General features: G+C 44.0%; 6 protein-coding genes and 1 long non-coding RNA gene across 8 annotated transcripts in view; 6 read left to right on the top strand and 1 right to left on the bottom strand.

The window, feature by feature from the left end:
- ghrhrl (growth hormone releasing hormone receptor, like) overlaps positions 1-47,419 on the top strand; it is a 67,948-nt gene extending 20,529 nt beyond the window's left edge. The window contains exons 7-13 of the mRNA XM_065009921.1: positions 540-693; positions 1,607-1,667; positions 8,867-8,936; positions 14,775-14,866; positions 37,494-37,623; positions 43,795-43,836; positions 47,002-47,419. Of these exons, the coding sequence (XP_064865993.1) occupies positions 540-693; positions 1,607-1,667; positions 8,867-8,936; positions 14,775-14,866; positions 37,494-37,623; positions 43,795-43,836; positions 47,002-47,103 (651 nt within the window). The 3' untranslated portion in view covers positions 47,104-47,419. The remainder of the gene's footprint in view (positions 1-539; positions 694-1,606; positions 1,668-8,866; positions 8,937-14,774; positions 14,867-37,493; positions 37,624-43,794; positions 43,837-47,001) is intronic.
- Positions 47,420-56,621: 9,202 nt separating this feature from the next.
- On the bottom strand, positions 56,622-75,729 carry LOC115109073 (SUN domain-containing protein 2-like). The gene is made up of 13 exons (XM_029633650.2): positions 75,406-75,729; positions 67,312-67,414; positions 67,081-67,217; positions 66,552-66,875; positions 66,386-66,457; positions 65,924-66,057; positions 65,735-65,788; positions 65,591-65,644; positions 63,222-63,295; positions 62,595-62,727; positions 61,776-62,270; positions 61,491-61,580; positions 56,622-61,318 (listed from the first exon to the last, which is right to left on the bottom strand). The coding sequence occupies exons 1-13, from the start codon at positions 75,425-75,427 to the stop codon at positions 61,196-61,198; spliced, it is 1,815 nt and encodes a 604-aa protein (XP_029489510.1). The 5' UTR covers positions 75,428-75,729; the 3' UTR covers positions 56,622-61,195.
- A 7,996-nt stretch (positions 75,730-83,725) lies between these two features.
- Positions 83,726-89,141, top strand: LOC115109072 (leukocyte elastase inhibitor-like). Its single transcript, XM_029633647.2, has 7 exons — positions 83,726-83,796; positions 83,916-84,200; positions 84,403-84,540; positions 84,761-84,878; positions 84,998-85,140; positions 85,471-85,635; positions 88,464-89,141. The coding sequence occupies exons 2-7, from the start codon at positions 83,949-83,951 to the stop codon at positions 88,905-88,907; spliced, it is 1,260 nt and encodes a 419-aa protein (XP_029489507.2). The 5' UTR covers positions 83,726-83,796; positions 83,916-83,948; the 3' UTR covers positions 88,908-89,141.
- An 88-nt stretch (positions 89,142-89,229) lies between these two features.
- Positions 89,230-97,858, top strand: LOC115109071 (cytochrome P450 2J4-like). Its single transcript, XM_029633646.2, has 9 exons — positions 89,230-89,835; positions 90,279-90,444; positions 92,006-92,155; positions 92,823-92,983; positions 93,139-93,315; positions 93,552-93,690; positions 93,993-94,180; positions 94,343-94,484; positions 96,145-97,858. Exons 1-9 carry the CDS (start codon positions 89,638-89,640, stop codon positions 96,318-96,320), a joined length of 1,497 nt encoding a protein of 498 aa, XP_029489506.2. The 5' UTR covers positions 89,230-89,637; the 3' UTR covers positions 96,321-97,858.
- Positions 97,859-102,490: 4,632 nt separating this feature from the next.
- LOC135564501 (uncharacterized) lies at positions 102,491-102,880 on the top strand. Its single transcript, XR_010461077.1, has 3 exons — positions 102,491-102,524; positions 102,612-102,653; positions 102,722-102,880. It is a non-coding gene; the product is annotated as an uncharacterized LOC135564501 (long non-coding RNA).
- A 3,302-nt stretch (positions 102,881-106,182) lies between these two features.
- LOC115109070 (cytochrome b-c1 complex subunit 6, mitochondrial-like) lies at positions 106,183-112,440 on the top strand. Of its 2 annotated transcripts, none has more exons than XM_029633645.2 (4): positions 106,183-106,320; positions 106,581-106,616; positions 106,866-107,027; positions 112,238-112,440. In XM_029633645.2, the coding sequence occupies exons 1-4, from the start codon at positions 106,276-106,278 to the stop codon at positions 112,268-112,270; spliced, it is 276 nt and encodes a 91-aa protein (XP_029489505.2). In that variant the 5' UTR covers positions 106,183-106,275; the 3' UTR covers positions 112,271-112,440. The 2 variants fall into 2 exon arrangements, with proteins under 2 accessions (XP_029489505.2, XP_064865675.1); XM_065009603.1 differs by having other exon boundaries at positions 106,187-106,320; positions 106,584-106,616.
- Positions 112,441-122,219: 9,779 nt separating this feature from the next.
- On the top strand, positions 122,220-140,655 carry LOC115109069 (fatty-acid amide hydrolase 1-like). The gene is made up of 15 exons (XM_029633643.2): positions 122,220-122,517; positions 122,926-123,039; positions 124,069-124,209; positions 125,349-125,482; positions 125,821-126,027; positions 126,267-126,307; positions 126,608-126,732; positions 134,358-134,483; positions 134,728-134,825; positions 135,325-135,424; positions 135,785-135,828; positions 135,932-135,971; positions 138,867-138,975; positions 139,306-139,451; positions 139,904-140,655. The coding sequence occupies exons 1-15, from the start codon at positions 122,236-122,238 to the stop codon at positions 140,024-140,026; spliced, it is 1,830 nt and encodes a 609-aa protein (XP_029489503.1). The 5' UTR covers positions 122,220-122,235; the 3' UTR covers positions 140,027-140,655.
- Positions 140,656-144,179: the final 3,524 nt, after the last annotated feature.

Here is a 144,179-nt window from a genome sequence, read left to right as displayed (position 1 = left end):
TTAGGTTACTTTCTCTCCCTCTATCTCTCTCTCTCTCTCTATGGTCCTTTCCTGCTCCCAGCTGTTCCTCATTCTCCTAACGACCTCGTTTACTCTCTCACACCTGTCCCCTCTTTTCCCTCTGATTAAGTCTCTATTTCTCTCTCTGTTTCTGCTTCTGTCTTTGTCGGATTCTCGTTTGCTTTGCCCTTGTCCCGTCCTGTCGTAATCTGCCTCTTCATTAGATGCTGCGTGTGAGCAGGTGTCTCTGTCCTCTACGGCCCGCGCCTACCCGGAGGGACCTGCAGTCTGTTGCCGCTAGCCCTGCTATTCTCCTCTACTGCTAGAGGGGGACTCTCCTGTAAAGATTGAGCATTTATGTTTTCCCTGTTTGGACATTAAAAGACTCTGTTTCTGTTAAACCGCTTTTGGGTCCTCACTCACCTGCATAACATTCCCACTACTGTTACCTCTCTTTCTCAATCTTCCTTCCCATGCCCTCTCTCTCTCTCTGATTGTCTTTCTCAATGACCTCTTCCCTGGTTTTCCCCTCTCTCCAGGCAGCCTGTAAGGCATCAGTGGCCTTCTGTCACTACTGTGTCATGACTAACTTCTTCTGGCTCCTGGTTGAGGCCCTCTACCTCAACTCACTGCTCCTCTCCTCCTTCCACCACTACCGTCGCTGCCTCTGGGGCTTTGGCCTGCTGGGCTGGGGTAAGAACTTTCCACCTCACCCCTGTCTGTCTGTAGTAATTCCTTTAGTTCATTTAAGAGCCATTTGTTTATGTGGCTTGGGTTCGTGGTGTGTCACTATTCAAATCCTGTTTAATATTCATTCCACTATGCGCTTTTAGAATGAATTCAAATGAACTCAAACTGTGCAAAACAAAACATCACTTGCTTACTATTTTTAAATGGCACAAATAACTCTCTAGATAGGAGTACACTTTCATTATGGAACCATCTAAGTTAAACTTGGCCTGTGGCAATTCTCACTGGTATTTTGGATTGGATTAAGAGTTGAATAATATTCCCCCCCCCTATGCTGTCTAGTGTTGCATGCTTATTACAGTTATTAATCATCTAAAATACATATTTTTTCTTCGATGAGGTGCCTCCTTGATATGCATATGAATCAAGAGATTGATAATGAATAGTTCTGCCACCATTTCTCCCGCAATCGGATCATGATGCACATTCTGCTGAGATGTGAACAGCAGGTGTTTCCCACTCAGTTAATGAAATGCTTAAATACATTACTTTTACCATTTCAATGCTTGGTCCTTAGACATTCAGGTGTATTTCACTGAAGCAGAACGGGGAGTAGGTTACCGAGAAGTTCTAGTAAAACCTGTCCAGCTACTGCAAGTAGTACTTAGTTCTATGTTCTCCATAATTACTCAGTAAGTGCTACATCTCAGCATATAATTGTTACATCCCACCGACTAGTCCAAAATGTACATCTTATTTTCTATAATTACTATATGTCACTCATGTTCAGCCAAACAGCACATTCCTCCTTCCATCTTCACAAACGTTTACATTTGCCTCCACTCATTACATTAACATTATGATTTTACATGGACATGTTTCCTTTTCAAGTTGATTCTTGGCCTTCATTTTTTAGGTGTACCCATCATCTTCACAGTCATATGGATTGGGTCCAGGGTGTATTTTGAGGATACTGAGTGAGTATTACTCTGTCATTCTCTCACAGTTCTGTATAGTGCATTTGGAAAGTATTCAGACCCCTTCACATTTTTACATTACAACCTTATTCTAAAATTGATAAAAATGATTTATTTTCCTCAAACTACACACAATAAATACCCCATAATGACAAAGCAAAAACAGGTTGTAACGGGTGTCGTCTTCTGAAGAGGAGGAATCGGACCAAAGCGCAGCGTGGTAAGTGTTCATGACTTTTTATTAAACATAACACTGAAACAAAAATGACAAAGTGAATAAACGAAACCGAAACAGTCCTGTCAGGTGCAAAACACTAAACAGAAAACAACTACCCACAAAACCTTGATGGGAAAAAGCTACCTAAGTATGGTTCCCAATCAGAGACAACGATAGTCAACTGTCCCTGATGGAGAACCATACCCGGCCAAAACAAAGAAATACAAAACATAGAAAAAAGAACATAGAATGCCCACCCAAATCACACCCTGACCAAACCAAAATAGAGACATAAAAAGCTCTCTAAGGTCAGGGTGTGACACAGGTTACAAAAAAATTACAAAAATACTTTATCTAAACTCAGCAAAAAAATGAACGTCCCTTTTTCAGGACCCTGTCTTTCAAAGATAATACGTAAAAATCCAAATAACTTCACAGATCTTCACTGTAAAGGGTTTATACACTGTTTCCTATACTTGTCCAATGAACCATAAACAATTAATGAACATGCACCTGTGGAACGGTCGTTAAGACACTAACAGCTTACAGACGGTAGGTCACAGTTATGAAAACTTAGGACACTAAAGAGGCCTTTCTACTGACACTGAAAAACACCAATATCCCTGCTCATCTGCAAGAACATACCTAAGACATGCTGCAAGGAGACATGGGGACTGCAGATGTGGCCAAAGCAATAAATTGCAATGTCCGTACTGTGGGATGCCTAAGACAGCGCTATATGGAAACAGGATGGACAGCTGATCATCCTAGCAGTGACAGACCACGTGTAAACACCTACACAGGATCGGTACATCCGAACATCACACCTGCGGGACGTCCTGACAGGTAGAAGATGGCAACAACTGCCTGAGTTACACCAGGAACGCACAATCCCTGAATCAGTGCTCAGACTGTCTGCAATAGGCTGAGAGAGGCTGGACTGAGGGCTTGTAGGCCTGTTGTAAGGCAGGTCCTCACCAGACATCACTGGCAACAACGTCACCTATGGACACAAACCCACCGTCGCTGGACCAGACAGGACTGGCAAAAAGTGCTCTTCACTGACGAGTTGCGGTTTTGTCTCACCAGGGGTGATAGTCGGATTCGCGTTTATCGTTGAAGGAATATGCGTTACACCAAGGCCTGTACTCTGGAGTGGGATCGATTTGGAGGTGGAGGGTCCGTCATGGTCTGGGGCGGTGTGTCACAGCATCATCGGACTGAGCTTATTGTCATGGCAAGTGATTTCCTGCAAGACAGGAATGTCAGTGTTCTGCTATGGCCAGCGAGGAGCCCGGATCTCAATCCCGTTGAGCACTGGGACCTGGGACCTGTTGAATCGGAGGGTGAGGGCAAGGGCCATTCCCCCCAGAAATGTCCGGGAACTTGCAGGTGCCTTGGTGGAATAGTGGGGTAACATCTCACAGCAAGAACGGGCAAATCTGGTTCAGGCCATGAGGAGGAGATGCACTGCAGTACTTAATGCAGCTGGTAACCACACCAGATACTGACTGTTACTTTTGATTTATTTTGACCCCCCACCCTTTGTTACGGGACACATTATTCACATAGTCACATGCCTGTGGAACTTGTTCAGTTTATGTTTCAGTTGTTGAATCTTGTTATGATTATACAAATATTTACACATGTTCAGTTTGCTGAAAATAAAGGCAGTTGACAGTGAGAGGACGCTGAGGTTACATACTGCAGGTATTCAGACCCTTTGCTATGAGAATTGAAATTGAGCTCAGGTGCATCCTGTTTCCATTAATCATCCTTGCAATGTTTTTACAACTTAATTGGAGTCCACCTCCAATTAAGAGCTCAGAGACAGGATTGTGTTGGTACCCCTACCAGATCTGGGTAGGTGTACCAAAGTATTTCTGCAGCATTGAAGGTCCCCAAAAACAAGTCCCCTTCATCATTCTTAAATGGAAGAAGTTTGGAACCACAAAGACTCTTCCTAGAGCTGGCGACCCGGGTAAACTGAGCAATCGGAGGAGAAGGGTCTTGGCGTGACCAAGAACCCGATGGTCACTCTGACAGAGTTTCAGAGTTCCTCTGTGGAGATGGGAGAACCTTGCAGAAGGACAACCATCTCTTCAGCACTCCACCAATCAGGCCTTTATGGTAGAGTTGCCAGACGGGAGCCACTCCACAGTAAAAGACATGACAGCCCACTTGGGGCAAAGGTTCACCTTCCAACAGGACAACAACCCTAAGCACACAGCCAAGACAATGCAGGACTGGCTTCGGGACAAGTCTCTGAATGTCCCTGAGTGTCTCAGCCAGAGGCCAGACTTACATTTAAGTCATTTAGCAGACGCTCTTATCCAGAGCGACTTACAAATTGGTGCGTTCACCTTAAGACATCCAGTGGAACAGCCACTTTACAATAGTGCATCTAAATCTAGTAAGGGGGGTGAGAAGGATTACTTTATCCTATCCTAGGTATTCCTGAAAGAGGTGGGGTTTCAGGTGTCTCCGGAAGGTGGTGATTGACTCCGCTGTCCTGGCGTCGTGAGGGAGTTTGTTCCACCATTGGGGGGCCAGAGCAGCGAACAGTTTTGACTGGGCTGCGCGGGAACTGTACTTCCTCAGTGGTAGGGAGGCGAGCAGGCCAGAGGTGGATGAACGCAGTGCTCTTGTTTGGGTGTAGGGCCTGATCAGAGCCTGGAGGTACTGAGGTGCCGTTCCCCTCACAGCTCCGTAGGCAAGCACCATGGTCTTGTAGCGGATGCGAGCTTCAACTGGAAGCCAGTGGAGAGAGCGGAGGAGCGGGGTGACGTGAGAGAACTTGGGAAGGTTGAACACCAGACGGGCTGCGGCGTTCTGGATGAGTTGTAGGGGTTTAATGGCACAGGCAGGGAGCCCAGCCAACAGCGAGTTGCAGTAATCCAGACGGGAGATGACAAGTGCCTGGATTAGGACCTGCGCCGCTTCCTGTGTGAGGCAGGGTCGTACTCTGCGGATGTTGTAGAGCATGAACCTACAGGAACGGACCACCGCCTTGATGTTAGTTGAGAACGACAGGGTGTTGTCCAGGATCACGCCAAGGTTCTTAGCGCTCTGGGAGGAGGACACAATGGAGTTGTCAACCGTGATGGCGAGATCATGGAACGGGCAGTCCTTCCCCGGGAGGAAGAGCAGCTCCGTCTTGCCGAGGTTCAGCTTGAGGTGGTGATCCGTCATCCACACTGATATGTCTGCCAGACATGCAGAGATGCGATTCGCCACCTGGTCATCAGAAGGGGGAAAGGAGAAGATTAATTGTGTGTCGTCTGCATAGCAATGATAGGAGAGACCATGTGAGGTTATGACAGAGCCAAGTGACTTGGTGTATAGCGAGAATAGGAGAGGGCCTAGAACAGAGCCCTGGGGACGCCAGTGGTGAGAGCGCGTGGTGAGGAGACAGATTCTCGCCACGCCACCTGGTAGGAGCGACCTGTCAGGTAGGACGCAATCCAAGCGTGGGCCGCGCCGGAGATGCCCAACTCGGAGAGGGTGGAGAGGAGGATCTGATGGTTCACAGTATCGAAGGCAGCCGACAGGTCTAGAAGGATGAGAGCAGAGGAGAGAGTTAGCTTTAGCAGTGCGGAGCGCCTCCGTGATACAGAGAAGAGCAGTCTCAGTTGAATGACTAGTCTTGAAACCTGACTGATTTGGATCAAGAAGGTCATTCTGAGAGAGATAGCGGGAGAGCTGGCCAAGGACGGCACGTTCAAGCGTTTTGGAGAGAAAAGAAAGAAGGGATACTGGTCTGTAGTTGTTGACATCGGAGGGATCGAGTGTAGGTTTTTTTCAGAAGGGGTGCAACTCTCGCTCTCTTGAAGACGGAAGGGACGTAGCCAGCGGTCAGGGATGAGTTGATGAGCGAGGTGAGGTAAGGAGAAGGTCTCCGGAAATGGTCTGGAGAAGAGAGGAGGGGATAGGGTCAAGCGGGCAGGTTGTTGGGCGGCCGGCCGTCACAAGACACGAGATTTCATCTGGAGAGAGAGGGGAGAAAGAGGTCAGAGCACAGGGTAGGGCAGTGTGAGCAGAACCAGCGGTATCGTTTGACTTAGCAAACGAGGATCGGATGTCGTCGACCTTCTTTTCAAAATGGTTGACGAAGTCATCTGCAGAGAGGGAGGAGGGGGGAGGGGAGGAGGATTCAGGAGGGAGGAGAAGGTGGCAAAGAGCTTCCTAGGGTTAGAGGCAGATGCTTGGAATTTAGAGTGGTAGAAAGTGGCTTTAGCAGCAGAGACAGAAGAGGAAAATGTAGAGAGGAGGGAGTGAAAGGATGCCAGGTCCGCAGGGAGGCGAGTTTTCCTCCATTTCCGCTCGGCTGCCCGGAGCCCTGTTCTGTGAGCTCGCAATGAGTCGTCTAGCCACGGAGCGGGAGGGAGGACCGAGCCGGCCTGGAGGATAGGGGACATAGAGAGTCAAAGGATGCAGAAAGGGAGGAGAGGAGGGTTGAGGAGGCAGAATCAGGAGATAGGTTGGAGAAGGTTTGAGCAGAGGGAAGAGATGATAGGATGGAAGAGGAGAGAGTAGCGGGGGAGAGAGAGCGAAGGTTGGGACGGCGCGATACCATCCGAGTAGGGGCAGTGTGGGAAGTGTTGGATGAGAGCGAGAGGGAAAAGGATACAAGGTAGTGGTCGGAGACTTGGAGGGGAGTTGCAGTGAGGTTAGTGGAAGAACAGCATCTAGTAAAGATGAGGTCGAGCGTATTGCCTGCCTTGTGAGTAGGGGGAGGTGAGAGGGTGAGGTCAAAAGAGGAGAGGAGTGGAAAGAAGGAGGCAGAGAGGAATGAGTCAAAGGTAGACGTGGGGAGGTTAAAGTCGTCCAGAACTGTGAGAGGTGAGCCGTCCTCAGGAAAGGAGCTTATCAAGGCATCAAGCTCATTGATGAACTCTCCGAGGGAACCTGGAGGGCGATAAATGATAAGGATGTTAAGCTTGAAAGGGCTGGTAACTGTGACAGCATGGAATTCAAAGGAGGCGATAGACAGATGGGTAAGGGGAGAAAGAGAGAATGACCACTTGGGAGAGATGAGGATCCCGGTGCCACCACCCCGCTGACCAGAAGCTCTCGGGGTGTGTGAGAACACGTGGGCGGACGAAGAGAGAGCAGTAGGAGTAGCAGTGTTATCTGTGGTGATCCATGTTTCCGTCAGTGCCAAGAAGTCGAGGGACTGGAGGGAGGCATAGACTGAGATGAACTCTGCCTTGTTGGCCGCAGATCGGCAGTTCCAGAGGCTACCGGAGACCTGGAACTCCACGTGGGTCGTGCGCGCTGGGACCACCAGATTAGGGTGGCCGCGGCCACGCGGTGTGGAGCGTTTGTATGGTCTGTGCAGAGAGGAGAGAACAGGGATAGACAGACACATAGTTGACAGGCTACAGAAGAGGCTACGCTAATGCAAAGGAGATTGGAATGACAAGTGGACTACACGTCTCGAATGTTCAGAAAGTTAAGCTTACGTAGCAAGAATCTTATTGACTAAAATGATTAAAATGATACAGTACTGCTGAAGTAGGCTAGCTGGCAGTGGCTGCGTTGTTGACTTTGTAGGCTAGCTGGCAGTGGCTGCGTTGTTGGCACTACACTAATCAAGTCGTTCCGTTGAGTGTGATAGTTTCTACAGTGGTGCTATTCGGGGGCTAGCTGGCTAGCTAGCAGTGTTGATTACGTTACGTTGCGTTAAAAGAACGACAATAGCTGGCTAGCTAACCTAGAAAATCGCTCTAGACTACACAATTATCTTTGATACAAAGACGGCTATGTAGCTAGCTATGTAGCTAGCTACGATCAAACAAATCAAACCGTTGTACTGTAATGAAATGAAATGAAAATGTGATACTACCTGTGGAGCGAATGCGACCGGGTTGTTGAGTGAGGAAGTTCTATTCGGTAGACGTTGGCTAGCTGTTGGCTAGCTAGCAGTGTCTCCTACGTTAAGGACGACAAATAGCTGGCTAGCTAACCTCGGTAAATTAAGATAATCACTCTAAGACTACACACTCTAAACTACACAATTATCTTGGATACGAAGACAGCAAAGACAACTATGTAGCTAGCTAACACTACACTAATCAAGTCGTTCAGTTGAGTGTAATAGTTTTTACAGTGCTGCTATTCGGAAGACGGTGGACGTTTGCTAGCTGGCTAGCTGCTGGGCAATTAGCAGTGTAGACTACGTTAGGACGACGAAATACGACAATTACGCAATTATCTTTGATACAAAGACGGCTATGTAGCTAGCTAAGAAGAAATTGCTAAGATTAGACAAATCAAACCGTTGTACTATAATGAAATGTAATGAAATGTAATGAAAAGTTATACTACCTGCAGACCGAAGCGCTCGGATGGACCGCTCGCTCCAACCCGGAAGTGAAACTGATCTCTGGAGAAACCTGTAAATAGCTGTGCAGCAACGCTCCCTATCTAACCTGACAGAGCTGGAGAGGATCTGCAGAGAAGTATGGTAGAAAGTCTTCAGATACAGGTGTGCCAAGCTTTTAGCGTCATACCCAAGAAGACTCGAGGCTGTAATTGCTAACAAAGGTGCTTCAACAAAGTACTGAGTAAAGGGTCTGAATACTTATGTAAATGTGAAGTTTATTTTTAATACATTTGCAAAAATGTCTACATCTGTTTTTGCTTGGTCATTATGGGGTATTGTATTGTGTGTATATTTATGAGGGTGAAAAATATATGTAATACCTTTTAGAATAAGGCTATAATGTAACAAAATGTGGAAAAAGTCAAGGGATCTGAATATTTTCCGAATGCACTGTATACCTGATAACCCGAATCGGATCCTGTCCTCAATTGAAGCCATTTTCTTTCCTCTGGAAAATGTGCTACTCGCTATTCTCAGTAGGGTTGTACCGTCAGTGTTTACATGGAACTATAATATTCACTGAGAAAGACTCTAGTGACTCTTACTCCCACCAGAGAGTTCTGTCTGACCGATCGTTCGCATCTCCTCCTATAGATGCTGGGACATCAATGAGGACTCCCCCTATTGGTGGATCGTAAAAGGGCCAATTGTTGTTTCTATCGGGGTGAGTAGACCCTACAGGGGTGCAGTCATACACAATGTGTCATATTTTAAAGGGAGATACTTACTCATTATAGGCCATTTATATCATGGCATTGTTAAATACTCCTTTCTGACTAGCTTGAAGGGCATTCTAGAGTACACATTATTTAAAGTGGAACTTAAAGCATTAACTACTTTGCAGATATTAAACAAACAAACAATCATAATATCAGTCAAAAATATATAATTCCCAGTTTATGCCTCAAAACCAACTTTAAGAGGTTATAAAAATAGGTTATATTTCACAAATTCCATGACGTACAGTAAGACATTGTTGGCAGAATAGATGGATGCAGTTCAATGCATAATTAATATAATTCACCAATACATTTCTTTGTAGTCCCAAAAATATCAGGTTGCAAATCACAGCTGTCCTGGTACATTGTTTGCTGCCTCCATTCAGGATGCACTGGTTCAGTTTCAATGACTCAATATTTTGAACAGAAACGTACAAATGTAACTAAAGGCTGGGAATGTCAATACAATCCAACCGAATAGGACACACAAGGCCTGCGGGCCGAATAGGACACACAAGGTCTGCGGGCCGAATAGGACACACAAGGCCTGCGGACCGAATAGGACACGCAAGGCCTGCGGGCCGAATAGGACACGCAAGGCCTGCGGGCCGAATAGGACACACAAGGTCTGCGGGCCGAATAGGACACACAAGGCCTGCCGGCCGAATAGGACACACAAGGCCTGCGGGCCGAATAGGACACACAAGGCCTGCGGGCCGAATAGGACACACAAGGCCTGCGGGCCGAATAGGACACACAAGGTCTGCGGGCCGAATAGGACACACAAGGCCTGCGGGCCGAATAGGACACACAAGGTCTGCGGGCCGAATAGGACACACAAGGCCTGCGGGCTGAATAGGACAGTATAAATGAGTCAACAGTTGAGTCATCTAGTAATTACAGCCTGATGTGCTTGCATCAGTGTATTCAAATTCAATTGTGCTGCTTTCGTGTGTCCCATTTACAGCACACAGTGGAGGGAAAGTGTACAGACTCATGCCACAGTCCTAGCTAGGCTACTGAAATGTTGTAGTCTTGAGAATGAATAACTAAAAAACTAAACCTGCAACAAAACACCATGAATAGGCCTATGACAGCAACATTTGAGCAGTAGCCTAGGCTAGCTATTCAACTACAATACATTGAGTGCACCATATAGCAATGTTGCATTCACCCGCACAAGTTCAGTGTTGCCAACTAATTTTCAGGGTAAGTTGCTAGAGGCAGGTTGATTTGTTGCTATAAGTTGCTAAATTACATTGTGATGTCATTGCGTGATAACGTAAAACTGCGTAGAATACATAATAACGTTACTCAAATTGACTGGCCATCTCTGCAAAAAATATGATTTGACATTTGTTCAGGTACAGACTCCCACTCTTTTCTGTACTTCTGGCTGTACAATTTTGATTGAGACATGTTGATTGATGTTGAAAGTTCTGTTCAATATCAAACATTAGTGACCAACTATAATCATTGGGTTTGGCTCATTGAACCCGTACTACTGTTGCCGCAGTCAGCCAACAATGATTTGCAATTTGCTGAAATTGCTGCTGGCCTGCTGCTGCCTGGGCACGAGCTGAGCGCCTGCTGCTGACATCACTCACAATGCACTTTTGCAGCCAGGCACATGTGTTGTGACTGACTGTGTGACAGAGAAAATCGCTTTTGTGTCATTTAGAGGGAAAATGCGTGCATTTTAACATTTGAGTCACCTTTCAAAAGTTGCTAAAAGTTCCAAATACATTTTTTAAAGTAGCTAAATTTGTTGCTAGGTGCTGTTTGAAAAAATAAAAAAAAGAGTTGCCAGCGTAGTCTGAAAAGTTGCTAAATCTAGCAACAAAATTGCTAAGTTGGCATCACTGCCAGTGATACTGTACATGCAGTGCAATTGAAAAAATATTACATGTTTAAAATGTTACAATGACCTATAGCTACGTTTTTGTTATTTGGAGTTAAATACTTTCGGATTAGTGTCGCAGCATATTATGCACATCTGCAAGCATCAAATCAAATTTTATTTGTCACATGCGCCGGATACAACAGGTAGACCTTACAGTGAAATAGCAGCAAATGTTGGACAAATCTTATATCTCTTTTGTTTTAATGTTACAATGCTATATACAGCATCCTATGTACATAAGTGGACATTATAAAGGGTGAATTTGTTGTGTTTTATCTATATGGCCCGTGAGCTGATTGAGTTTGACACCCCTGTGCTAGCATATCTATTTATCTATCTATTTAACAAGCTAAATAAATTTGCTAACTAGCTAGTTATGCTAAACTTGAACGACTGTTATCCACAGTTAGCATGTCTCTTAGTTGTCAATCAAATATATTTGTCATTGACCAAATGGACGGGCAGGCAGGTAAGTTCCCATTCAGTTGTCAAAACGTGGGTTGGGACAAGCATGCATGGGTAGACAAGCTGCAGAAGGGCGAGCAGGCTACTCTTCCACATCGTTTATCAGTGCAATTTTGACGCCCAACTAGCTGAAAAAGTTTGACAGGGTTTATCTAATGTTACCTCGTTAGATTTGAGCTAATCTCGCTCTGGCAAGCGTTGGTTGTTTTTGTTGTTGATGTGCATAAGCAACTGAGGGAGAGAGAGTTTACATTCTCATTGTTGTTTATTTAATAGAACTGTAAAGTTCCCAAATGTAAGAGGGATCCCTTCCTATTTACATATTTGCAGAAATCCATTCAGGTGTATTTTGTGGCTTTTGGCAAATGGGTTCTAATGATCTAAAGTCACACTGTTGCTACTGCCTGTAAACACACTTCAGTTCAAATTGAATGATGTCAGGCCCCTGTGGCAAATGGCTAATTTGCATATAGGCCTACTGTAGCTCTGATTGGCTATAGCGCACCGGTCTGTGTAGACATATGTTTTTTTAGGTTTCATTTACAGTACTGCAGTATTTTTATTTTTTTGACCTTTATTTAACCAGTTAGGCCAGGTGAGAACAAGTTCTCATTTATAACTGCGACCAGGCCAAGATAAACACAAAGCAGTGCGACAAAAAACAACGACACAGAGTTACACATGGGATAAACAAACGTACAATCACACAATAGGAAAATCTGTATGCAGTGTGTGCAAATGACGTAAGGAGGTAAGGCAATAAATAGGCCAATAGTGGCAAAGTAATTACAATTTAGCAATTTACACTGGAGTGATATACAGTGCCTTGCGAAAGTATTCGGCCCCCTTGAACTTTGCGACCTTTTGCCACATTTCAGGCTTCAAACATAAAGATATAAAACTGTATTTTTTTGTGAAGAATCAACAACAAGTGGGACACAATCATGAAGTGGAACGACATTTATTGGATATTTCAAACTTTTTTAACAAATCAAAACTGAAAAATTGGGCGTGCAAAATTATTCAGCCCCTTTACTTTCAGTGCAGCACACTCTCTCCAGAAGTTCAGTGAGGATCTCTGAATGATCCAATGTTGATCCAATGTTGACCTAAATGACTAATGACTAATGATGATACAATACAATCCACCTGTGTGTAATCAAGTCTCCGTATAAATGCACCTGCACTGTGATAGTCTCAGAGGTCCGTTAAAAGCGCAGAGAGCATCATGAAGAACAAGGACCACACCAGGCAGGTCCGAGATACTGTTGTGAAGAAGTTTAAAGCCGGATTTGGATACAAAAAGATTTCCCAAGCTTTAAACATCCCAAGGAGCACTGTGCAAGCGATAATATTGAAATGGAAGGAGTATCAGACCACTGCAAATCTACCAAGACCTGGCCATCCCTCTAAACTTTCAGCTCATACAAGGAGAAGACTGATCAGAGATGCAGCCAAGAGGCCCATGATCACTCTGGATGAACTGCAGAGATCTACAGCTGAGGTGGGAGACTCTGTCCATAGGACAACAATCAGTTGTATATTGCACGAATCTGGCCTTTATGGAAGAGTGGCAAGAAGAAAGCCATTTCTTAAAGATATCCATAAAAAGTGTCGTTTAAAGTTTGCCACAAGCCACCTGGGAGACACACCAAACATGTGGAAGAAGGTGCTCTGGTCAGATGAAACCAAAATTGAACTTTTTGGCAACAATGCAAAACGTTATGTTTGGCGTAAAAGCAACACAGCTCATCACCCTTAACACACCATCCCCACTGTCAAACATGGTGGTGGCAGCATCATGGTTTGGGCCTGCTTTTCTTCAGCAGGGACAGGGAAGATGGTTAAAATTGATGGGAAGATGGATGGAGCCAAATACAGGACCATTCTGGAAGAAAACCTGATGGAGTCTGCAAAAGACCTGAGACTGGGACGGAGATTTGTCTTCCAACAAGACAATGATCCAAAACATAAAGCAAAATCTACAATGGAATGGTTCAAAAATAAACATATCCAGGTGTTAGAATGGCCAAGTCAAAGTCCAGACCTGAATCCAATCGAGAATCTGTGGAAAGAACTGAAAACTGCTGTTCACAAATGCTCTCCATCCAACCTCACTGAGCTCGAGCTGTTTTCCAAGGAGGAATGGGAAAAAATTTCAGTCTCTCGATGTGCAAAACTGATAGAGACATACCCCAAGCGACTTACAGCTGTAATCGCAGCAAAAGGTGGCGCTACAAAGTATTAACTTAAAGGGGCTGAATAATTTTGCACGCCCAATTTTTCAGTTTTTGATTTGTTAAAAAAGTTTGAAATATCCAATAAATGTCGTTCCACTTCATGATTGTGTCCCACTTGTTGTTGATTCTTCACAAAAAAATACAGTTTTATATATTTATGTTTGAAGCCTGAAATGTGGCAAAAGGTCACAAAGTTCAAGGGGGCCGAATACTTTCGCAAGGCACTGTATGTGCAGATGAGGATGTGCAAGTAGAAATACTGGTGTGCAAAAGAGCAGAAAAACAAAAACAAATATGGGGATGAGGTAGGTAGTTGGTTATTTACAGATGGGCTGTGTACAGCTGCAGCGACCGGTAAGCTGCTCAGACAGCTCTCTGTGCCACTCTGTTCATATGATTCTAGTTTGGGTAAAGTCTCTGTGCCACTCTGTTCATATGATTCTAGTTTGGGTAAAGTCTCTGTGCCACTCTGTTCATATGATTCTAGTTTGGGTAAAGTCTCTGTGCCACTCTGTTCATATGATTCTAGTTTGGGTAAAGTCTCTGTGCCACTCTGTTCATATGATTCTAGTTTGGGGAACAGAAAACTGTATTGAGATCAAATGTTTAATTGATGAGAAAATGTGCAGAATGTCGGACAAAATCCATCTCACGCCATCTTCTCCCACTGCCGGCCAATGGGCTTCCTCTCGCTACCATATTTGGTAGTGAGTGGAAACGCCAAGCGGATGCTTCACGTTCATACATCCAGTGAAATATCCGTCTCATTGTGCTGTGGTTCCACTCAGGTGGCGCGTCGTGGAACACCTTCCATGTCACTCATTATTTTCCATAGAATGCATAGCCTTATGCCTTTACTTATGTGACAGGGAACTTGTGATTGTTTTTTGCCTACTTTTAAAGAAAGTTAATGCTTTATTCTGATATTTCTCCATTGATCTCTGTCAATTCTAGGCAGCGAAAATTGTCCTGAATCCATACCAAGTACAGATTGGTTTTCCTGTTGCCATGGCAATGCAAGTTGCAACTCAGAAAAGGAGGAATATTGTTTAGTTTAATTTATTGAATCCCCTTGGGAAGATTGTCTCCATGTTGTGTTACTGTAAAGCACTCAGACACTGTGGGTAAAAAAGGGCTTTATAAAATGATTGATACAATTTTTATTAAATCAACAGGTCAATTTCATCCTCTTTCTGAACATCATCAAAATCCTGATACAGAAACTGAACCCTCGTCTGATCCAGTTCAATAACTCTGACAACTACAGGTGAGGTATTTTTCTTCCATTCAATGATACAAGAATGGATCGATATGGGGGAGATGATTTGATTGGGCAGTTCCAATGGGAAGTTACTGTCTGGAAAAGACAGGAAGAGACAATTATAGGATACAATCTAGATTATATCTACTGTTCCATCTATTATGATGTCTGTCTGCAACAGATAAATGGGAGATCTGAGTGAAGTCAACTTTCCAAGTTTCCATTTTGAGGAGAGAGCCAGAGTCACCATAATCACTGACTGACTTAGTATTCTGAGTACCTTATGCAATGCAGAAGTAGATAATGAAGGTTGTTGCTCAGGCACATTCTGGGGTCACTGAAGTTCAGTCCATTTAGCCTACAAAGGGAAGCACAGCCGCGAGCTGCCCAGTGACACGAGCCTGCCAGGCGAGCTAATAATATGCTCGCTTCAAGGCAAGTATGCAAGCATGCATGAGAGCATCAGCAGTTCCGGACGACTGTGTGATCACGCTCTCCGTAGCCGATGTGAGTAAGACATTTAAACAGGTCAACATTCACAAGGCCACAGGGCCAGACGGATTACCAGGTCGTGTACTGCGAGCATGCGCTGACCATTTGGCAGGTGTCTTCACTGACATTTTCAACCTCTCCCTGTCCGAGTCTGTAATACCAACAGGTTTCAAGCAGACCACCATAGTGTTCTTGGGTACAGGGACTTAGGCAACCTGCCTAAATGACTCCATATGCACTCACCCCCAGGTGGTAAGGGTAGGTAATGACACATCCACCACGCTGATCCTCAACACAGGGGCCCCTGAGGGGTGCGTGCTCAGTCCCCTCCTGTACTCCCTGATCACTCATGACTGCACGGCCAGGCACGGCTCCAACACTATCATCAAGTTTACCGATGACACATCAGTGGCAGGCCTGATCACCAACAACGAGGAGACAGCCTATAGGAAGGAGGTCAGAGACCTGGTCGTGTGGTGCAAGGACAACAACCTCTCCCTCAATGTGATCAAGACAAAGGAAATGATTGTGGACTACAGGAAAAGGAGGTCCGAGCACGCCCCCATTCTCATCGACGGGGCTGTAGTGGAGCAGGTTGATAACTTCAAGTTCCATGGTGTCCACATCACCAACAAACTAACATGGTCCAAGCACACCAAGACAGTCGTGAAGAGGGCACGACAAAACCTATTCCCCCTCAGGAGACTGAAAAGATTTGGCATGGGTCCTCAGATCCTCAAAAGGTTCTACAGCTGCACCATCGAGAGCATCCTAACTGGTTGCATCACTGCCTGGTATGGCAACTGCTCAGCCTCCGACCACAGGGCACTAAACAGGGTAGTGTGTACGGCCCAGTACATCACTGGGTCCAAGCTTCCCGCCATCCAGCACCTCTATACCAGGCGGTATCAGAGGAAGGCCCAAAAAATTGTCAAAGACACCAGCCACCCTAGTCAAAGACTGCTCTCTGTTACCACACGGCAAGCGGTACCAGAGCGCCAAGTCTAGGTCCAAAAGGCTTAACAGCTACTATCCCAAAGTGTTACCCAGACCCCTCTTTTACGCTGCTACTGCTGCTCTCTGTTTATCATCTATGCATGGTCACATTATCTCTACCTACATGTACATTACATCAACTAACCGGTGCCCTCGCACACTGACTCTGTACCGGTACCCTCTGTATATAGCCTCCACATTGACTCTGTACCGGTACCCTCTGTATATAGCCTCCACATTGACTCTGTACTGGTACCCTCTGTATATAGCCTCCACATTGTCTCTGTATCGGTAACCCCTGTATATAGCCTCCACATTGTCTCTGTACCGGTACCCCCTGTATATAGCCTCCACATTGACTCTGTACCGGTACCCTCTGTATATAGCCTCCACATTGACTCTGTACTGGTACCCCCTGTATACAGTCTCCACATTGACTCTGTACTGGTACCCTCTGTATATAGCCTCCACATTGTCTCTGTATCGGTAACCCCTGTATATAGCCTCCACATTGTCTCTGTACCGGTACCCCCTGTATATAGCCTCCACATTGTCTCTGTACCGGTACCCTCTGTATATAGCCTCCACATTGACTCTGTACTGGTACCCTCTGTATATAGTCTCCACATTGACTCTGTACTGGTACCCTCTGTATATAGCCTCCACATTGACTCTGTACCGGTACCCTCTGTATATAGCCTCCACATTAACTCTGTATCGGTACCCTCTGTATATAGCCTCCACATTGACTCTGTATCGGTACCCTCTGTATATAGCCTCCACATTGACTCTGTATCGGTACCCTCTGTATAAAGCCTCCACATTAACTCTGTATCGGTACCCTCTGTATATAGCCTCCACATTGACTCTGTACCGGTACCCTCTGTATATAGCCTCCACATTGACTCTGTACCGGTACCCTCTGTATATAGCCTCCACATTGACTCTGTATCGGTACCCTCTGTATATAGCCTCCACATTGACTCTGTACCGGTACCCTCTGTATATAGCCTCCACATTGACTCTGTATCGGTACCCTCTGTATAAAGCCTCCACATTAACTCTGTATCGGTACCCTCTGTATATAGCCTCCACATTAACTCTGTATCGGTACCCTCTGTATAAAGCCTCCACATTGTCTCTGTATCGGTACCCTCTGTATATAGCCTCCACATTGACTCTGTATCGGTACCCTCTGTATAAAGCCTCCACATTAACTCTGTATCGGTACCCTCTGTATAAAGCCTCCACATTGACTCTGTATCGGTACCCTCTGTATATAGCCTCCACATTAACTCTGTATCGGTACCCTCTGTATAAAGCCTCCACATTGTCTCTGTATCGGTACCCTCTGTATATAGCCTCCACATTGACTCTGTACCGGTACCCCCTGTATATAGCCTCCACATTGACTCTGTACCGGTACCCTCTGTATATAGCCTCCACATTGACTCTGTACCGGTACCCTCTGTATAAAGCCTCCACATTGTCTCTGTATCGGTACCCTCTGTATATAGCCTCCACATTGACTCTGTATCGGTACCCTCTGTATAAAGCCTCCACATTAACTCTGTATCGGTACCCTCTGTATAAAGCCTCCACATTGACTCTGTATCGGTACCCTCTGTATATAGCCTCCACATTAACTCTGTATCGGTACCCTCTGTATAAAGCCTCCACATTGTCTCTGTATCGGTACCCTCTGTATATAGCCTCCACATTGACTCTGTACCGGTACCCCTGTATATAGCCTCCACATTGACTCTGTACCGGTACCCTCTGTATATAGCCTCCACATTGACTCTGTACCGGTACCCTCTGTATAAAGCCTCCACATTGTCTCTGTATCGGTACCCTCTGTATATAGCCTCCACATTGACTCTGTATCGGTACCCTCTGTATATAGCCTCCACACTGACTCTGTACCGGTACCCTCTGTATATAGCCTCCACATTGACTCTGTACCGGTACCCTCTGTATAAAGCCTCCACATTGACTCTGTACCGGTACCCCCTGTATATAGCCTCCACATTGACTCTGTACCGGTACCCTCTGTATATAGCCTCCACATTGACTCTGTACCGGTACCCTCTGTATAAAGCCTCACATTGTCTCTGTATCGGTACCCTCTGTATATAGCCTCCACATTGACTCTGTATCGGTACCCTCTGTATATAGCCTCCACATTGACTCTGTATCGGTACCCTCTGTATATAGCCTCCACACTGACTCTGTACTGGTACCCTCTGTATATAGCCTCCACATTGACTCTGTATCGGTACCCTCTGTATATAGCCTCCACATTGTCTCTGTATCGGTACCCCTCTGTATATAGCCTCCACATTGACTCTGTATCGGTACCCCTCTGTATATAGCCTCCACATTGACTCTGTATCGGTACCCTCTGTATATAGCCTCCACACTGACTCTGTACTGGTACCCTCTGTATATAGCCTCCACATTGACTCTGTATCGGTACCCTCTGTATATAGCCTCCACATTGACTCTGTATCGGTACCCTCTGTATATAGCCTCCACACTGACTCTGTAGCGGTACCCTCTGTATATAGTCTCTACATTGTCTCTGTACCGGTACCCTCTGTATATAGTCTCTACATTGTCTCTGTATCGGTACCCTCTGTATAAAGCCTCCACATTGACTCTGTAGCGGTACCCTCTGTATATAGTCTCTACATTGTCTCTGTAGCGGTACCCTCTGTATATAGTCTCTACATTGTCTCTGTACCGGTACCCTCTGTATATAGTCTCCACACTGACTCTGTACCGGTACCCCCTGTATATAGTCTCCACACTGACTCTGTATCGGTACCCTCTGTATAAAGCCTCCACATTGACTCTGTATCGGTACCCTCTGTATATAGCCTCCACATTAACTCTGTATCGGTACCCTCTGTATAAAGCCTCCACATTGTCTCTGTATCGGTACCCTCTGTATATAGCCTCCACATTGACTCTGTACCGGTACCCCCTGTATATAGCCTCCACATTGACTCTGTACCGGTACCCTCTGTATATAGCCTCCACATTGACTCTGTACCGGTACCCTCTGTATAAAGCCTCCACATTGTCTCTGTATCGGTACCCTCTGTATATAGCCTCCACATTGACTCTGTATCGGTACCCTCTGTATAAAGCCTCCACATTAACTCTGTATCGGTACCCTCTGTATAAAGCCTCCACATTGACTCTGTATCGGTACCCTCTGTATATAGCCTCCACATTAACTCTGTATCGGTACCCTCTGTATAAAGCCTCCACATTGTCTCTGTATCGGTACCCTCTGTATATAGCCTCCACATTGACTCTGTACCGGTACCCCCTGTATATAGCCTCCACATTGACTCTGTACCGGTACCCCCTCTGTATATAGCCTCCACATTGACTCTGTACCGGTACCTCTGTATAAAGCCTCCACATTGTCTCTGTACCGGTACCCTCTGTATATAGCCTCCACATTGACTCTGTACCGGTACCCTCTGTATAAAGCCTCCACATTGACTCTGTACCGGTACCCTCTGTATATAGCCTCCACATTGACTCTGTACCGGTACCCTCTGTATAAAGCCTCCACATTGTCTCTGTATCGGTACCCTCTGTATATAGCCTCCACATTGACTCTGTATCGGTACCCTCTGTATATAGCCTCCACACTGACTCTGTACCGGTACCCTCTGTATATAGCCTCCACATTGACTCTGTACCGGTACCCTCTGTATAAAGCCTCCACATTGACTCTGTATCGGTACCCTCTGTATAAAGCCTCCACATTGACTCTGTACCGGTACCCCCTGTATATAGCCTCCACATTGACTCTGTACCGGTACCCTCTGTATATAGCCTCCACATTGACTCTGTACCGGTACCCTCTGTATAAAGCCTCCACATTGTCTCTGTATCGGTACCCTCTGTATATAGCCTCCACATTGACTCTGTATCGGTACCCTCTGTATATAGCCTCCACATTGACTCTGTATCGGTACCCTCTGTATATAGCCTCCACACTGACTCTGTACTGGTACCCTCTGTATATAGCCTCCACATTGACTCTGTATCGGTACCCTCTGTATATAGCCTCCACATTGTCTCTGTATCGGTACCCTCTGTATATAGCCTCCACATTGACTCTGTATCGGTACCCTCTGTATATAGCCTCCACATTGACTCTGTATCGGTACCCCTCTGTATATAGCCTCCACATTGACTCTGTACTGGTACCCTCTGTATATAGCCTCCACATTGACTCTGTATCGGTACCCTCTGTATATAGCCTCCACATTGACTCTGTATCGGTACCCTCTGTATATAGCCTCCACACTGACTCTGTAGCGGTACCCTCTGTATATAGTCTCTACATTGTCTCTGTAGCGGTACCCTCTGTATATAGTCTCTACATTGTCTCTGTATCGGTACCCTCTGTATAAAGCCTCCACATTGACTCTGTAGCGGTACCCTCTGTATATAGTCTCTACATTGTCTCTGTAGCGGTACCCTCTGTATATAGTCTCTACATTGTCTCTGTACCGGTACCCTCTGTATATAGTCTCCACACTGACTCTGTACCGGTACCCCCTGTATATAGTCTCCACACTGACTCTGTACTGGTACCCCCTGTATATAGCCTCCACATTGACTCTGTACCGGTACCCTCTGTATATAGCCTCCACATTGACTCTGTACCGGTACCCTCTGTATATAGCCTCCACATTGACTCTGTACCGGTACCCTCTGTATATAGCCTCCACATTGACTCTGTACTGGTACCCTCTGTATATAGCCTCCACATTGACTCTGTACTGGTACCCCCTGTATATAGCCTCCACATTGACTCTGTACCGGTACCCTCTGTATATAGCCTCCACATTGACTCTGTACCGGTACCCCCTGTATATAGCCTCCACATTGACTCTGTACCGGTACCCCCTGTATATAGCCTCCACATTGACTCTGTATCGGTACCCCCTGTATATAGCCTCCACATTGACTCTGTATCGGTACCCTCTGTATATAGCCTCCACATTGACTCTGTACTGGTACCCCCTGTATATAGCCTCCACATTGACTCTGTACCGGTACCCTCTGTATATAGCCTCCACATTGACTCTGTATCGGTACCCTCTGTATATAGCCTCCACATTGACTCTGTATCGGTACCCTCTGTATATAGCCTCCACATTGACTCTGTATCGGTACCCCCTGTATATAGCCTCCACATTGACTCTGTACCGGTACCCCCTGTATATAGCCTCCACATTGACTCTGTACCGGTACCCCCTGTATATAGCCTCCACATTGACTCTGTACCGGTACCCCCTGTATATAGCCTCCACATTGACTCTGTACTGGTACCCTCTGTATATAGCCTCCACATTGACTCTGTACTGGTACCCCCTGTATATAGCCTCCACATTGACTCTGTACTGGTACCCTCTGTATATAGTCTCCACACTGACTCTGTACTGGTACCCTCTGTATATAGCCTCCACATTGACTCTGTACTGGTACCCCCTGTATATAGCCTCCACATTGACTCTGTACCGGTACCCCCTGTATATAGCCTCCACATTGACTCTGTACCGGTACCCCCTGTATATAGCCTCCACATTGACTCTGTACCGGTACCCCCTGTATATAGCCTCCACATTGTCTCTGTACTGGTACCCCCTGTATAAAGCCTCCACATTGACTCTGTACCGGTACCCTCTGTATAAAGCCTCCACATTGTCTCTGTACCGGTACCCTCTGTATAAAGCCTCCACATTGACTCTGTACCGGTACCCTCTGTATAAAGCCTCCACATTGTCTCTGTATCGGTACCCTCTGTATATAGCCTCCACATTGACTCTGTATCGGTACCCTCTGTATATAGCCTCCACATTGACTCTGTATCGGTACCCTCTGTATATAGCCTCCACACTGACTCTGTACTGGTACCCTCTGTATATAGCCTCCACATTGACTCTGTATCGGTACCCTCTGTATATAGCCTCCACATTGTCTCTGTATCGGTACCCTCTGTATATAGCCTCCACATTGACTCTGTATCGGTACCCTCTGTATATAGCCTCCACATTGACTCTGTATCGGTACCCTCTGTATATAGCCTCCACACTGACTCTGTACTGGTACCCTCTGTATATAGCCTCCACATTGACTCTGTATCGGTACCCTCTGTATATAGCCTCCACATTGACTCTGTATCGGTACCCTCTGTATATAGCCTCCACACTGACTCTGTAGCGGTACCCTCTGTATATAGTCTCTACATTGTCTCTGTAGCGGTACCCTCTGTATATAGTCTCTACATTGTCTCTGTATCGGTACCCTCTGTATAAAGCCTCCACATTGACTCTGTAGCGGTACCCTCTGTATATAGTCTCTACATTGTCTCTGTAGCGGTACCCTCTGTATATAGTCTCTACATTGTCTCTGTACCGGTACCCTCTGTATATAGTCTCCACACTGACTCTGTACCGGTACCCCCTGTATATAGTCTCCACACTGACTCTGTACTGGTACCCCCTGTATATAGCCTCCACATTGACTCTGTACCGGTACCCTCTGTATATAGCCTCCACATTGACTCTGTACCGGTACCCTCTGTATATAGCCTCCACATTGACTCTGTACCGGTACCCTCTGTATATAGCCTCCACATTGACTCTGTACTGGTACCCTCTGTATATAGCCTCCACATTGACTCTGTACTGGTACCCCCTGTATATAGCCTCCACATTGACTCTGTACCGGTACCCTCTGTATATAGCCTCCACATTGACTCTGTACCGGTACCCCCTGTATATAGCCTCCACATTGACTCTGTACCGGTACCCCCTGTATATAGCCTCCACATTGACTCTGTATCGGTACCCCCTGTATATAGCCTCCACATTGACTCTGTATCGGTACCCTCTGTATATAGCCTCCACATTGACTCTGTACTGGTACCCCCTGTATATAGCCTCCACATTGACTCTGTACCGGTACCCTCTGTATATAGCCTCCACATTGACTCTGTATCGGTACCCTCTGTATATAGCCTCCACATTGACTCTGTATCGGTACCCTCTGTATATAGCCTCCACATTGACTCTGTATCGGTACCCCCTGTATATAGCCTCCACATTGACTCTGTACCGGTACCCCCTGTATATAGCCTCCACATTGACTCTGTGCCGGTACCCCCTGTATATAGCCTCCACATTGACTCTGTACCGGTACCCCCTGTATATAGCCTCCACATTGACTCTGTACTGGTACCCTCTGTATATAGCCTCCACATTGACTCTGTACTGGTACCCCTGTATATAGCCTCCACATTGACTCTGTACTGGTACCCTCTGTATATAGTCTCCACACTGACTCTGTACTGGTACCCTCTGTATATAGCCTCCACATTGACTCTGTACTGGTACCCCCTGTATATAGCCTCCACATTGACTCTGTACCGGTACCCCCTGTATATAGCCTCCACATTGACTCTGTACCGGTACCCCCTGTATATAGCCTCCACATTGACTCTGTACCGGTACCCTCTGTATATAGCCTCCACATTGTCTCTGTACTGGTACCCCATCTATATAGCCTCCACATTGACTCTGTACTGGTACCCTCTGTATATAGTCTCCACACTGACTCTGTACTGGTACCCCCTGTATATAGCCTCCACATTGACTCTGTACCGGTACCCCCTGTATATAGCCTCCACATTGACTCTGTACTGGTACCCTCTGTATATAGCCTCCACATTGACTCTGTACTGGTACCCCCTGTATATAGCCTCCACATTGACTCTGTACTGGTACCCTCTGTATATAGTCTCCACACTGACTCTGTACTGGTACCCTCTGTATATAGCCTCCACATTGACTCTGTACTGGTACCCCCTGTATATAGCCTCCACATTGACTCTGTACCGGTACCCCCTGTATATAGCCTCCACATTGACTCTGTACCGGTACCCCCTGTATATAGCCTCCACATTGACTCTGTACCGGTACCCTCTGTATATAGCCTCCACATTGACTCTGTACTGGTACCCTCTGTATATAGTCTCCACACTGACTCTGTACTGGTACCCTCTGTATATAGCCTCCACATTGACTCTGTACTGGTACCCCCTGTATATAGCCTCCACATTGACTCTGTACCGGTACCCCCTGTATATAGCCTCCACATTGACTCTGTACCGGTACCCTCTGTATATAGCCTCCACATTGTCTCTGTACTGGTACCCTCTGTATATAGCCTCCACATTGACTCTGTACCGGTACCCTCTGTATATAGCCTCCACATTGACTCTGTACTGGTACCCTCTGTATATAGTCTCCACACTGACTCTGTACTGGTACCCTCTGTATATAGCCTCCACATTGACTCTGTACTGGTACCCCCTGTATATAGCCTCCACATTGACTCTGTACCGGTACCCCCTGTATATAGCCTCCACATTGACTCTGTACCGGTACCCTCTGTATATAGCCTCCACATTGACTCTGTACCGGTACCCTCTGTATATAGCCTCCATATTGTCTCTGTACTGGTACCCCCTGTATATAGCCTCCACATTGACTCTGTACCGGTACCCCCTGTATATAGCCTCCACATTGTCTCTGTACCGGTACCCCCTGTATATAGCCTCCACATTGTCTCTGTACTGGTACCCCCTGTATATAGCCTCCACATTGTCTCTGTACTGGTACCCCCTGTATATAGCCTCCACATTGACTCTGTACCGGTACCCTCTGTATATAACCTCCACATTGACTCTGTACCGGTACTCCCTGTATATAGCCTCCACATTGACTCTGTACCGGTACCCTCTGTATATAGCCTCCATATTGTCTCTGTACTGGTACCCCCTGTATATAGCCTCCACATTGACTCTGTACCGGTACCCCCTGTATATAGCCTCCACATTGTCTCTGTACCGGTACCCCCTGTATATAGCCTCCACATTGTCTCTGTACTGGTACCCCCTGTATATAGCCTCCACATTGTCTCTGTACTGGTACCCCCTGTATATAGCCTCCACATTGTCTCTGTACTGGTACCCCCTGTATATAGCCTCCACATTGACTCTGTACTGGTACCCCCTGTATATAGCCTCCACATTGACTCTGTACTGGTACCCCCTGTATATAGCCTCCACATTGTCTCTGTACTGGTACCCCCTGTATATAGCCTCCACATTGTCTCTGTACTGGTACCCCCTGTATATAGCCTCCACATTGACTCTGTACTGGTACCCCCTGTATATAGCCTCCACATTGTCTCTGTACTGGTACCCCCTGTATATAGCCTCCACATTGTCTCTGTACCGGTACCCTCTGTATATAGCCTCCACATTGACTCTGTATCGGTACCCTCTGTATAAAGCCTCCACATTAACTCTGTATCGGTACCCTCTGTATATAGCCTCCACATTGACTCTGTACCGGTACCCTCTGTATATAGCCTCCACATTGACTCTGTACCGGTACCCTCTGTATATAGCCTCCACATTGACTCTGTATCGGTACCCTCTGTATATAGCCTCCACATTGACTCTGTACCGGTACCCTCTGTATATAGCCTCCACATTGACTCTGTATCGGTACCCTCTGTATAAAGCCTCCACATTAACTCTGTATCGGTACCCTCTGTATATAGCCTCCACATTAACTCTGTATCGGTACCCTCTGTATAAAGCCTCCACATTGTCTCTGTATCGGTACCCTCTGTATATAGCCTCCACATTGACTCTGTATCGGTACCCTCTGTATAAAGCCTCCACATTAACTCTGTATCGGTACCCTCTGTATAAAGCCTCCACATTGACTCTGTATCGGTACCCTCTGTATATAGCCTCCACATTAACTCTGTATCGGTACCCTCTGTATAAAGCCTCCACATTGTCTCTGTATCGGTACCCTCTGTATATAGCCTCCACATTGACTCTGTACCGGTACCCCCTGTATATAGCCTCCACATTGACTCTGTACGGTACCCTCTGTATATAGCCTCCACATTGACTCTGTACCGGTACCCTCTGTATAAAGCCTCCACATTGTCTCTGTATCGGTACCCTCTGTATATAGCCTCCACATTGACTCTGTATCGGTACCCTCTGTATAAAGCCTCCACATTAACTCTGTATCGGTACCCTCTGTATAAAGCCTCCACATTGACTCTGTATCGGTACCCTCTGTATATAGCCTCCACATTAACTCTGTATCGGTACCCTCTGTATAAAGCCTCCACATTGTCTCTGTATCGGTACCCTCTGTATATAGCCTCCACATTGACTCTGTACCGGTACCCCCTGTATATAGCCTCCACATTGACTCTGTACCGGTACCCTCTGTATATAGCCTCCACATTGACTCTGTACCGGTACCCTCTGTATAAAGCCTCCACATTGTCTCTGTATCGGTACCCTCTGTATATAGCCTCCACATTGACTCTGTATCGGTACCCTCTGTATATAGCCTCCACACTGACTCTGTACCGGTACCCTCTGTATATAGCCTCCACATTGACTCTGTACCGGTACCCTCTGTATAAAGCCTCCACATTGACTCTGTACCGGTACCCCCTGTATATAGCCTCCACATTGACTCTGTACCGGTACCCTCTGTATATAGCCTCCACATTGACTCTGTACCGGTACCCTCTGTATAAAGCCTCCACATTGTCTCTGTATCGGTACCCTCTGTATATAGCCTCCACATTGACTCTGTATCGGTACCCTCTGTATATAGCCTCCACATTGACTCTGTATCGGTACCCTCTGTATATAGCCTCCACACTGACTCTGTACTGGTACCCTCTGTATATAGCCTCCACATTGACTCTGTATCGGTACCCTCTGTATATAGCCTCCACATTGTCTCTGTATCGGTACCCTCTGTATATAGCCTCCACATTGACTCTGTATCGGTACCCTCTGTATATAGCCTCCACATTGACTCTGTATCGGTACCCTCTGTATATAGCCTCCACACTGACTCTGTACTGGTACCCTCTGTATATAGCCTCCACATTGACTCTGTATCGGTACCCTCTGTATATAGCCTCCACATTGACTCTGTATCGGTACCCTCTGTATATAGCCTCCACACTGACTCTGTAGCGGTACCCTCTGTATATAGTCTCTACATTGTCTCTGTAGCGGTACCCTCTGTATATAGTCTCTACATTGTCTCTGTATCGGTACCCTCTGTATAAAGCCTCCACATTGACTCTGTAGCGGTACCCTCTGTATATAGTCTCTACATTGTCTCTGTAGCGGTACCCTCTGTATATAGTCTCTACATTGTCTCTGTACCGGTACCCTCTGTATATAGTCTCCACACTGACTCTGTACCGGTACCCCCTGTATATAGTCTCCACACTGACTCTGTATCGGTACCCTCTGTATAAAGCCTCCACATTGACTCTGTATCGGTACCCTCTGTATATAGCCTCCACATTAACTCTGTATCGGTACCCTCTGTATAAAGCCTCCACATTGTCTCTGTATCGGTACCCTCTGTATATAGCCTCCACATTGACTCTGTACCGGTACCCCCTGTATATAGCCTCCACATTGACTCTGTACCGGTACCCTCTGTATATAGCCTCCACATTGACTCTGTACCGGTACCCTCTGTATAAAGCCTCCACATTGTCTCTGTATCGGTACCCTCTGTATATAGCCTCCACATTGACTCTGTATCGGTACCCTCTGTATAAAGCCTCCACATTAACTCTGTATCGGTACCCTCTGTATAAAGCCTCCACATTGACTCTGTATCGGTACCCTCTGTATATAGCCTCCACATTAACTCTGTATCGGTACCCTCTGTATAAAGCCTCCACATTGTCTCTGTATCGGTACCCTCTGTATATAGCCTCCACATTGACTCTGTACCGGTACCCCCTGTATATAGCCTCCACATTGACTCTGTACCGGTACCCTCTGTATATAGCCTCCACATTGACTCTGTACGGTACCCTCTGTATAAAGCCTCCACATTGTCTCTGTATCGGTACCCTCTGTATATAGCCTCCACATTGACTCTGTATCGGTACCCTCTGTATATAGCCTCCACACTGACTCTGTACCGGTACCCTCTGTATATAGCCTCACATTGACTCTGTACCGGTACCCTCTGTATAAAGCCTCCACATTGACTCTGTACCGGTACCCTCTGTATATAGCCTCCACATTGACTCTGTACCGGTACCCTCTGTATAAAGCCTCCACATTGTCTCTGTATCGGTACCCTCTGTATATAGCCTCCACATTGACTCTGTATCGGTACCCTCTGTATATAGCCTCCACACTGACTCTGTACCGGTACCCTCTGTATATAGCCTCCACATTGACTCTGTACCGGTACCCTCTGTATAAAGCCTCCACATTGACTCTGTATCGGTACCCTCTGTATAAAGCCTCCACATTGACTCTGTACCGGTACCCCCTGTATATAGCCTCCACATTGACTCTGTACCGGTACCCTCTGTATATAGCCTCCACATTGACTCTGTACCGGTACCCTCTGTATAAAGCCTCCACATTGTCTCTGTATCGGTACCCTCTGTATATAGCCTCCACATTGACTCTGTATCGGTACCCTCTGTATATAGCCTCCACATTGACTCTGTATCGGTACCCTCTGTATATAGCCTCCACACTGACTCTGTACTGGTACCCTCTGTATATAGCCTCCACATTGACTCTGTATCGGTACCCTCTGTATATAGCCTCCACATTGTCTCTGTATCGGTACCCTCTGTATATAGCCTCCACATTGACTCTGTATCGGTACCCTCTGTATATAGCCTCCACATTGACTCTGTATCGGTACCCTCTGTATATAGCCTCCACACTGACTCTGTACTGGTACCCTCTGTATATAGCCTCCACATTGACTCTGTATCGGTACCCTCTGTATATAGCCTCCACATTGACTCTGTATCGGTACCCTCTGTATATAGCCTCCACACTGACTCTGTAGCGGTACCCTCTGTATATAGTCTCTACATTGTCTCTGTAGCGGTACCCTCTGTATATAGTCTCTACATTGTCTCTGTATCGGTACCCTCTGTATAAAGCCTCCACATTGACTCTGTAGCGGTACCCTCTGTATATAGTCTCTACATTGTCTCTGTAGCGGTACCCTCTGTATATAGTCTCTACATTGTCTCTGTACCGGTACCCTCTGTATATAGTCTCCACACTGACTCTGTACCGGTACCCCCCTGTATATAGTCTCCACACTGACTCTGTACTGGTACCCCTGTATATAGCCTCCACATTGACTCTGTACCGGTACCCTCTGTATATAGCCTCCACATTGACTCTGTACCGGTACCCTCTGTATATAGCCTCCACATTGACTCTGTACCGGTACCCTCTGTATATAGCCTCCACATTGACTCTGTACTGGTACCCTCTGTATATAGCCTCCACATTGACTCTGTACTGGTACCCCTGTATATAGCCTCCACATTGACTCTGTACCGGTACCCTCTGTATATAGCCTCCACATTGACTCTGTACCGGTACCCCCTGTATATAGCCTCCACATTGACTCTGTACCGGTACCCCTGTATATAGCCTCCACATTGACTCTGTATCGGTACCCCCTGTATATAGCCTCCACATTGACTCTGTATCGGTACCCTCTGTATATAGCCTCCACATTGACTCTGTACTGGTACCCCCTGTATATAGCCTCCACATTGACTCTGTACCGGTACCCTCTGTATATAGCCTCCACATTGACTCTGTATCGGTACCCTCTGTATATAGCCTCCACATTGACTCTGTATCGGTACCCTCTGTATATAGCCTCCACATTGACTCTGTATCGGTACCCCCTGTATATAGCCTCCACATTGACTCTGTACCGGTACCCCCTGTATATAGCCTCCACATTGACTCTGTACCGGTACCCCTGTATATAGCCTCCACATTGACTCTGTACGGTACCCCTGTATATAGCCTCCACATTGACTCTGTACTGGTACCCTCTGTATATAGCCTCCACATTGACTCTGTACTGGTACCCCTGTATATAGCCTCCACATTGACTCTGTACTGGTACCCTCTGTATATAGTCTCCACACTGACTCTGTACTGGTACCCTCTGTATATAGCCTCCACATTGACTCTGTACTGGTACCCCCTGTATATAGCCTCCACATTGACTCTGTACCGGTACCCCTGTATATAGCCTCCACATTGACTCTGTACCGGTACCCCCTGTATATAGCCTCCACATTGACTCTGTACCGGTACCCCTGTATATAGCCTCCACATTGTCTCTGTACTGGTACCCCCTGTATAAAGCCTCCACATTGACTCTGTACCGGTACCCTCTGTATAAAGCCTCCACATTGTCTCTGTACCGGTACCCTCTGTATAAAGCCTCCACATTGACTCTGTACCGGTACCCTCTGTATAAAGCCTCCACATTGTCTCTGTATCGGTACCCTCTGTATATAGCCTCCACATTGACTCTGTATCGGTACCCTCTGTATATAGCCTCCACATTGACTCTGTATCGGTACCCTCTGTATATAGCCTCCACACTGACTCTGTACTGGTACCCTCTGTATATAGCCTCCACATTGACTCTGTATCGGTACCCTCTGTATATAGCCTCCACATTGTCTCTGTATCGGTGCCCTCTGTATATAGCCTCCACATTGACTCTGTATCGGTACCCTCTGTATATAGCCTCCACATTGACTCTGTATCGGTACCCTCTGTATATAGCCTCCACACTGACTCTGTACTGGTACCCTCTGTATATAGCCTCCACATTGACTCTGTATCGGTACCCTCTGTATATAGCCTCCACATTGACTCTGTATCGGTACCCTCTGTATATAGCCTCCACACTGACTCTGTAGCGGTACCCTCTGTATATAGTCTCTACATTGTCTCTGTAGCGGTACCCTCTGTATATAGTCTCTACATTGTCTCTGTATCGGTACCCTCTGTATAAAGCCTCCACATTGACTCTGTAGCGGTACCCTCTGTATATAGTCTCTACATTGTCTCTGTAGCGGTACCCTCTGTATATAGTCTCTACATTGTCTCTGTACCGGTACCCTCTGTATATAGTCTCCACACTGACTCTGTACCGGTACCCCCTGTATATAGTCTCCACACTGACTCTGTACTGGTACCCCCTGTATATAGCCTCCACATTGACTCTGTACCGGTACCCTCTGTATATAGCCTCCACATTGACTCTGTACCGGTACCCTCTGTATATAGCCTCCACATTGACTCTGTACCGGTACCCTCTGTATATAGCCTCCACATTGACTCTGTACTGGTACCCTCTGTATATAGCCTCCACATTGACTCTGTACTGGTACCCCCTGTATATAGCCTCCACATTGACTCTGTACCGGTACCCCCTGTATATAGCCTCCACATTGACTCTGTACCGGTACCCCTGTATATAGCCTCCACATTGACTCTGTACCGGTACCCCCTGTATATAGCCTCCACATTGACTCTGTATCGGTACCCCCTGTATATAGCCTCCACATTGACTCTGTATCGGTACCCTCTGTATATAGCCTCCACATTGACTCTGTACTGGTACCCCTGTATATAGCCTCCACATTGACTCTGTACCGGTACCCTCTGTATATAGCCTCCACATTGACTCTGTATCGGTACCCTCTGTATATAGCCTCCACATTGACTCTGTATCGGTGCCCTCTGTATATAGCCTCCACATTGACTCTGTATCGGTACCCCTGTATATAGCCTCCACATTGACTCTGTACCGGTACCCCCTGTATATAGCCTCCACATTGACTCTGTACCGGTACCCCTGTATATAGCCTCCACATTGACTCTGTACCGGTACCCCCTGTATATAGCCTCCACATTGACTCTGTACTGGTACCCTCTGTATATAGCCTCCACATTGACTCTGTACTGGTACCCCTGTATATAGCCTCCACATTGACTCTGTACTGGTACCCTCTGTATATAGTCTCCACACTGACTCTGTACTGGTACCCTCTGTATATAGCCTCCACATTGACTCTGTACTGGTACCCCCTGTATATAGCCTCCACATTGACTCTGTACCGGTACCCCCTGTATATAGCCTCCACATTGACTCTGTACCGGTACCCCCTGTATATAGCCTCCACATTGACTCTGTACCGGTACCCTCTGTATATAGCCTCCACATTGTCTCTGTACTGGTACCCCATCTATATAGCCTCCACATTGACTCTGTACTGGTACCCTCTGTATATAGTCTCCACACTGACTCTGTACTGGTACCCCCTGTATATAGCCTCCACATTGACTCTGTACCGGTACCCCCTGTATATAGCCTCCACATTGACTCTGTACTGGTACCCTCTGTATATAGCCTCCACATTGACTCTGTACTGGTACCCCCTGTATATAGCCTCCACATTGACTCTGTACTGGTACCCTCTGTATATAGTCTCCACACTGACTCTGTATTGGTACCCTCTGTATATAGCCTCCACATTGACTCTGTACTGGTACCCCCTGTATATAGCCTCCACATTGACTCTGTACCGGTACCCTCTGTATATAGCCTCCACACTGACTCTGTAGCGGTACCCTCTGTATATAGTCTCTACATTGTCTCTGTAGCGGTACCCTCTGTATATAGTCTCTACATTGTCTCTGTATCGGTACCCTCTGTATAAAGCCTCCACATTGACTCTGTAGCGGTACCCTCTGTATATAGTCTCTACATTGTCTCTGTAGCGGTACCCTCTGTATATAGTCTCTACATTGTCTCTGTACCGGTACCCTCTGTATATAGTCTCCACACTGACTCTGTACCGGTACCCCCTGTATATAGTCTCCACACTGACTCTGTACTGGTACCCCCTGTATATAGCCTCCACATTGACTCTGTACCGGTACCCTCTGTATATAGCCTCCACATTGACTCTGTACCGGTACCCTCTGTATATAGCCTCCACATTGACTCTGTACCGGTACCCTCTGTATATAGCCTCCACATTGACTCTGTACTGGTACCCTCTGTATATAGCCTCCACATTGACTCTGTACTGGTACCCCTGTATATAGCCTCCACATTGACTCTGTACCGGTACCCTCTGTATATAGCCTCCACATTGACTCTGTACCGGTACCCCCTGTATATAGCCTCCACATTGACTCTGTACCGGTACCCCTGTATATAGCCTCCACATTGACTCTGTATCGGTACCCCCTGTATATAGCCTCCACATTGACTCTGTATCGGTACCCTCTGTATATAGCCTCCACATTGACTCTGTACTGGTACCCCTGTATATAGCCTCCACATTGACTCTGTACCGGTACCCTCTGTATATAGCCTCCACATTGACTCTGTATCGGTACCCTCTGTATATAGCCTCCACATTGACTCTGTATCGGTACCCTCTGTATATAGCCTCCACATTGACTCTGTATCGGTACCCCCTGTATATAGCCTCCACATTGACTCTGTACCGGTACCCCTGTATATAGCCTCCACATTGACTCTGTACCGGTACCCCTGTATATAGCCTCCACATTGACTCTGTACCGGTACCCCCTGTATATAGCCTCCACATTGACTCTGTACTGGTACCCTCTGTATATAGCCTCCACATTGACTCTGTACTGGTACCCCCTGTATATAGCCTCCACATTGACTCTGTACTGGTACCCTCTGTATATAGTCTCCACACTGACTCTGTACTGGTACCCTCTGTATATAGCCTCCACATTGACTCTGTACTGGTACCCCCTGTATATAGCCTCCACATTGACTCTGTACCGGTACCCCCTGTATATAGCCTCCACATTGACTCTGTACCGGTACCCCCTGTATATAGCCTCCACATTGACTCTGTACCGGTACCCTCTGTATATAGCCTCCACATTGTCTCTGTACTGGTACCCCATCTATATAGCCTCCACATTGACTCTGTACTGGTACCCTCTGTATATAGTCTCCACACTGACTCTGTACTGGTACCCCTGTATATAGCCTCCACATTGACTCTGTACCGGTACCCCCTGTATATAGCCTCCACATTGACTCTGTACTGGTACCCTCTGTATATAGCCTCCACATTGACTCTGTACTGGTACCCCTGTATATAGCCTCCACATTGACTCTGTACTGGTACCCTCTGTATATAGTCTCCACACTGACTCTGTATTGGTACCCTCTGTATATAGCCTCCACATTGACTCTGTACTGGTACCCCTGTATATAGCCTCCACATTGACTCTGTACCGGTACCCCCTGTATATAGCCTCCACATTGACTCTGTACCGGTACCCCCTGTATATAGCCTCCACATTGACTCTGTACCGGTACCTCTGTATATAGCCTCCACATTGACTCTGTACTGGTACCCTCTGTATATAGTCTCCACACTGACTCTGTACTGGTACCCTCTGTATATAGCCTCCACATTGACTCTGTACTGGTACCCCCTGTATATAGCCTCCACATTGACTCTGTACCGGTACCCCCTGTATATAGCCTCCACATTGACTCTGTACCGGTACCCTCTGTATATAGCCTCCACATTGTCTCTGTACTGGTACCCTCTGTATATAGCCTCCACATTGACTCTGTACCGGTACCCTCTGTATATAGCCTCCACATTGACTCTGTACTGGTACCCTCTGTATATAGTCTCCACACTGACTCTGTACTGGTACCCTCTGTATATAGCCTCCACATTGACTCTGTACTGGTACCCCTGTATATAGCCTCCACATTGACTCTGTACCGGTACCCCTGTATATAGCCTCCACATTGACTCTGTACCGGTACCCTCTGTATATAGCCTCCACATTGACTCTGTACCGGTACCCTCTGTATATAGCCTCCATATTGTCTCTGTACTGGTACCCCTGTATATAGCCTCCACATTGACTCTGTACCGGTACCCCCTGTATATAGCCTCCACATTGTCTCTGTACCGGTACCCCCTGTATATAGCCTCCACATTGTCTCTGTACTGGTACCCCTGTATATAGCCTCCACATTGTCTCTGTACTGGTACCCCTGTATATAGCCTCCACATTGACTCTGTACCGGTACCCTCTGTATATAACCTCCACATTGACTCTGTACCGGTACTCCTGTATATAGCCTCCACATTGACTCTGTACCGGTACCCTCTGTATATAGCCTCCATATTGTCTCTGTACTGGTACCCCCTGTATATAGCCTCCACATTGACTCTGTACCGGTACCCCTGTATATAGCCTCCACATTGTCTCTGTACCGGTACCCCTGTATATAGCCTCCACATTGTCTCTGTACTGGTACCCCTGTATATAGCCTCCACATTGTCTCTGTACTGGTACCCCCTGTATATAGCCTCCACATTGTCTCTGTACTGGTACCCCTGTATATAGCCTCCACATTGACTCTGTACTGGTACCCCTGTATATAGCCTCCACATTGACTCTGTACTGGTACCCCTGTATATAGCCTCCACATTGTCTCTGTACTGGTACCCCCTGTATATAGCCTCCACATTGTCTCTGTACTGGTACCCCTGTATATAGCCTCCACATTGACTCTGTACTGGTACCCCTGTATATAGCCTCCACATTGTCTCTGTACCGGTACCCTCTGTATATAGCCTCCACATTGACTCTGTACTGGTACCCCCTGTATATAGCCTCCACATTGACTCTGTACTGGTACCCCCTGTATATAGCCTCCACATTGTCTCTGTACCGGTACCCCCTGTATATAGCCTCCACACTGACTCTGTACCGGTACCCTCTGTATATAGCCTCCACATTGACTCTGTACTGGTACCCCCTGTATATAGCCTCCACATTGTCTCTGTACCGGTACCCCCTGTATATAGCCTCCACACTGACTCTGTACCGGTACCCCCTGTATATAGCCTCCACATTGACTCTGTACTGGTACCCCCTGTATATAGCCTCCACATTGACTCTGTACTGGTACCCCCTGTATATAGCCTCCACATTGTCTCTGTACCGGTACCCCCTGTATAAAGCCTGGCTATTGATATTTTACTGCTGCTGTTTAATTATTTGTTACTTTTATTTTATATGTTTTTTACTTCAGTAAAAAATTGATAACCAACAAGTTAAGAAAAATGTGTTAAGGGCTTGTAAGTAAGCATTTCACTGTAAGGTCTACACCTGTTGTATTCAGCACGTGACAAATAATCTTTGATTTAGACGATTACTGAAGGGAACGGTCTACTCAGTGGCTTGGCTGCTGCATGGCGCTGGTTAAATGTAGTACATTTCAGCAATTAGAGAGAGAACGTGTACGAATTGTAAAGCACTTTTCATGTACACTGTTGGGTGCTTTTAGAGAGTTCAGAAACAGGCCTCTTATGAAGAGCAGTTTTAATGAGCTAGGAGGCTTCCTATACAGGCAAAACTGCATCCAACTTTGAACTGGAGTCAATTTACTTAAATGAACTGAAATCAAATGATCAGTTCATTTAAGTACATTTCCATTCAGCTCACTTCAGGTCCTCTAGTTCATTTCATGTGGATGTCTGTCTGCTACCTTCTGTAATCATAGCTGGATTTCACTTCTAAAACACACATTGCACCACCTTTAACTTTCCCTCACAGATCTGAGAGCACTAACAGGTGAAAACAATGATGGAAAATCAACCTATTACTTACCTATCCAGTCTCTTGATATCCAGGAAGGAGCGTAGTCAAGGGCTGAAGGAAACATGTTTTTGTAATGGAATGCTTCCGATGTGGGCAAGGTCTAATTCACCCACCTGGAACCTACACCACTTCACCACTCAAGAGGCTTAGTAGATGAATACCTTATTGGAGGGCAGTGCAGAGTAATTGGCTAGAGCCTTGAAAGCCCTCATGCATATGTAGGCCCTATTATATTCTCAAAGGTCAGTGAAGTAGACTTTAAAAAAGACATGAACACCTATAATATGATACCAGTATTTTCCCACTCGTAAATTACTTTGAAATGCATTCTTGTACACAATCATATTTACTCCAACATTTCGCTCCACCCGCTAAATTTGTGTATGCGACCAATACATTTGATAAACATGAACACCCCCAGAGCTTATTACTCAAACGTATTTTCTCTTCCCTCTCTGCTAGACGGCTGACTAAGTCAACCCTGCTCCTCATCCCCCTCTTCGGGACCCCCTACATGGTGTTTAACTTCCTACCTGACTACTTCAATGTTAGCGTGCGCCTCTGGTTCGAGCTCTGCATGGGGTCCTTTCAGGTACTCTGACCCCCCCCCACACACACACACACACACACACACACACCAGGATTTCCGATGGAAAATGTGGGCTCCGGACACTTGACCGGAAGCCTTTACATTTACTGGTCATTTAAGAAATGTACCGGATCCATATTGGTTGGGCAACCTGAGGGGCATCCACTCACTGTGCTCAAAATTCCAGAAGTCACATTTACTTTATGGAAATTCATCTTAACACAAAATATAACAGCGTGCGGCATTCTAACCGAATTCTGATGAGCAATTTGAAGACGTTAGAATAAATAGGTGGGGCATCAATAAAGATAGGGAAGCTAGAAGTTCCCTAAATAGCTTACTCCTCTATACATAAACAAATATAATCATTCAAAATAGGCTACTACACCAGAAAGCATGATTTGGACACAGAGGATCATTGGCTTATTTATTTTTTTAAAGCTGCCGGTTGTTTTAGATCGCATAGCCTACAGTCGGAAGGGCATGCAATTTGGCCAGAGCGCTCGGCAAATACCAAATAGAAAAACAGTTTGGAAAGCGAAATGGCTATTTCTGTAAATATAAGAATGAAAAGACTCGGTCTTTTAATAAGCAAAATTCGCAATTTAATTGAGCGAAAAGTAGCTTCTTATTGGCACCAGCGGAGAACATCGGCTATGCCCCCCTCGGCGAGTGAAGCCTGTCTAGTTGCCTATGCGAGTTTCAATTTACCATTTGGAAAAAAAAGAGTATTTTTACACACCAATGCTTTTAGAATTGTTGTGCACTGATGTGTCTTATTGAGGCACGTTACACTCTCGCTACAGCGACTGCTATTTCAGTCAATGAATGGGCTAAAATGCATTATTTCGCAATGGATTTTTTCCCCTCGTCTCCTGGACAACAATTAATTCATCTGCTTTTATTTTTAATAGATTAAAAGCCAGCCATTACCGGATAAAGAAAACACTGACAGTCTTATGAAGTGGATATGTTGCCTCAAAATGTGTTGTGGCATGTACATCGTATGTAATGAATATTTATATAAATCTAATTTACATAAATTATTCCTGGGATGGATAGCACTTTTACAGTCTGTAAAAAAAGGCATCAGAATATTAAAAAAGAGCAGTTACTTACATGAACAATTCTCAAGCTATGTAAAGCCTGATAATCATAGCATATTCGTTTTTCATTTGGCCTTTTACATAACTTATAAAAAATCTGATCAAATAAAATTGGATAACATCCCCAAAAATGTTTTCAAGCTATCACTTGCTCTGCCCAATCATGCCCTCTAGAATGCTCCTCTCCCTCTGTAAGATCAAGTGCTTGATAGAGGGAGACAGCCCGGGCTAGTGGACCAGACAGCTCCGTAGAAACACTTGATTGTCAATATTTTATCCAAGGTCACATGAGGCTAGGGTCTGATCACTTCCAAAACAATGGTCATGTGGTTTGGTAAAAAGAATGCCTTTTTCCCCACCAGTGTGATTACTACTTCTAAGGGTTTAGAGCTTGAGGTAGTCACCTCATACAAGTACTTGTGAGTATGGCTAGACAGTACTCTTAGCACATAGCCAAGCCGCAGGCTAAGATTAAATCTAGACTTGGTGTCCTCAAACTTAATTGTTCCTTTTTCACCTCAGCTGCCAAACTAACCCTGATTCAGAACGGAGTGCTCGGTTTGGGGTGTAGGCTTTGAGCACAGCCTGAAGGTAGGGAGGAGAAGTTCCTCTTGTTGCTCCGTAGTCAAGCACCATGGTCTCGTACTAGATGTGAGCATCGATTGGAAGCCAGTGGAGTGTGCGGAGGAGCGGGTGCCATGGGAGAAAAGTAGTAGAGTGTCAACCGCATAGCAGTGATAGGAGAGACCATGTGAGGATGATAGGAGAGACCATGTGAGGATGATAGGAGAGACCATGTGAGGATGATAGGAGAGACCATTTGAGGATGATAGGAGAGACCATGTGAGGATGATAGGAGAGACCATGTGAGGATGATAGGAGAGACCATGTGAGGATGATAGGAGAGACCATGTGAGAATGATAGGAGAGACCATGTGAGGATGATAGGAGAGACCATGTGAGGATGATAGGAGAGACCATGTGAGGATGATAGGAGAGACCAGAGGATGATAGGAGAGACCATGTGAGGATGATAGGAGAGACCATGTGAGGATGATAGGAGAGACCATGTGAGAATGATAGGAGAGACCATGTGAGGATGATAGGAGAGACCATGTGAGGATGATAGGAGAGACCATGTGAGGATGATAGGAGAGACCATGTGAGGATGATAGGAGAGACCATTTGAGGATGATAGGAGAGACCATGTGAGGATGATAGGAGAGACCATGTGAGGATGATAGGAGAGACCATGTGAGGATGATAGGAGAGACCATGTGAGAATGATAGGAGAGACCATGTGAGGATGATAGGAGAGACCATGTGAGGATGATAGGAGAGACCATGTGAGGATGATAGGAGAGACCATGTGAGGATGATAGGAGAGACCATGTGAGGATGATAGGAGAGACCATGTGAGGATGATAGGAGAGACCATGTGAGAATGATAGGAGAGACCATGTGAGGATGATAGGAGAGACCATGAGGATGATAGGAGAGACCATGTGAGGATGATAGGAGAGACCATGTGAGGATGATAGGAGAGACCATGTGAGAATGATAGGAGAGACCATGTGAGGATGATAGGAGAGACCATGTGAGGATGATAGGAGAGACCATGTGAGAATGATAGGAGACCATGTGAGAATGATAGGAGACCATGTGAGGATGATAGGAGAGACCATGTGAGGATGATAGGAGAGACCATGTGAGGATGATAGGAGAGACCATGTGAGGATGATAGGAGAGACCATGTGAGGATGATAGGAGAGACCATGTGAGGATGATAGGAGAGACCATGTGAGGATGCGAGAAGAGGACTCCTGTGTGGAGCATGGCACTTGCAATGCTAGGGTTGTGGGTTCAATTCCCACAGGGGACCTGAGCCCTGGGGGACACCAGTAGTGAGAGTATATGGAGCAGACACAGAAGAAGTGGTAGAAGTGGCCTGCGAGGTAGGATGCAGAGCCAGGGTGGTGAGGAGGTTCTGATGGTTCACTGTGTTGAAGGCAGGAGGATGAGGAAAGAGAGTTGTCTTTGGCAGTGCGGAGAGCCTCCATGACACAGAAGGCCGGTCTCAGTTGAGTGACCTGTCTTGTAAACATCTAAATTGCAGGCTTCTGCCTCCAACCTCTTTCCACCTTCTCCTAACCAGTCAGGTTACATTCAAGAAGATTGTGTTTTGGAAAGAAAATAGAGAAGGTCTGTAGGTTTTCACATCAGATGAGTTGCTGGAGGGGAGCCTTGTGAGTTTCTTGAGGGGAACGACTCGGGACATTTTGAAGTCCGAGGGGAAGCAGCCAGTGGTCAGAGATGAGCTGATGAGGGAAGTGAGGAATGGGAGGTTTCCAGACATGGTCTGGAGGAGGGTATGGGGTCGAGCGGGCAAGTTGTCGGATGGCCAGACCTCACTAGTCGCAGGATTTCATCTGGAGAGAGGGGAGAAAGAGGTCAAGGCATATGGTAGTTCTGTTTGAGTGGGACTATTGGACTCAATAGGCTGAGTGATTGAGGAGTGGATGTTATCAACCTTCTTTCAAAGTGGTTGACAAAGTCGTCAGTAGAGAGGGAGGGGGTGGAGGATTAAGGAGGGAGGAGAAGGTGGAAAGAGGGTTGGAGGCAGAAGCCTGCAATTTAGATTGAGAAGGTAGCTTTCCCAGCACATACAGAGGAAGAGAAGGTAGAGAGAGACTGAAAGGATGATAGGACCTCCGGAAGTTTAGTTTTCCTCCATTTTTCGGTCATCTGCCCGAAGCCCTGTTCAGTAAGCTTGCAATGAGTCACTCAGCCACGAAGCAAGAGGGAAGGTCCGATCTGGCTGCGGAAAGGAAGGAGAGTAGGGTCGAAGAGGCAGAATCAGGAGACAGGAAGGAAAATGATTTATCAGAAGGGAGAGATGATAGATTAGAAGAGGAGAGAGTAGTGGGAGAGAGAGCGAAGATTGCGATGGCGCATGACCATCTGGGTAGGGGCTGAGTGGTTAGGGTTGGAGGAAAGGGAGACAAAGGAAACAAGGTAGGGATCAGAGACCTGGGGGGTGCAGTGAGGTTAGTAGGTGAATAGCCTCTTGTAAAGATGAGGTCAAGTGTATTGCCTGCCTTGTGAGTTGGAGGGGATTGGGAAAGGGTGAGGTCAAGGGGCAAAGAGGGGGAAGAGAGTTGGAAAGAAATTAGTCGAAGGCAGAAGTCGGTAAGGTTGAAGTTGCAAAGTAAGAAGTGTGGTGAGCCATTGTCAGGAAATTTGCTTAAAATTAAAGGTGTCAAGCTCATTGAGGAACTCCCCAAGGGCACCTGGTTGGTGATAGATGACAACAATGTTAAGCTTGAGTGGACAAATGACAGCGACGGCATGGAATTCACATGAGATGGAGGTGAGAGAGGGAGAAAACATAAAATCTCCAGTTAAGAGAAATGAATAGCCCTGTGCCATCACTGCGACGCCCAGATGCTCTTGGACTATGAGAGAAAACGTGGTTAGAGAGCAGCAGTGTTCTCTGGGTCTCCATCAGGGCCAAACAAGTAAAGGGAGTGAAGGGCAGCATAGGGTGAGATGAACTATGTGTTCTTGACCGTAGATCGGCAGTTCCAAATGCTGCCAGAGAACTTGAATTCCACATGGGTTGTGTGCCCCCCCCCAAAAGCTACAAAAGAGCAAAATGAGAATCTGTAAATAACTTTGTAAGATATTCAAATGAGATAATGGTGGGTAGCCTCCCTCTCCTTCCTTCATTATAACTCTGCAGAACCATCTTTGTTTCGGCGACGGTCTTAGTTTTTCCGACGAGACTGACACGACCCGCCATTTACAGCTGCCGCTGAGAAACCAGGGGAGACTGAAGAACTAACACTAATTGCTAATTGCCAAGCACAGGTGGAGAGCACACCTCCCTGTACTAATTGCTGATTGCCTAGGAGAGTAGAAACCATTCCCCCCCAATAAAGTCACTGATTACCAAAACAAGTCACAAATTGCCCTGCCCGTTGATTCTGGTGAATGTGTCAACAATCATCTGCAAGTTATGAGCAGTCAGCAGTTCACACCACAAGTACGCAACTGGGGAGACATACAGCACTTAATGCAGATGGCCCTAGATATCAAAAAGACAGTACTAGACAACAGATAAAGACAATTATACTTATCAAATATAGAAAAATAAACCGTTAGGCAACTATGAGAAACAGGAATAAACTATCATACATGGCTTTGTTCATGGGAAGAGTGAGAAACAGGAATAAACTATCATACATTGCTTTGTTCATGGGAAGAGTGAGAAACAGGAATAAACTATCATACATGGCTTTGTTCATGGGAAGAGTGAGAAACAGGAATAAACTATCATACATGGCTTTGTTCATGGGAAGAGTGAGAAACAGGAATAAACTATCATACATGGCTTTGTTCATGGGAAGAGTGAGAAACAGGAATAAACTATCATACATGGCTTTGTTCATGGGAAGAGTGAGAAACAGGAATAAACTATCATACATGGCTTTGTTCATGGGAAGAGCGAGAAACAGGAATAAACTATCATACATGGCTTTGTTCATGGGAAGAGTGAGAAACAGGAATAAACTATCATACATGGCTTTGTTCATGGGAAGAGTGAGAAACAGGAATAAACTATCATACATGGCTTTGTTCATGGGAAGAGTGAGAAACAGCTGAGAACTGATTCGTGCCACGTCTTTAGGTTGTAAAGGCGACAGGAAAAGCAGGAGAGTTTAGACAGTGCCTGCATCCCAAATGGCGCCCTATTATAGTGCCCTACTTTTGACCAGATCCCCAGTGCACTATGTTGGGAATACAACCAGTCTCATCAACTAGTTCAACACTAGCATAGCTTACAGCGAGCTCATTAACAAGCACGATACATATTTGCGGTCGTTCAGCTGTTGACGCTATGGCTGAATCTGTGCAGCAATATATAATATACATTTTATGGCTTTATGTACAATTATACTTGCAACAATTATACTTCACAATTATACTTCTCTTAAATTTTGAGAACATCTGGGTACTTAAAATCTATAAATATTGAGTTATTGATTATATATCCTCTGTCTTGTAGGGGCTGATAGTAGCGATCCTCTACTGCTTTCTCAATCAAGAGGTGAGTAGCCTTCACTAACGTTCCAACAATAATAAACACCAACCATTCTGCTCTCGAAATGTTGCTTTGATATAAATCAGAAGCTAATAATGTAATATAAGCCATTGAGCAGATGCTTGTAGCCAAAGCAACTTACACAAGTGTTTTAGGTGTTAACATGGGTTACCATGGATCCCGGGGTTATTAACATGGGTTACCATGGATCCCGGGGTTATTACCATGGGTTACCATGGATCGCGGGATTATTAGCTCACAGATTACTGCACCTGTACATAGCCCACCTATAATTTAGCCCAAACAACTACCTTTTTCCCAACTGTATTTAATTAATTAATTTATTTTGCTCCTTTGCATCCCAATATTTTTATTTCTACTTTGCACATTCTTCCATTGCAAAACTACCATTCCAGTGTTTTACATGCTATATTGTATTTACTTTGCCACCATGGCCTTTTTTGCCTTTATCTCCCTTCTCACCTCATTTGCTCACATTGTATATAGACTTGTTTATACTGTATTATTGACTGTATGTTTGTTTTACTCCATGTGTAACTCTTTGTCGTTGTATCTGTCGAACTGCTTTGCTTTATCTTGGCCAGGTAGCAATTGTAAATGAGAACTTGTTCTCAACTTGCCTACCTGGTTAAATAAAGGTGAAATAAAAAAATATATAAAAAAAATAACATGGGTTACCATGGATCCCGGGGTTGTCTCTGGAACACTCTTCACATTTCCTGAAAAATCGAATGACAAGACCTGCCAAATAAATACAACATCCCCAATGTCGCACCAATGCAATTCCACAAAAATATACAACATTGCTCCAGGGTCACAGTCAATAATGTTTGATCCCTGGCTGTGAACCCACTCTCCGAGGGTGTCTCAGGGGGGGTGGGATGTGGAACAAACACATAATGTTTGATCCCTGGCCGTGAACCCACTCTCCGAGGGTGTCTCAGGGGGAGTGGGATGTGGAACAAACACATAATGTTTGATCCCTGGCCGTGAACCCACTCTCCGAGGGTGTCTCAGGGGGAGTGGGATGTGGAACAAACACATAATGTTTGATCCCTGGCCGTGAACCCACTCTCCGAGAGTGTCTCAGGGGGAGTGGGATGTGGAACAAACACATAATGTTTGATCCCTGGCCGTGAACCCACTCTCCGAGGGTGTCTCAGGGGAGTGGGATGTGGAACAAACACATAATGTTTGATCCCTGGCCGTGAACCCACTCTCCGAGGGTGTCTCAGGGGGAGTGGGATGTGGAACAAACACATAATGTTTGATCCCTGGCCGTGAACCCACTCTCCGAGGGTGTCTCAGGGGGAGTGGGATGTGGAACAAACACATAATGTTTGATCCCTGGCCGTGAACCCACTCTCCGAGGGTGTCTCAGGGGGAGTGGGATGTGGAACAAACACATAATGTTTGATCCCTGGCCGTGAACCCACTCTCCGAGGGTGTCTCATAATACATGCACGTGTGAAATAGGACAAATGTTAGCACCCACCCACCTGCTGCCCGTATGAGAGCTTCGGGAGAGAATGTGTGATCAACAAACGGTATGACAGTAGAGATGATCCCCGTTAAGATACCTTGATATTTAAACAATTTCCACACTCTTCACCCCCCCCCCCCCTCGTTATTCATGAGCTGATCTGCCATCTGTATAATCATCAACTTGATTTTGCCAAATATAGGATATATTCTGTCATTCGTTAAAGGAGGTTATCTAGCAAGCTTAGCAACTTTGGTTTGACTGCCATTACAAATGTTGTATGATTGAAAAATGCTATACTCTGGGTGTGCTCTGTGTCGAAATGCGCTGAATTAATTGAGAAACATGATAACGCTATGAATCTATGAAAGGCCTGTTTTGCAATTCACAACAATGTCATTGGTGATCAAATATATTTAGCAATGCATGATAGTTGCTCTATCAGTTTAATTTGCTCTGAAATCTTTACATAGTGGCGCAGTCAAGCCAACAAGGTGGCGCAGCACCACTCTTATTTGGGGAGAACCCATAGTGACCACAACTTGGTTTTAAACGGTGTAGATGGAGCACATCTGATTTTTGCGGTATTTTCCGAGACTCTAGAGATACATTTGAATTATGGTAGATTTTTTTTTTTATGGTAGATTTTCGGGAAAATATTCATCCCTACTGAGTTTACACCGAGTGCTTAGAAATCAGTTAATTTGACCCCAGCTGGGTTTTTTGCAGATGTGCACCACTTAAGGACTAGCTTGTGTAATTCAGCAATGAAACTCAGTGCTGCTGTATATAGAAACTCACAATAGTCAATAAGTGATTCATTTTTTCCAATTAATTTCTTTCATTCGTTTGTTAATTCGTTCATTTATTCATCCATCCAATCATTTTCAACAACACTAAAAACTGGCTGTCATGATCTGAAGTATCTCCTACAATGTCTGTGGTGATGTAATCTGAGGTCTTTGTGTGTGTGCATTTAGATCCTATTAAATTACCTATTAAGTTCCATAGTGGTGCGAAAATGGCAGCCATCTTGGTCAAGAAGAAATTCCAAACCAGTCTAATTGGATTGAATGGCAGTAGAGGCATAGGTGATGCATTCCCTGCTTGTACTTATGCAGGAAAATAAAAATAATGCATTTAATATATCCAAAAGTGTGTAATGGAATTATAATCAACCTGTCGTATAATTATAAATACAGTTTATATGGGTTTTATACACCTTCTGTATAAATAGCCTCTAAAATATATGTAAACAGACCATAAATGTTTTAGATACTGTTTTCTTGGAAATCTGTGAGTGGTGTTATATGATACAATATCAGTACTTGTTGCATTTACAACTGGGCTGTCCTATCATCAACTGTTTTGAGCCAGTGTATAGCTGTGGATTGACTTTGAATGGAATGTTGGCATATTGGCAGTTAATTTGAAAAGTGTATGGAATCATTCCTCTAAAACTGTCTGGCAATATAGCTAACACAGATACAGTGCAGATAAAATCTTCACATTCATTGTTTTGCACAATGATCTTATCACAGTACTGGCAAATCATATTTGACCAACTCCTGACCAAAATGGTTGCCCTTTATCCCACCATAAGAAGGTTCTCGTCCATTCTAGTATTCTAATTCCTAATTCTATGGGTGTGTATCTGTTTGTATCAGGTCCAAAAGGAAATCCATATGAGGTGGCTGAGGTGGCAGGATAACAGCAACGGAGTGGTTCTGCCCGGTGCCAAGGGAAGTCAGATGGACACACATTTCTAGGGCCACATTCTTCATCCACCTCCTCCTCCTCCTTTCTCCAACCTCTATATGTGTGTCTTTCGGCGGGGTTGGAATAAAACCAGAAGTTTCCATTGGACAACGGTCATATTCTTCTTCTAATTCCTGTGGCCTCCACACATTGCTTATATATTTTTAGAAGGAGAGGGTGCTGTACATTGTGTCCCTAAAGCATGCAATGTCCTCTCTTCCCATCATCACAATCTCATTGCTAAAGGGACCACCACTGGGTTCATCCATTGTGTCCAGCTCAAGATGAACTGTTGCAGCACTGTGAAATGCCCTTCCTCCTCCTCAACCTCCTCCTCCTCCTCCTCTTCAGTATCATCTATGGTTAAGTTACAGAGAAGCCTGTCTCTGAGGTTCTATATACCATCAAGGATTGTATCCCAATTCGTATTGGGACAGCAAATAAAGTGTTGATGTTTTTTTTTTTAACAAAACAAAGATCAAAAATCATTTAGACTGGAAAATAGAGGGTTTTATGTATCAAACGTGTCCCTGTTTTTCATGCTTTATGGGAATATTGTCTTGTAGCTTTCTCTCCGTGTTTCAGTGCCTCTGTGTGTGTTTTGCTCTCTCTCTTTCTCTGTGTTTTGCTCTCTCTCTTTCTCTGTGTTTTGCTCTCTCTTTCTCTGTGTTTTGCTCTCTCTTTCTCTGTGTTTTGCTCTCTCTCTTTCTCAGTGTGTGTGCGCGTGTGTGCGCATGAATGCGTGTGTGTGTATGCATCCATGTCCTATTATCCAATGCTTTAGATTCTGAATACAGTATTAGGTCCCCTGGAGGCCCTTTCATTAGGCTTCTTGTGGCTATTGATGGGTAACGTGCAATGTATACAGGAGTACTGTGTGTCGAAGACAATTCTCCCCTGGAGGATATTAAAGTTCATCCTATCCTTTCCTATTGGCTGTAAGCATGAGAAATACACACATGTATGGGCTACAGTACATCACCACAGGATAATTCCTTAGCCTCTAGCAGTGCCAAGAAATATGAAAAAAAATAGGACCAATTCTGTTTGAATTAAGCTGTGTGGTTTAATGTGGGCTGAATGTTCTGTTTGAATAAAGCTGTGTGCTTTAACGTGGGCTGAATGTGATGTATAATACGACAGAATTGAAAATACTCAGAAATATATGGTGTCTCCTGAGATACAGCTACATTTATACTCAAATAGGTTACCACTGCAAATAAATGGCGTCTGCTAAGAGAATCAATTACATGTGCCCAATACAACAATGCAGTTGTTTAAGAAAATATTTAAGAAAATACCCCCCCCAAAAAGTAAGAGATAAGAATACCAAATAATTAAAGAGCAGCAGTAAATAACAATAGCGGGGCTATATACAGGGGGTACCGGTACAGAGTCAATGTGCAGGGGCACCTGTGTTGAGGTAATATGTACATGTCGGTAGAGTTATTAAAGTGACTAGATAATAACAGAGTAGCAGCAGCGTAGAAGAGAGAGGGGGGGCGCATGCAAATAGTCTGGGTAGCCATTTGATTAGCTGTTCAGGAGTCTTATGGCTTGGGGGTAGAGGCTGTTTAGAAGCTTCTTGGACCTAGACTTGGTGCTCCGGTACCGCTTGCCGTGCTGTAGCAGAGAGAACAGTCTATGGCTGGGGTGGCTGGAGTCTTTGACCATTTTTAGGACCTTCCTAAGACAACGCCTGGTATAGAGGTCCTGGATGGCAGGAAGCTTGACCCCAGTAATGTACTGGGCCGTACGCACTACACTCTGTAGTGCCTTGCGGTCGGAGGCTGAACAGTTGTCATACCAGGCGGTGATGCAACCAGTTAGGATGCTCTCGATGGTGCAGCTGTAGAACCTTTTAAGGATCTGAGGACCCATGCCAAATCTTATCAGTCTCCTGAGGGGGAATAGGTTTTGTCGTGCCCTCTATACAACTGTCTTGGTGTGCTTGGACCATGGAACTTGACACTCTCAACCTGCCCCACTACAGCCCGTCGATGTGAATGGGGGCGTGCTTGGTTCTCTTTTTCCTGTAGTCCACAATTATCTCCTTTGTCTTGATCAAGTTGAGGTTGTTGTCCTTGCACCACACGGCCAGGTCTCTGACGTTGTCGGTGATCAGGTTCTCACTCTACTATAAGATGGCCTTGAGGCTGCGTGACTATCAGCAGGTGCAGGCAGTTCTCAGCCTGAGAACTATAAAGCAGTACATCTCCATTTACCCAGTACTTTTCCATCATTGTGCATTGCAAGCATACAAAGGTTATCACATATATACAGTAATCATGGCATTGGCATCATGAGATGCTCGCTTGAGGTAGAGTAAAACCTCTAGACTTCCTTAGATATCGTGCACCAGCTGTTGTTTACAAATATGTGTCCCTGTGTCTTACCAGAGACTGCTGTTAAATCCTGCCGATAGAGTGTATAACCCGCCAGCTGTATGTTATTCATGACGTTGTTCATCCACGACTCGGTGAAACATAACATATTATAGTTTTAATGTCCCGTTGGTAGGATATACATGCTTTCAGTTCATCCTATTTATTTTCCAGCGATTGAACGTTAGCTAGCAGTACAGAGGGCAAAGGCAGATTAGCCACTCGTTGCCTGATCGTCACAAGGCACCCTGATCTCTTTCCGCAAAATCTCTGTTTCATTCTCCAGCGAATGACGTGGATAAGGGCCTGTTCGGGTGTTTGGAGTATATCCTTCCTGTCCGACTCATTAAAGAAAAACTATTTGTCCAATTTGGGGTGAATAATCTCTATTCTGATGTCCAGAAGCTCTTTTCAGGCATAAGAGATGGTAGCATCAACATTATGTACAAAAGAAGTTACGAATAATGCAAAAAATATATATTAAAAAATAGCACGGTTGGTTAAGAGCCAGTAATACAGCAGACATCCCCTCCGGTGCATCACAACAACAATTCACATTTCTGCAGAAATGTGTCAAATTAATCCATAATAGGCAAATTCCTGCAGGAGGAATTTATGCATCTATGCTATGCTTTATAACTCACCCTGAATATCAGGTTTAAAATCATTAGTGTATCTGGTGCCTCTCTCGTTCAACTGACTCACTGACTAGGCAGTGGCTCCCTCTGTGGGCTGTAACAACCACAACACCCCTTGACACAGATTATCCATTATATTTACCAGATTCTCTAGCCAAACCAGTATCACAGATTGTGAAATAGGCACAAATTGTTAATTGGAAATTCATGACAGGCACACAAAATGTAAAAACACTTTGTGTGCAGTACACAATGTTGTATGCATTGAATTTCAATCTCACAGATAAAGAAATTAGGTTACTTAAGACAGAAACAATGATCGAGGTTGGCCAGGTGTATAATGCCACTAGACAACTTTACTGATTAACTGAGTGATTCATTGGGACACATCTCAAATTATTAACAGGCAATTCATAACTGCATTGCTTTTGCAGAAACTATTTTTACAAACTTTTTATTTTATAACAATTTGTGTGTATTGTTGTGATTGCATTGTGTTGAATATAAACAAATCATACAACTATCTGTACGTCACAATGTACATGTAGAGCTAGCTAGAGCACATATGATTTAGTCTTCAATAAATTACTTGCATACAACTGCTTACACAAAATTACTTTTCATGTTTCTAGTGGTTGTGGTAACTGTGGTGGTGCAAAATTAGATTTCACCTCCCCCAACTAGTTGCAGCCATGCAGTCCTTGGCAACACTGGCAGACTGCCCAAAAGCTTCCTGCGCTCATGATGAAGTTGTTGCTCGTGCTGCTCCATTACTAGTGCACAGGCAAAATAGTCCCAACCATGCATCTATCACACCTACAGCATCTTGAGCAAAATGGTAATCATCTGGATATGTGTGCACCAAAAGTTCAACATTCACCTTCTGCTACCATTTTTGTCAAGTCCTCTATGCACACAGTGAGGCATACAGTTTGAGACATACAGTTTGAGGCATACAGTTTGAGGCATTCATTTGATAAAGCCAATGTTTGCACCACACAGAACGCACTGCAACTGCCTCTGCAACACAATGTTGAAAGGCAAACGCAGCGTTCCATTGGAAATGTATGTACTTCTGGTGTACCAAAATGCAATGACTCTATCGGTAACTAGCAAGATGGCAGCTACCACAAAATGGTGTATGCGTTGAAAACAACTGTCGGCCATCTTGGATGCTGTCTCCAGTTCTTTATACCTCAGTGATGGCGTAGCAGTGAAGACGTGTTTTTTTAATACTTTTGTATTTTTTCATATTTTTTGTATATATATTTAAATTTATTTTCAATCTCTTTTCGATTTTTAATTCGATTATACCTTCCGGTAACCTGCCTCACCCAATGTGATACGGAATCGCTATTATTTTCAATTTTAAAACACATTCAAGAACCTCCAGAAGCTAACCAGCTAATTAGCTACAAGCTATTTAGTCATTGTTAGCCACTGCTAGCGGCTTTTACTTTCTGCACAGATACCAGCCCTGTTTTTAGCCTGGATAATACTCGCTAGTCTACCAGTATCGGACTGTCTCTCCACAACAACGCCGGATTCCTGCCGTAATCCCTGGACCGCTACTTCTGATCTTCACAGCTAGCTAACAGCTAGCTTGCATTCACCGTGGCACCGAAGCTATCCCTGAGGCCCACCTCCCGGCCTGTTCAGCTGTTCACCCGAACCCCACTCATACACGGCTAGAGCCCAATACTCCACCGGATCCTTGCTGTAAACTCTGGACCTTGGCACCGGATCACCGCTGCTACCGATTGGCTATAGTGGCTAATTACACTGCCACTAAGCTAGCACCAGTTAACCCTGTTAGCCGTGAGCCAGGCGCATCTCCCGACTAGCAAACTAAATTCTACATTGCCATCTGGCTTGGATTCTCTGTCGACACGGCGCCCCGCCGCACCACCACGACTGGTCTGACGATGAATACTCCATCCGCTGTGCCTTCAACCGGCCTCCGTCGGAGCCAACGCTCCTACTATCCCCGGGCTACTAACTTTAAACGCCGTGTCGCCCGCATGCTAACGTAGTGGCGGCTTCCCTGTTCCATCTACCGCTGCCCCCTGGACACTCTGATCACTTGGCTACATAGCTGATGCCTGCTGGACTGTCCATTAATCACGGTACTCCATTCTGTTTATTTATTTTTATCTGTCGGCCCCAGCCGCGAACTCAGGCTCTGTGTGTAGTTAATCTGACCCTCTCTGCCTAGTCATCACCATTTTACCTGCTGTTGTTGTGTTAGCTGATTAGCTGTTGTTGTCTCACCTGTTGTTTTAGCTAGCTCTCCTAATCAACACCTGCGATTACTTTATGCCTCGCTGTATGTCTCTCTCAAATGTCAATATGCTTTGTATACTGTTGTTCAGGTTAGTTATCATTGTTTTAGTTTACAATGGAGCCCCTAGTTCCACTCTTCATACCTCTGATACCTCCTTTGTCCCACCTCCCACACATGCGGTGACCTCACCCATTACAACCAGCATGTCCAGAGATACTACCTCTCTTATTATCACCCAGTGCCTGGGCTTACCTCTGCTGTACCCACACCCCACCATACCCCTGTCTGCACATTATGCCCTGAATATATTCTACCATGCCCAGAAATCTGCTCCTTTTATTCTTTGTCCCCAACGCTCTAGGCGACCAGTTTTGATAGCCTTTAGCCGCACCCTCATACTACTCCTCCTCTGTTCCGCGGGTGATGTGGAGGTAAACCCAGGCCCTGCATGTCCCCAGGCACCCTCATTTGTTGACTTCTGTGATCGAAAAAGCCTTGGTTTCATGCATGTCAACATCAGAAGCCTCCTCCCTAAGTTTGTTTTACTCACTGCTTTAGCACACTCTGCTAACCCTGATGTCCTTGCCGTGTCTGAATCCTGGCTCAGGAAGGCCATCAAAAATTCTGAGATTTCCATACCCAACTATAACATTTTCAGTCAAGATAGAACTGCCAAAGGGGGAGGAGTTGCAGTCTACTGCAGAGATAGCCTGCAAAGTAATGTCATACTTTCCAGGTCCATACCCAAACAGTTCGAAGTACTAATTTTAAAAATGACTCTCTCCAGAAATAAGTCTCTCACTGTTGCCGCCTGCTACCGACCCCCTGAGCTCCCAGCTGCGCCCTGGACACCATTTGTGAATTGATCGCCCCCCATCTAGCTTCAGAGTTTGTTCTGTTAGGTGGGCTAAATTGGGATATGCTTAACACCCCGGCAGTCCTACAATCTAAGCTAGAGGCCCTCAATCTCACACAAATCATCAAGGAACTCACCAGGTACAACCCTAAATCTGTAAACAAGGGCACCCTCATAGACGTCATCCTGACCAACTGGCCCTCCAAATACACCTCCGCTGTCTTCAACCAGGATCTCAGCGATCACTGCCTCATTGCCTGTATCCGCTACGGATCCGCAGTCAAACGACCACCCCTCATCACTGTCAAACGCTCCCTAAAACACTTCTGTGAGCAGGCCTTTCTAATCGACCTGGCCCGGGTATCCTGGAAGGATATTGACCTCATCCCGTCAGTAAAGATGCCTGGTCATTCTTTGAAAGTAACTTCCTCACCATCTTAGATAAGCATGCTCCGTTCAAAAATGCAGAACTAAGAACAGATATAGCCCTTGGTTCACTCCAGACCTGACTGCCCTCGACCAGCACAAAAACATCCTGTGGCGGACTGCAATAGCATCGAATAGTCCCCGCGATATGCAACTGTTCAGGGAAGTCAGGAACCAATACACACAGTCAGTCAGCAGGGTAGCCTAGTGGCAGGGTAACCTAGTGGTTAGAGTGTTGGACTAGTAACCGAAAGGTTGCAAGTTCAAATCCCAGAGCTGACAAGGTACAAATCTGTCGTTCTGCTCCTGAACCCACTAGGCCGTCATTGAAAATAAGAATTTGTTCTTAACTGACTTGCCTAGTTAAATAAAGGTAAAAAAATAAAATAAAATTGCATCCTGTAGCTCTAACTCCAAAAAGTACTGGGACACTGTAAAGTCCATGGAGAACAAGAGCACCTCCTCCCAGCTCCCCACTGCACTGAGGCTAGGTAACACGGTCACCACCGATAAATCCATGATAATCGAAAACTTCAACAAGCATTTCTCAACGGCTGGCCATGCCTTCCTCCTGGCTACACCAACCTCGGCCAACAGCTCTGCCCCCCCCGCAGCTACTCGCCCAAGCCTCCCCAGCTTCTCCTTTACCCAAATCCAGATAGCAGATGTTCTGAAAGAGCTGCAAAACCTGGACCCATACAAATCAGCTGGGCTTGACAATCTGGGCCCTCTATTTCTGAAACTATCCGCCGCCATTGTCGCAACCCCTATTACCAGCCTGTTCAACCTCTCTTTCATTTCGTCTGAGATCCCCAAGGATTGGAAAGCTGCCACAGTCATCCCCCTCTTCAAAGGGGGAGACACCCTGGACCCAAACTGTTACAGACCTATATCCATCCTGCCCTGCCTATCTAAGGTATTCGAAAGCCAAGTCAACAAACAGATCACTGACCATCTCAAATCCCACCGTACCTTCTCCGCTGTGCAATCTGGTTTCCGAGCCGGTCACGGGTGCACCGCAGCCACACTCAAGGTACTAAACGATATCATAACCGCCATCGATAAAAAAACAGTACTGTGCAGCCGTCTTCATCGACATGGCCAAGGCTTTCGACTCTGTCAATCACCATATTCTTATCGGCAGACTCAGTAGTCTCGGTTTTTCTAATGACTGCCTTGCCTGGTTCACCAACTACTTTGCAGACAGAGTTCAGTGTGTCAAATCGGAGGGCATGTTGTCCGGTCCTCTGGCTGTGTCTATGGGGGTGCCACAGGGTTCAATTCTCGGGCCGACTCTTTTCTCTGTATATATCAATGATGTTGCTCTTGCTGCGGGCGATTCCCTGATCCACCTCTACGCAGACGACTCCATTCTGTATACTTCTATCTAACCTCCAAACGAGCTTCAATGCTGTACAACAATCCTTCCGTGGCCTCCAACTGCTCTTAAACGCTAGTAAAACCAAATGCATGCTTTTCAACCGTTCGCTGCCTGCACCCACATGCCCGACTAGCATCACCACCCTGGATGGTTCCGACCTAGAATATGTGGACATCTATAAGTACTTAGGAGTCTGGCTAGACTGTAAACTCTCCTTCCAGAATCATATCAAACATCTTCAATCTAAAATCAAATCTAGAGTCGGCTTTCTATTTTGCAACAAAGCCTCCTTCACTCACGCCGCCAAACTTGCCCTAGTAAAACTGACTCTGCTACCGATCCTCGACTTCAGCGATGTCATTTACAAAATAACCTCCAACACTCTACTCAGCAGATTGCATGCAGTATATCACAGTGCCATCCGTTCTGTCACCAAAGCCCCATATACTACCCACCACTGCGACCTGTATGCTCTCGTTGGCTGGCCCTCGCTTCACATCCGTTGCCAAACCCACTGGCTCCTGGTCATCTTTAAGTCGTTGCTAGGTAAAGCCCCGCCTTATCTCAACTCACTGGTCACCATAGCAGCACCCACCTGCAGCATGCGCTCCAGCAGGTATATTTCACTGGTCACCCCCAAAGCCAATTCCTCCTTCGGCCACCTTTCCTTCCAGTTCTCTGCTGCCAATGACTGGAACGAACTGCAGAAAATCTCTGAAACTGGAAATACTTATCTCCCTCACTAGCTTTAAGCACCAGCTGTCAGAAAAGCTCACATATAATAGGTTTATTCAGAGAGAACAAATCATGCAGGGAGGTTGATGGTTGATGTTCATGCACCCCTGTCCCCTGTGATTCTCTCCACAAAACAAAGGGACAGGATGTACTTTATAACCAATCCCTAGCCTGTGGTTGACAATTAGAATTCCTTGCAATAAACTGTGCCAATGACCAAATAACAAGTATCCTATTTCAGGTTGGACCAATGAGAGCGTGCCACATGTAGCTATGAGTTCAGGACTGACATTCCTAAAAGAAAATTGAACTGAAAACCAACTATTTCCATTGATAATTCCCTATTGAACGTTACTACTCTATTGACTTTTAGTACTCTTGACCTCTCGTTCTCTGTCTCTTGACCTCTCGTTCTCTGTCTCTGTCTCTTGACCTCTCGTTCTCGGTCTCTTGACCTCTCGTTCTCTGTCTCTTGACCTCTCGTTCTCTGTCTCTTGACCTCTCGTTCTCTGTTTCTTGACCTCTCATTCTCTGTCCTTGACCTCTCATTCTCTGTCTCTGCGTTGTGTATTTATCTTCAAAATATTCTTATACTTCTGTAAATGAGACATATGCAAAAAATCATAAAAACAAGTTTTCACTTGGTCAATATGGGGTATTGTGGGTAAATGGGTGAAACTTATTTGAATCCATTTTGAATTCAGGCTGTAACACAACAAAATGTTGAATAAGGCAAGAGGTAGGACTACTTTCTGAAGCCACTGTAGCTTTACTTTAAAGCATTGCTGAGCAATTTGAGTTAAAATAATCAGTTGATAAAAGCAACAGGGTTGAGAAGTTTTATTTGTCACTCCAATGTCTATAACACCTTAAAAAACAAACAGAGCAGAAGCGCTTCAGGTATTACAAAACCACAGGTGCTCTTTGAGGGGAATAGGAATTGAAAAGCATATGGGAAAATTATAACATCAAATAAGTGATAAGTGGCATAAACAATCAAAGTCAAGGAACCTGGTGGGTTTGAACTTTAGGAAGCCTTTCATTAATGGGATACAACATTATTAAAATACACTAATGCGCATCGGCTTAGGCCTTCATCAGGGTGTCTGATACAAAGTGAGTCAAGGCTATACAACTGCATCTCCTCCATTTTGTATCAGACACAGTAAGCGGATACAATTTTAATAATAATAATCATTTTTAAACTTTCAAACCACACGAGTGCCTGGATTTGGATTTAACAGTCCAAGGAAAGACTTCTGCAGTCATTTTACATTACCCTACATTAATTACATGGTACAATATTGATGCATTATCAATGACCTGATCCATAGCAAATAAATATCATATACCACTGAGAATTTGAAAAACTCATAAATAAACACAATGTCCTTCATTCAATTATGTTTGATATGCACATGGTTAAATAAATACAAACCAATATCATGAGCATTATGTTCACCTGTGCCGTATTCAGTTGGGTACAATGTAGCAACAATTTTGCAACACAAAACAATTCTGAATTGTTAAACAACTTCAGGTACTACCTTCCTGTTTGAAAATGTTTTATCCCATTTCGTGCCAATATAACACACACTTGGTTAAGTACAGTATGTCCCAATTCTAAACATCTGATATGTACCTGTCAAAATGCCACTCTGTCAAATAGCACTATTGCAGAAAAGTAACAACAAAAAATATGTACGTTCAATTTCAGAGTATATGTCATACAGTCAGTATATAAATGTATATATGTCCCAAGCAAAAGTTTGGAAACACCACATTCCAGGGTTTCTTCATTGTTACTACTTTCTACACTGTAGAATAATAGTGAAGACATCACAACTATGAAATAACACATATGGAATCATGTAGTAACCAAAACAGTGTTAAACAAGTCAAAATATATTTTATATTTGAGATTCTTCAAAGTAGCCACCCTTTGCCTTGATGACAGCTTTGCACACTCTTGGAATTATCTCAACCAGCTTCATGAGGTAGTCACCTGGAATGCATTTCAATTAACAGGTGTGCATTAAAAGTTAATTTGTGGAATTTCTTTCCTTCTTAATGTGTTTGAGCCAATCGGTTGTATTGTGACCAGGTAGGGATGGTATACAGAACATAGCCCTATTTGCCAAAATACCAAGTCCATATTATGGCAAGAACAGCTAAAATAAGCAAAGAGAAACGACAGTCCATCATTACTTTAAAGACATGAAGGTTAGTCAATATGGAACATTAAGAACTCTGAAAGTTTCTTCCAGTGCAGGTGCAAAAACCATCAAACGCTATGATGAAACTGGCTCTCAAGAGGACCGCACCAGGAAAGACCCAGAGTTACCTGCTGCAGAGAAGTTCATTAGAGTTACCAGCCTCAGAAATTTTAGCCCAAATAAATGCTTCACAGAGTTCAAGTAACAGACAAATCTCAACATCAACTGTTCAGAGCAGACTGCGTGAATCAGGCCTTCATGGTCAAATTGCTGCAAAGAAACAACTAGTAAAGGACACCAATAAGAAGAAGAGACTTGTTTGGGCCAAGAAACACAAGCAATTGACATTAGACCGGTGTAAATCTGTTCCTTTGGTCTGATGAGTCCAAATTTGTGATTTTTGGTTCTAACCACTGTGTGAGACGCAGAGTAGGTGAACGTATGATCTGTATGGAGGAGGTGTGATGGTGTGGGGGTACTTTACTGGTGACAAGATCTGTGATTTATTTAGAATTCAAGACACACTTAACCAGCATGGCTACCCCAGCATTCTGCAGCGATACGCCATCCCATCTGGTTTGCGCTTAGTGGGAGAATCATTTGTTTTTTAACAGAACAATGACCCAACACACCTTCAGGCTGTGTAAGGGCTATTTGATCAAGGAGAGTGATGGAGTGCTGCATCAGATGACTTGGCCTCCACAATCACCCGACCTCAACCCAATTGAGATGGTTTGGGATGTTTTTCTTGTTTTAAAAAAAACATTTATTTAACTAGGCAAGTCAGTTAAGAACAAATTCTTATTTACAATGACGGCCTAGGAACAGTGGGCAGAATGCCAGATTTTTACCTTGTCAGCCGGGGATTCGATTGCGCAACTTTCGGTTACTAGCCCAATGCTCCAACCACTAAATACAAATACACCATGACAGCGCAACACACAAGGGGTGGAACAGTGGCAAAGGTACCCACAGGACCAACAGAATAATATTAGTCTGAGGAGATATGAAACACTATTAATACCTGCCGCTCCAAGTGAAGGAAAAGCAGCCAACAAGAGCTCAGCATATGTGGGAACTCCTAGAAGACTGTTGGAAAAGCATTCCAGGTGAAGCTGGTTGAGAGAATGCCAAGAGTGTGCAAAGCTGTCATCAAGGCAAAGAGTGGCTACTTTGAAGAAACTCAAATATATTTTTGATATGTTTATCACTTTTTTGGTTACGGCATGATTCCATGTGTTATTTCATAGTTTTGATGTCTTCACTATTATTCCACAACGTAGAAAATAGTACAAATAAAAAGACTTCAATGAGTAGGTGTCTCCAAACCTTTGACTGGTACTGTATATATGAATTATGAGGAAGTTGTAACCATAGTTTCCGCATATGGTTTCCGTGTTTTAAAAGCATTTGAAAATGAGGTGGATACATAGCCAGTCATTTCAGGTATTGAACTACATTCCTATGGGGAAATTATTTACTTATATTCTGTTTTATTTGGACAAACTTCAAATTGACCGAGCGTTAAGTATGATGTTTCACTGCCGTAACATCAGAAAAACACAATACCGAAATAAAATGCTATTGAGAGCCATTCATACTGTATAGGTTATTTTTGTGATCAGTCGTTTGTTAGTCTATAGCTACCACTGCTGCACATAATACTGTAATTGTAAACATAATGATTTAAAACATGAAATAAAAAAAGTTCCTGATTATTTTCACTAGCAAGTACAAGGTAACTTTTTTGCTATTTACAAATGTTTAGATGTAGAAAAGCCTGACATTTAGACATCATTGCAATGGACGCATTGCTTTAAGGTGAAAGTTATTCAAGTATTGCAGTAAAATTGGTAAGAGCAATTATGTATTTACTATTAAACTGATCAAAATTGGTAAAAATACAAATTAAGACAAAATAAATGCTGCAAGTCATGTAAACTAAGCTGTATTTTTGAATTCAGACAATACGTTCCAGGCCTCCCGAGTGGCAGTGGTCTAAGGCACTGCATTGCAGTGCTAGCTGTGCCACTAGAGATTCTAGGTTAGAGTCCAGGCTCTGTCGCAGCCAGCCCGACTGGAAGACCCATGGAGCGGCACACAATTGGCCCAGCGTCATCCGGATTAGGAAAGGGTTTGGCCGGCAGGGATGTCCTTGTCCCATCGCGCACTAGCGACTCCTGTCGCGGGCCAGGCGCCAGTGCACGCTGACACGGTCGCCAGGTGTATGGCGTTTCCTCCGACACATTGGTGCGGCTGGCTTCTGGGTTTAGTGGGCATTGTGTCAAGAAGCAGTTGGGTTGTGTTTCGGAAGACGCGCGGCTCTCGACCCTCACCCATACGGGAGATGCAGCGATGAGACAAGACGGTAACTACCAATTAGATACCATGAAATTGGGAAAAAAGGAAAAATATTTTTTTTAAATGTGAAAGATAATACGTTGCAACCTCAGTGTGCTCCTGTCTATTTCTCTCTAGTCTCTATTATTATAAAGGACATTGAAACACCAGTAGATTACCAAATGCAAAGTAGAAAGCATCTACAATCATATAGTTCATCCTGTAATAGGAAGCCTATTGGCAAGGTGGGTCGAGACTTAACCATTCAGGCCAACGGAAAAATCATTTACAAACATAGTACATCCTATTCTTATCAGACTAATAAAATAATGAACAATACATCTTGATTCTTGCAATATATACATCCAACAACGTTCTTTTTAACCATAATTAAACCTTTGTATATCATTTTAAGACAGATGAAATTAAACAAAATAAGAGCCCAGTAACCCAGGAGGGATTGTCAAACACACATTCAAAGTACAATCTGAAATCTTTGTCCGCTGTGGCCGGGCGTTAAAATGCAAACAAATAATCAATGCTCAAAAGCACACACACACACACACACAAACAGTTCAATTTGAAACTCTCAAAAACCCATCCCCACACTCCTATTAGCCAGGTCAATACCTCTGCCAGAAATGAAACTGCAAATTGTAACAAAACCTTGCAGACCTCTGACCTCACACCCGGCAGAAGCCAGTTTAGGAAGCCATCCTGATTACGCCAAATAAAGACATTTATTTAGAATGGTCCGTCATAATGTTGAGATGCAAAAAGAACGTTGGTCTGATATGAAAGCGAAGCCTCGGAGGTCTGCGGTTGAGGTGGACGATGAACGTCTCATTTGGAGGAGGAGGCCATGTGTCCGTGCACACGGAAGCGGTACACGCATGTGTACTCCAGGTGACCCCAGTTACTCAGAACGCGCAGCTCCACAAAATAATAGATGGCCCTGGTAGGATTCTGACATAGAGAACAGGAAGGGTAAAGGGTTAGAACAAGCAACGCAACTGATGACTGTATGGATACTGCATTAGGGTCAACAGTAGCTAACAGTAGCTATGTTTTGCTTCATTTTGAAACGGTGTGTACTAATGAGTACAACCGAGGCAAAGTTTAAATGGATGGGACTCACAGGCAGTTGGAAGGTCTGGATTGCCCCTCCGTGCTGGTCATAAGTGAAGGTTCCAAGCCAGGTGCCGTCTTCTGTCTCAGTGGACATACCCTGCACAGAGAGAGAAAGCGATGAGACCGATTTTAAAAGACAGAAATGAGTCATCAGCGTTAAAGATATTCACCATACTGCTCTAAACATCTCTGAAGGAAATCTTCAACAGTAGATTATGTAGATGTGGCTCTGGGAAAAAGTTGTGCACTGACTAGAGTGTCAGGGAAGGGCTAGAGGTCACAGATGACTCACGTAGACAGAGAAGGCCTTGGGCGCGCTGTCGATGCGTCCGGTGGGCGCGTTGGAGACCGGGAGGTGCTCCAGTGTGACGTGGGTGATGTGGGCAGGATGAGATAGGGCGATGACCAGGGTGCCCTGCGCTCCGTAGAACGCCCAGCACTTCCCAGCTTGCACCGCCTGACCCTGGATAACAGTGCGGGGGTTCTCAGAGGGGTACCAGAGGGGTACACCCAGGAAGGACACGCATGCCGAGCGGGTACGGTACGTCTCGGAACACCGTGTGCTCACAACACTGGCACCTTGGGACTCCAAGGCAAAGTCTGGCATCCTGTCAGCCAATAGGGGACTGCAATTCTTCACAACCTCTTTCACCATCCGTGGCTCATTCTGGGGCACATTCTCATGCAGCCATTTGGCCATGGCCTCTTCGAGCTCAGGGGTCAGGTGTGTGTTGGTGTTGGGAGCTGGAGGAGGCTGGTTCTGAACAGAGTAGACCTGCTTCCCCAGCTACACAACACAGAGAGACCACATCCATTAGGTTAGGAAGGCTCAATGGCTCATCAATTATTGTGTCCCAAACAGCACCCCATTCTCTATATAGTGCACTACCATAGGGCTCTGGTCAAAAGTAATTGTAAGTCGCTCTGGAGGAGAGCGTCTGCTAAATGACTAAAATGGGAAATGTAGTGCACTATGTAGGGAATTGGGTGCCATTTTGGACTCCACCATTCACATTTGAGTTATTTAGCACCATCTCTTATGCAGAACCACTTTAAGTGCAAAAGTTCAGTGCTACAAATTTGACTTGAGTTTGCGTGTTTTGTACATTACCGTGGCACTCTGGTCCTCCAGGGCAGCGACTCGCTGCTTGACGTGTGTGTGTTGGTCCTTCAGCTCGCCCACCTGACTGATGAAGCAGGCTGTCTGCTCGCTCAAACGATGCTCCCAATCCAGTGGATTCACACTACAATAGAAAAAAATAGAACTTAATTGAGAAACAGATATTTATTTATCTTCAACCCCCTGAGACAGCAAACTCAAAACATTTTTAAAGGCTAAGTCAAGATGGTCTTCAAATCAAATCAAATGTCAAATGTATTTATATAGCCCTTTGTACATCAGCTGATATCTCAAAGTGCTGTAGAGAAACCCAGCCTAAAACCCCAAACAGCAAGCAATGCAGGTGTTGAAGCACGTTGGCTAGGAAAAACTCCCTAGAAAGGCCAAAACCTATGAAGAAACATAGAGAGGAAATCTTAAATCCAAAGTTTTTTGCAAACAAGGTTTGGACATTAGATTGGTTAACAGAAAAAGTATGGGAGTATGTTTTCACTCCTTTCAAATCTTCCCAAGTGCCTAGGGAGCATGAGACAGGAGACAGGGCTAAGGACAGGAGGTAGATGCTAGGAGGTAGGGGCTAGGGGGCAGGTTCTGGATTGGGGCCGGACACACACTCACCTGTCCACTCTCACTCTCACGTCCCTCATGTCTGTTCTCACGTCTGCCAAGTCTGTCTGCAGTCTCTCTACCATCTGTTGGGATAGACGAGCACAACATCTCAAACATATACGTAAATATACAACAATTCTATAGATAAAACATACATATATACAGTACCAGTCAAAAAATTGACACGCCTACTCAGTCCAGTGTTTTTCTTTATTTTTACTATTTTCTATATTGTAGAATAATAGTGAAGACATCAAAACTATGAAATAACACATGGAATCATGTAGTTACCAAAAATAAGTGTTAAAGAAATCAAAATATGTTTTACATTTAGATTCTTCAAAGTAGAAACCCTTTGCCTGGACTCTTCTCTTGGCATTCTCTCAACCAGCTTCCCCTGGAATACTTTTCCAACAGTTTTGAAGGAGTTGCCACATATGCTGCGCTCCCGAGTGGCGCAGCGATCTAAGGCACTGCATCTCAGTGCAAGAGGCGTCACTATAGTCCCTGGTTTGAATCCAGGCTGAATCACACCCAGCCATGATTGGGAGTCCTATAGGGAGGCGCACAATTAACTCAGCGTCGTCCGGGTTTGGCCGTCATTGTAAATAAGAATTTGCTCTTAACTGACTAGCCTAGTTAAATAAAGGTAAAATAAAATTGTAAAAAATTGGCTGCTTTTCCTTCACTCTGCGGTCCAACTCATCCCAAACAATCTCAATTGGGTTGAGGGCGGGTGATTGTGGAGGCCAATTCATCTGATGCACCACTCCATCACTCTCCTTGTTGGTCAAATATCCCTTACACAGCCTGGAGGTGTGTCGGGTCATTGTCCTGTTGAAAAATAAATGATAGTCCCACTAAGCGCAAACCAGATGGGATGGCGTATCGCTGCAGAATGCTGTGGTAGCCATGCTGGTTATGTGTGCTTTGAATTCTAAATAAATCACAGACAGTGTCACCAGCAAATCACCCCCACACCATCACACCTCCTCCTAGAAGGCCAGCATCCTGGGGTAGCTGCTTCACTGTTGATGTTGAGACGGGTGTTTTGCAGGTACTATTTAATGGAGCTGCCAGTTGAGGACTTGTGAGGCGTCCGTTTCTCAAACTAGACACTAATGTACTCGTCCTCTTGCTCAGTTGTGCATCGGGGCCTCCCACTCCCCTTTCTATTCTGGTTAGAGCCAGTTTGCACCGTTCTGTGAAGGGAGTAGTACTCAGGCGTTGTGCGAGATCTTCAGTTTCTTGGCAATTTCACAAATGGAATAGCCTTAATTTCTCAGAACAAGAATAGACTGACGAATTTCAGAAGTTAGTTCTTTGTTTCTGGCCATTTTGAGCCTGTAATCGAAGCCACAAATGCTGATGCTCCAGATACTCAACTAGTCTACAGAAGGCCAGTTTTATTGATTCTTTAAATCAGTACTACAGTTTAACTGTGCTAACATACATGCAAAATGGTTTTCTAATGATCAATTAGCATTTTAAAATGATAAACTTAGATTAGCTATACAAGAATATTTTGAAGATAAACACACAACACAGAGGATGAGGACGAGCGTACTAAACTAAATGGAGTACTATGGTCAATAGGGAATTGTCAATGTAAATAGGAGTTGGTTTTCAGTTCAACAGCTGTTTAGAATCTGTGGAATGTCAGTCCTGAACTCAGAGCTACGTTCTGTACATTGAGTCTGGAGCAGGATACTTGTTATATGGCCATTGGCCCAGTTGTACTACAAGGACTTCTGATTGGTCAACCCCAAGCTAGGTTGGGGGGTTATAAATGACATCCTGTTATTTGTTCTGTGGAGAAAAGCTGAGGACAACAGGGGGAATGAACATCTACCTCCCAGCATAGCATCTATGATTTGTCCTTTTCAAATAAATACATTTTTCTCCCCGATTTGCTTTGGGGTTTGTGTTATTGAAGAATAACAACTGCTAACAGCTAACACATCGTGTCATTGGCACACAGAAGTGATGGTTGCCGATAATGGGCCTATGTAGATATTCCATTAAAAATCAGCCGTTTCCAGCTACAATAGTCATTTACAACATTAACAATGTCTACACTATATTTCTGATCAATTTGATGTTATTTTAATGGACTATTTTTTTTGCTTTTCTTTCAAAAACAAGGACATTTCTAAGTGACCCCAAACTTTTCAACGGTTGTGTGTGTGTGTGTATATATTACATAAAAAAAAGAAAACACTATTTCCCAAATACTGCACTATTATAGAGCCCTATAAGAGGACTTCCCTATCACACTACTACAGACATCTATAACTGAAACCCTGTTCTCCATACTAGACTGTTATAGGACCTTATGATACCCTATTCCACATAATACTGCACTATAGAGCACTCACCTCGGTTACAAATTTCTGCTGGTGTTCCTTCTTCTTAAGAATTTCAAATTCTCTCTGTGAGAGAACACATACACAAGTGAGTTAAACCAAATGAATACACCCAAATGCAGTATAGTTTGTGCATTCTCTCTTTATCTCTCTTACCAGGATGGTGTTCATCTTGGCTTCCAGAGCAGAATGCAATACCGAAGCTCCATCCTGCAGAAAGAGTTTCAACAAACAAGCTTTTAACTGTACAATCCAGGAGTACACATGCAGTGCGTCAATGTAGCATCCTACCAAATCAAGAGAAAGAGAGATTATTGCCGGGTATGTGGTCCCATCAGATCCTACCATAGCCTTGACAGGTGGCGTAGTGAAGACAGGTGGCGGAGTTGGGGTGATGACAGGTCGGTTCAGGGTCATAGTGATAGCATTCAGGGCTGAAGTCAGAGTGGCCCATACCAAGGGGGCAAGGAGCCAGCAGCCTAGCAGAAAGGGGTAGAATAGACTTGAATACACTAAGGAGCACATTATCATACAGGACAGGCTACACAGACAACATTTTGAACATTTTTGCTCGTCAACAACGGGTGTGTGTGTGTTGCTCTGGATAAGAGCGTCTGCTAAATGACTTAAATGTAATGTTAAATGTTGTACTTCTGTTATTTAAATTGTCAGTAAGTACTATGGTTAGGCATGTCTTCTGTGGACAATGTACTGCTGGCACCAATAAAGTAACAGTGATGTTGGTTCTTTTCATGGAAGTTCTATAGAACTATAGACTGTCTGATTCTGTAGTGTGATGTCCCTCACCGAAGGTCAATAGGATGAGGAGGATGGCAATTAGAATGGCCTTCCCCACATCGGCCGGGATAAACGGAGGGGCTACAGGAGGAGAGAGAGATAAAGCTAATGCTAACAAACAAGCTACAAGCATAGAGACCAGCTAATGCTACGCTAACACACACACAGTACTCACTCCAATTGGCACGAGCACTTGTCCTGTTAGTGCCAGATCTCTGGCTGGCGCTAGCCCTTTGTTCGCTTAAGGAGGAGTCCCCAGAGTATCCTCTGTAACGTCTTGCCTCTGAAGAGGAGTAACCAGAGCTGTCCATGGCGCTGCTCTGGCTCTGGGCCTGGTTCAGGCCGGTCTGGCAGGACGAGAAGCCCCTGGGGCTGGGAGCCTGGTTCAGGCCGGTCTGGCAGGACGAGAAGCCCATGGGGCTGGGAGCCAGGTTCAGGCTGGGAGCTGGGGCAAGAGGTTCCTGGAAGGTCTTCCTTCTCTGAACCAAGCTTGAGACGCCTGAAGGGCAGGGGGTGCGGGAACAAAGAGAGAGAGTTAGATGGTTAGTTTTGAATAGCCATAATAGCTAACTATAACCATAGACAAAGAGGCAGCTGCAATACAAAGCTATACTGTACAGTGTATACAGTATAGGCCTAGACAATGAAAGTAACTGAGTGAGTGTCAATAGGACTGTGGATGCAGGAAGTGGTGTGAACCGTACCAATGTAGTCCTCAGCATTGATGGGTGGCTCCACTGTACTACCCTTGCTGCTAGCGGTGCTAGCCACGCTGTTGGCCCGGCTGGAGGTACGAGAGGCCGCCACTTTACGACCACCTGTCTTCCTCTTAGTAAAAACCCTGAGAGAGAGAGAGAGAGAAAGGGCTTTGTTAAAGCAACTTTGTCAGGTCTACTGTATTAGGCTATACGGTACAACATGAAACACAAACACACCTCACGGGGCTCTCCCTGTAGGAAACTGAGGAGGACTCATCATCGTCTGATGACTGGTGGTAGTATCCCCCTAAAACCAGCCTCATACTGCGCCGCGACATGTCTGACAGAGAGAGAGAGAGACAGAGACAATACCTCATACAGGATACTGTGTTATACGAACTGCTTTAACAGGAGGAATCCCACACACACAGCAAATCAATAATATAACACTTTGTAACAGTCATTAGGCTTTTATATGTTGATAAGATAAGATGTAAAGTTACAGTAAAAAGGGAATTGAGGTTCCCAAGAGGTAGCATAGCGCTAGCCCAGAGCTGGTGGTAGCAGTAGCCCAGAGCTGGTGGTAGCAGTAGCCCAGAGCTGGTGGTAGCAGTAGCCCAGAGCTGGTGATAGGAGAGAGGCTCTCTGACAGATGCTCTCCTGTATAATCTCTAATCCAGTTAATCTACAGCACCTCACACTGCTCTCTCATGCACCCAAACTTCAACTTTCAAACAGAGCTAGCACGGATTAGCATTAGCTAACTGGCAGAAGGAGAGGTCAGTACAGGTGCATCAAAGCTGGGACTGAAAAACAGCTTCTATCTCAAGGCCATCAGACTGTAAAATATCCATCACTAGCCAGCTACCACCCGGTTACTCAACCCTGCACCTTAGAGGCTGCTGGTCTATATACATAGACATGGAATCACTGGACACTTTATTAACAGAACACAAGTTACTTTAATAAATGTTTACATACTGCTTTACTCATCTCATATGTACAGTACCAGTCAAAAGTTTGGAGTCACCTTCTGTATACCACCAATACCTTGTCACAACCAACTGATTTGCTCAAATGCATTAAGGAAAGAAGTTCCACAAATGTAATTTTAACAAGGCACACCTGTTAATTGAAATGCATTACACCTCATGAAGGTGGTTGAGAGAATGCCACGAATGTGCAAAGCTGTCAAGGCAAATGGTGGCTACTTTGAAGAATCCAAATATAAAATATATTTAGATTTTATAACACTTTTTTGGTTACTATTCCATATGTGTTATTTCACAGTTGATGTCTTCACTATTATTCTACAATGTGCCCAAACATTTCAATTAACAGGTGTGCCTTGTTAAAAGTGAATTTGTGGATTTTTTCCCCTTCTTAATGCGTTTGAGCCAATCAGTTGTGTTGTGACATGGTAGGTATGGTATACAGAAGATAGCCCTATTTGGTAAAATATCTTGATATAGACTTCAACAGCTCAAATAAGCAAAAAAAAAACTACTTTAAGACAAAGGTCAGTCAATTCGGAAAATTTCAGTTACCTCTGCTGCAGAGGATAAGTTCATTAGAGTTAACTACACTTCAGATTGCAGCCCAAATACATGCTTCAGAGTTCAAGTAACAGACACCTCAACATCAACTGTTCAGAGGAGATTGCATGAATCATTCCTTCATGGTCAAATTGCTGCAAAGAAACCACTCCTAAAGGACAACGATAAGAAGATACTTGCTTGGGCCAAGAAAGACGAGCAATGGACATTAAACCAGAGGAAATCTGTCCTTTGGTCTGCTGAGTCCCAATTTGAGATTTTTGGTTCAAACCGCCATGTCTTTGTGAGACGCACAGTAGGTGAACGGATGATCTCAGCATGTGTGGTTCCCACCGTGAAGCATGGAGGAGGTGTAATGGAGTGGGGGTGCTTTGCTGGTGTCAGTAATGGGAACTTCTTCAAGACTGTTGGAAATGCATTCCAGGTGAAGCTGGTTAAGAGAATGCCAAGAGTGTGCAAAACTGTCATCAAGGCAAAGGGTGGCTACTTTGAAGAATCTCAAATATATTTTGATTTGTTTAACAATTGTTGGCTACTACATGATTCCATGTGTTATTTCATAGTTTTGATGTCTTCAGGTTAAAATGGCGCTGGAGAAGATGGCAGACGTTTTACGTGCCCCCAGCCAATTGTGTTTTTTTGTTTTTTCTTATTTGCGTTGTCACTTATCTTGTACATAATGTTGCCGCTACCATCTCTTATGACCGAAAAAACTTCTGGACATCAGGACTGCGATTACTCACCACGGACTAGCAGAATCCTCTTTTTCCTTTCACCACTCTAACGAGCCCGACGCAAAGGACACACTGCTTCCTCGGGAACAGGCCCCGATACCCATGATCTGTGTGAAGAGGAGGCGGAAAAAGAGGGGCCGAAGGTCCAGGTGCCTTCTGAGAATTCGCAGGCGATCCAATAAACCTCCACTTCCTCCACTCTGCTTGCAAATGTGCAATCGACAAGTTACGCGGAAGATTAAACTACCAACGGGATATTAAAAACTGTAACATCTTATGCTTCAGAGTCGTGGCTGAACGACATACAGCTGGCTGGTTATACGTTGTGCCGGCAGGATAGAACAGCAGCGTCTGGTATGACAAGGGGCGGCGGACTATGTATTTTTGTAAAAAAAACAAACAGCTGGTGCACGATATCTAAGGAAGTCTATTGCTCGCCTGACGTTTATCTCATGATAAACTGTAGACCACACTACCTACCTCCATCTGTATTTTTCGTAGCTGTTTACATACCACCATAGTCAGAGGCTGGCACTAAGACCACATTAATGAGCTGTATTCAGTCATAAGCAAACAAGAAAACGCTCACCGAGAAGCGGCGCGCCTAGTAGCCAGGGACTTTAATGCAGAGAAAGTTAAATCTGTTTTATCAAATTTCTATCAGCACGTTAAATGTGCAATCAGAGGAAAAAGAACTCTGGACCACCTATACTCCACACACAGACACATACAAAGCCTTCATTTGGCAAATCTGGCCATAAATTCTATCCACCCGATTCCTGCTTACAAGCAAAAAAAGCAGGAAGCACCCGTGACTAGATCAATAAAAAAAGTGGTCAGATGAAGCAGATGCTATGCTACAGGACTGTTTTGCTAGCCCAGACTGGAATATGTTCTGGAATACCTCCGATGGCATTGAGGAGTACACCACATCAGTCATTGGCTTCATCAATAAGTGCATCGATGACGTCATCCCCACAGTACATACCCCAAACAGAAGCCAATGTTTACAAGCAGCATCCACACTGAGCTAAAGGCCAGAGCTGCCGCATTCAAGGAGCGGGACTCTAACCTGGAAGCTTATAAGAAATCCCGCTATGCTTGCCGACGAACCATCAAACAGGCAAAGCGTCAATACAGGACTAAGATCGAGTCGAACACCGGCTCTGACGCTCGTCAGATGTGGCAGGGCTTGCAAACCATTACAGACTACAAAGGGAAGCACAGCCGAGAGCTTCCCAGCGACACGAGCTTACCAGACGAGCTAAACTACTTCTATGCTAGCTTCGAGGTGAATAACACTGAAACATGCATGAGAGCACCAGCTGTTACGGAGGACTGTGTGATAAAGCTCTCCGCAGCCGACGTAAGTAAGACCTTTAAACAGGTCAACATTCACAAGGCCACAGGGCCCGATGGATTACCAGGACGTGTACTCCAAGCATGCGCTGACCAACTGGCAAGTGTCTTCACTGACATTTTCAACCTCTCCCTGTCCGAGTTTGTAATACCAACATGTTTTAAACAGACCACCATAGTCCCTATGCCCAAGAACACTAAGGTAACCTGCCTAAACGACTATTGACCCGTAGCACTCACATCTGTAGCCATGAAGTTCCTTGAAAGGCTGGTCATGGCCCTCATCAACACCATCATCCCAGAAACCCTAGACCCACTCAAATTTGCATACCACCCCAACAGATCCACAGATGACGCAATCTCCATTGCACTCCACACTGCCCTTTCCCACCTGGACCAAAGCGACACCTATGTGAGAATGCTATTCATTGACTACAGCTCAGTGTTCAACACCATAGTGCCCTCAAAGGTCATCAATAAGCTAAGGACCCTGGGATTAAACACCTCCCTATGCAACTGGATCCTGGACTTCCTAATGGGCCGCCCCCAGGTGGTAAGGGTAGATAACAACACATGCACCACGCTGATCCTCAACACAGGGGCCCCGTCAGGGGTGCGTGCTCAGTCCCCTCCTGTACTCCCTGTTCACTCATGACTGCACGGCCTGGCACGACTCCAACACCATCATTAAATTTGCCGATGACCGACAACAACGAGACACCCTATAGGGAGGTCAGAGACCTGGCCGTGTGGTGCCAGGATAACAACATCTCCATCAACGTGATCAAGACAAAGGAGATGGTTGTGGACTACAGGAAAAAGAGGACCGAGCACGGCCCCATTCTCAACGACGGGGCTGCAGTGGAGCAGGATGAGAGCTTCAAGTTCCTTGGTGTCCACATCACCAACAAACTAACATGGTCCAAGCACACCAAGATAGTTGTGAAGAGGGCACAACAAAACCTATTCCCCCTCAGTAGATTGAAAAGATTTGGCATGGGTCCTCAGATCCTCAAAAGGTTCTACAGCGGTAGGTGGTGTCAGAGGAAGGCCCTAAAAATTGTCAAAGACTCCAGCCACCCTAGTCATAGACTGTTCTCTCTACTACCGCACGGCAAGAGGTACCGGAGCGCCAAGTCTAGGTCCAAGAGGCTTCTAAACAGCTTCTACCCCCAAGCCATAAGATTCCTGAACATCTAGTCAAATGGCTACCCAGTCAAATGGCTACTCCCTCCCCCCCACACCATTGCTACTCTCTCTTGTCATCTATGCATAGTCACTTTAATAACTCTACCTACATGTACATACTACCTCAAATAACCGGTGTCCCCACAATTTGACTCTGTATCGGTGACCCCTGTATATAGTCTCGCTATTGTTATTTCACTGCTGCTCTTTAATTACTTGTTACTTTTACCTCTTATTCTTATCTGTATTTTTTGAAACTGCATTGTTGGTTAGGGGCTCGGAAGTAAGCATCACTGTAAGATGTTGTTTTCGACGCATGTGATTTGATTATTTGATTTGATTAACTATTATTCTACAATGTAGAAAATAGTCCAAATGAAATTAAAACTGTTGAATGAGTAGGTGTCCAAACTTTTGACTTGCACTGTATGTAATTTTCTCCATTCAGCTTCACACAAAAGTCTCACTGCACTAGCTCAGACCTGTTTTGATTGAGTTTGCTGCTCCAATCAGAGAGCAGTGCGTGCGTTTCACTACCCAATCTGTTTTTTGCAAGTACGGTACGGTCTCTGGTTGCGTGGAGAGCAATCCACAGAGACAAAACCTGGCAAGATAATTAAGTCAGTCTCAAGTCAAAGTTGACTTGGAGCCTCAAGAATCGGGACTCAAGTCTCAAGTTATCAAATTTGTGACTCAAGTCATGTGGCTCGAGTACTGCAGTACTGCAGAGAAGCCAAAATACAGGGTAAAGGCATGGCATAAGGTATAACAGGATGTGGTGTGTGGTGAGACAGGAAGTCAGACATGTGAGTGATATGCAAATTCAGACAACAGAGTTGAGAAAAAGGAAGATGGCCCACACTATCCGCAGCTTTAACAACACTACAGTAAACAACTAACAACAAGTTTAGGTTGCTAGGGCATAGAGAAGTGTCTGTTCTTTGCCATGGTTACTGACAGACAAAAAGACACTGATGTAGGTCAAGTGATCAAATGGGATTGAGCCAACACCATGAGATTGGGTAAAAATATCCAGCCAGCCAGGTTAAAGTAGCCTACATTAATAGCATTCTCATTGTTATGCAATGGAGTCTGGAATACATTACCTTCATCTGGTGTGAAAAGAAGCTTTAGCATCACTGAACATATTGTACCATAGGCTAATTCTCTCAAATCCTCTATTCCACTGAAAATGGCGTCTCTTGCCGTCTCAGCGCTTTATCCCGCTTCCCAATCCTCTTCTCATTACAATAGCCTTCAGTTCCCTCCTTCACTAAGCTCTCCTCCCCTCTTTGTTTACCTGATCCTGCAATCTAATCAACCCCTCTCATCTACAGTGCATTCGGAAAGTATTTAGACCACAACTTCTTCCACCACATTATGTTACATTACAGCCTTATTCTATAAATTCATTAAATTGATGAAGCAAAAACAAGTTAGAATTTCTCAAATGTATTATTTGCATAATTATTATTAACATAAGTATTCAGACCCTTTTCTCAGTACTTTGTTAAAGCACCTTTGGCAGTGATTACAGCCTCGAGTCTTCTTGGGTACGACGCTGCAAGCTTGGCACACCTGTATTTGGGGAGTTTCTCCCATTCTTCTCAAGCTCTGTCAGGTTGGATGGGGAGCGTTGCTGCACAGCTACTTTCAGGTCTCTCCAGAGATGTTTGATCGGGTTCAAGTCCGGGCTCTGGCTGGGCCACTCAGGGACATTGAGACTTGTCCCGAAGCCACTCCTGTGTTGTCTTGGCCTTGTGCTTAGAGCCGTTGTCCTGTTGGAAGGTGAACCTTTGCCCCAGTCTGAGGTCCTGAACGCTCTGGAGCAGGTTTTCATCAAGGATCTCTGTACTTCGCTCCATTCATCTTTCCCTCGATCCTGACTGGTCTCCAGTCCCTGCCGCCGAAAAACATAGCCACAGCATGATGTTGCCACCGTAGGGATGATGCCAGGTTTCCTCCAGACGTGACGCTTGGCATGCAGCCAAAGAGTTCAATCTTGGTTTCATCAAACGAGATAATCTTGTTTCTCATGGCCTCAGAGTCCTTTGGGTGCCTTTTGGCAAACTCCAAGCAGGCTGTCATGAGTATTTTGAGGAGTGGCTTATGTTTTGCCACTCTACCATAAAGGCCTGATTGGTGGAGTGCTGCAGAGGAGGTTGTTCTTTTGGAAGATTCTCCCATCTCTACAGAGGAATTCTGTAGCTCTGTCAGAGTGACCATCGGGTTCTTGGTCACCTCCCTGACCAAGGCCCTTCTCCCCCGATTGCTCAGTTTGGCCGGGCGGCCAGCTCCAGGAAGAGTCTTAAATTTAAGAATAATGGAGGCCACTGTGTTCTTGGCGACCTTCAATGCTGCAGACATTTTTTGTACCCTTCCCCAGATCTGTGTCTCGACATCCTGTCTCGGAGCTCTACGGATAATTCCTGCGACCTCGTGGCTTGGTTTTTACTCTGACATGCACTGTCAACTGTAGGACCTTATATAGACAGATGTGTGCCTTTCCAAAATCATGTCCAATCAATAGAATTTAGCTCAGGTGGACTCGAATCAAGTTGTAGAAACATCAAGGTGATCAATGGAAACAGGATGCACCTAATAGCAAAGGGTCTGAATACTTATATAAAATTATGCTTTATTTGCAAAAATGTCTAAAAACGTTGTCATTATGGGGTATTGTGTGTAGATTGAGTTCTAAAAAAATAAATAAAACTGTAACGTAACAAAATGTGGAAAAAGTAAAGGGGTCTGAATATTTTCTTTTTTCGTAGCATGCTAGCCTATAATTACATGGGGACACAAATACAGTCCACACACTACAAAAGAGCATCATTAGACCTGACACACATACAGGAGAACAGCCGTATAAAATACACATAAACAAAGACACGTGTGTTTCAGTAACAGCTTGAAGCTGATCCTCATTAGTAAATTGGATGATGTTCCTCCTAGAACATCAGAGAGGAGAGTTAGGGTTTGAACGTTCTGTGTTCCTGTTAAGGGAGGGGCAGGTCATGGAGGCATTGCTGGCAGAGTTAGCATGACTACTGCCATACACACAGCCAGGCTACAGAAAAATAGACCACAACACACAGCGAGAGAAAGAGACCGAGAGAGAAAAAAACTCGGCTGAGTCATTTGAAAGCAAACATCACATAATTGCCATCTAAATAATAGGAAATGTGTTGACTGTGCCCCTAGAAGCTTGGAAACGGTTTCTCAAAAGTCTGTGTGTCAAAGAGATACTCGTGCGTGTTGTGAACATCAATACGCGTTATGTTTTATCAACAAGATGCTGACACTTCAGCTGCCGTCTCACGGACACGAACAGCATCATCCCCATATGAGAAAAAAGTAATTAATCTGCCTTGCAAACTGTTAGTTACAGCACGTCACGAGTTCACGGCATAGCTACTGTAACTAGCTTGTACCATTAAACATGCATAAACAAACTTGGTGTAAACAAACGGATATATTTTGTCCAGACTTACCCGCTTCTTGGGTCGCCATCATGGGTAAGGCAGAGGCAAAGCTCCCTGTCCCAGGTGGCGAGCTGTCAAATGTAACCTCTCTCAAATGGAACGATAACTTGGCTAATTGCAACCAGCAGCCCTATACATTTCCGAACAACAATTTAGTGGTAGACAGGACCGGGTATAAAGAGCCAACCCCTTCGTTGGCTCTTCGTAACACTTTCACAAAAAAAATCTGCTACAGTATTTGCTAGCACAAGGCAAACGAGACTCAACCAGAACCGTGCTACTGACAGTTAGGTGGAGGAGGAGTCCGCGGGCCAGACAGACAGTTACAAAACACCCTCTTATTTTGAGTTAAGACTGCCTCTTAGGAGCTCTCGTCTTTTTTACGCGTCACCCTGTGGCAATATCTGGTCAGCAACAGTTCCCCCCCTTTCTATTGAATGATTCATTAATAATCGTGGCAACTTTCCTTTGCATCTTGCGAGGTGAAAACAATTAATAAAAGTATGGGAAAATAGGCTAAACATGCGCATATGATAAAACCAAGGACATCACATTTAGAAAATATTACCTAAATCTTGTATAATGTTCCCAGTCTACAGTCAGTGAAGAAGATACCTGACTCGGGTTGTTGTCCCGACACTGTTCATATTACATCATAATCAAGTCTCAGAGAACTGATTATGACGTCAAACATTGGTTGACTTTTTTATTTTAAGTTTGTCTTGCTATCCTTACGTTTTCAAGTTAAAGTTTAATTAATTAATTAATATAAAGTGCAATTTAATACTGCATTGCTTGATGAAAAAAAAAATATATAACACAAGAGCACGTTCATTATGGACATTGTCGATCCAACAACCGAGAGTCAGTGGCCTTTCCTTTTCTCAATTAAATTTGCTCAACTCCTGCGTCCTGTCTGAGCCTTCCTCTCTGGCCTCACGTTAAAGGTAGTAGAGGAGAGGGAAAGTGTTAAAAAAAAACGCTTGTATTAAATGAGAGGGCTTGATTGACATAGCAGTTGACATTGCAGGCAACTGCCGGCAGACTGATCAACAAAAATAAATATTCATAAATCATAAATAACTACTCCATGTTATTTGTAGATCAGTCAGTCACGCAAACGACGTTTACAAAATACATGTATAAAGTGATTAAAAACAAATGTAGCTAGTTGTGCAAGACATTTTATAGACAAAGGGATAAGTAGCGTAAACTTTTTGTCTGTTCGCATACTTTACTCCTTCAAGAAAACAATAGCTGATTTAAAATTTAAAAAATGGGTAATTGTATATATATGGAGTGTCTGGAAGTGGGCGTGTCAACAGAAGTGGGCGGATGAACAGAACAGGATGTATGGAAAAGCGAATCAGCTAATTGGGCATATTTGTTGCCACTCAATACCGTTTTGCCTGACTGATTGAGTTGCACAACATGTCGATTGTTGACAACTTTAGCATTTTAGCTAAAACTAACTCCTTTCCTAACCTTAACTTAATAACTGATTGAGTTGCACAACATGTCGATTGTTGACAACTGTAGCATTTTATCTAAACCTAACTCCTTTCCTAACCTTAACTTAATAACTGATTGAGTTGCACAACATGTCGATTGTTGACAACTGTAGCATTTTAGCTACACCTAACTCCTTTCCTAACCTTAACTTAATTCTCTAAACCTGCCACCTTAATTATCCTAACCTGCTACGTTAGTTCTTAACCCTTTATGTAAACCAGCGGTGCACCTGGCTATGGCCGGTCTAACCAATAATGGAGTGCTGATGACGCACCATCTAATTTTACTCACACGAAATAGCCTACACGCCAATCATATGCTTTTGGGAGCGGGCAGAAAAAGGTTGTCGATCCACTTAGGCAAAAAGGACAACATCGGAGTTTAATTCAATAAGAGAAAAGCTGCAAAATTGAGAGTTTAAAATAAAGAGAAGTGAGGGCCAGAAAAGTAATGTTTGGGAATGATTTGGTGAAGTAGTTAAAGAGGATGATAGGAGCGTGATAATTGTGAGGCGCTATACAAATTAGACAGTCACAAGATGGGGACATCAAATAGGCCAATGGCACATCAAGGGAACTGTAGTCTACTGTTCGGATGGGTTAAATGGAAACTGAAATCTGGACACTGACTGTAGGTCTATAACCTCTCACATCGGCTTAATATCTTTACAACCGATCAAACGGATGTAATTTGGAAATTTTCCTCATCAATCTACACACTATACCTCGTAATGACAAAGCAAAAACAGGTTTTAATGTATTTAAAAAATATATATGTATATATACAGTTGAAGTCAGAAGTTTACATACACCTTAGCCAAATACATTTAAACTCAGTTTTTCACAATTCCTGACATTTAATCCTAGTAAAAATTCCCTGTCTTAGGTCAGTTAGGATCACCACTTTATTTTAAGAATGTGAAATGTCAGAATAATAGTAGAGAGAATGATTTATTTCAGCTTTAATTTTTTTCATCACATTCCCAGTGGGTCAGAAGTTTCAATACACTCAATTCATATTTGGTAGCATTGCCTTTAAATTGTTGAACTTGGGTCAAACATTTTTAGCCTTCCACAATAAGTTGGGTGAATTTTGGCCCATTCCTCCTGATAGAGCTGGTGTAACTGGGTCAGGTTTGTAGGCCTTCTTGCTCGCACATGCTTTGTCAGTTCTGCCCACAATTTTTCTATAGGCTTGAGGACAGGGCTTTGTGATGGCCACTCCAATAACTTGACTTTGTTGTCCTTGAGCCATTTTGCCACAACTTTGTAAGTATGCTTGGGGTCATTGTCCATTTGGAAGACCCATTCGTTAGTTAACAAGAAATTTGTTGAGTGGTTGAAAAACAAGTTTTAATAACTCCAACCTAAGTGTATGTAAACTTCCGACTTCAACTGTATATACATTATAACAATAAGTATTCAGACCCTTTGCTGTGAGACTCGAAATTGAGCTCAGGTGCATGCATCCTGTTTCCATTTATCATCCTTGAGATGTTTCTACAACTTGATTGGAGTCCACCTGTGATAAACTCAATTGATTGGACATGATTTGGGTATCAAAAAATGTCTGCAACATTGAAGGTCCCCAAGAACACAGTGGCCTCCACCATTCTTAAATGGAAGAAGTTTGGAACTACCAAGACTCTTACTAGAGCTGGCCGCCCGGTCAAACTGAGCAATCGGGGGAAAAGGTCCTTGGTCAGGGAGGTGACCAAGAACCCAATGGTTACTCTGACAGAGCTCCAGAGTTCCTCTGTAGAGATGGGAGAACCTTACAGAAGTACAACCATCTCTGCAGCACTCCACCAATCAGGCCTTTATGGTAGAGTGGCCAGACTGAAGCCACTCATCAGTAAAAGGCACATGACAGCCCGCTTGGAGTTTGCCAAAATGTACCTAAAGAACTCAGACTATGAGAAACAAGTTTCTCTGGTCTGAAGAAACCAAAATAGAACTCATTGGACTGAATGCCAAGCATCTGGAGGAAACCTGGCACCATCCCTACGGTGAAGCATGGTGGTGGCAGCATCATGCTGTGGGGATGTTTTTCAGTGGCAGGGACTTGGAGACTAGTCAGGATCGGGGAAAGATGAACAGAGAGAAGTATAGAGAGATCCTTGATGAAAACCTGCTCCAGAGCGCTCAGGACCTCAGACTGAGGCGAAGGCTCACCTTCCAACAAGACAACGACCCTAAGCACACAGCCAAAACAACGCAGGAGGGGCTTTGGGACAAGTCTCTGAATGTCTCTGAGTGGCCCAGCCAGAGCCCGATCAAACATCTCTGGAGAGAGCTGAAAATAGCTATGCAGCAACGCTCCCCATCCAACCTGACAGAGCTTGAGAAGATCTGCAGAGAGGAATGGGAGAAACTTTTTTTTAAATCTAAAAACCTGTTTTGCTTTGTCATTATGGGGTATTATGTGTGGATACATGATGGGGGGAAAAACAATTTAATCCATTTTAGAATAAGGCTGTAACAAAATGTGTAAAAAAAAAATCTTTTCAGAATGCACTGTATCTATTTATAGACAAGTTGACTAACAAGTAGCCTACCAAAATGTAGGAAATTATAAGCAGAAACATATATAAATTAGGCACAAGAATCATGCACCCCCTGTCAAAAAAAATATTCCGCTGTCTCGGACTGTAGCCTGCAGTTAATTTTCTATATTAGCTGGTTAGGGTCGGGTGCGGGCCTCAGATTTTCACTTTTTGACATATAGTCTTGCGGTTTCCGATGGGTTATTAGCAATTGCAGACGGTTGCAGGTGTACACATCACTAGTGTAACGGATGTGAAACGGCTAGCTTAGTTAGCGGTGCGCACTAAATAGCGTTTCAATCGGTGACGTCACTTGCTCTGAGACCTTGAAGTAGTGGTTCCTCAGATACAAAGATGAGTTCTCTATCTATCTCTATTGGTGGGATAGCCTACACTTGCCTTCCACGCTGAAAGGAGGGTGTCGATGAGGGGAGAACCGTTTTCCTTTTGCTTACTAACAAATTGACACACTCCACCAACACTTATCGGTTTCTGGGTCATGGAGGAAAGAATCCAGAGGAGATAGGACATAGACCCCGCTGCAAGTCTATTGCTTGGTATTAATGAAGGTGGGTGGGGACAGGGTTTCCCCTAAGCTATATGGAATTGTTTAAAGAAGGTCATACCAAGTGTTATGTTCTGTTAATTACTGATGTCCCCTTTAATGGGGACATCAGCACCCTTGGTGCCCTTGAATGGAGCACCCTTGGTCATGTGCATTTTGAATTTTAAGACCCTTTAAAGCAGGGGTGTCAAACCCAAATACCCAGTGGGCCAAAATGTAAACCTGAACAAAGTCACGGGCCAACATTGAACAAATTAACCTTTTAATATGGACCCAAACAAGTTTTGCTTTAACATTGAATATGGAACAAGCATCGCTTATTACCATACAATATATAATTTAATAGTGGAGACATGCAAAATCGAATTTCAAATGAAAAAACACATCAATGGCATTCATTTATTAAATAAATAAAATTTAAATAAAAATTGTATGCCTCTTTTCTATTTGCAGCCTTCTGATTTAAATACCAAAATAAACTTTTTCCACTGGCTAATAATTTTACAAATAAAATGATAATAAATCAATCAACCATTCAAGCCCATGCCTTGTAGCAAGAAAAAGTGCATAAAGAAAACGTTAATTATTGCACACTGGTCTAATCTGATGTGCCCAAGCCAGATACCTGGCATCTCTTCTTGGATGCTAGTTCATCAATGTCTGGGCTCAAGCTCTGAGCTGAAGAAATCCTCAGTATCGAGCGAAGATGTTCATCAGTCAGACGTCTCCTGTGAGTTGTTTTGGTCATCTTCATCGAGGAGAAAAGTTGCTCGCATAGATAAGTGCTGCCGAACATGGAGAGCATCTGAGCAGCTTGGGTGCAGAGCTGAGGCATTGTGTCAGGGATGAACCGTGGAAACTGTGCGGCGCCCACAGCATCATACTTTGACTTCAGCGTGTCGTTGCACTGGAGTTCAATCAGCTCCATTTGGATGTTGGTTGGTGCATTTTCCACATCAACTGAGAAGGGATTACTAAGCAGTTCAAACTTGCATTTCTGGGCACCGAAGTCGGCAAATCCCCGGCTAAACTCAGCAGCGAGAACACTGAGTTTTTCAGCAAACTGTGCGCATGGGAACACGGCGGTAGAGATCTGCGCTTTTATGGATTGGCAGCAGGGAAAATGGCAAGGGTTTCCTTGCAGCATCTGATTCTCCCACAGGCACAGTTTAGTTTTGAAGGCCCTCACTGCAGCGTACATGTCTGTGATGATGCGCCCCCGCCCCTGAAGCTGCAGGTTCAGCGCATCGAGATGGCTCGAGATGTCACAGAGAAAGGCCAGCCCACACAGGAACTTTTGCTCCCGGAGCTCTGCTGTATCCTTCCCTTTGGTTTCCAGGAATTGACATATTTCCTCACGCAGCTCGAAACATCTGTTCAGTACTTTTCCTCTGCTTAGCCATCTCACCTCTGTGTGATACCGCACGTCTGCGTATTCCGAACCACACTCCTCCAGAAAAGATTTAAACTGGCGGTGATTTAGACCTTTGGCTCTTATAAAGTTAACTACCTGTGTTACTGTGGTCATAACATGTTCCATCTTTAGGGCTTTGGCACACAGTGCTTCCTGATGTATGATGCAGTGGTAAACAGTTAGCTCACCTGCACAGTTCTCTTCCCGCATCTTCTCCCGAACCATGCCTACCAGTCCACTCTTTTTTACCGCACATCGCTGGCGCACCATCTGTCGTTAATCCAACGAGTTTATCCCACGGCAGCTTTATTTCAGTTACACATTTGGAAACCTCCTCAAAGATTTCCTTTCCTGTGGTTGTGCCATGCATTGATTTGAATCCTAATACCTCCTCCGTAACACACAGATTTGAGTCCACTCCACGGATGAAGACTGACAGCTGAGCAGTATCAGATGCGTCGCAGCTCTCATCCACAGCGAGGGAGAACGCAACAAAATATTTTCCCTTTTCCATCAGCTGGTCATACAGATTGGTGGCAAGATCACATGTGCGATCAGCTACTGTGTTCCTGCTCAGGCTCACGTTTGAAAATGCTTGTTTTTTCTCTGAGCATACGAGGTCACAAACCTTCATCATGCACTTTTTCATGAACTCTCCCTCATTAAAGGGCCGGGCTGATTTTGCAATCTCTGCTGCCACTATATAACTAGCCTTTACGGCAGCCTCGCTTTGTGATGTGGCTTTTTTAAACATATTCTGTTGTGAAACCAAACTTCTTTTCATCTCCTCTACTTTCTGGCTCCTTTGAGTCATGTCCAGGTCCTTGTATTTGTCATGGTGTTTCGTTTCATAGTGTCGTCTAATGTTGTACTCCTTACTTACAGCCACGTTGACTCCACAAACAAGACAAACAGGTTTGTCTTTTACATATGTAAACAGATATTCTGCCTCCCACTTGTCCAGAAAGCTCCTGTTTTCTGCCTTTCTTTTCGCCATTTTTGGGAAGGGTTAGCTCGCTGACAGTTGTAGCGTCTATGTTGCTATGACTACTGTCACAGAGGAGAGAGCGTTTCTGGGTCCTGTCCTGATTGGCGCGCGAAAACAGCAGAGCATTATGGGATTCGTAGTATTAGTGGTGAATGTGCTGTATAATACCGGCGGGCCAGCTCTAGTAGTAATTTGGTATTGTCTCGCGGGCCAAATATAATTACCCCGGGGGCCAAATTTGGCGCACGGGCCAGAGTTTGACACCCATGCTTTAAAGTATCACTACATGGAAAATATCTGAAAGATTTAAGAAAGATCAGGAAACATTTGTTATTATTTTGGACATTATTTTTTGCCACCAAACAGTCTCTATATATTTCCATTCTTGTGAGTCTTGTGAGTCCTAGTCCTTGAGCAAAACAACCAACATGTAACATGTGAGAGTCTCACCCACAGAGGGGTCATATTAGCGTGTAGCCCAAACTGTTCGGACGCTACAGACATAAATTGGCAGATCGACTTCAGAGGAGTCCCAACAAGCTTGTGGGGGTCGTATAGCAAAACACCATCGTGTTCGTGAGTCTCATCTTTCCAGAGGGGATTGAGATGCATCCAATGCAAAAAACAGATATTTCTAGTTTAAACTGATGGATTTGTATGGAGATTTTTGTATGATGCTAATTCGATTTCAGCGGGGGGCGCAGACATCGACCTTAGGGATTTGAAATAAAGAAATAGATTCATAAACTCTTTCCGCCTTGCTTTCATTGTGTGTATTTCTGCCTTGGCCACATGATGTCGCCATTTAATAATTCAAACGAGTGTACATCTTGGCAACGCCCAACCAAAGATGTTTATAGCTCAACCAAGATAGACCACAACCTGTCGTTTCTAATGGGAACAAGAGTCATAGTGGGCAAAACAAGCAAGAAGGGGGACAGAATCAAGTACGAGCCTGAGAGATCCTATTGTACTCCTTTAAACAACTCGGTTTTAATAAACTTTTACAAAGGGTAAAGCCTACAAAACTTAGTCAACTCTGTTCATAATCTAGTTTTGGGAACAGAAAATCAGATCAGCTTTGAAAAAGATCTGAAGTGGAAAGATCTGATATGGTTGGTCAAAATACCATTTAGTGCCTGTAAGACCCACATAGATACATGTATATTTACAATGAGGCCTATTTCTATAGCTTGTAAAGTGGTAACTAAACCAGGATTATGATACTGACACAGAGTCGATGGGAGAGGGAACCACTGAGAAAAGTGAAACCACATCCTCATCTCCTTCTCCTGCAACCACTCCCACTTATAAAAGAAGTGTCCTCAATAAACGGTAGAAGGAAAAGGGGTTTCAGAGCAACGACAAACACCAATGTAAGTAGACTATATTTATCTCTATTTTTCCAAAGTCCCGCAACCAGCCATTGTTTACAGACAGACATCTGTTTAATATAATCTATATTGATGTCATTACAACAATTATGGATGAGTAGCCTTTCTCATCCATAATTCTTTGCAGAGTTGAGATGGGATCTGGTTTCAGCGGCTGCGTTCGGCAACAAAGTCCAAATAAGTCCAAAGACGGTGAGGCAATACCTTTCAGCAACCCTTCATCCACTGTTCGGAACTCAAACACAGCGTTTGCTCTGGACCTTTACCGTACACTGAGTGAAAACCATGCAGATGGAAACATATTTTTCTCCCCTCTGAGCATCAGTTCAGCTCTGGCCATGGTCTATCTGGGGGCCAAAGGAGACACCGCCAAACAGATGGCAAAGGTAGCCCTACACACCCACCCACCCACACACACACACCCACCCACACACACACACACACACCCACACACACACACACACACACCAGCAACCAATTTTGTTCTATGTGTATATAATAATTTACCAGCCCTGTCTGTCTTTGCCACAGCACTCAACCTGGTAAGTGTGTGTAAGAAATACTACTCACTCATTCTACTATTCCTAGACCCTGTGTCTCGACACTGCCACTGATGTCCACTCTGAATTTCAAAAACTCGGCTCAAAAATCAACAAACCCTCAGCTTCATACCAATTGAAACTGGTCAACTGCCTGTGTGGAGAAGAGACTTTCAACTTCTTCCCAGTGAGTTAGACCAGCTACTTCCCAAATATCTAGCAGCAGGCAGTAACCCTACTGAATATCACTGCCTTGTTTGCAAATGTTGCCATTCCTCTTTCCCCTAACTTGAGAATTGTGTAAATATAGGAAATAAATTCATGACCATTGGAAATATTCTACTCTAGACTGTTTGGTAAAACGCTCAGCTGCTTTAGTTTAGAGTGACTCTTTAGGCTTCCTCTAGGAGTTCATTGAAGCCACACAGAAGTTCTACCATGCAGAGCTGAAGGCTATGGACTTCATAGGGGCTGCAGAGGAGTCCAGAGCACAAATCAACAGCTGGGTGGAAAAGAAAACAGACAGTAAGATGACTGGTGTAAATCAGGAGTGTAAAATCTAACTATTGTACATTAATGTAAGGATGTGTCTGCTCCAACTTCAGTAGTTGGATCCGTTAATTATTTGTGTTCTTTATCTACAGATAAAATTAAATTGATGTTGAAACCTGGCACTCTAAGCAGCATGACCAGGTTGGTTCTTGTGAATGCAGTCTACTTTAAAGCACAATGGATAAGTGAGTTCCATGAAGCTGATACCATGGAACACACCTTTCAAGTCAATGAGGTGAGAGAACTACAGTGTCTGAGAATCCTCCATTTGAGTCATAAAAACATACTTCTGAAATCAGTGTGGAAAATCCACTGTCTGCAACAATTGCATAATTGCAACCAGCCCCACCAATTGTTCAAGCCATAAAACTTGTGGAAATAAAGTCCTTAAACATGGTTCTTGATTACGTGTGTGTGTGTGTGTATGTGTATGTGTGTGTGTGTGTGTGTGTGTGTGTGTGTGTGTTTGTTCTCCACTCTTCCACCCTCTGTGTCTTGGCAGAATCTATGGTCATTTGTACTGTGATTATTGATGTATGACCCTGCCTCTTTTGTGTGGTTTCAGAATGAGAAAAGACAGGTGCAGATGATGGTTCAAGTCAAGAAGTTACCATACAACTACATACCCCAATTCAAACTCCAAATCCTGGAGCTTCCATATAAAGGGGAGGAGCTGAGCATGTTCTTCCTTCTGCCTGCAGATTCCAATTACCCTGACCAGTTACTGGAGGTAGGTGTAGCCAAAACCACTATTGACCCAGCCTTTAGCTCTGTCATGACTGTCCATGAGAATCTAAATAGGTCAGATCAGGTATGCAATGAATAACTTCAATCAGAGGAAGGAAAGAGCTAGTGGTGATTAACAACTCACGTCCTGTCGTAAATCAAGGGGAGAAGATTGATAAGAGAATTATGTTCTCAAGGTACATAACCCAATTTAATTATATTACTCTGTCTGCAAACCAGAATTTGTAAGATCCTGGTCGAATGAAACAGACGGAGGCCCAGCTAAATATTCAAAAAGGTTTATTCACGGGAACGTTCTGGCGAGCACAATACAAAGACCTTCATTTTATACTGACTTCTCACGCCCATACATTCACACCACACACACACACAAACAGACGCACACACATACACACAAACAGACGCACACAATGTCCTGCTACACACACACTGTCTGTCTCACTACCCAGGCGACAGAGATTAGTGACCTTGTCCTTGAGACATACTCCCCGTTCTCTCCCAAATCTCTAGTCAGGTCGACACCGAGCTCAGACAGTCTGTGTTTTAAAATACCATAAAGACATATTGTTTTACCCTAATTCTGACTAGGACTACACATTTATTGATTATGATTTCATACATTTTAATCAATTCCATACAATTATATGTTTCAGGGCGGAATATTCTAATCATTCAATTAACAGATAATTCTCAACTAACAAAGATTCAGGTCTCCCTCTCCAATATTCACCAAGGCATGTCCTTTGTTTCAAGAGACCTTTCTTGACGAAACTCTAACACGTTCAAAAGCAAATACTGGAACAATATATCTAACATAGAACGTGGGGAATGGTCAGAGGCGATCTACAGAACACTAATGTAATTTTGTTTGTTATTTTGTGATGTCATTAAAAATGTTCTGAAGGAAATACTGTAAATTGGAAAGTATACTCACTACATGTACGAAGTTTCCATACTATGCGTTGTGCATGTAATATGAAAAATGATGAAAGTGTTTCTGTTAAGAGAGGAATGTGATTTGAGAAACTATAAGAGATAATTATTTTACATAAAACTTTATACAAGTGACAAGTCACGCCCCCAGAGTGAGGTCAGAGAGTGTGTCAGCCTGACGGAACCGCCCATTTCAAACAAACTGTATATGAGTCAAGAAATTAACATACTAGACCAGAAAAGCATAAAGCTGCAGCTGCACATTTAAAGTGGTTTGAACTGTGAATCTCAACATGAGGTAGAGACGATAAAGTCACCTCCCGGACAATCTCTGGTATGGCTGATTAGCTGTCCTAAGTAAAGTATCTTCGAAAGCAAATTTAAGTAGGACCATTCTAATACTCTGCTCAAACAATCGTATTACGCTACTCTCATGACCCCACTGGGAACCATCTACACGTCTGGCTAGCCTATCTTCAAAGAAGCATCTTCAAATGGAAGAAAAATAAACTATGTAGTTCTGTTCAGGACTACATGACAAGTCACCAGATACCAGACAACTACAGAGGAGAACAAAGGTAGAAGACTTGTTGGAACTCTTTTGAACAATCAGAGCCTTACAAGTGTGCCGCGAAAAGGCCCAACTCCCTTTCCAAGAGAGAGATCCGGCGAACCAAGGCATTTCATGTAAATGCATTCATGATTTCTTACTCGAAGAAGGCGGCGGTTCGTGTGCAAAGTATATGGTTACTGTAAGTGAGAGTAGTTTCTGAAAGTACCAATGTTAAGTGTCTCTGTCCCGCTCTCTCCATCTCTTTCGTAACAAGCAGCCACGTTGTTGTCATTCCGCTAGGGACCTGTTTTTAACGTATTAACTGTGTATGTTTATCCTGTGTTACCATTTAATTAGCTAGTAAATAAATATACCAATTTGTGTAGTACTGAAGTAAGGTTCGGGTTTTTGCAGATGCAAGGAGGTTACGACTGTTCAGAATGACGATATGATACGAGGTTATGATTAATTAGTTGACTGTTTATAGATGTGATAGGTAAAGACCCTTTAGAGTTTAATTGGGGAGATGGTAACTCTTTAAAGAACCGCTCTCATGGTGCCCCAGATCCTAATGAGCTACTCGTTACATGATTAATTTAATTAGGTAACAATTAAACATATTTCAGTAATTTAGATAAATAACAGTCTTCAGATTAATGTTAAAGTGAAGTCACGACAGCTCAGAGGACTATTAGTCTTGTGTTGCGTGGAAGACCATGGTTCAATACTCTGTGGATCATACATCCACAACTTTTCCAGTATGAAGCACAGGATGTTGGTGGCACCTTAATTGGGGAGGACGGGTTTGTGATAATGGCTGGAGCGGAATCAGTGGAATGGTATCAAATACATCAAACATGGCTTGATGCCTTTTCATTTGCTCCGTTCCAGCCATTATTATGAGCCGTCCTCCTCTCAACAGCCTCTACTCATATGTAGATATAGTGAAAACCTCTGCTGTCATTTAATTGCTTGGAAAGTAATATGTCACAAAACAAATTACTCCACAAACTGACTACAAAAACATATCTCTTCTTACCTTTTAAATGCGTAACATACTGTATGTAAGACTGGCAGCAAGGTCCATATACCGCCAATATAGAGTTGTGCTGTTTAATATCCAGTGGAGGGGTGGATGCCTCATAATAGTGGCTGGAACGGAGCGAATGGAATCAAACACATTGAAACCATGTGTTTGATGTTGTTGATACTTTTCCACGTATACCGATCTAGCCATTACCACATGGCCGTCCTCCCCAATTAAGGTGCCACCAACCTCCTGTGGTTACATCATCCCGTTTGTCATTCTCCACTGTCTGACACAGCTGGGGAGAGAGCTGACACCGAAGAGGATCCACAAGTGGACCAAACGGCAGAAAATGGGCACGAGGACCAAAGTCCACGTTTCAATCCCCAAGTTTAAACTGCAGGAGGACTATCAGCTGAACACACCCCTGGCCTCGCTGGGCATGGTGGATGTGTTCGACCAGGACAGAGCAGATCTATCTGGGATGAGTGCAGCGATGGAAGAGGAAGTCTACCTATCCACTGTAGCCCACAAGGCCTTCGTAGACGTGAACGAGAGAGGCACAGAGGCAGGCGCGTCCACAGGGGCAGAGGGCAAAATGTACGGTTTCAGTAACATGCATTACTTCACGGCAGACCACCCCTTTATTTTCTTCATTAGACACAACCAGACCCAATCCATTCTGTTTCTGGGCAGGTTCTCTTCACCTGAGGAGGGTGACAGGGAGGGAAGAGTTCTGTAGGAAGGGAAAATAATGTTTTGAAAAACATGTTATGTAATGCAAGAGAGCCCTTCACAGTTTAGTTGATTATTGTTGATCTTGTGAACCGAGTTTGGATTTGACCTTTACTACGTGGATAGTGCTGTTATGTATTGTTATGTAATATAGCTCTCACGTGCTTATAGTTTGTGATATTTAATGTATTGAAAATGATCAATGATATAATAAAGTGAAAGTTTCTCTATGTAGATTGTCTACACGTGAAAATATTAGGAAATAGAATGTAGTAGTCTGTATTGGCACATTGCAGGCAAATATTCCCTTGTGTAACTAGCCTATCACAGAGACCTTCATTGTGCAGCTATTGCGTAACAAATGTACGAATATCCCAGACTGAATTCTTGCCCCAGTAAAAGTCCGTCTGAACAGGCTGAGACATCTGGGTCACACAAAACTACAAATGTATGTACCATTTTAGGAAACCTTTTCCTCATTGGTTTGGCCGGAGAGGCAAGGAATGTGTTTACATTTGTGAAAGCTAGAAGTTGTTGAACTCTGCTCTATATCACTGCAGTCCTCCATGGATTTATGTTCTCTTACAGAATAAGACTTGTTTATTCTAGAGAAAAGTTTACGGTTTTGTCCGCTGACCACGTGATCTTCTAATACATGCCTTAAGAGTGAAGACTTATACTCAGGGTTTCTACTGCCTCTGTACGCATTACCAGAGAGTTCAGTGAGGGTTTCCACCATGTTGGAGGCGTTAGTCTGTCTGGTGGGACAGTGGATCGATACCAAGGGGGTCCTCCTGTTCCTCTTGGTTCTGTTGGTGACCAAGTACATCCATGATCTGCCGCCTAAGAACTACCCACCAGGCCCCTTCCCCCTGCCTTTTGTTGGGAATATGCTGAATATCAGCATCAAGGACCACATAGGCTCCTTTAAAAAGGTAAGGACACGTGAGAGATAAGGTCGTGTGTAACTGCTCAAATTATACACGCTTAGAAAAAAAGGTTACAAAAGGATCCTTTGTTTGTCCACCATAGGAACACCTTTTTTGGTTCCAGCTAGAAGTCTTTTGCTTTCCATGTACAAACTTCTGGGGAAAGGGTTGTACATGGAACCCAAAAAGGTTCTACTTGGATGCAAAAAGGGTTCTTTAAAGAGTTAACCTATGGGGACAGCCGAAGAACCCTTTTAGGTTCTAGATAGCACATTTTTCCCCACATCTCCATAGGCTTTTCCACAAGAACAAAATATGCTATACTCAGTGACCAATTGGATCTAGTCATTCTGTAATCATCTGTTTCTTTTGTAAATAACCAATCTAATAAATGATGATGTAATTAGTGTGCTTAGTGTGACATGCTCACTAAAGTGTGTTTTCTACAGTTTGTAGAGACCTACGGGGATGTGACTACACTAGACCTGGGTGGAGGGAACCGCTGTGTGCTCCTCTCAGGTCTCCGAGGCTTTAAGGAAGCCTTTGTGGATCAGGCCGAAGCCTTCACCGATCGGCCATCTTACCCCCTGAACGACAGGATAAGCAGAGGCTTGGGTAGGCTAATATGGTAGCTTAATGCAGGGGTTCCCAAACTCCTGGGTCCCCCCCGGGTACACAAACCAAAATGTGCACCCAGGAGGGGCCCCAGGGCCGAGTTTGGGAAACCTTGGTTTAATTAATTGAAATTAGTTTGACCATTATGACATTGTGCCACCAGTAAGAGTAATAACACCAATGAGACATTTTTGGTACATTTTCTAGAATGGAGGTCACAATCCTTTAAAAAACATTTACTAAAGTGATATGATTAATCATTTTGCTCACAATGTTGTTTCTCTTTATTTAAATTGACACCAAGTGAGGCTTTGGATTTAGACACACCACATGATCAATGTAATCATCACATTTATGACATAATTTTCTTTCATATAGACCCCTCCCCCAATAACAGTTTGCCACTTGAGATGATGCTCAAGATCCTTGTATATCTTTGTGATCAGTGATTTTCAAGGCGGTAACAACAAGGACATAACACTGAAGGAAACACATTCTGCTAGTAAAAAAAAGTGTTTTAATAGCCTTCTTTGTTTTTATTGATCTGTACAATATCTTTAGTTGTCACGCCCTGACCTTAGTTATCTATGTTTTATGTATTATTTTGGTCAAGGTGGGTATGTGTGTTTTTGTCCTGTCTAGGGTTTTGTATATCTATGTTTTTTTGTATGTCTAGGTAATGTAGGTTTATGGTGGCCTGAATTGGTTCCCAATCAGAGGCAGCTGTTTATCGTTGTCTCTGATTGGGGATCCTATTTAGCTTGCCATTTTGGTTTTGTGGGTTGTTGTCTGTGTGTAGTTGCATGTCAGCACTCGTTCTATATAGCTTCACGGTCGTTTTGTTAGTTTAGTGTTCTTTCTTTATTAAAAGAAGAATGTATTCATATCACGCTGCGCCTTGGTCTCCTCTATACGATGAACATGAATACTTTTTTTTCACTGTCTAGCATTCAAAATAATATCTCTAAATCCCCAAAGCATTTCACAGCACTTCTACATATCACCAGTGGGACAAGTACATTTTTTATTTTACCTTTATTTAGCTAGGCAAGTCAGTTAAAGAACAAATTCTTATTTTCAATGATGGCCTAGGAACAGTGGGTTAACTGCCTATTCAGCGGCAGAACAACAGATTTGTACCTTGTCGGCTCGGGGATATGAACTTGAAGCTTTTCCGGTTACTAGTCCAATGCTTTAACCACTAGGCTACCCTGCCGCCCCTACGCTCTAACCACTAGGCTACCCTGCCGCCCCTTCACTCTAACCACTAGGCTACCCTGCCGCCCCAAATAGCTAACCCCCAGTATTTTCTACAATACATAAAAATATATGTTTTTCGGTATAAAGGACTTGGTTTTCACATTAAATAACAGCAGTAGATGTATTATTTGTCACGTTTTTGTGTTTTTACAAAATGGTGCCAAAGTTAACGGAAAGCATTTACCACCACAATTCAAGAATGACCCATCAGGCAGAACCACACAATCATATTGGGTCCTATTTAGTTATATTTAATCTTAGTAATTCTGTCATTGTCTCTATGTCTTGGTTGGTTATCTAGGCCTGATCTCCTCTAACGGTCACATGTGGCGGCAGCAGAGGCGCTTTGCCGTGTCCACGCTCAAATACTTTGGAGTGGGGAAGAAGACTCTGGAGACCTCCATCCTCCAGGAAAGCCACTTCCTGTGTGATGTCTACTTGGCAGAGAGAGGTGAAGTCAGCGTTTATGCTACACTTATGGTGCCCAAACCAGGGAATGAACCACAGTCTCAGTTGTTTAACTGACACTCTTATCCAGAATGGCTAGTTGTTTTATGGTTAATTGCTATCTGGCGTTCAAACCCAAAACGTTGCTATTGTGAAGTCCAGATGTTTCTTAGCTTTCATTTCCAACAGTCTCTGATCAAGGAATCCTCTCTCTCTACTTGTAAATGAATGCTATGAACAAGCATCTTGAGATGTAGTTATTTGCATATTTCCATTGGGGAATGCCTACTCCGTGAAGTGTGCATGTGCAATAACTCAATTCACCCTTGCACTAGTTCTAAACAATTTTTTTTTTTTTTTGCAAAGGGTAAAATCTACAAAACTGAGTCCAATCTGGTCATAACAGATTTTAGTTTTTGGAACAGAAAACTGTATTGAGATCAAATGTTTCATAATGTTGGCCACAATCCATCTCGGTCCATGATCTCCCACTGATGGCCACTGGGCTTCCTGTCATCACCGTATTTGTTTTTGTTTGGAAAAGTCAACCAGCTGCTTCATTTATACATCCGGTGAAATATCTGTCTCATTGTTCCATCTGTGTCTAAACTGTCTGAGTAAGACATCTTCATTTATCCACCATCTTTGACCCAACCTCTGAACTGTTTCAGGCCTGCCCTTTAACCCTGAAGACATCACCAACAATGCAGTGGCCAACATCGTTTGCACCCTGGTGTTTGGTTGTAGGTTTGAATACAACGACCACCACTTCCAACACATGCTGAAATGCTCTGAGGACATTTTACAGCTGCCTGCTACCTTCTGTGGACGGGTATGGTTACAACGACACAGACGTGTCTGCTATTCTCTGTTGGGTGATCAGTGTATCTCTTTGGCAAAGTGAATTATAGTGCACAGCATCTGCAAGGACACACATTGTAATCAGGAAATCTACCATCTCAGGCTAATTTCATGTTCTTTCGACAGATGTATAATCAGTTTCCCACATTGCTGCACTATTTACCTGGGAGGCACCAATCAGCCTTTATCAACCTTGGTACCATAAAGCAGTTTATCAAGGAGGAAGTAGAGAAACACAAAGAGGACAGGAACCCGTCCAACCCCAGAGACTACATAGACTGTTACCTAGAAGAGATAGAGAAGGTAATACCACAGCCTGACCTTTTCAGGTCTATTCTATCTTTAACAGTTACTCTCTGTGATCTACTCTCATTTCTTTAGAATTACGATAGCCGTGTTAATATAGTTTGTCATATTTTGGGCAAATTTTGTCAAGAAAATTTTACATTTGTGGTTTAATATGACTTTGTCAGCAAACTCCCCACAGCCTGATGATTTGCCCTCAACTTAACATCACCTGATGACCATTCCCCCTACAGAATCAGGATGGGGCGGCTGGCTTCACTGAGGAGAACCTTCTGCACTGCGTGGTGGATCTGTTTGGTGCCGGGACAGAAACAACGTCCAACACCCTTCTCTGGGCAATGCTGTACATGGCCAAGTACCCCGACATTCAAAGTGTGACACTGGCAGGAACACATCTATTAGTATTAAAAAATGTTGGTTTCAAATGGCTGGTTTCCCAGATACAATAGAACATTTTCATTGAGCATGTTTTTGAATCCAGAACTAGGCTTCATCTGTGTTCAGGAAATAGGCGTTAAGCGTAAACAGGCCCTAACAATACTCTGTTATAATAGCCTAGGGTTTACCAGGAAAATGACTTGTTTTATGGCTTTGTTAATCCATTATATTGCATGCGCTATGCAGCCATCTGCCCTAGCCAATCATTAACTTCCTCATTCTGACTCCATCCGTAGAGAAGGTGCAAGCGGAGATCGATGAGGTCATAGGTTCGGCACGCCAGCCCTCAATGGATGACCGAGCCGACATGCCATATACCTACGCTGTGATCCATGAGATCCAGAGGTTTGGGAACATCGTCCCCTTCACGCCTCCCAGAGTGGCCAATAAGGACACCACCGTGGCGGGCTATCTAGTGCCCAAGGTGGGTGTAGGGTCGATGGATATGTTGTGATTCTACTGCTGGAGTACATGATCAACTGAATGTTTGAGTTGATGCGTGCTGGTTCAATAGTGCATGTTGACTTCACACTGAAGGTTTTACTGGCAATGATGTTTGACAAATTGACTCTTCTGTTTTGCACAGGGAATGATGGTGCTTCCAATGTTAAAACCAATCCTACAGGACAGAGATGAGTATGCAACCCCTAACCAGTTCAATCCTGGACATTTCCTGGATAAAAATGGAAAATTTGTCAAAAAAGACAATTTTATCCCATTTTCTATAGGTAATGTATTATGAACATGCGTTTAAAGGGGACTGGAAACACTAGGATTGGAACTGTACATCGCCATATTAGCATTGATGCATCACTGGCAGGAGAGAATTTTGGAACTCCCAAAAATAGCTACATTTACAGAGTAGCTCCGAGTCTGAGAATTAGTTTATTACAGAGAATGAAATAATGTACGTTTAATATCAGTAGTGGTTAGGTGCTCAATATATTGTAATGAAACCCTCGACCATCTAGTCCGAGGACTGGCGCGCTATCAACTGTGCCACAAAAGCATACTCGTGCGGCAAGGTTGATTTCCGTGCTTATAAACCGAGGGTCGTTACAATATATAATCAGTATCTTATAACGATGTGTTTCACCAGCGCCTTTTGGCGCGATGGTAAGACATTTACCATCGATTAGACGACCGGAGTTCTAATCGCAGACAGCGTCATGATTTATGAAATCTCATTCTAACCAATAACGGGGCGTGCTCATAGATACATTGTGATTTAGTTTCGGTATCAGACAAACTTCAATGATTTTGTTTGCTTACCATACAGGCTGGCAGTTTATCGCCAGTTCACCCTATGGGCACAAGGGAGAATTAGACGAGGTGTACGGTGTGTGTCGTTTCTTCCCTAAGGCGCGCATACCCAGAAGCAAAGCCATTTACATAGAGTTTGAACATAAGAGTTTGAATAAAACCAGTTAATTGAGTAAATCTATCCTTTTTTTCAAGACATATTGCCTGCGCCTTTTGTAAAAATAGTATTGATTAGCTTGTCCACTATAACGACAGGTTCAAGCTTAACCAGAAACTTGCTTATAAAATAAAATAACTCTCAACGCGCACTAACCCCGTGTCCCTGTCGCTAGAGCAGTGACTTCAACTAGCTGTTGATCCCATCTATTGGAAAGGAATGGTAACTACACTAGGCAGCTAGTAACAGTATAGCTTGCACCACACCGTTTGCACCACACCGAACGAACGAACGCACTGCAACTGCCTCTGCAACACAATGGTGCAAGGCAAACGCAGCGTTTCATTGGAAATCAATGTAATTCTGGTGTGCCGAAATGCAATGACGCTTCAACACCACAGACAATTTGATGATTCCTGCCAGTGGCACTGGCATCAGTCATTACTATGGCAATTTAAAATGGCGCTGACCATAGCTCAAATAAACCTTGTCAATGATCAAAATACTAAATGTAGAGATGTGTTTATGTTAAATGCACATGTTTAGTATTAGTGGATTGAATACATCTCTTTGCTTAGATGTACTTTCTGTTTCTATTACCCTTTAAAATGTAAAATGTTACTGTTAATTCATAACAGAAACCCCTAATTAGTCTCCCAAACGTGTATCACAAAGCTATCTTCCTTCAATCCTCCCTACCAGAGAAATGGTTGTTGAAAATCAAATGTGCTACTGCAGGGTCTTTAAACAGAATGGTTCGGGTTTTCATTTTCCATAGATTCTGCCAAGACACGGAGGGTGGAAGAGTGGAGAACAAACACACACACACACACACACACACACACACACACACACACACACACACACACACACACACACACACACACACACACACACACACACACACACACACACACACTCCATCCTCATGTTAAAGGTATCTGTGTGTGTGCTCTACTCTCTCTCAGGTAAGAGGATGTGTCCAGGGGAGCAGCTGGCCAGGATGGAGCTGTTTCTGTTCTTCACCTTTCTGCTCCAGAGGTTCACCTTCACACCTCCACGGGGCTGGGAGATGGGCCTGGAGGGCCAGGTGGGCATCACCAGTGGACCAAAGCCCTTCAAAATCTGTGCCTTGCCTCGATGAGACACCTTGGGTGAATCTCTATTGTATTTTGTTGATTCCTTGTGTTCTGTCTCCTTGCCTCCTTCTCAAAATACATTGGAGGAATGTGCCTTGAGAAGGAGACGAGGAGGGAGGATGTGAGGAATCAAGAAAATACGATTGATATGAATTTGTGTAGGACTAGGCCCTGCATGAACTGGTTGATGAAGATAAATAGCATTGTTTGTCAAGCCTGTCTAAAATATTTTGTACTCTAACTGAGGAAATATTGGTAGAGGTGGAGAGAATTCCAGCATCCAGCTGGTGCATCATGATGTTTATATTGTAAGAGTGGTGTATTAGAATTGCATTCAAATTCTTCATTTTTTTTACTGGAAATTATATTTCTGGAAGTCATTATATACAAAATGTGTTTACTTTACTTATTTACTTCCCAAAACAGGGTGTATGATTATTATGAGCTTATTGATGATGAGTGAAACTTCTCATGTAATTATGTTAACTGTTACTGTGGCGTGAAGAAACCATACCATCTCAATGGATCCGTGCCCTCTCATTGGTGCGGGGTGGCACAGATGTCATGGGGAACGGGTGACAGGGTGATGCCAAAGTTGTCGTCCCATCACGGGCTTCACTCTGGGCGGCATGGAGAACAAGAACCTCTGTATGAAGGTGAAGAAGAGGAATAGCTCCATCCTGGTCAAGCTCTCTCCCAGGCGTATTAGTTTACCTGGAGGAGAGACAGGAGGGTAGATTTAAGCAATAAGGCTCCTCTGACGTTTGTGGTATATGGCCAATATACCACTGCTAAGGGCTGGTGTTACGCATCGCGGAGTGCCTGGACACAGACCTTTGCCGTGGTATATTGGCCATATACCACAACCCTCCAAGGAGCCTTATTGCTATTATAAACTGGTTACCAACATAATTAGAGCAGTAAAAATACATGTTTTGTCATACCCGTGGTATACGGTCTGATATAACATGTCTGTCAGCCAATCAGCATTCAGGGCTTAATCAGTATTAGCTAATTACTGTACTTCATTGTGTGAACATAATGTTATAGACTGCAGTTTCTTATGCAGTTTGTGAACTATATCCCTTTATTCTTCATGGTATACTGACAAAATAATTTTTAAATGAATTAGCGTTACATGATTTACACTTAGAACACACCGACAGCGTCATTGTCACACCCTGATCTGTTTCACCTGTCTTTGTGATTGTCTCCACCCACCTCCAGGTGTCACCTGTTTTCCCCATTAGTCCCTGGGTACTTATTCCTGTGTCCTGTTTGTCTGTTGCCAGTTCGTCTTGTCAAATCAATCAGTGTGGTTTTCTGTGCTCCTGGGTTTTTTCGTCCTTATTTCTGTTTTTGCTAGTCCTCCCAGTTTTGACCCTTGACTCTGAACCAGCCTGCCTGACCATACTGCCTGCTCTGACCTCGAGCCTGCCTGCCATTCTGTACCTCCTGGATGACCTAGTTTATGATCTTTTGCCTGTCCACGACCATTTTCTTGCCTGCCCCTTGGATTATAATAAATATCAAGAGACTCGAACCGTCTGCCTCCCATGTCTGCATCTGGGTCTCACTCTGTGCCCTTATAAGTCATCGCATTTTGGTACATCAGAATTACATTCATTTCCAATTAAATGCTGCGTTTGCCTTGCAGCATTGCGTTGCAGAGGCAGTTGCAGTGCGTTAGGTGTGGTGCATAACTCTTTGAACACGCTGCTCAAAATAGGATGCAGCATCATCTGGATATGTATGCAACAAAAGTTCAACATTCACCTTCTGCTCCCTCCTCTATGCATACAGTTTGACACATATGTTCAATAAATCCACTGTATGCACCACACCGAATGCACTGCATCTGCCTCTGCAATGCAATGCTGCAAGGCAAATGCAGTGTTTCAGATTGTAATTCTGGTGTACCGAAATGCAACGACGCTGTTGGTGTGATTGACGCATAAGTTGGATTTATCAAACGTATGAGTCAACTGTATGTGTAGACGGCTTGACGGAAATGGTAACAGAAGGTGAATGTTGAACTTTTGTTGCATACATATCTAGATGATGCTGCATCCTATCAATGAGGAGATGGCACAAATAAGATACCGGGGAGATGGCACGTGGGTACCTGCTTCTATAAACCAATGAGTAGATGGGAGGGGCAGGACTTGCAGTGCGATCTGCGTCAGAAATAGAAGTCAAATCATCAAATCATCAAGGAACCCACCAGGTACAACCCTAAATCTGCAAACAAGGGCACCCTCATAGACGTTATCCTGACCAACTGGCCCTCCAAATAAACCTCCGCTGTCTTCAATCAGGATCTCAGCGATCACTGCCTCATTGCCTGTATCTGTTACGGGCCAGCAGTCAAACGACCACCCCTAATCACTGTCAAACGCTCCCTAAAACACTTCTGTGAGCAGGCCTTTCTAATCGACCTGGCCCGGGTATCCTGGAAGGATATTGACCTTATCCCGTCAGTTGAGGATGCCTGGTCATTCTTTAAAAGTAATTTCCTCACCATCTTAGATAAGCATGCTCCGTTCAAAAAATGCAGAACTAAGAACAGATATAGCCCTTGGTTCACTCCAGACCTGACTGCCCTCGACCAGCACAAAAACATCCTGTGGCGGACTGCAATAGCATCGAATAGTCCCTGCGATATGCAACTGTTCAGGGAAGTCAAGAACCAATACACGCAGTCAGTCAGGAAAGCAGAGGCCAACTTTTTCAAGCAGAAATTTGCATCCTGTAACACTAATTCCCTCAAAATTTGGGACACTCTAAAGTCCATGGAGAATAAGAGCACCTCCTCCCAGCTGCCCACTACACTGAGGATAGGAAACATTGTCACCACCGATAAATCTACGATTAAGGATAATTTCTATAAGCATTTTTCTATGGCTGGCCATGCTTTCCACCTGGCTACCCCTACCCCAGCCAACATCTCTGCACACCCTGCAGCAACTTGCCCAAGCCCCCCCCCCCCCGCTTCTCCTTCACCCAAATCCAGACAGCTGAAGTTCTGAAAGAGCTGCAAAATCTGGATCAGCTGGGCTCGACAATCTGGACCCTCTCTTCCTAAAATTATCGGCCGAAATGGTTGCAACCCCTATTACTAGCCTATTCAACCACTCTTTAGTTTTGTCTGAGATTCCCAAAGATTGGAAAGCTGCCGCGATCATCCCCCTCTTCAAAGGGGGAGACACTCTAGACCCAAACTACAGACCTATATCTATCCTACCCTGCCTTTCTAAGGTCTTCGAAAGCCAAGTTAACAAACAGATCACCGACCATTTCAAATCCCACTGTACCTTCTCCACTATGCAATCTGGTTTCTGAACTGGTCATGGGTGCACCTCAGTCACGCTCAAGGTCCTAAACGATATCATAACCGCCATCGATAAAAGATAGTACTGTGCAGCCGTCTTCATCGAACTGGCCAAGGCTTTCGACTCTGTCAATCACAGCATTCTTATCGCCAGACTCAAAAGCCTTGGTTTCTCAAATGACTGCCTCGCCTGGTTCACCAACTACTTCTCAGATAGAGTTCAGTGTGTCAAATCGGAGGGCCTGTTTGTCTGGACCTCTGGTAGTCTATGGGGGTGCCACAGGGATCATTTCTTGGGCCGACTCTTTACTCTATACATCAATGATGTTGCCCTTGATGCTGGTGATTCTCTGATCCACCTCTACGCAGACGACACCATTCTGTTTCTATCTGGCCCTTCTTTGGACACTGTGTTAACAAACCTTCAAACGAGCATCAATGCCATACAACACTCCTTCCGTGACCTCCAAATGCTTTTAAATGCAAGTAAACCTAAATGCATGCTCTTCAACCGATTGTTGCCCGCACCCGCCCGCCCGACTAGCATCATTACTCTGGACGGTTCTGACTTAGAATATATGGACAACTACAAATACCTCGGTGTCTGGTTAGACTGTAAACTCTCCATCCAGACTCACATTAACTTCTTAGGCCTGAGATCCCGTTAACGGGATCGATATGACAACAGCTATTATCTCCAATTCAAAATTAAGCATATCCAATTCAAAATTAAATCTAGAATCGGCTTCCTATTTCGCAAACAAAGCCTCCTTCACTCATGCTGCCAAAAATACCCTTGTAAAACTGACTATCCTACCGATTCTGGACTTCGGCGATATCATTTACAAAATAGCCTCCAACACTCTACTCAGCAAACTGGATGTAGTCTATCACAGTGCCATCCGTTTTGTCACCAAAGTCCCATATACTACCCACCACTGCGACCTGTATGCTCTCGTTGGCTGGCCCTCAATACATATTCGTCGCCAAACCCACTGGCTCCAGCTCATCTATAAGTCTCAGCTCACTGGTCAACATAGCAACACCCACCCGTAGCACGCGCTCCAGCAGGTATATTTCACTGGCCAACACTTGCTTTGGCCGCCTTTCCTTCCAGTTTTCTGCTGCCAATGACTGGAACGAACTGCAAAAATCACTGAATCTGGAGTCTTATATCTCCCTCTCTAACTTTAAGCATCAGCTGTTAGAGCAGCTTACTGACCACTGTACCAGTACACAGCCAATCTGTAAATAGCACACCCAACTACCTCATCCCCATATTGTTATTTATCCTCTTGCTCTTTTGCACCCCGGTATCTCTACTTGCACATCATTATCTGCACATCTATCACTCCAGTGTTTATGCTAAATTGTATTTTTTTCACCTCTATGGCCTATTTATTGCCTAACCTCCCTACTCTTCTACATTTGCACACACTGTACATAGATTTTTCTATTGTGTTATTGACTGTATGTTTGTTTATGTGTAACTCTGTGTTGTTTTTGTCGCACTGCTTTGCTTTATCTTGGCTGGGTCGCAGTTGTAAATGAGAACTTGTTCTCGATTAGCCTACCTGGGGCCTGTTGCACAAAAGTAGAATTAAGACATCCGGGATAAATGACTCAGCTGAGCTCAATGAAGCCAAAACATGTGCGTCCAGGCTTAATTGGTTGCACAAAGACCAAGCCAGGATGAGCAGACACGGATTCATTAAGCCAGGTGAAACCAATCCTGGATAGGTGCGCGCTCACGGCTCACTCAAATAGACCCCGCCACAGATCACAGATTAACTGATTTACCATGGCAACTAGAGCCGCGTACTTTTCCCCGTCGGAAGCACAAATCCTCATGGAGGCATACGAGGAGGTAAAAGATATAATTAAGAAGAAAGGCAACACCGCCACAGTGATAAAGCAAAGAGAAAAAGCGTGGCAAAGTATTGCAGACCGCCTGAATGCGTAAGTAGTGCACAATTACACACTCACCGCTCCGCTGAAACATCACAATTACAATTCAAATATTTAATTCACATCTCCAAAAATGCAGTTGTACTGTAATTATGAAACGGTTAAATTTTTAATTGAAATGCACTGCAGATATGAGTGAAATTGTGTAAAGTAACTCCATCACACTGTATAAAGCTATGATACATTTTTTGATATTTTTACTGAAAACAAGACAAAAATACCAAGTAATTTTTGCAGTGTGACTCCATTAAATGTGTGTGTGTGTGTGTAGATTAAACATGAACGGGCCAAAACGGACATGGCAGCAGGTCAAAATCAAATACAAGAACATTCTGCAGAATGGTATGGTCCCTGACTAATATTTAACAAAGCACAAGCATATATTGTACCCAGAAGGTGCCTGCTCACACATTGTCTGTACTGTTTTAGCAGTGAAAAAGAATACCCACAGACAAGGCACGGGTGGTGGGTCACCAACGGCTGACCTTACCCCAGCAGAGGACATGGCCTTGGAGCTAAATAAAGGCCGGCCCGTCTTAGAGGGGATCCCTGGGGGGAAAGAGACGAGCATAGGTTCCTCCCAAGATGCCACCCGCTTCATTCAAGGTATGTCCTTCCATCTCTACATGGGATAAAACCACATTCATATTGAATCAATTTGGACTGTCTGACTTTGGTTTACCTATTGCCTTGCAGTGCCTGGCAGCACTGTGTTCCTGTTAGAGCCACCAGCACAAGCACCAGACGATGCTGATCCAGTGAGTACTCCATCAAAGGCATACTGTAGGCCTGGCATGTCTTGTCTACTAGCTTCAATATGAATCTGATTAAATGTGATAGGGTGAAGGCCCCAGTGCAGCAGCAACAGCACATGATGGAGACCATCTCTCTGGATTCCAGAAGGCATGAGGTATCATGTTAAGACTGTGAAAGTACTATTTACTCTACAATGGTGAGGAGTCCTCATCAAAATCAAAAAATCTAATTTCTTTTACAGGACCCAGATGCTATACAGTGGGAAAACCAGCCTGGCAACATAGTGCGTATTAATAAAAGGACACCACATCCTGCCAAATTCCAGCTGCGCTAATTGTATTGTGTTCACAGAGCTCACAAGCTATCAGAAAGTTGTATGGCAACCACCTCCGGCGCCAAATAGAACTGGCAGACATAGACATTCAGTACAAGAAGAAAAAGATGGAAAATCTTGCACTGGAGTCCGAAATAAAAAGAGGACAATTAGGAAACTGGACCTTGAAAAAAAAACTTGAGGGAGGTGAGATATGCCTTCAATGTACACTGTATGCTAACTGTAACACAAATGTATTAATCATTATTTTTCTTTCCTCCCCCAGCTCCAAGAAGATGACACAGCTCAAAATAAAAATTAGGTATATTCTCGTAAAGTCAAGTGAGCCATGACATATGAGCTCTTATTGTGAGCACACAGGACGGTGGCATCTTTCTAAGGTTTTTTTTATTTTCCCAGCAATCAGTACAACCAAGTCATCGTTATAAGGCATCGCCCTCTTTTGCCCACCCCCCCAGCACCAGGTGTGGCCACTAGCCTATATGAAGGCCCAAAATTGTGTGTTCCTTTCTGCTCTGACAATGGCATGCCCATTCGTGCGAGATGTGGTGGATGAAGAAGCACTTGTGCTGAGGAGAGCCTTCAGGCGAGAAAGGGTCTTCAGGGACCGGTTGGACCCACTGGCCTTCCCTGATGACCATCTATATGAAAGATACAGGTTTTCTGCAGATGGCATCAGGTATCTATGCAGACTACTGGGTCCCAGGATTAAGCACCGCACTGCACGGAGCCATGCACTGAGTGTGGAGCAAATGGTTTGTGTGGCCTTGCGCTTTTTTGCTAGTGGAGCCTTCCTGTACTCAGTGGGGGATGCAGAACAGCTGAACAAGGCCACAATTTGCCGCACAATAAGGAGTGTGTGTCTGGCTATCAAAGCATTAGCAGATGTCTTCATCTCCTTCCCTGGCCACAGAAGACTCTGTGACATCAAAGAGGAGTTCTATAGGATTGCAGGTAAGAGGATCTACAAATTACAGGACAACTGTTAACACATAGTAGGATACTCATTACTTTGTGTGACAGGTTTCCCCAATGTCATTGGTGCAGTGGACTGCACACACATAAGGATAAAAGCCCCTCAGGTGCCCATGAGGCCGATTTTGTGAATAGGAAATCCTTTCACAGCATTAATGTTCAGGTGAACATAACTTTTTGATATTGTCCATTGACGAACACTCTGCATTGCCAGTGATGTGCATTGATTGGTGTAATATTCCTCATCTTATGATTTCAGATGGTCTGCAATGCTGACTGTGTGATCAGCAATGTTGTGGCAAAATGGCCTGGCTCAGTCCATGACTCCAGAATCTTTCGGGCCTCTGAAAAATCTATCACAAGGTAAGCCACACAACCCCTATTTATAACCATCATGGCTGTGTCAAGAATATCACTGTGTTTATGAGGTAGTAATGATGAGATTTTGTGTTGACAGGTGAATTCTCTGGTGTGTTGCTGGGAGACAGGGGTATGGCTGCCAGCCTTTTCTCCTGACACCTTTCACAGACCCCCAGGAAGCACAGCAGGCCTACAACCATGCCCATGCCAGGACCAGGGCCAGAGTTGAAATGACCTTTGGCCTCCTGAAGGCACGCTTTCACTGCCTTCACAAATTAAGGGTCAGCCCTGTTAGGGCATGTGATATTACTGTGGCTTGTGCTGTCCTCCACAATGTGGCCTGCCTGAGGAAGGAGAGGGCCCCCAGAGTGCCACCAGCCATGGACTGGGAAAATCCGGCAATCTTCCCTGATGACGACAGTGGTCGGCTGCTGAGGGACCAATATGTGTTGAATTATTTTAGTTAGTATGTGTGCTTTCAATTTTGGTTAAATATGTCCTGCGGTGGCAGAGGAATTTGGGTTTTTTGGGTTTGTTTTTTGACGAATTTGGCCTCTTATGATGTTTGTGCGGTATACTGTGTGTAATACAAGGCTGCAGGGGAGGCTACTGCATCCATTCATTTGTCTGTTCAGTTGATGTGTATGGATTTGTCCTGCATTTATTTTAGTGTGCAGACATGCAGGGTGTGTTATATACAGACCTTTGAATGTGTATGTATCATTTTGTATAATATGCTTGGATTCTGTGCTTTCCATCTTGTAGAGTCACTGTGACTTCAGTTTCGAAAGGAGCTGATGGTTTACCTGCTTTGTTTTGTCCTTATTCAATAAAGGAACATAATGTTACACATTGTGTTTTTATATTCATATGGAATGTGTATTTGTTTATATGACAGAGTACTAGGGCCACACTGAAGAAAAAGGATAAAGTCATAAATTTATGAGGCTGGTTCTTTCTGCAGAAAAGCTACATATTGTTTTTGTTTTGATACTTATGACAATGTGATACTTAATATTCTGGCACATCAGCATGTCTTTGTTTATGAAACCATACTGAAGTACAATTTCACGAAATGCCCCACATCTGTCCTCCTTTAAAACAACTGGTTACAATATTATGACTTGTGTTTTTTCCCCTCTGTAGCCCTAATATTCTATCATTTTATATATAGCCTTATAGTCTATGGGAAACTGTAAATTATCTAATGATAGCAACATCATCTAAAAATCATTTTTTATCCAAAATCATTGAAATTAATGATCACAAACGTTTAAATAATAACAGTGGGTCTAGTTATATGTGATAACAATGTATAGTGAGCAGTGAAATAACTATTGGTTTCCATTTGTGGTGACTGCTGACTGACATTAGGGATGAGATTAAATAGATCCTGGAATTTAGCCTGGTCTGGAGCAGGCTAGCTCCACAGAATAAATCTCCATGGTAATTTATACCATAACATATCCTCCTGCCCCCTATCCATCTTTAGTGCAACCGGATTACGGATCAATTGAGCCAGGATCACCAAGATATCCTGGCTTAATCCCTTATCCTAGTTTTGTGCAACAGGCCCCTGGTTAAATAAAGGTGAAGTAAAAACAATATTGTTGCTCTGATCCTCACATCATTTGAATATGGACACCAGAAGGGCCAATCAAATTTTGATTTTTTTTCTTGGACTTTACCCTTTGATCTTGGAGATCTCACTCTGTTCTTAAACCATTTTTGGGGTGTTTCATTTAGAATTTTGGGGGGGAATTTCGAATTTGGGAAATAGGTCTAGATGTGAAATGGCTGTCCTGTACGTGACTGAGTCCCTTTAAACGGTATGTAACTACTCCGTTGCACAATGCAGCAGTAGCGTACAGTGACTCAACTAGATACCATTATTAAACATAGAAGAAGTAGCGGGTCGTCACCAGTTACCCATAGCCACAAAGTTATAAACCTCGCCCATTTCTACAATTTATCTTCTTAAAATGTGATCTTAAACCTAGCCCTAATTGTAACCCACTGATAACCTTATGCCTAACCTTAAATTAAGACCAAAAAGGAATAACAAAAATATGTCTACGATATAACCAATTTCGACATTGTGGCTGTGGTAACTAGTGGACACCGGAAGTAATGTGACGACACGATAACATCCGGTGAGTGACCTGGACTGGTCCGTCCTCCAACATCTAATTCATCATCTAACAGTGGGTCATACCAGGTCAAGAGCATAAACGTCATGGTTTTCGAGGAGAAAATGATCCTGAACGGGGAACCTGAAGATGTAAGACGTGAACTCACCATGTTGTATTCAATATCTCGTTAAATAATGAACGGGCTCATTTGTTAAAGGCCAAACTTGAGAGAGCCAAAGTGGCTAGCAGATTCGTTAGCATACTCGCTAGCTAGTTAGCCAATAGTCTGCTAGGTTGCTTTCGATCAACCAGTGGTAATAAATAGTACGCGCTAGCTAGCTTAGTATATTGCCCAGTGTGTAACATCGGTGTAATGTTTCGAGTGGTTTAAAATGTGTTTTTCTTTCAGGAGGAGGAGGAAGAGGAGGAGGAGGAAGATATGGTGGTATGAATCGATTTGGTTTGAAGCAGCATAATTTGCCCACCTTGCATTTGTTCTAAAACCCACATCATATGTTCTAACATAGCTAACTGGAGGGAATTAATAGCCTGGTCCCAGATCTGTTTGAGCTATAGCCAAGTCTATGGTCGTTTGTTATGCCAGACATGTTGGCTAATAGCACAAACAGATCTGAGACCAGGCTAGGGGAATAGATGGTTTGTGTACTTATTGACCTTGGTTTATCTGTTCCAGGACCCCCTTGAGGTGGTGCGGGACAAGTGTGCGCAGGCAGAGCACTGCGTCCACGCCAGGGCGAAACTGGAGGACTGTGAATCCAGGGTCGGCTCCAAGTCCGAAACCAGAGAGGACTGCACCGAGGAGCTTTTCGACTTCCTCCATGCGCGGGACCACTGTGTATGTGAGATCTACCCATACACTTTCACCAACAGTGAAGAAGGGGGTGCAAGGGAATACATACAAGCAGGCATGAGAGTGCATGTGACTCCATTGATAATACCTGCAGGTCTTGGTAGAGCCTACTCAAATCAAATGTTATTTGTCATATGCTTCGTAAACAACGGGTGCAGACTAACAGTGAAATGCTTACTTACGGGCCTTTCCCAACAATGCAGAGAAAAAATTATAGAAAAAACAAGGAATAAATACACAATGAGTAACGATAACCTGGCTATATACACAGGCTACCAGTACCGAGTTTATGTGCAGGGGTACGAGCTAATTGAGGTATATATGCACAGTTGAAGTCGGAAGTTTACATACACCCTAGCCAATTACATTTAAAATTCCTGACATATAATCCTAGTAAAAAATCCCTGTTTTAGGTCAGTTAGGATCACCACTTTATTTTAAGAATGTGAAATGTCAGAATAATAGTGATTTATTTCAGGTTTTATTTATTTTCATCACATTCCCAGTGGGTCAGAAGTTTACATACACTCAATTAGTATTTGGTAGCATTGCCTTTAAATTGTTCAACTTGGGTCAAACGGTTCGGGTAGCCTTCCACAAGCTTCCCACAACAAGTTGGGTGAATTCTGGCCCATTCCTCCTGACAGAGCTGGTGTAACTGAGTCAGACTTGTAGGCCTCCTTGCTTGCGCACGCTTTTTCAGTTCTGCCCACAAATATTCTATAGGATTGAGGTCAGGGCTTTGTGATGGCCACACCAATACCTTGACTTTGTCCTTAAGCAATTGTTCCAAAACTTTGGAAGTATACTTGGTCATTGTCCATTTGGAAGACCTATTTGCAACTAAGATTTAACTTCCTGACTGTCTTGAGATGCTGCATCAATATATCCACATCATTTTCCTACCTCATGATGCCATCTATTTTGTGAAGTGTACCAGTCCCTCCTGCATTAACACACCCCCACAACATGATGCTGCTACCCCTGTGCGTCATGGTTTGGATGGTGTTCTTCGGTTTGTAAGCCTCCCCCTTTTTCCTCCAAACATAACAATGGTCATTATGGCCAAACAGTTCTATTTTTGTTTCATCAGACCAGAGGGCATTTCTCCAAAAAGTACAATCTTTGTCCCCATGTGAAGTTGTAAACTGTAGTCTGGCGTTTTTGGAGCAGTGGCTTCTTTCTTGCTGAGCGGCCTTTCAGGTTATGTCAATATAGGACTGGTTTTTACTGTGGATATAGATACTTTTGTACCCGTTTCCTCCAGCATCTTCACAAGGTCCTATGCTGTTGTTCTGGGATTAAGATGCACTTTTCGCACCAAAGTACATTCATCTGTAGGAGACAGAACGCGTCTACTTCCTGAGCGGTATGACGGCCCATGGTGGTAGGATTGTCCCATGGTGTTTATACTTGCGTACTATTGTTTGTACAGATGAACGTGGTACCTTCAGGTGTTTGGAAATTGCTCCCAAGGATGAACCAGACTTGTGGAGGTCTACAAATATTTTTCTGAGGTCTTAGCTGATTTCTTTTGATTTTCCCATGATGTCAAGCAAAGAGGCACTGAGTTTGAAGGTAGGCCTTGAAATACATCCACAGGTACACCTCCAATTGACTCAAATTATGTCAATTAGCCTGTCAGAAGCTTCTAAAGCCATGACACAATTTTCTGTAATTTTCCAAGCTGTTTAAAGGCACAGTCAACTTAGTGTATGTGAACTTCTGACCCACTGGAATTGTGATACAGTGAGTTATAAGTGAAATAATCTGTCTGTAAACAATTGTTGGAAAAATGACTTGTCCTAACCGACTTTACAAGAAATTTGGGGAGTGGTTGAAAAACTAGTTTTAATGACTCCAGCCTAAGTGTATGTAAACTTCTTACTTCAACTGTACATATTGTAGGGGTAAAGTGACTAGGAAACAGGATAGATAATAGGTAGCAGCAGCAGCGTATGTGATGAGTCAAGAGTTACTGCAAAAGAGGGTCAATGCAGATAGTCCGGGTAGCTATATGGTTAACTATTTAGTAGTCTTATGGCTTGAGGGTAGAAGCTGTTCAGGGTCCTGTTGGTTCCACACTTGGTGCACCGGTACCGCTTGCCGTGCAGTAGCAGAGGGAACAGTCTGATGTATTGTTTTATTTATTTATAGGGGACACTGCACATTAATCAACATCAATATTACAATAATGCAACAGCCATGTAAATGTGCTGGGGATAGCCAAAAGATACATTTACATTTAAGTCATTTAGCAGACGCTCTTATCCAGAGCGACTTACAAATTGGTGCATTCACCTTATGATCTCCAGTGGAACAGTAGTGCATCTAAATCTTTTCAGGGGGAGGGGGGGTGAGAGGGATTACTTTATCCTATCCTAGGTATTCCTTAAAGAGGTGGGGTTTCAGGTGTCTCCGGAAGGTGGTGATTGACTCCGCTGTCCTGGCGTCGTGAGGGAGTTTGTTCCACCATTGGGGGGCCAGAGCAGCGAACAGTTTTGACTGGGCTGAGCGGGAACTGTACTTCCTCAGTGGTAGGGAGGCGAGCAGGCCAGAGGTGGATGAACGCAGTGCCCTTGTTTGGGTGTAGGGCCTGATCAGAGCCTGGAGGTACTGAGGTGCCGTTCCCCTCACAGCTCCGTAGGCAAGCACCATGGTCTTGTAGCGGATGCGAGCTTCAACTGGAAGCCAGTGGAGGGAGCGGAGGAGCGGGGTGACGTGAGAGAACTTGGGAAGGTTGAACACCAGACGGGCTGCGGCGTTCTGGATGAGTTGTAGGGGTTTAATGGCACAGGCAGGGAGCCCAGCCAACAGCGAGTTGCAGTAATCCAGACGGGAGATGACAAGTGCCTGGATTAGGACCTGCGCCGCTTCCTGTGTGAGGCAGGGTCGTACTCTGCGGATGTTGTAGAGCATGAACCTACAGGAACGGGCCACCGCCTTGATGTTAGTTGAGAACGACAGGGTGTTGTCCAGGATCACGCCAAGGTTCTTAGCGCTCTGGGAGGAGGACACAATGGAGTTGTCAACCGTGATGGCGAGATCATGGAACGGGCAGTCCTTCCCCGGGAGGAAGAGCAGCTCCGTCTTGCCGAGGTTCAGCTTGAGGTGGTGATCCGTCATCCACACGGATATGTCTGCCAGACATGCAGAGATGCGATTCGCCACCTGGTCATCAGAAGGGGGAAAGATCATTTGCATTTGTAGTCCCTGGGCAGTTAAGGACAATTACACAGTCACAATACAAAAACTCACTAAAACAATACAAAATACCAATACATTACATCCAATAATATATCATTCTAACGACAACAACAACACTATCATCAACTGTAGTCTTACATATGAACCACAGATAACTCGTGTACAGGTTTGGATAGATTTTAGCCATGTTTTCAATTCAAATTTAAAAGTACAATAATCAGTGATTTGGGTGCCTGGAGACCTTGACCATTTTTAGGGCCTTCATCTGACACCGCTTAGAGGTCCTGGAAGGCAGGGAGCTCGGCCACTGTGAGGTACTGGGACGTACGCAGTACCCTCTGTAGCGATTTGTGGTTGGATTCCAAGCAGTAGCCGTACCAATCAGTGATGCAGCCAGTCAAGTTGCTTTCAATGGTGCAGCTGTAGAACTTTTTGAGGAAGAGGCGTTGTCATGCCTTCTTTATGACTGTGTTGGTGTGTGTGAACCATGTTAATTCATTAGTGATGTGGACACTGAGGAACTCGGAAGTTCTCGACCCTCTCCACTATAGCCCGTCGATGTGGATGGGGGCGTGCTTGGCCATCCATTTCATGTAGTCCATGATCAGCCACTTTGTCTTGCTGATGTCGAGGGAGAGGATGGTGTCCTGGCAACACACCTGCCTCGTCACTCGTCGTCAGTCTATCACTGAAGTGTCTTCAGAAAACTTAATGACTGTGTTGGAGTCGTGTAGTTATGAGTGAACGGAGTACAGGAGGGGACTGAGCACGCACCCCTGAGGGGACCCCGTGTTGAGGATCCCGTGTTGTCGTTGCCTACCCTTACCCCCTGGGGGTGGCCCGTCAGGAAGTCCAGGAACCATTTGCAGAGGGAGGTGTTTAGTCCCAGGATCCTTAGCTTATTGATGAGCTTTGAGGGCACTATGGTGTTGAACGCTGAGCTGTAGTCAATGAATAGCATTCTCACATAGGTGTTCCTTTTGTCCAGGTGGGAGAGGGTAGTGTGGAGTGCAATAGAGATTGCATCCTCTGTGGATCTGTTGGGGCGGTATGTGAATTGGAGTGGGTCCAGGGTGTCTGGGATGATGGTGTCGATGTGAGCCATGACCAGCCTTTCAATGCATTACATGGCTACAGATGTGAGTACTACGAGGTGAAAGTCATTTAGACAGGCTACCTTGGCGTTCCTGTGCACGGGGACTATGGTGGTCTGCTTGAAACACAGAGATATTACAGACTGGTACTGTATGTAGGCTGGAGGTAGATCTCTCTGTCTGCCAATAATGAACATGACACTGAGGCTGGCTGTCAGACTGACAGGAGAGTGATATCAGTGGGTTAATCTCAATAGTATATAGTGGTCTCCTCTCCTTGTCTCCTCTCCTTCATCTCTACTGTCCTGAAAACAGTTGACAGAACTGTGGTTGAAACCATACTGGGTGTTTGCATTCACCTGTCCAGTTCCTTCACGTCAGTGCAGATGATGGAGAGAAAGCGACTTAAGACTATTGAGATGCGTAGTAGTATACTCCCTCCCTATATATCTAGGGAAAATAATAGCCTAGTATTACTGTCAGCATTGGGCTAATCATACAGGTGTACCACCACAACTGATGCATGGGTAAATTAGATGACTCAACATTTGAACTTCTACAAGCAAGATGATATCCAGGAGTCAGTGGATTTACTCTATCGCATGCTCCTCCTTCATTAAGTTCCTTATGATTGGAGATGTTAGAATTTGAGAACAGTAGTTGAATAGCAGGTTGGAGGAGAAGGCTGTGGAGAAACAGGGACATATGAGTGGACCGAACCTCATTTGGTGATAAGTCTGGGTGCTTTCTATCGTCAGACAGGAGGAATGAATAGAAAATACTCCCAACTTTGGATGGGATGACTAGCTACTTTAGGAGACAAGTGTCACTCACTTTGCATACAGTTGTACAAGACAGTTTGCAATAACCTGTCATTTAATTTCTGTCCTACAGGTGGCTCACAAAGTCTTCCATTCTGTCAAGTAAAGTCCCTCCAGCTCCCTGCACTACTGGCAGAAGTTCCTTGTCAGATATAGACAACTACCATTTAACTTAAGTGACAAGTACCTGGTTTTAAAGGATTCCTCTGAGTCTAAGTTGTAACCTCATACACACTGTATTTGTTCATGTGAATAAATTATAACTTAAGTGTTGAATCAGTGTTTGTTTTCTGTGTTTGGATTTAATATATTGGATGAAGCGTCTAATCTTGTCTATCAGCTGGCGGTATAGCTATTGAGACGGAATGATGCATCAATTTGACAAGTGCAGCATACATTAATTTGGTCTAAACTGGATAATTACAAAGCATTACAATTGTTTTATGTTTAGCTTAAACGCAATTTCACATAATGAAAACCTATTGTATTGCATGCCTTCATGCAATCACCAGTCCCCGATAAGATACAATCATACTATATGGCACAAGAGTAGCCTAATGTGCCATGAAATATGTATCACAAGGTTCCCCATCCGAATGTCTGTGCCTCTACTGATCGCTACATAGCTACTTCATTGCAGAGAAGACCGTGGCGTTTGGCCAGAGCAATGAGACTGGGTAGCCAGGCAATCATCCGAAGGCAAACTGGATCATAGAATTCGGAATTAGTATACTAACTTAATAGGATCTATGAACTGGACCATCAACTGCGTCCTCTACCGTACACAGGCAAAACTAGGCTTCCTCTGCTAGTTAGCTACTTCCTCATTTTGTCTCCTGGGCTCCCGCAATTCGGGGCGTTCCTGCCCTCTTTATACTTCTAAAGGTCAATTTCTAAAATGGGACTCCGGTTCACATGCCGGAGCGCTCAAGTACATTACAGTAAACCCCACAGAATAAGAGGCGGGGCGACCACACAAGCTTGCTAGTTAGGACAACAGTAGATAGACACGTCCTTCGCCCCCGCAGTTGTGTTAACGATGTTGTTTGGCAGGCGTTTAGGACTCTGGGTAATAACTTGCGAGTTGGAAAACTACGACTCCTGTACACAGCAGGCAGGATAGGTAACGTTAGCTAACACACCGGTGAACCTCGCCCCCGCTTATCGGGCACTGTTTCCCGAAGTTATGTTATTAACGACGGCGAGGACAGGTGTACAGCAAGCGGGAGCGAAGGACATTTTGCTAGCTAGTTATAGGACCCCAGTACACAGCAGACGAGATAGGTAGCTAGCTAACGAATCGAGGTGAAGTTGGTTTTATATTCGCACATTCGCCAAAAGCCATTTAAAAATGTAAAAATCAATAACTCATTCACCGTTTGTCACAGAATCATTAAGCTAGTTATGATTTGTTCTACAAATGTCAACCATACTATTAGGACCTTTGTTTTGAGTAGAAATTCCAGTTTTGACTTGATAGAAATACATAAAATCTATAAAATGCCATTTAAAGCGGTAAAAATCAATAACTAACGTTAATTCACTGTTTGTCACAGAAACATCAAACGATGTATGATTTATTCTATACATGTCTATCATAAATTTTCAAGTTTTGATTTGATAGAAATACATAATCTCAAATATTGCATTTAAAGATGAAAAAAGTGAAAATATGCATTTATTTGCAAAACTTTAAAGATATGTTAATTTCAAGTTAAATTTGTTATATATGAAGTTAGACAATGTTTACAATCTTAAATTGTATGTCAACTCAATGTTAGCATTTTATTGCAACAGTTCCACATTTTAAAGTAGTTACAAGGCACACCAGTCATTTATATATACGTCTCTAATTTAACAGCAAAGAAGCCCCTTTCAATAATTTTCTATTTTGGCTTTGTTGAAGTTCTTCTTTGTCATCCCAATACAAACTGAATGGTGCCATCTCTGGCACACGGAGCATTCTATCTGCATTATTAAAAACATAAAACAGGGTTATGTTTATGTACATGTACATTACAGTTCTGTTACATGCTTTTGCAATGAGGAACATTTTCAAATTAAATAGGATTTTTATTCAATTGCAAAATTGAATTTAAATTACATGCATTTGACCACAACCCTGACAGAAGCACATAACTGAGGTGTTAATCATCGTTGAGTATTCAGGCAATATAAATCATATAGTAATAGAGTCATACATTTGCAAAAAACGTATGTGTTGATAAAAAAAAAGGTATCACACATCAATGTTGTAATATCAAACATTACAATAATGTCAGTCTTTGAATAAAAATTCCACAAAAACAAACCCAGATGGTCATCATTTTTCTGTGGATGATGCAAAGCACACATTGAGCAGTCAAGCTTCGCATTGAAGACTGGAAAAAAAGAGGACCACATTTGTTGTGCATTGTTGACACATTTAAAGATGTTTTCTGGAACCCATAGTTATAAACGGTTGTGCTTCAAAGACACAATCTGTCCACCACCGTTGCATACTACATTGTTCTCTCACTGTCTGTGCCCTTCCCACACCCTGTAGCAAAGGGTTCTCCAGAGCGAGGCGTTTTTTTGGTCGTAAAAAAAAAAAGAACATGTCAAGCTTTTTCAAGATAAAACGCTCACCAATTGCAACCTTGGAATTGTATTTTAGTGCTAAACAGTGTGCATTTTTATGAGATTATATTTGCTTCCAATCTGAATATGGTTAGCTGCCAGTCAAATGGTTCCTTGCCTTGAACTGAAATTGGAAGGCTAGTCTACATTGCCAAGACTGCAATATCAAAGTAGGGAGTTCATTGTTCAAGAGTCATTCTGCAATTGGCAATGTATGGAATACAAATGGACACATCCAGCTGATCGATGTTTAAAATAAGTAAAAACATTTTTTGACCCACTTTTTCTTCCGTCCCATTTGTTCATGTCCAAATTCTCCGCTAGAAGCATGTGTTTCAGACATAAGGAAGTGGATGGCTGCAAACTTTCTACTTTTAAACTCGGACAAAACAGAGATGCTTGTTCTAGGTCCCAAGAAACAAAGATATCTTCTGTTGAATCTGACAATCAATCTTAATGGTTGTACAGTCGTCTCAAATAAAACTGTGAAGGACCTTGGCGATACTCTGGACCCTGATCTCTCTTTTGACGAACATATCAAGACTGTTTCAAGGACATCTTTTTTCCATCTACGTAACATTGCAAAAATCAGAAACTTTCTGTCCAAAAATGATGCAGAAAAATTAATTAATCACTTCTAGGTTAGACTACTGCAATGCTCTACTTTCCGGCTACCCGGATAAAGCACTAAATAAACTTCAGTTAGTGCTAAATACGGCTGCTAGAATCTTGACTAGAACCACAAAATTTGATCATATTACTCCCTACACTGGCTTCCTGTCAAGGCAAGGGCTGATTTCAAGGTTTTACTGCTAACCTACAAAGCATTATATGGGCTTGCTCCTACCTATCTCTCTGATTTGGTCCTGCCGTACATACGTACACGTACGCTACGGTCACAAGACGCAGGCCTCCCAATTGTCCCTAGAATTTCTAAGCAAACAGCTGGAGGCAGGGCTTTCTCCTATAGAGCTCCATTTTTATGGAATGGTCTGCCTAGCCATGTGAGAGACGCAAACTCGGTCTCAACCTTTAAGTCTTTACTGAAGACTCATCTATTCAGTGGGTCATATGATTGAGTGTAGTAGGCTCTGGAGCAACGAACCGCCCTTGCTGTCTCTGCCTGGCCGGTTCCCCTCTTTCCACTGGGATTCTCTGCCTCTAACCCTATTACAGGGGCTGAGTCACTGGCTTACTAGGGCTCTTGCATACCGTCCCTAGGAGGGGTGCGTCACTTGAGTGGGTTGAGTCACTGATGTGATCTTCCTGTCTGTGTTGGCGCCACCCCTTGGGTTGTGCCATGGCGGAGATCTTTGTGGGCTATACTCGGACTTGTCTCAGGATGGTAAGTTGGAGGTTGAAGATATCCCTCTAGTGGTGTGGGGGATGTGCTTTGGCAAAGTGGGTGGGGTTATATCCTTCCTGTTTGGCCCTGTCTGGGGGTGTCATCGGATGGGGCCACAGTGTCTCCTGACCCCTCCTGTCTCAGCCTCCAGTATTTATGCTGCAGTAGTTTATGTGTTGGGGGGCTAGGGTCAGTTTGTTATATCTGGAGTACTTCTCCTGTCCTATCCGGTGTCCTGTGTGAATTTAAGTATGCTCTCTCATTTATGAACATTTGAACATCTTGGCCATGTTCTGTTATAATCTCCACCCGGCACAGACAGAAGAGGACTGGCCACCCCACATGGCCTGGTTCCTCTCTAGGTTTTGGCCTTTCTAGGGAGTTTTTCCTAGCCACCGTGCTTCTACACCTGCATTGCTTGCTGTTTGGGGTTTTAGGCTGGGTTTCTGTACAGCACTTTGAGATATCAGCTGATGTATGAAGGGCTATATAAATACATTTGATTTGATTTGCTATGGTGACCAGTGAGCTGAGATAAGGTAGGGCTTTACCAAGCAGAGACTTGTAGATGACCTGGAGCCAGTGGGTTTGGCGAGGGCCAGCCAACGAGAGAGTACAGGTCGCACTATTGGGTAGTATATGGGGCTTTGGTGACAAAATGGATGGCACTGTGATGGACTGCATCCAATTTGTTGAGCAGGGTGTTGGAGTCTATTTTTTTAATGACATCGCCGAAGTCGAGGATCGGTAGGATGGTCAGTTTTACGAGGGTATGTTTGGCAGCATGAGTGAAGGATGCTTTGTTGCGAAATAGGAAGCCGATTCTAGATTTAATTTTGGATTGGAGATGCTTAATGTGAGTCTGGAAGGAGAGTTTACAGTCTAGCCAGACACCTAGGTATTTGTAGTTGTCCACATATTCTAAGTCAGAACTGTCCAGAATAGTGATGCTGGATGGGCGGGCAGCGATCGGTTGAAGAGCATATATTTAGTTTTACTTGCATTTAGGAGCAGTTGGAGACCACGGAAGGAGAGTTGTATGGCATTGATGCTCGTCTGGAGGTTAGTTAACACAGTGTCCAAAGAAGGGCCAGAAGTATACAGAATGGTGTCGTCTGCATAGAGGTGGATCAGAGAATCACCAGCAGCAAGAGCGACATCATTGATGTATACAGACAAGAGAGTTGGCCCGAGAAATTAACCCTATGGCACTCCCATAGAGACTGCCAGAGGCCCGGACAACAGGCCCTCCGATCTGACACACTGAACTCTATCAGAGAAGTAGTTGGTGAACCAGTCGAGGCAGTCATTTGAGAAACCAAGGCTGTTGAGTCTGTCGATAAGAATGTGGTGATTGACAGAGTCGAAAGCCTTGGCCAGGTCGATGGCGCTTATGATACCATTTAGGATCTTGAGTGTGGCTGTGGTGCACCCATAACCAGCTCGGAAACCAGATTGCATAGCGGAGAAGGTACGGTGTGATTCGAAATGGTCGGTAATCTGTTTGTTAACTTGGCTTTCGAAGACCTTAGAAAGGCAGGGTAGGATAGATATAGGTCTGTAGCAGTTTGGGTCTAGAGTGTCTCCCCCTTTGAAGAGGGGGATGATCGCGGCAGCTTTCCAATCTTTGGGAATCTCAGACGATATGAAAGAGAGGTTGAACAGGCTAGTAATAGGGGTTGCAACAATTTCGGCAGATAATTTTAGGAAGAGAGGGTCCAGATTATCTAGCCTGGCTGATTTGTAGGGGTCCACATTTTGCAGCTCTTTTAGAACATCAGCTATCTGGATTTGGGTGAAGGAGAAATGGAGGAGGCTTGGGCGAGTTGCTGTGGGGGGTGCAGGGAAGTTGACCGGGGTAGGGATAGCCAGGTGGAAAGAATGGCCAGCCGTAGAAAAATGCTAATTGAAATTCTCAATTATAGTGGATTTATTGGTGGTGACAGTGTTTCCTAGCCTCAGTGCAGTGGGCTGCTGGGAGGATGTGCTCTTATTACATTTACATTTAAGTAATTTAGCAGACGCTCTTATCCAGAGCGACTTACAAATTGGTGCATTCACCTTATGACATCCAGTGGAACAGCCACTTTACAATAGTGCATCTAAATCTTTTAAGGGGGTGAGAAGGATTACTTTATCCTATCCTAGGTATTCCTTAAAGAGGTGGGGTTTCAGGTGTCTCCGGAAGGTGGTGATTGACTCCGCTGTCCTGGCGTCGTGAGGGAGTTTGTTCCACCATTGGGGGGCCAGAGCAGCGAACAGCTTTGACTGGGCTGAGCGGGAACTGAACTTCCTCAGTGGTAGGGAGGCGAGCAGGCCAGAGGTGGATGAACGCAGTGCCCTTGTTTGGGTGTAGGGCCTGATCAGAGCCTGGAGGTACTGAGGTGCCGTTCCCCTCACAGCTCCGTAGGCAAGCACCATGGTCTTGTAGCGGATGCGAGCTTCAACTGGAAGCCAGTGGAGAGAGCGGAGGAGCGGGGTGACGTGAGAGAACTTGGGAAGGTTGAACACCAGACGGGCTGCGGCGTTCTGGATGAGTTGTAGGGGTTTAATGGCACAGGCAGGGAGCCCAGCCAACAGCGAGTTGCAGTAATCCAGACGGGAGATGACAAGTGCCTGGATTAGGACCTGCGCCGCTTCCTGTGTGAGGCAGGGTCGTACTCTGCGGATGTTGTAGAGCATGAACCTACAGGAACGGGCCACCGCCTTGATGTTATTTGAGAACGACAGGGTGTTGTCCAGGATCACGCCAAGGTTCTTAGCGCTCTGGGAGGAGGACACAATGGAGTTGTCAACCGTGATGGCGAGATCATGGAACGGGCAGTCCTTCCCCGGGAGGAAGAGCAGCTCCGTCTTGCCGAGGTTCAGCTTGAGGTGGTGATCCGTCATCCACACTGATATGTCTGCCAGACATGCAGAGATGCGATTCGCCACCTGGACTTTACAGTGTCCTAGAATGTTTTTGAGTTTGTACTACAGGATGCAAATTTCTGTTTGAGAAAGCTAGCCTTAGCTTTCCTAACTGCCTGTGCATATTGGTTCCTAACTTCCCTGAAAATGTGCATATCACAAGGGCTATTCGATGCTAATGCAGTATGCCACAGGATGTTTTTGTGCTGGTCAAGGGCAGTCAGGTCTGGAGTGAACCAAGGGCTTATATCTGTTCCTGGTTCAACATTTTTTGAATGGGGCATACTTATTTAAGATGGTGAGGGAGGCACTTTTAAAGAATAACCAGGCATCCTCTACTGACGGGATGAGGTCAATATCCTTCCAGGATACCCAGGCCAGGTCGATTAGAAAGGCCTGCTCGCTGAAGTGTTTTAGGGAGCATTTGACAGTGATGAGGGGTGGTCGTTTGACCGCAGACCCATTACGGATGCAGGCAATAAGGCAGTGATCGCTGAGATCTTGGTTGAAAACAGCAGAGGTGTATTTTGAGGTCAAGTTGGTTAGGATGATATCTATGAGGGTGCCCGTGTTTACGGATTTGGCATTGTACCTGGTAGGTTCATTGATCATTTGTGTGAGATTAAGGGCATCAAGCTTAGATTGTAGGATGGCTGGGGTGTTAAGCAAGTCCCAGTTCAGGTTACCTAGCAGCACGAGCTCTGAAGATAGATGGGGGGCAATCAATTCACATATGGTGTCCAGGGCACAGCTGGGGTCAGAGGGTAGTCTATAGCAAGCGTCAATGGTGAGAGACTTGTTTCTGGAAAGGTGGATTTTTAGAAGTAGAAGCTCAAATTGTTTGGGTACAGACCTGGATAGTAAGACAGAACTCTGCAGGCTATTTCTGCAGTAGATTGCAACTCTGCCTCCTTTTGCAGTTCTATCTTGTCGGAAAATGTTATAGTTAGGAATGGAAATTTCAGGGTTTTTGGTGGTCTTCCTAAGCCAGGATTCAGACGCGGCTAGGACATCCAGGTTGGCAGAGTGTTCTAAAGCAGTGAATAAAACAAACTTAGGGAGGAGGCTTCTAATGTTAACATGCATGAAACCAAGGCTTTTATGGTTACAGAAGTCAACAAATGAGAGCACCTGGGGAATAGGAGTGGAGCGAGGCACTGTAGGGAAGTGCCACGACCAAGGCTCGAGAAGTTACAGACTTATCAAGGTTTCCAAAAGAAAAATACATTTGAACCTCTACAGGATCGGTAGGTCCTCCACGAGACGGTTGAGCTAACATAGGCTAATGCGATATTGGCAGAAAGCTTAAATTCTTGTTAATCTAACTGCACTGTCCAATTTACAGTAGCTATTACAGTGATATAATACCATGCTATTGTTTGAGGAGAGTGCACAGTTATATTTAGGCACATTTGGGCAGTCTCAATCACTAGATCAGTCTAAAACATCGCACGCACACTGCTGCCATCTAGTGGCCAAAATAAAAAAATAACACCTCCCCTAGAGGCCAAGACATAAAAACAGCAAGGTTCCATGATATCACCAAGCAGAATTTAGAAATATATGTAACATTAATTATAATAACTACAGTAGGTACATCAAAGTACATTAAACCTCCCAAAATGTATTTTCCATGATCAGTATTTCCTTTTTCAGTCTTTTTCCCTTGAGGTAATGGATTCAACTGTTCAACACTTACAGGCAAATGTTTAATAACCCCGGGTATTCCCAGAACACATTCTGGAAAGTCTATAGATAGTGGTAATTTTATTAGGTACAACCCCCCTTTGCATCTGGAACAGCGTGAATTCAAAACTGTTGATGAAACTGGGGAAGGAGATAGACTGTTCAAGTTCTTAAGTCCAGTTGGAGTTTATTACAGTCAGTAAAAGCTGAGTGTTGGAATTATAATAAAAAAACAGTTTTGTAGACCATCACAGACTGTGTTGTCATTTTGCACGTTCTAAAGTTCAAACAAACAGTAACAGAATACCTGAATACTTCTCCGCATGCTTTAGTGCCTAGTAAGCCAAGACCGCTGGACTTGCTGTATGTAGGAGCAATTTATTTTTGTGAATCAGCGTGGTGAACCTAATAAAGTGGCAACTGAGTGTAGAGCCTGGTTAAAGTCCTAGTTTTAATGGTTAGTGCCAGTAGATTGCAGAGGTGTTCACATACAGTTCAGAGGCAAATCATAATCAAACATGTACTTCTTATATTAGTGATTTTTTTTGTTATCCACCCTCTGATATCTTTCAATACCCATGCTAATATATATACATTTTTACATATATATATACAGTAAAAATGTATGTTATGGTTCACTCTTATTTTTCCTTATCTCCGCCGTGGAATGTCCATGTTGATCATCTTGGTTCTCATGATCCATCCACCTATCTTCTTTGTTAGTCAGGCCTGACCCCTTCATCCCGTAGTTTCTTTCTGTAATCTAATTTATTATGACTGAAGATGCAGAATCTTCTGCCGGGTCCCTTCTAATAGGGTATAACAGACTCGTTAGAACTTTGACCACACGCCCTCTAGACGTACTACATGCCCTCTATCAAATCAAAACGGATTTTTTTCCCCTCAAAAAAGCTTGTAAAAGTATGCTAGACATGTATAGAATAAATCATACCTAGTTTAATGTTTCTGTGACAAACAGTGAATTAGTTATTGATTTATACCGCTTTAAAATGGCATTTTATAGATTTGATGTATTTCTATCAAGTCAACACTGACATTTCTACTCAAAACAAAGGTCGTAAAAGTATGCTAGACATTTATAGAATACATCATATCTAGCTTGATGATTCTGTGACAACCAGCTTTACCTCGGTAGCTAACGATACCTAGCACACCCGTAGACAATGTACTTCTTTCCTGCAGTTCTGTTAACCACGAGGGCAGGTGATCGGCAGCCCGGAGCGAAGGACACTACTAACTTGTTAGCTAGCTAGGACTCCGGTAGACCATGTCTTTCGCCACTGGAAACACTCAGATAATAGTTTTATTTCCCTTTTGACACACATTTTAATCGCATAGACAATCAGGGGAAATCCCGAATATCAAGTATCACACAAGTAGGATGATGGCGTGCTCGATAGGGGGCGTTTCTGTAGGTGCATGAATAAACTACATGTAAGGAACGCCCCGAATTGCGGGCCGCAATCACACACCATATATATTTATGATACATGGAACGTTCCCACATTAGTTTAGAAAATCTGTTGTCCAATGTGGATAGCTTTAACAAAGGCGTCATGGACCGAATGGATAACTATAAACAACTTATTTTTGGGGCAAAGCCGAAATGGACAGTGATTCTGACAGTCACTGCATGCGGTGCAAGTGCCTTGGTCCTTTTGTTGAAATGGTTCGGACACCAACAGTCGTGGAAGAAAATTCAGAAGGCAAAAGTGCGAAGAGAAAAGTCGCTGCAACGAGCAGAGCATGCTGTCTGTCAGTTCAACGAGTCGGTAAATTTGACTTTAGTTTCGCAAAAATTTGCTCTCGAGAACCCGATGGTGGATTCTGCCTCTATGAATAGGCTAAGCGAAAGCTAGCTAACAACGAATGAACATTCAACACGGATGATTAGTCAGACACAGCTGTGACTCGAACTTGCTGTCAGACACTCTAGTACTAGATCACAACTGATCAATTTCATGTCAAACTCACTCCAAGTTCAAACCAGTTTTCACTTAGCCATGCATGCATCAAGTGAAAAGAGGAGTAGGGGGTATTCAGAGGACCCCCTACACGACTAGCCCACTGACTGAGATAACATGACATTTCATTTTTATTTTCAGAATGTGTAGTTAGAGACATCTGGTGGTATAGGCCTACCCAATGTTCATACTCTCCTTCTTTGAATCCCATGTCAGCACCCTGAAACAGACACCTCTCTCATCCTCTCACTGTCCCTGGCTGAGCTGTCCAAACAACTGAAGGACGGAACACTAACTCCACAAGCTGTGTTCCACTCATACATGGAAAAGGTAATGCACAATCCAATCAACACCCCCAGTATTCACATATAGCTTATACCAGCTATTTCTAATGTGCATGTTGTGGATTTTTGTGGACTGCATCATTTTTCCCCCCATAGTTTTGTTTTCATTGTCGGTTCCCTAAGTCGGTGATCTTTGACGGGTCATATCCTACTCCTGCAATGTTTTCTGCAAACCATTAACTGACTTTAATGTATTTAAATCGATTGTCACAGCCGACAGCCTTGAAGGTCTATATGTTTACACTGAGCGTACAAAACATTAGGAACACCTTCCTAAAGTCGAGTTGTACCCCCTTTTGCACTCAGAACAGCCTCATTTTGTCAGGGCATGGACTCTACAATGTGTCAAAAGTGTTCCGCAGGGATGCTGGCCCATGTTGGCTGGATGTCCTTTGGGTGGGGGACCTTTCTTGATACACATTGGAACTGTTGATTGTGAAAGCCCCAGCAGCGTTGCAGTTCTGGACACAAACTGGTTTGCCTGGTACCTACTACCATACCCATTCAAAGGCACTTAAATATTTTGTCTTGCCCATTCACCCTTTGAATGGCACACATACACAATCCATGTCTCTATGCTTAAAAATCCTTCATTAAACTGTCTCCTCCCCTTTATCTACACTGATTTGAAGTGGATTTAACAAGGGACATCAATAAGGGATCATAGCTTTCACCTGGTCAGTCTGTCATGGACAGATCAGGTGTCCTTAATGTTTTGTACATAGTGTATGATGACATGCCTGGATCATTTGTGCAGTGTTTACAAAACAATTGCTGCTGTATTGTATAAAACAATGCATGTTGTTGTATTGAAGGACTATCACCTATTAGGCAACATTTATTGTGGGGTGTGGTAATCAATCTAGCCTGGTCCCAGATCTGTTTGGGATCTGTTTGTGCTCTTGTTACCATGACCATAGGAGTTGACAACACAAACAGATCTGGGACCATGCTACTAGGCCTATCAATCTACCAAAGCAGTCCCATTGATTTATCCCATGCTGTTTCCCCACAGACCTTGGAGGTGAATAGGAGACTGAACTGTTGCACTGAGGTCCTGCTGGAAAGTTGGGATCAGCTGGAGGATGTTGACTCTCACAAGGCTGGTCTCCTTTATGGGGTCCCTGTCAGCATCAAGGAAAATATTGGATACAAGGTAGTGTTGATTATGTGTTTCATTGCCCTTTTCCCCTGTACCTAGTCCTGGACTAAAACACTTTTAAATGGAGATTCTCCATAGAGTATGCTTTTTAGGACAAGGCTTAATCTGTGTGCAGGAAGCTGTTCCACAGTAGGCCTGTCTGTAACATATGTTTGTTTGCTTCTAGTTGACTCTCATGACATAAGCCCAACCGGTAACATGGATCTGGGTTCAGAGATTGTGCTTCTATACTGAAAAAATATATAAATGCAACATGTAAAGTGTTGGTGCCATGTTTCATGAGCTGAAATAGGATATTGCATACATTTTCCATATGCACAAAACGCACATTTCTCTCAGTTTGTGTACAAATTTGTTTACATCCCTGTTAGTGAACATTTATTTTATGCCAAAATAATCCATCCACCTGACAGGTGTGGCCTATCAAGAAGCTGATTTAACAGCATGATCATTACACAGGTGCACCTTGTGCTGGGGACAAAAGGCTATTCTAAAATGTGCAGTTGTCACATAACACAAGGCCACAGATGCTTTGAGGGAAGGTGTATTTGGCATGCTGACTGCAGGAATGTCCACCAGAGTTGTTGTCAGAGAATTGAATGTTAATTTCTCTACCATAAGCCGCCTCCAACGTCATTTTAGAGAATTTGTCAGGACGTCCAACCGGCCTCACAACCGCAGACCACATGTAACCAGCCCAGGACCTCCGCATCCGGCTTCTTCACCTGCGGGATCATCTGAGACCAGCCACCTGGACAGCTGATGAAACTGAGGAGTATTTCTGTCTGTAATAAAGCCTTTTGTAGGGAAAAACTCATTCTGATTGGCTGTGCCTGGCTCCCCATTGGGTGGGCCTATGTCCTCCCTGTGCCCCTTCCCAGTCATGTGAAATCCATAGATTAGGGCCTAATTAATTAAATTAAATTGACTGATTTCCTTATATGAACTGTAACTCAGTAAAATCATTGAAATTGTTTCATGTTGCGTTAATATTTTTGTTCAGTATAGTTGAATCTCGCGTGACAATAGCCCTACCGGTAACATGGTTCAGAGATGTGCACGTCTACTGAAATAATATATTTTTACATGAATGATTTCCTTGTTTTAGTTTTTCCTCTTGTTTTTGTGTTTAGGGTCATGACTCTACGTGTGGCGTAATCTGTAAATTGGACCTGCCTGCCACAGGGGACAGTGTGCTAGTTGAAGTGCTGAAGAGACAAGGCGCCATTCCCTTCGTCAAGACCAACGTGCCCCAAGGCCTGCAAAAGTATATAGTTATTTTAGACTTGTGAATGCAACAAATGAGTTTCAGAATATTATTTGGATACCAAACAATGTCAACTGGTGACTGATCGCCACATACACTTGAACTACATTGACACACTGTAGTAGGTGAGACGTGCACCACAGTAAGCCATGTAATTTAGTGCAAGAGCTTTGACTTGAGTAATGTGATTGAGGAATGTATGGACGTGGTCCTCGTCGAAGCCCTAAGACCAGGCTAGTCCGCACCCAGAGTAAAGCTGGTTGGTCATACCATGTGTCATGTTAGCAAGCAGTCCTTTAAATATGTCCTAAAAATATGTTTATTGTCCTCATTTCCAGCTTTGACTGTGGTAACCCTATCTATGGGCTGACTCTGAACCCCCACAACCCCCAGAAGACGTCAGGGGGCTCGTCTGGTGGGGAAGGGGCGCTGATCGGAGGAGGGGGCTCGGTTCTGGGCTTAGGGTCCGACATCGGGGGCAGCATCCGCATCCCATCATCCTTCTGTGGCATCTGTGGCTTCAAGCCCACGGCCAACAGGCTGAGGTGGGTGGGTGTGTTATTGGGTCTGTTACTCTTAGTATGTCTGTCAGTGTTCCTTAGTGTTTTTATCAAATGTATCTGTCAGTGTGTGTTAGTGAAACTGTGTGCCTCATGGTGACTCAGCCTAACATGTTATCATTTACAATGCTCATAACCTTGAGCACAGTTCAAAGAAAGAGTACGTCACAAGACTCCCAGGCTTGGTTAGATATTGACTTTCTTTGTTCCTTTTTTTTTTTTAGTTTGCGAGGTGCTAGCTCCTGTATCCGGGGCCAAAAGTCCGGTACGGCTCAAATATGTAACTTTTATCCCTGCTCATGCATAGTAAATAAATAGATAACATTTTACTTGACCCTTCTGTCAGTCCTTCATAAGGTCTACAAAAAAAGCATTTCCAAAAGAAAAGTGAGCACTGCTTTGATTCTGTGGAACATATAGTAATTATTTCAAAAGGGTGCTTAATGCTATATATACAGTAACTCTGGTATAGTAACGACATGGTAACTAATGGTTTTGTTAGCTTTTAGTGACTGACTTTCCACTGTCACGATAACACAAGTTGTTTGTGTTGTGCTTGTTCCAGTGCTGTCGTCCCTTGGGCCCATGGCAAGAGACGTAGACAGCCTGGCTCTCTGTATGCAGGCTCTGCTCTGTGACCACATGTTCAGACTGGACCCCACGGTACCACCCATCCCATTCAACCAACAGGTGGGTTCTCTATCATAGGGAGAAGTTGCCCCCCCCCCCAGATGCTGGTCTTGGGTCAGTTTTGCATTTCCCCCACTAATGGTTAAGATTGTGGGAGATGATCTGTACTTGGGCTCCAGGGTGAAGTTTCTCTTATCATAGAATACGTATCATTAGCTAGGTTTCCATCCAATTGGTGACAGATTTTCATGTGAATTGTGTAAAATCTGTATAAAAACAAAACATTTTCCCCACCAGGGATTTGTTTACATCAAAAATGACTTGTGAATAAAAGGCTGTGTGTGGTGACATAGTGCACATAACTACCGTTTGCAGTTAAATTCCCATGTACTGAAAATAAACAAGTTTTATTTAACTAGGCAAATCAGTTAAGACATTTTTTTTTTAAATTTACAATGACCGCCTACCGAAAGGCCTCCCGCGGGGATGGGGGCTGGGATAAAAAATATATATATATTAGGACAAAATACACATACATATATATATATATATATATATATGTGTGTATTTTGTCCTAATATATATATATACACACACACACATACATATATGTGTGTGTGTATATATATATATGTGTATTTTGTCCTAAAATATATATTTTTAGGACAAAATACACATCACAACAAGAGACAACACTACATAAAGAGAGACCTAAGACAGCAACACATGACAACACAGCATGGTAGCAACACAACATGGTAGCAGCACAAAACATGGTACAAACATTATTGGGCACAGACAACAGCACAAAGGGCAAGAAGGTAGAGACAACAATACATCACACAAAGCAGCCACAACTTAGTAAGTGTCCATGATTGAGTCTTTGACTAAAAGAGATTGAGATAAAACTGTCCAGTTTGAGTGTTTGTTGCAGCTCATTCCAGTCGCTAGCTGCAGTGAACTGAAAAGAGGAGCGACCCAGGGATGTGTGTGCTTTGGGGACCTTTAGCAGAAAGTGACTGGAGAACGGGTGGAGGATGAGGACTGCAGTAGATACAGTTGAAGTCGGAAATTTACATACACCTTAGCCGAATACATTTAAACTCAGTTTTTCACAATTCCTGACATTTAATCAGAGTAAAAAATCCCTGTCTTAGGTCAGTTAGGATCACCACTTTATTTTAAGAATGTGAAATGTCAGAATAATAATAGTGATTTATTTAAGCTTTTATTTCTTTCTTCACATTCCCAGTGGGTCAGAAGTTTACATACACTCAATCAGTAGCATTGCCTTTAAATTGTTTAACTTGGGTAAAATGTTTTGGGTAGCCTTCCACAAGCTTCCCACATTAAGTTGGGTGAATTCTGGCCCATTCCTCCTGACAGAGCTGGTGTAACTGAGTCAGGTTTGTAGGCCTCCTTGCTCGCACACGGTTTTTCAGTTCTGCCCACACATTTTCTATAAGATTGAGGTCAGGGCTTTGTGATGGCCACTCCAATACCTTGACTTTGTCCTTAAGCAATTGTTCCAAAACTTTGGAAGTATACTTGGTCATTGTCCATTTGGAAGACCTACAGTGCCTTGCGAAAGTATTCGGCCCCCTTGAACTTTGCAACCTTTTGCCACATTTCAGGCTTCAAACATAAAGATATAAAACTGTATTTTTTTGTGAAGAATCAACAACAAGTGGGACACAATCATGAAGTGGAACGACATTTATTGGATATTTCATACTTTTTTAACAAATCAAAAACTGAAAAATTGGGCGTGCAAAATTATTCAGCCCCTTTACTTTCAGTGCAGCAAACTCTCCAGAAGTTCAGTGAGGATCTCTGAATGATCCAATGTTGACCTAAATGACTAATGATGATAAATACAATCCACCTGTGTGTAATCAAGTCTCTGTATAAATGCACCTGCACTGTGATCGTCTCAGAGGTCCGTTAAAAGCGCAGAGAGCATCATGAAGAACAAGGAACACACCAGGCAGATCCGAGATACTGTTGTGATGAAGTTTAAAGCCGGATTTGGATATAAAAAGATTTCCCAAGCTTTAAACATCCCATGGAGCACTGTGCAAGCGATAATATTGAAATGGAAGGAGTTTCAGACCACTGAAAATCTACCAAGACCTGGCCGTCCCTCTAAACTTTCAGCTCATACAAGGAGAAGACTGATCAGAGATGCAGCCAAGAGGCCCATGATCACTCTGGATGAACTGCAGAGATCTACAGCAGAGGTGGGAGACTCTGTCCATAGGACAACAATCAGTCGTATATTGCACAAATCTGGCCTTTATGGAAGAGTGGCAAGAAGAAAGCCTTTTCTTAAAGATATCCATAAAAAGTGTCGTTTAAAGTTTGCCACAAGCCACCTGGGAGACACACCAAACATGTGGAAGAAGGTGCTCTGGTCAGATGAAACCAAAATTGAACTTTTTGGCAACAATGCAAAATGTTATGTTTGGCGTAAAAGCAACACAGCTCATCACCCTGAACACACCATCCCCACTGTCAAACATGGTGGTGGCAGCATCATGGTTTGGGCCTGCTTTTCTTCAGCAGGGACAGGGAAGATGGTTAAAATTGATGGGAAGATGGATGGAGCCAAATACAGGACCATTCTGGAAGAAAACCTGATGGAGTCTGCAAAAGACCTGAGACTGGGACGGAGATTTGTCTTCCAACAAGACAATGATTCAAAACATAAAGCAAAATCTACAATGGAATGGTTCAAAAATAAACATATCCAGGTGTTAGAATGGCCAAGTCAAAGTCCAGACCTGAATCCAATTGAGAATCTGTGGAAAGAACTGAAAACTGCTGTTCACAAATGCTCTCCATCCAACCTCACTGAGCTCGAGCTGTTTTGCAAGGAGGAATGGGAAAAAAATGTCAGTCTCTCGATGTGCAAAACTGATAGAGACATACCCCAAGCGACTTACAGCTGTAATCGCAGCAAAAGGTGGCGCTACAAAGTATTAACTTAAGGGGGCTGAATAATTTTGCACGCCCAATTTTTCAGTTTTTGATTTGTTCAAAAAGTATGAAATATCCAATAAATGTCGTTCCACTTCATGATTGTGTCCCACTTGTTGTTGATTCTTCACAAAAAAATACAGTTTTATATCTTTGTTTGAAGCCTGAAATGTGGCAAAAGGTCGCAAAGTTCAAGGGGGGCGAATACTTTCGCAAGGCACTGTATTTGCGACCAAGCTTTAACTTCCTGACTGATGTCTTGAGATGCTGCTTCAACATATCCACATAACCTTCCTACCTCATGATGCCATCTATTTTGTGAAGTGCACCAGTCCCTCCTGCAGCAAAGCACCCCCATAACATGATGCTGCCACCCCTGTGCTTTACGGTTGGGATGGTGTACTTCGGCTTGCAAGCCTCCCCCTTTTTCCTCCAAACATAACGATGGTCATTATGGCCAAACTGTTCTATTTTTGTTTCATCAGACCAGAGGACATTTCTCCAAAAAGTACAATCTTTGTCCCCCCATGTGCAGTTGCAAACCGTAGTCTGGCTTTTTTATGGTGGTTTTGGAGGAGTGGCTTCTTCCTTGCTGTGTGGCCTTTCAGGTTATGCTGATATAAGATTAGTTTTACTGTGGATATAGATACTTTTGTACCTGTTTCCTCCAGCATCTTCACAAGGTCCTTTGCTGTTGTCCTGGGATTGATTTTGACTTTTCGCACCGAAGTGTGTTCATCTCTAGGAGACAGAATGCGTCTCCTTCCTGAGCGGTATGACGGCTGCGTGGTCCCATGGTGTTTATACTTGCATACTATTGTTTGTACAGATGAATGTGGTACCTTCAGGCGTTTGGAAAATGCTCCCAAGGAAGACCCAGACTTCTACAAGGTCTTGGCTGATTTCTTTTAATTTTCCCATGATGTCAAGCAAAGAGGCACTGCCTTTGAAGGTTGGCCTTGAAATACATCCATAGGTTCACCTCCAATTGACTCAAATGTCAATTAGCCTATCAGAAGCTTCTAAAGCCATGACACCATTTTCTGGAATTTTCCAAGCTGTTTAAAGGCACAGTCAACTTAGTGTATGTAAACTTCTGACTTCAACTGTATCTCAGATAGGGGGGAGTGAGGCCTAAGAGGGTTTAATATATATATAAGCATCAACCAGTGGGTATTGTGACAGGTATACAGAGATGACCAGTTTACAGAGGAGTATAGTGTGCAGTGATGTGTCCTAGGAGCATTGGTGGCAAATCTGATGACCAAATGGTAAAGAACATCTCTTTGTTCGAATGCACCTTTAACTGCCGATCTATAAATTATGTCTCCGTAATCTAACATGGGTAGGATGGTCATCTGGATCAGGGTTAGTTCGGCAGCTGGGGTGAAAGAGGAGCAATTATGATAGAGGAAACCAAGTCTAGATTTAACTCTTGCATGCAGCTTTGATATGTGCTGAGAGAAGGACAGTGTATCGTCTAGCCATACTCCCAAGTACTTGTATGAGGTGACTACCTCAAGCTCTGACCCCTCGGCTGTAGATGGGGGAATTCTTCTTATCAAACCACATGACCTTTGTTTTGGAGGTGTTCAGAACACGGTTAAGTAGAGAAAGCTTGTTGGACACTAAGAAAGCTTTGTTGTAGAGCATTTAACACAAAATCCGGGGAGGAGCCTGCTGAGTATAAGACTGTATAATCTGCAAATAAATGGATGAGAGAGTTTCCTACTGCCTGAGCTATGTTGTTGATGTAAATTGAGCGTGGGGCCTAGGATTGAAACTTGGGGTACACCCTTGGTGACGGGCAGTGGCTGAGACAGCAGATTTTCTGACTTTATACACTGCACTCTGAGAGAGGTAGTTAGCAAACCAGGGCAAAGACCCCTCAGAGACACCAGTACTCTTTAGCCGGCCCACAAGAATGGCAGGGTCTACCGTATCAAAAGCTTTGGCCAAGTCAATAAAAATAGTATCACAACATTGCTTAGAATCAAGTGCGGTGGTGACAATTGAGGACCTTTTAAGGTTGCAGTGACACATCCATAACCTTAGCGGAAACCAGATTGCATACCAGAGAGAATATTATAGACATCAAGAAAGCCAGTCAGTTGACCACTTTTGATAAACAGGGCAAAATAGATAGGCCTATAAAATTTAGGATCAGCTTGATCTCACCCTTTAAATAAATGATGAATGGTGGCTGCCTTCCAAGCAATAGGAACCTCCCCAGAAAGGAGACAGGCTAGTCGATGATAGGGGCAGCAATCTTAAAGAAGAAATGGTCTAAACCATCTGACCCAGATGTTTTTTTGGGGGTCAAGTTTCAGGAGCTCCTTTAGCACCTCGGACTCAGTGACTGCCTGCAGGGAGAAACTTTGTAGCGGGGCAGGAGGAAAAGAGGGAGAAGCAGCTGTGAGGAGGAGGGTTTATTCTCCAGGTCTTTAACAGGCTGGTGCTGATGGCGGACCATAGCACCCAGCAACAGTCAACAAAGAGTTATTTGAAAGTTGAATGCTTAAACCAGAAAAGTGAGACTGAGCTCATGACCTTCTGCCAGACCTCTTAGTCAAACAGCTCTTATTCTCTCCTCCTTCACAGTAGAAGCCTGAAACAAGGTTCTAAAGACTGTTGACATCTAGTGGAAGCATTAGGAAGTGCAATCGGACCAAATGTACACTATCTTGGATAGGCAAAGAGTTAAACTACAAACCTCAGATTTGCCACTTCCTGGTTGGATTTTTTTCTCAGGTTTTTGCCTGCCATATGAGTTCTGTTATACTCACAGACATAATTCAAACAGTTTTAGAAAATCTACTAATATGCATATCTTAGCTTCTGGGCTTGAAGCCGGTTGGATGTACTGCCAAATTCTCCAAAATGATTGAGGTGGCTTATGGTAGAGAAATGAGCATTCAATTATCTGGCAACAGCTGTGGAGGACATTCTGCAGTCAGCATGCCAATTGCTCGCTCCTTCAACTTCTGATGTCTTGCATTGTGTTGTGTGCATAGGGCTGTTGCGGTGACCGAATTACCGCCACACCGGCGGTCTCTAGTCATGAAGGCAGTCAAATTCCATGTGACTGTTTAGTCACGGTAATTAGGCTTCTCCAAGCTCTGATGCTGCTGATGAGATTAGTAGCCTGGTACTTGGCACCCTATTGTCCCTCTACTCACTCTGACATCAATGCAATGCATAATGTGAAGAAATAGCCTAATAGTTGATCAATATTTTAAAGCCGAGTGTTCTAATCTGTTGTCAGCCACATTGTTTAAAAAAAGTGGTGGTTATATTAATTTGGGATATATCGCATGACACAACTGTCCCAGACTATGTTGGGAATATTTATTTCTCGCACAGAATAGAATAGGTCGACTTTTGTAGCATGGGGGATAGTAGATTGACATAGGCTAGTGCTTCTGCTGTTCGTTAGGCCTACTCGTCTTGTTGGCTGACGAAAAGTAAATGTGGACAGTTCTTCCAATATCTTCAATATGCACCTTGGAATTGGATAAGGATGCACGCAGTTGCCTCCCTGATGTGTCTGTCTTCACTTGTAGCCTGTGAGAAACACCTGATCGTGTGAGTGAGATGAGAGGTTCTTCGGAGCAGGCAGCATTTAGGGAGAATGGCTGCAAAAATATATTTTAGGGGTGTATTATGGCCACACAAAGGGGATGCCACTGGGAAATTTGAGGCATTATCAAGTGCTTCTCAAATTGTGAATGAGAGACAGACAAAGTGTGCACAGCCTGCAAAAAAACAAACAAAGCAGAGCTCATATGCCCTTTTAAGCATTTTATTTTTTCTCAAATCATTATCATTGGAGTAGCATCATGCAGCCTTACAATGTATTAAAAATCCAAGCAACATTTGTAGAACAAACCCTAAATTAAGCATATAGGAGTACCTATTTCTTTGTTAACCGCATGAGTGCACTCCTTCATCGTTTTGAGAAAATATCCTTTCTATTTTATTCAGCTTTGTTCACTTGTATTCTTCATTATATAAAATAATGCCACGGAATACTAAGCAAATCTTGTCTACTAAATGAACTAGTGTTAGCCCATAGCTAGATCAGGACCAAACATAAGGACAACTCACTGTATGCCATTCTGTTCTTCTGAAGTAGACTATATTTTCTTCACATCATGTTTCTTTAGACCTGTCTAAAATAATGGATGGATGTGTGGAAGCCAGGATATGTTAAATGTGTTTGCTAATTAACCGTCAATTACAGTGAGACCGACACTTATTTGCTCGACAATCACCGGGTGACAATTTCGTGCCCCCCCCCACACACACAGCTCTATGTGTGACAACTGCACATTTTTAGTGTCCTTTTAATGTTCTCAGCACAAGGTTCACCTGTGTAATTATCATGCTGTTTAATCACCTTCTTGTTTTGCCACACCTGTCAGGTGGATGTATTATCTTGGCAAAGGAGAAATGTTCATTACAGGAATGTAAACTAATTTGTGCTCAACTTTTGTTTGGTGCAGTTTGAAACATTTCTGTTATCTTTTATTTTAGCACATGAAACATGGGACCAGCACTTTACATGTTGCGTTTATATAGTATATATTACTATTATATTTTTGTTCAGTAAATATTACTATTATATTTCTGTTCAGTATATATTACTATTATATTTTGTGATAGCAGATGGAAAATCTTTCTGTTCTTCCTCTGTTCTCCTCCAGGTATACCAGAGCTCCAAGCCCCTGAGGATCGGTTACTATGAGAATGACGGCTATGCCATGCCCTCTCCAAGCATGGGCCGAGCCCTGAGGGAGACCAAGGCCCTGCTGGAGAAAGCAGGGCACACGGTGAGTACCCCTCAGCCCCAGTCTGATCTATTTGTGATAATCCAGATCAGAGCTTGGTTGAACACTTATCAGACAGTGTTGACTTGGACTGCTGAATGACAGAAACATAAAAATAAGCATAATTAGATTGATCCATGACTAATGATATGTAATTGCAAATTGCATTCCTTTCTCTCCCTCCACCCCTCCATCTTTTGCGCTATCCCCCCCCCCCCCCCATCTCTCTCGCTCCCTCTCTCTCTAGTTGGTTTCCTTCAGTCCCCCAAGGCTGATCTATGCCATGCATGAGCTGGTTGTCAGGGGTCTCTTAGGCGACGGATGCACTACCTTGCTTAGTCACCTGTGAGTCAAATTTCCCTGGGTTGTGTTCAGTAAGGCACACCGTAGCAAAATATTTAGAAACGTAAAAACAAAAATTTGTGTTTCTCATTAGACAAGTCCATATTGGTTGCCTCCGGAGTAGCGCAGCGGTCTAAGGCACTGTGTCTCAGTGCTTGAGGCGTCACTACAGACACTCTGGTTTGAATCTAGGCTGTATCACAACCGTCCGTGATTGGTAGTCCCATAGGGCGGAGCCCAATTGGCCCAGCATTGTCCGGGTTTGTAAATTGTAAATAGGAATCTGTTCTTAACCAACTTACCTAGTTAAATAAAAAATGTATTGTTCCCTGTTTCAACCTGTTTACTTCCATTTTGGGCCTAATGAACATGAGTAATCCTAGTAATCCCAACGAGTTTAGCAAAACTACCCCAATGAATGTCCCTGGGAGTGAAATGAACTATCCAGTACACTAAAATATGTTGTCAATTAAAGAATCCCTGTTTTTGTGTGTTTTTTCAGGAAAGGGGGGCCTGTTGACCCGTGTCTCAGGGATCAGATTATCCCCTACAGTCTGCCTCGCACTGTGAAGAAAATCCTCTCCATTCTCCTCAAGCCTATAGTAAGTGAAGGGGAAGGTTGGAGAAACCATTCCCCCACCCAATGACTCCTTCACAGTTCTGCGTCATTGTAATTCCTGTGGAGGAGTGAGTCTTTCTTCTTCATATTCAATTAATGAAACTGTAGCATCAGTGCTTTTGTTTTGATTATATTCCACATGCATTTTTCAATTCCAAATACTTTCTGGGGGCTTAAGGAAATTCAGTATAGAGACATAGGGGTCATACATCCGCCAAATGACGTGCACCTGTCCTCAGGAGTTAACAGGGGTATAAGGGTGTTAAGAGTAGTTTGCATTTGGTCTAAAGTGCTGGAGAATTTGGTCAACTGGGAATATTTCTGACACGTTTTCCCCCCTCAGTTTCCCCGCATCGCTGCCTCTCTGGATAGCCTGCGTGGAGTTGGGTGAGCTGTCTGATCAGCCCTGTTCTCCAGGTTTCTATCAGTAACAGTGTTTATGAAATACAGAAGTAACCATAATGAATTACTCCATTTCCTGTTTCACCAGCTCCGTGCAAGATCTGTGGAGACATCACGCGGATGTGGAAGTAGGTATACATTTGGCAATCGGTGTGGTTCACATGTCAGTCTCTAGAGGTCAACGAAGTGACCGCTCCATGAGTTATTTTTACAGCCACGGCTGCAGCAGAAGAAAACTCTTTTGTTGGCGACTCTTTCATGCGTGTGCACAATTCTTATTTTTTGTTTTGATTACATAATATTATTTCACACCTTGATATCTTTGTCTATTAAAAATGATGTTGCATTCGATTGAACAAGTCATAGACAATATTATGTTTGTGTTATATACAGTGCATTCGGGAAAGTATTCAGACCCCTCAACTTTTTCCACATTTCTTTATGTTAGAGCCTTATTCTAAAATGGTTTAAATAATGTTATTTTTCCTTTATCTACATACAATACCCCATAATGACAAAGCGGAAGTACATTTTTGCAAATTTATATATATATATTTTTAAACTACTTATTTACATAAGTATTCAGACCCTTTGCTATGGGACTTTAAATTGAGCTCCGGTGCATCCTGTTTCCATTGATCATCCTTGAGAAGTTTGTACAACTTGATTGGAGTCCACCTGTGGTAAATTCAATTGATTTGACATGATTTGGAAAGGCTCACACCTGTCTATATAACGTCCCACATTTGAAAGTGCATGTCAAAGTATAAAACCAAGCCATGAGGTCGAAGGAATTGTCCGTAGAGCTCAAAGACAGAATTGTGTTGAGGCACAAATCTGGGGAAGGGTACCAAAAAATGTCTGCAGAATTGAAGGTCCCCAAGAACACAATGCCCTCCATTCTTAAATGGAAGAAGTTTAGAACCATCAAGACTTCCTGGAGCTGGCCGCCCGGCCAAACTGAGCAATCGGGGGAGAAAGGCTTTGGTCAGGGAGAATCAAGATTCTCTGGTCTGATGAAACCAAGATTGATCTATTTGGCCTGAATGCCAAGTGTCACATCTGGAGGAAACCTGGCACCATCCTTACGCTGAAGCATAGTGGTGGCAGCGTCATGCTGTGGGGATGTTTTTCAGGGACTGGGAAACTAGTCAGGATCGAGGGAAAGATGTACAGAGAGATCCTGGATGAAAACTTGCTCCAGAGCTCAGGACCTTAGACTGGGGTGAGGTTCACCTTCCAACAGAACAACGACCCTAAGCACACAGCCAAGACGACACAAAAAAAATATGGATAAGAATAAGAAATAAAAGTAACAAGTAGCAGAAATAAAATAACACTAGCGAGACTATATACAGGGGGGTACCGGTACAGAGTTAATGTGTGGGGGCACCGGTTGAGGTAATATGTACACTACTGTTCAAAAGTTTGAAGTCACATTGAAATTTCCTTGTTTTTGAAAGAAAATAAACTTTTTTCCCCCGTTAAATAACATCAAATTGATCAGAAATACAGTTGACATTGTTAATCATGTAAATGACTATTGTAGCTGGAAACGGCAATCATTTTTTTAATGGAATATCTACATATGCATACAGAGGCCCATTATCAGCTGGCAGCTTCATTAAATAGTACCCGCAAAGCATCAGTCTCAACGTCAACAGTGAATGGGTGACTCTGAGGTGCTGGCCTTCTAGGCATAGTTGCAAAGAAAATGCCATATCTCAGTCTGGCCAATAAAAAGAAAAGATGGGCAAAAGAACACAGACACTGGACAGAGGAACTCTGCCAAGAAGGCCATCACCCCGGAGGAGCCTCTTCACTGTTGACGTTGAGACTGGTGTTTTGCGGGTACTATTTAATGAAGCTGCCAGTTGAGGACTTGTGAGGCGTCTGTTTCTCAAACTAGGCACTAATATACTTTGTGCACAAATTGGTTTACATCCCTATTAGTGAGCATTTCTCTTTTTCCACGATAATCCATCTACCTGACAGGTGTGACATATCAAGAAGCTGATTAAACTGCAGGATCATTACGCAGGTGCACCTTGTGCTTTGGCCAATAAAAGGCCACTCTAAAATGTGCAGTTTTGTCACACAAACGAATGCCACCAATGTCTCAAGTTTTGAGGAAGCGTGTAATTGGCCTGTTGGCTGCAAAAATCTCCACCGGTTGTTGTTGCCAGATAATGTTAATTTCTCTACCATAAGCTGCTTCCAATGTTTTAGAGAATTTAGCAGTATTTCCAACCAGCCTCACAACTGCAGACCACGTGTATGGCGTTGTGTGCGAGTGGTTTGCTGATGTGAACAGAGTGCTCCATGGTGGCAGTGGGGTTATGGTATGGGCAGGCATAAGCTACGGACGATGAACAAAATTGCATTTTATCAATGGCAATTTGAATGCTTAGCAATACCGTGATGACGTCCTGAGGCCCATTGTCGTGCCATTCATCCGCCACCATACCCATCATGTTTCGGCATGTTAATGCACGGCACCATGTCGCAAGGATCTGTACACAATTCCTGGAAGCTGAAAATGTCCCAGTTCTTCCATGGCCTGCATACTCACCAGACATGTCACCTGTTGAGCGTGTTTGGGATGCTCTGGATCAACGTGTACGACAGCGTGTTCCAATATCCAGCGTCTTCGCACAGCCATTGAAGAGGAGTGGGACAACATTCCACAGGCCATAATCAACAGCCTGATCAACTCTTAAGTGAAGGAGATGTGTCGCGCTGCATGAGGCAAATGGTGGTTTTCTGATCCATGCCCCTACCTTTTTATTAAGGTATCTGAGACCAACATGAATATCTGTATTCCGAGTAGTGTGAAATCCAAAGATTAGGGTCTAATGAATTTATTTCAATTGACTGATTTCCTCATATGAACTGTAACTCAGTAAAATATATGCAATTGTTGCGTTTTATATTTCTGTTCTGGAAAACACATCTTGCTTTGGTGAGAAGGCTGTGAGTGTCAATGTTCTGAGGGAAATGTTGCTCTCTATCTGTTCTCTAAGGACTACATACATGAGGTGATTGCAGAGTGGAGGAGGTGTGAGCTGGATGTGCTGCTGTGTCCCATGGTTGGTCCAGCCTACATCCATAACTACCCTGGCCAGCTTACCAGTATGTACCCATCTCTCCTCTGTGGTCAGCTTACCAGTATGTACCCATCTCTCCTCTCTGGCCAGCTTACCAGTCTGTACCCACCTCTCCTCTCTGTGGCAAATTAACACCTTATGAAATGGGGTTTAGGTTTATCTTTTATAACATAGGAAGTTAACTGTTTTTGCTTAGAGTTGATTTTGTTGTCCAAGGCCACTTGTATAATTTACTTAGGAGTCACTCAAAGATTTACTTAACCTTTGGGGGTTTGAGACTTTTCTTTTGACTTAATCATGCCATATTTTCCAAGATAGTGGTGTGATTAAGTTGTTTCTCCTTCTCTCTTTCCAGGTACACTCACCTACACTATTATCTACAATCTCCTTAACTTCCCTGCTGGGGTGGTTCCTGTCTCCACGGTTACAGCAGAGGATGAGGAAGAACTCAGGCACTACAAGGGAAACTATGGGGACCTCTGGGACAAGCTCTACAAAAAGGTAGTCGGAGTCACAAACTCTTCCTCCTAAAATATTTACAGTACAAATATATTTACATCTTGACTTGAAGTAGCCATTCTACCCATTGCAGCTGGCACAACCTGTAGCCTAATCACATGATACAACACTGGTCTCATAATTATTCATTAATGTATGTCTTCATGTAGCTACTAACCTGTGAATCTTAGGCTGCAGTTCCACATTTAACCAGTAGATGGAGGTCCTGGTTGTTGTGTTGCAGAGATCAGATCACTGGGCCCATGTTCAAAAAGCGTCTCGGAGAAGGAGTGCTGATATAGGATCAGTTTAGCCTTTTAGATTACGAGGGATGGACTGTGGGCAACTTCCTAGATCAGCACTCCTACTCTGATGAAATGATTTATGAGTACGGGCCCTGATCTGCACATCATTGGTTGGGACTAATGTGCTTGGCATGCTGTGTGTGTCTACAGGCAGTGACTGGTGGAGAGGGGCTTCCTGTGGCCGTCCAGTGTGTGGCCCTGCCCTGGCAGGATGAGCTCTGTCTGCGATTCATGAGAGAGGTTGAGATGCTGGTCAGAGAGGATAAGAAATGAGAGGTCGACGGAGAGGGAGAGATGGTAACGGGGACCTGTTTGCTCAAACAGTTAAAATGTTTATGTACATAAATGTTACTGGGTTTTAGAAGTAGTACAAATTCAATATAACATTGTTCTTGTGATGCGAGGTAACTTGAGTAGGCCTCCTGGCCCAGGTAATCCTAAATGTCTAAGAAAGCAGATTGGAGTGAAGACTGATCCAAGTGCACTGAGAAACACTAAGGGTTGTTCTTGGCTGCTATCAGCGCACCAGACCTTTAGATAGTCATTTAAGTACATGGGAAGTAATATTTTCCTTACACACTCAAGGAAATTGAAAAATTATGTTTACCTCAGTTGATTAAACCCCCCCCCCCACTTATAATGTAAGGAAACCCTAATGAAGTAAGACATTACTTGGTATTTGTCAATTATAATCAACATATGCATTTATCATTATATAGGAAAATGAGTTTGACTTCTAGCTCTGACTCTACTAATAGCTACTTTATTGAGGAAAAATGTCCTTTCTATGCCTGTGATAGATGGCTGCACTAACTGTAAGTCACTCTGGATAAGTGTCTGCTAAATGACTAAAATGTAAATGTCTGTTTTTTGTATGTCAAATTAAACAATTATTTAATATAGCCCTCTGTGATGCCGTTCTCGTGTGCAAGCTTTAGGAATGAGCACATTTATCATGTTGAGGTCAAGTGTCTTCCAAACACGGGTCTCTTACCTACAGTGACACCTCTCTCTCTATCTCTATATATATATTCAAATTGTTCTACTTAAACGCTTGACTTCAAACTATAATCAGGATGTCATTGTTTTAATAATGTTAGCTGATTGTAGTTAATGACTTGTGTGTTTTTTAATATAGCTCCTGTAGTGGTTCCCTACTATCATGCTCAGAGGTAGAAGTACCTGCTACCACGCCACACATTCTGCTAATAACAAGCCTGTACTGATGATCAACCTATGGTCTGGGCATGGTTGGACAAACACCTTTACTGCATTTACTCAGACTGAATCCTGAGGTACGTTGTCCATCTCAGCAGGACTGAGACTAAGGCTGTCCTGATATGGACACTGTACTACTGGGGGAGTTTTCTAACAAGAGTTAGAGAAAAGTTAGAGCTCAACATTCAACTGTGGCTTTACCTGGCTCCAGACCAAGAAAACGCAACATATCAGACCATCTAGCAGTGTCTTCATGTCATGGCCCAGTGGTTAGAGGTCCAAACACCTCATTTACAGAAACCTCAGGCTATGAAATCAGGTACTTCAAAAGCCATAACAACCCATTCACGATAAAACACGATATCGCACCAAGTAAACTAATATGATTCTGTCTTAATGTGCCATTTCAGGGACGAAGGAGCCCTGTGGTCTTTCTAGTGCTGTAGACTCGCAGGTCATGTCTGTCGCAACATGACTCCTTGCTCCTGCATGTTCAAAGTGCTGAGTTCTGCCTCTGAGACCTGAAAGCCACTTCCAAAGGGACATCAGTGAGATTGGCAGCTTTTAGGACTTTGGTCCATTTCAACCACCATTACTCTCCAATCAGAAGAGGGAGAATGTGGAGGGAGGAGGAGCAGAATGGGGGAGATTACCAAACAGCTGACACAGGTGTACATGGAGTAGCACAAGTGGTATAAGGAAGCTTTTTTTCAATGCACCAGCCCAGGCACTGTGCTTCTTCTTGCATAGGGGCTGGGATATCTTGAAAGTATTTGCCTGAAAATCTCTCTGTGACGGGATTAGCCGAGAGTTCTGAATGATTTCCTAAGATTCTGTGACTCAACAATTCCGTGATCCAGATTCTAGCGGTTTTAAGAGCCACTATTCCAACGTTGAAAAGCTTCCCCTCTGGACAAGAGGACACTTACTTATTTTTAAAGTTTGTTCCACTTCCCTTTTTCTGCTGCTTTCAGGTGATCATCAACCCCTCCCCTCCCTCTCTTCTCACTACCTCACCATCACCTCTTGCACAATCTGCTAGGGAAAACTCTCAAACCTATCTTCCCTCTGGCGGCATGCTTGGCATGCAGCCCTTTTAGCCAAATTGGTTTACATTGGGGAGATAAATGCTCTGCAAATGCGCTTAAACACATACAGTCAAAAATGCAGACAGTGCGTGTCAGGATTAGCATCCAAGTCAGGGGGAGAAAGAAGAGCATCTCGGCTGTACAAAGCTGAGGAGCCGCTAGTGAAGCCTGCAGATACAGGCCGGCTCGTCCACTTTTCAGAGCAGGATTTAGCTTTTGCATGCTAGTCTGTAGTTCTGAGAATTATAGAACTTGTCGAACTCCTTACACCGTATTGTGAAAGTATTGTTTCAAACTGGTGAGCAGACCTGGGAGTTACTATGCGCTGCTGGAGGAGGGAGTCTTGTTGGTTCTTCTGTACGAGAAGTTGGCCCAGTAGCAGGTCTAGGATCAGTTGGTATTGGTGATGCTCTATTGCAGTGGTTTTCAACCGATGTGCAGTGGCGCCTTGAGGAACTCTCAGGTGTGCAGCAAACAAAAATTCTATTGATTATTTTTGGGAACACACACTTATAAATGTGACCTGTGGAATTTAGACATGGGTGCACCAGTGCCGCTCATATAATACATTGAATGGCACAGCTACGTCTGTATCGTTGTTTCAAGTCTGGTACGCTCAGGATGTTACATTTGTATAGTTTGAGGGGTGCGCATCACGAGCAATCACTTGAATCATTATACTTGTGAGAATTGTTAGAACAGACGAGGAAACTTTCTATTAGACAGCTGTACCAAAGCCTATGTCATAAAAACAAACGGAGCATGGCTTTGTGTGTATGTATTTATTTATTTAACTTTTATTTAACTAGGCAAGTCAGATAAGAACATTCTTATTTACAATGACAGCCTACCAGAAGACAAAAGCTCTCCTGCGGGGATGGGGGCTGGGATTAAAAATAAAACACGCAATTTAAAATATAGGACAAAACACACATCACTACATAGAGACCTAAGAAAACTATGTAGCATGGCAGCAACACAAGGAAACACAGGATGGTAGCAACATGACATGTTAGCAGCACAAAACATGGTACAAAGAAGAAGGTAGAGACAACAATACATCACACGAAGCAACCACAACTGTCACTGAGTGTCCTTGATTGAGTCTTTGAATGGTTGACCCTTAACAATGCCAAAAACCTCTTGTCTGTGTCGCGCCAGCAGGGTTGAAATGTTTTCTCTCTTGTTTGTGGAGGTGCTATCCTCAGATAATAGCATCGTTTGCTTTCGCCGAAAAGCCTTTTTGAAATCTGACATGTTGGCTGGATTCACAACACATGTAGCTTTAATTTTCTATCTTGCATGTGTGATTTCATGAAAGTTTGATTTTTGTAGTAATTTATTTGAATTTGGCGCTCTGCATTTTCTCTAACTTTTGGCCAAGTGGGATGCTACTGTCCCACATCCCAGAGAGGTTTTTAAGGTCACTGATTAGTTAGGAACTCCCCTCACCTGGTTGTCTAGGTCTTAATTGAAAACAAATTGAAAGGACGTAACTTTAACCAGCAGACGTACAGTCCTCCAGAAATTGAGTTGGACCCCTGCTTTAAAGGGATAATAGTAGCAGGTCTAGGAAAGTAGTAGCAGCCCATACCCTGACCTTAACCAGGCCTAACATTAGCATCCGATCCTCCTCAGTAACTAAGATGTTCTAATTCTAAGGACCTGTGCTGAATACAAACAAGTGGTCATGTGTGGGATTGTGTCTTTATAACAAAAGTGGTTGTATATTCAGATAGCATTAGTGTTAAACAAGGAGAACTATGTAGAGAGAAGTTCACTGGCAAAGAGTCCCAGGCATATGGACCCGGTCCTTGTGGGGGGAGAGTGGGTGGTGCTGAATGGAGCATCGCTAACCTTTGACCCCTGTCATGGTGACTTTTCTCATTCTCAGCGGAGAAGTCTGTGAAGTAATCCTGCAGTCATGGCTGGTAGTCTAACGCTTAGAGAGTTGGACCAGTATCCGAAAGTAAGCTGGTTCGAATACCCGAGCCGACAACCTGGAAAAAATATGTTGATAATCTGTCAATGTGCCCTTCCGCAAGGCACTTAACCCTAATTTGCTCCAGGGGCACCTTACTACTATGGCAGACCCTGTAGAACAACACATTTCACTGCAT

This window comes from Oncorhynchus nerka, linkage group LG25 (assembly GCF_034236695.1).
Source record: "Oncorhynchus nerka isolate Pitt River linkage group LG25, Oner_Uvic_2.0, whole genome shotgun sequence".
NCBI classification, from domain to species: Eukaryota; Metazoa; Chordata; class Actinopteri; order Salmoniformes; family Salmonidae; genus Oncorhynchus; species Oncorhynchus nerka.
Note: the sequence above shows the minus strand (reverse complement) of the source record. Positions and strands in the feature narration are given on the sequence as shown.

Excerpts from the sequence above, each read along its gene's own strand:
- LOC115109070 (XM_029633645.2), top strand. The coding sequence starts at position 106,276 with ATGGTTTTCGAGGAGAAAATGATCCTGAACGGGGAACCTGAAGAT. Across the intron at positions 106,617-106,865 it reads AGGAGGAGGAAGATATGGTG|GACCCCCTTGAGGTGGTGCG; the intron begins GTATGAATCGAT and ends TATCTGTTCCAG. Across the intron at positions 107,028-112,237 it reads TCCATGCGCGGGACCACTGT|GTGGCTCACAAAGTCTTCCA; the intron begins GTATGTGAGATC and ends TCTGTCCTACAG.
- LOC115109072 (XM_029633647.2), top strand. The coding sequence starts at position 83,949 with ATGGGATCTGGTTTCAGCGGCTGCGTTCGGCAACAAAGTCCAAATAAG. Across the intron at positions 85,141-85,470 it reads ACACCTTTCAAGTCAATGAG|AATGAGAAAAGACAGGTGCA; the intron begins GTGAGAGAACTA and ends GTGTGGTTTCAG. Across the intron at positions 85,636-88,463 it reads ACCCTGACCAGTTACTGGAG|CTGGGGAGAGAGCTGACACC; the intron begins GTAGGTGTAGCC and ends TGTCTGACACAG.
- LOC115109073 (XM_029633650.2), bottom strand. The coding sequence starts at position 75,427 with ATGATGGCGACCCAAGAAGCGG. Across the intron at positions 63,296-65,590 it reads AGCAGAAATTTGTAACCGAG|ATGGTAGAGAGACTGCAGAC; the intron begins GTGAGTGCTCTA and ends CTATCCCAACAG. Across the intron at positions 61,319-61,490 it reads TCCAGACCTTCCAACTGCCT|AATCCTACCAGGGCCATCTA; the intron begins GTGAGTCCCATC and ends TCTCTATGTCAG.
- LOC115109071 (XM_029633646.2), top strand. The coding sequence starts at position 89,638 with ATGTTGGAGGCGTTAGTCTGTCTGGTGGGACAGTGGATCGATACCAAG. Across the intron at positions 92,156-92,822 it reads TGTCTACTTGGCAGAGAGAG|GCCTGCCCTTTAACCCTGAA; the intron begins GTGAAGTCAGCG and ends GAACTGTTTCAG. Across the intron at positions 93,691-93,992 it reads CAAGTACCCCGACATTCAAA|AGAAGGTGCAAGCGGAGATC; the intron begins GTGTGACACTGG and ends CTCCATCCGTAG.
- LOC115109069 (XM_029633643.2), top strand. The coding sequence starts at position 122,236 with ATGGAACGTTCCCACATTAGTTTAGAAAATCTGTTGTCCAATGTGGAT. Across the intron at positions 126,028-126,266 it reads CCCACGGCCAACAGGCTGAG|TTTGCGAGGTGCTAGCTCCT; the intron begins GTGGGTGGGTGT and ends TTTTTTTTTTAG. Across the intron at positions 134,484-134,727 it reads TGGAGAAAGCAGGGCACACG|TTGGTTTCCTTCAGTCCCCC; the intron begins GTGAGTACCCCT and ends CTCTCTCTCTAG.